Source organism: Oncorhynchus mykiss, chromosome 20 (genome assembly GCF_057628025.1).
Source record: "Oncorhynchus mykiss isolate SJ-2025 chromosome 20, ASM5762802v1, whole genome shotgun sequence".
Lineage (NCBI taxonomy): Eukaryota > Metazoa > Chordata > Actinopteri > Salmoniformes > Salmonidae > Oncorhynchus > Oncorhynchus mykiss.
Genome location: NC_143041.1, coordinates 42697912 through 42842090, shown reverse-complemented (window position 1 = coordinate 42842090; position 144179 = coordinate 42697912). Strand labels below are relative to the sequence as shown.

The 144179-nt window shown below is 42.8% G+C and overlaps 5 protein-coding genes and 2 pseudogenes across 8 annotated transcripts in view; all 7 read left to right on the top strand.

Moving 5' to 3' along the window:
- The first annotated feature begins 13684 nt into the window (after positions 1–13684).
- On the top strand, positions 13685–14827 carry LOC149974602 (uncharacterized; annotated as a pseudogene).
- Positions 14828–15916: 1089 nt separating this feature from the next.
- Positions 15917–23524, top strand: LOC110499599 (G protein-coupled receptor 142-like; annotated as a pseudogene).
- Positions 23525–34179: 10655 nt separating this feature from the next.
- On the top strand, positions 34180–46839 carry LOC110499451 (G protein-coupled receptor family C group 5 member C). Of its 2 annotated transcripts, none has more exons than XM_036956314.2 (5): positions 34180–34595; positions 38652–39720; positions 43085–43188; positions 43949–44071; positions 45564–46839. In XM_036956314.2, the coding sequence occupies exons 2-5, from the start codon at positions 38667–38669 to the stop codon at positions 45594–45596; spliced, it is 1314 nt and encodes a 437-aa protein (XP_036812209.1). In that variant the 5' UTR covers positions 34180–34595; positions 38652–38666; the 3' UTR covers positions 45597–46839. The 2 variants fall into 2 exon arrangements, with proteins under 2 accessions (XP_036812209.1, XP_036812210.1); XM_036956315.2 differs by having other exon boundaries at positions 34204–34595; positions 43952–44071.
- A 27157-nt stretch (positions 46840–73996) lies between these two features.
- Positions 73997–76542, top strand: LOC110499453 (oxidoreductase-like domain containing 1). Its single transcript, XM_021576589.3, has 2 exons — positions 73997–74192; positions 75514–76542. The coding sequence occupies exons 1-2, from the start codon at positions 74142–74144 to the stop codon at positions 75922–75924; spliced, it is 462 nt and encodes a 153-aa protein (XP_021432264.3). The 5' UTR covers positions 73997–74141; the 3' UTR covers positions 75925–76542.
- A 3230-nt stretch (positions 76543–79772) lies between these two features.
- LOC110499454 (rod cGMP 3',5'-cyclic phosphodiesterase subunit gamma) lies at positions 79773–82467 on the top strand. Of its 2 annotated transcripts, none has more exons than XM_021576590.3 (4): positions 79773–80190; positions 81746–81957; positions 82069–82109; positions 82235–82467. In XM_021576590.3, exons 2-4 carry the CDS (start codon positions 81812–81814, stop codon positions 82309–82311), a joined length of 264 nt encoding a protein of 87 aa, XP_021432265.1. In that variant the 5' UTR covers positions 79773–80190; positions 81746–81811; the 3' UTR covers positions 82312–82467. The 2 variants fall into 2 exon arrangements, with proteins under 2 accessions (XP_021432265.1, XP_021432266.1); XM_021576591.3 differs by having other exon boundaries at positions 79989–80190; positions 81749–81957.
- A 3982-nt stretch (positions 82468–86449) lies between these two features.
- Positions 86450–120711, top strand: LOC110499543 (nuclear protein localization protein 4 homolog). Of its 2 annotated transcripts, XM_036956312.2 has the most exons (16): positions 86450–86895; positions 87990–88070; positions 90610–90719; positions 90907–91137; positions 94758–94806; positions 94913–95007; positions 95186–95309; positions 95880–96059; positions 96983–97069; positions 100640–100838; positions 102729–102889; positions 110169–110240; positions 111102–111194; positions 111626–111742; positions 117665–117767; positions 118215–120711. In XM_036956312.2, the coding sequence occupies exons 1-16, from the start codon at positions 86881–86883 to the stop codon at positions 118376–118378; spliced, it is 1881 nt and encodes a 626-aa protein (XP_036812207.1). In that variant the 5' UTR covers positions 86450–86880; the 3' UTR covers positions 118379–120711. The 2 variants fall into 2 exon arrangements, with proteins under 2 accessions (XP_036812207.1, XP_090069233.1); XM_090213107.1 differs by lacking the exons at positions 86450–86895; positions 87990–88070; positions 90610–90719 and having other exon boundaries at positions 90958–91206.
- Positions 120712–143014: 22303 nt separating this feature from the next.
- The window catches only part of LOC110499450 (tryptase), a 9925-nt gene continuing 8760 nt past the window's right edge, over positions 143015–144179 (top strand). The window contains exons 1-3 of the mRNA XM_021576587.3: positions 143015–143200; positions 143300–143372; positions 143471–143494. Of these exons, the coding sequence (XP_021432262.3) occupies positions 143327–143372; positions 143471–143494 (70 nt within the window). The 5' untranslated portion in view covers positions 143015–143200; positions 143300–143326. The remainder of the gene's footprint in view (positions 143201–143299; positions 143373–143470; positions 143495–144179) is intronic.

The window sequence follows — 144179 nt, the reverse complement described above, 5'->3', positions numbered from 1 at the left end:
AGTGGAATCTAGTCTCCCTCTCTCATTAGCTCCGCCTCCTCTGTCATGACGTCTTCAAGCTCACCCATTGTGCAGCTGGATCTCACTTGCTGTGAGAACTATGAACCCACCGAGGAGAGACATGACGATCTACACCGCTGCAGGAGCTGTAAGGTGTACTGTGTGTGGATCAGACCAACGCTTTCCCAACACCCCCCCGCCTGATGTATCTTGATGTACACTCACTGTCCACAATTCAGCCCGTGCTCTTGGTTATCTCCTGCTATTCGTGTGCAGCTTTCACCTGGGAATGTACTGTACACACTGCAACGCACGGGTCATTTCCTAACAACAGGACAACATTGACTCTCCCATTATGGCCCGATTACTAATTTGTGACATGTGAATGAATAACAGTCCCCCGGTACTCCAATCGGTCTCCCAGCTACCAGCTACCAAGCCATGCTACTAATGTAACCCCTGGTGCTACTGATGTAACCCCTGGTGCTACTGACGTAACCCCTGGTGCTCCTGACGTAACCCCTGGTGCTACTGATGTAACCCCTGGTGCTACTGATGTAACCCCTGGTGCTACTGATGTAACCCCTGGTGCTCCTGACGTAACCCCTGGTGCTCCTGACGTAACCCCTGGTGCTACTGATGTAACCCCTGGTGCTACTGATGTAACCCCTGGTGCTACTGATGTAACCCCTGGTGCTACTAATGTAACCCCTGGTGCTACTGATGTAACCCCTGGTGCTACTGATGTAACCCCTGGTGCTCCTGACGTAACCCCTGGTGCTACTGACGTAACGCCTGGTGCTCCTAATGTAACCCCTGGTGCTCCTGACATAACCCCTGGTGCTACTAATGTAACGCCTGGTGCTCCTGACGTAACCCTGGTGCTACTGATGTAACCCTGGTGCTCCTGACGTAACGCCTGGTGCTCCTGACGTAACCCCTGGTGCTCCTGACGTAACGCCTGGTGCTCCTGATGTAACCCCTGGTGCTCCTGATGTAACCCCTGGTGCTACTAATGTAACCCGTGGTGCTCCTGACGTAACCCCTGGTGCTCCTGACGTAACGCCTGGTGCTCCTGACGTAACCCCTGGTGCTACTAACATGGCCCATGACTCTAGCCTTCTTCATAAAATCGTACGTTCAGAATCAGCATCTGCCCTGTGTGTGTGTGTTTGTGTGTGTCTGTGTGTGTGTGTGTGTGTGTGTGTGTGTGTGTGTGTGTGTGTGTGTGTGTGTGTGTGTGTGTGTGTGGGTGGGTGGGTGTGTGCGTGTGTGTTTGTGTGTTAGTGTGTGTCAAGACCCCCCTAACGCCTCTTCTTTCTCCCACACACCCCCTCCCAGCCCATAGGCCCTGCCTGATTGATAGCGACCCATGCCTGTGCACGATCATTGGCTCTGGGGTTCATTACGTGCTTGACTGAGCCTGTGATGGTAGAGGTGAGGGGGCGGTACGTAGAGTCTTAGTACATATAGTGATTATGAAGAGCCCCCTGCTTCACTCTGACGACCCCCGTCTATCTCTGACCCCCCCCCCCCCCCCCCCCCCCCCCCCTCTGCTGTATACTATAATCTTCAGTCCTACCACAGCACAGCCATAATGGAGCAAATCGCCAGTAAAACACGTGGGTCTAGTGGCCCGCCTCAACCCACCACACCACCCCACCCTACATGACACAGCAGGACAGCCTTAATAGAACTGGAATGGACTGTTCGACCAGGCACACGCTTGGCCACACATACAGTCATGGACAAAAATGTTGGCACCCTTGCACTTTCTTCCAGAAAAACGTTTGGGGGAAAAGAAAAAAAAAATCTTTAGGTATCCACATATGTATGTCTTTGTGTTGCAGTTGAACAAAACACATCTGAATAATTTACTAAAATGTTAAACTTATTCAACTAAATAAATCCTAAAAAGGTCCGGACAATATTAATCGGCACCTTCTAGAATTAGTTCGAAATAATGAGATTTCAAGCAGGTGATTCTTCTTAACTTTGGAATTGAAATCACCTGTGGTGAGTCGCAGGTGTTCCTGTTTCCACCGTACGTAATGTTATTAAGAAGTTTAAGGCTGTAGCCAACCTCCCTGGACGTGGACGCAAGAGAAAACCTGATGGAATATCGCAGCGAAGGATTGTTTGAACGGTGGAGAAAGCATCCCGATCAACTGCCACACAGATTCAAGCTGAACTTCAGACACAAGGTAAGACAGTTTCAACTCGCACCATTCGTTGCCAACTCAATGAAAGGGGGTTAAACGGTAGGGGACCCAGAAGGAGCCCACTGATGTGTCAAAACACACCAGAACAAGTCAATATCCTCCTGGGAGAATGTCCTGTGAACAGATTAGACCAAATTAGAGCTATTTGGTAAAGCACACCATCTTTACGTTTACAGAAAACAAAAGTAAGCCTTCAAAGAATATAACACCTTCCCTACAGTTAAATATGGAGAAGGTTCAGTGATGTTTTGCGGTCGCTTTGCTGCCATTGGCACAGGGTGCCATGAACGTGTGCATGGCATCATGAAATCAGGAGAATACCAAGGCATTTTGGAGAGCAGTGTCGGACTCGGTGTCAGAAAGCTGGGCCTCAGTCGAAGGTCATGGGTCTTCCAGCAGGACAATGAACCCCCAAACACACTTCAAAAAACACCCAGGAACGGTTCCAAACAAAATGCTGGACTGTTCTGAAGTGGTAATCAATGAGTCCAGATCTAAATCACATTGAAAAGTGGTGTAGAGATCTGGAAACAGCAGTCAGGAGAAGGTACCCTTCTAATCTGTGGAGAGATCTGGAAACAGCAGTTAGGAGAAGGTACCCTTCTAATCTGCGGAGAGATCTGGAAACAGCAGTTAGGAGAAGGTACCCTTCTAATCTGTGGAGAACTGGAGAAGTTTGCACAAGAGGAACAGGCCAAACGAATGACCTACTTTGCATAATGTATGTAAGATGCTAATGCAGAGCCCTCTCTAATTAATGGGACAGTGACGCATCTTTTCTTTTTATGATTTTAAACTAAAAAAGTTTTGATTTGTAATCAAACGACTATGAGGCTAAAGTGCAGACTGTCAGCTTTTAAATCCATATATCCGGTGAATACAGCTACATACAGTAGGATCTATAATACAGCTACATACAGTAGGATCTCTAATACAGCTACATACAGTAGGATCTCTAATACAGCTACATACAGTAGGACCACTAATACAGCTACATACAGCAGGATCTCTAATACAGCTACATACAGTAGGATCTCTAATACAGCTACATACAGTAGGATCTCTAATACAGCTACATACAGTAGGATCTCTAATACAGCTACATACAGTAGGATCTCTAATACAGCTACATACAGTAGGATCTCTAATACAGCTACATACAGTAGGATCTCTAATACAGCTACATACAGTAGGATCTCTAATACAGCTACATACAGTAGGACCACTAATACAGCTACATACAGCAGGATCTCTAATACAGCTACATACAGTAGGATCTCTAATACAGCTACATACAGTAGGATCTCTAATACAGCTACATACAGTAGGATCTCTAATACAGCTACATACAGTAGGATCTCTAATACAGCTACATACAGTAGGATCTCTAATACAGCTACATACAGTAGGATCTCTAATACAGCTACATACATACGTACCTTGGTTTGCCTGTGTGTCATTTAGTCTGTCTCACGTCTTGATGTCAGTCTAGGGAGCGTACATTAATATTTGGACTGTATGGTTATTTGCATTCTGATCACAACCTGTGAACGGCTCTAAGACCTCCTTAAAGCAGAGCAGACGTATGCAAGTTTCAGGACCCAACAAGTGACACTAGGTGATTGAAGGCTTTTACTTTCTATATTGTTTGCCATTGGATATCCTTTCAAATTTCTCTCTCTCTTTGTTTCTTTATATCTCCCACGACAACCACTTCCCCTCCTTTACCTGTTCTATCTATCCATAGAGCAACATTATTTTCTTTATCCCCACCCCTCCCTCTCTGTCCCTCTCCCTCTCCATCTTTCTTCCCTCGTGCTCTCTCTCACTCTTCTCTGTCTATCTCCCTCTCTCTCTTCCCTCGTGCTCTACCTCTCTCCTCTCTGTCCATCTCCCTCCCTCTCCAGTGGCTGTGTGAGTAGTTACAGTCACCGGCAGCTGCAGTGGTAGGGACCTGGCAGGACCACAGACATGGGGAACAATGAGACAGGTGGGGAGATACTGTGAAGACCGGCTGTAAAAGGTACACGTCTTACTTATCCTTTTACCTGATGACACACGGCTAGTTTTGTCTGGCATCACTGTTTTGTCTGGCATCACAGTTTTGTCTGGCATCACAGTTTTGTCTGGCGTCACAGGTTTGTCTGGCATCACAGTTTTGTCTGGCATCACAGTTTTGTCTGGCATCACAGGTTTGTCTGGCATCTCAGTTTTGTCTGGCATCACAGGTACAACAGATGCTGTCCATACAAAGGGAATAGAGTAGAAGGGAAAGGCTTCCATCTCTTCAAATGTTTACATACTGGATATCTCTTCAAATGTTTACATACTGGATATCTCTTCAAATGTTTACATACTGGATATCTCTTCAAATGTTTACATACTGGATTCTTAAATGGCTGTTTCATTGTTATTGGAGGTACAGTTAACAGTCAGTGCGGTCTTTCATTTTATTTTTATTGTTCGTCCTTAAAAGTGAACCGGATTGGAAAGGTTTACACCATGGAGCCGGATTGGAAAGGTTTACACCATGGAGCCGGATTGGAAAGGTTTACACCATGGAGCCGGATTGGAAAGGTTTACACCATGGAGCCGGATTGGAAAGGTTTACACCATGGAGCCGGATTGGAAAGGTTTACACCATGGAGCCGGATTGGAAAGGTTTACACCATGGAGCCGGATTGGAAAGGTTTACACCATGGAGCCGGATTGGAAAGGTTTACACCATGGAGCCGGATTGGAAAGGTTTACACCATGGAGCCGGATTGGAAAGGTTTACACCATGGAGCCGGATTGGAAAGGTTTACACCATGGAGCCGGATTGGAAAGGTTTACACCATGGAGCCGGATTGGAAAGGTTTACACCATGGAGCCGGATTGGAAAGGTTTACACCATGGAGCCGGATTGGAAAGGTTTACACCATGGAGCCGGATTGGAAAGGTTTACACCATGGAGCCGGATTGGAAAGGTTTACACCGTGGAGCCGGATTGGAAAGGTTTACACCATGGAGCCTCACCTCCCTCACAGACAGTGAAACGTTCTTCTTTCCTCTCTTCTTTCTCCGAACTTCATCTGAAAATGGTGATATCAACCCATTACACACAAAACCAATGAGGGTTCCTCAAGGGTTCTTTAGGAAGGATGATGGTTCTAGAATGATGATTCTGGAACCGTACTGAACCCAAAGAACCCTTCAAGTCCTTCAGTGGTTCTTTACAGTTCAGAAAAGTGTTCTTTTAAATTTTAGCAACTGTTCAAACGTAGGGGTCGGTGGCTCATAAGAATATTTTGTGGCGTGGTTTGCTCACAGCTCTTTTTGTGCATCCGAGAGTGAGAGTGTCATTCCGGTTGATCTAATCTGTTGTGTTACACTATTCCATGTTATATACGACTATGACCAGTGATGGTGTCTCGTGAAAGACTCGTGTGCAGTTTGGCCAGTTGAGAACGGTAGCAGTTCTCTCTTCTCTCCTCAGGGACCCCCGGCTGTGCCAGAGCTAGCACACCTGATTCAACGTGGTTATAAAACACAATGGAATTTTAACAATATAACACAGCTATTAAACCAGAATATAGGTGCTGTATCATTCTACATAGAACCTGAGATTGAGAATGGTTCTTAAGACTCCCAAGTGGCGCAGTGGTCTAAGTCACTGCATCTCAGTGCTAGAGGCAATTGGCCCAGCATCGTCCGGGTTTGGTCGGGGTAGGCCGTCATTGTAAAACAAGAATTTGTTCTGACTTGCCTAGTTAAATAAAGGTTACATTTAATTCAAATAAACATTTACAGAAGGTTAGGTTTTCAGTGTGTACGTATGACTAACAGCCTCCTATAAAGAACCTTTCTCAATCTCAAAAATTCTTTGTAGAACGATAAATAATTTTTATTCTGGTTTAATAGCTGTGTTATATTGTTAAAATTCCATTGTGTTGTATTAACAAGCTGAAATCAGGTGAACCATTGGTTTCCAGTGTGTATGTATGACTAACAACCTCCTCGTAAGTAGACACAGACCTGGCACAGAATGCTTCAGGCTTAGATAGTTTTATATTTGACTATTCAGTATATACGGACTCCTGTGATAAAGAACATCTTGCAACAACGACAACAAAAAGAATAATCTAAACATCCACAGGTGATTCTTGGAATCAGAGAGTAATGATCTGAAAAATAATGACTTATATCCACAAGATAAAATAACTAAATGATCCATACACTTTATAGTGCAAACACTTTTTAAGAGGCTTTTAAGTAAAACCAATATCTAGTGCGCTTTCCATTGATGTAGAGGCTTTTAAGTCAAACCAATATTAGTGTCTGGACTTTGATTTGTAAATCGTTCAATGCTTTTCAGTGTCTACCTCTTGAAGAAGATCTTGTACCACGGAGAGGATGGCAGGTTTATTGCCTGGCTGTCACGCCCTGACCTTAGAGAGCCTTTTTATGTCTCTATTTGGTTTGGTCAGGGTGTGGTTTGGGGTGGGCATTCTATGTTTTTGTTTTCTATGATTTTGTATTTCTATGTTTTGGCCGGGCATGGTTCTCAAGACAGCTGTCTATCGTTGTCTCTGATTGGTAACCATACTTAGGTAGCCCTTTCCCTCCTTTCAGTATGGGAAGTTAACGTTGTTTGTGGCACTTAGCCCTTAAGCTTCACGGTTGTTTATTATTTATTGTATTTGTTCGCGTCATCCTAATAAAACGGAATATGTACACTCACCACGCTGCGCTTTGGTCTACTTCATTTGACGGCAGTGACACTGGCGACGGCTAGCTACTGTAATAATTGCCGTGTCGGTGTGGTAACTCTCATAACTCTCATAACTATGATCTTTCTCACGTCTTGTCCTAAGATGAGAAAATAGACCTGGATCACGTTCATTAAGGCACAACGTTAAAGAAAGTATTTGGCATAGGAAAAGAAAGTCCAGGTAGTCTCTCCCTGTTTCAATCTGTAGACATTTCATGCCTAATGAATATGACCTAGCGTCAACTGTTTTGCCACCAGGAATATCTGCAATGCCTGGTTTTCCACAGGGCGAACGGATCAATAGCTAGAAGGGAAAATGTGAGTTTGGGATTTCTGTCAGCCCTACTGGGAGCCCACGTTCACCTATTAAACACCTGGATACGAGGATGCATCCCAAATGGCACACTATGCCCTACCTACAGTGCCTTGAGAAAGTATTCACCCCCTTGGCATTTTTCCTATTTTGTTACCTTACAAACTGGTGGGGTTGTATCATTTGATTTACACAACATGCCTACCACTTTGAAGATTGAAGATATTTTTTTTTATTGTGAAACAAACAAGAAAAAAAAATGAAAAAAATGAAAACTTGAGCGTGCATAAATATTCACAGTAATTCCTCTCAGTGGATTTCTATCCAGGCAACCTGGCAGGATTGAATGAAGTCCAATTGAGAGTAATTTCTGGTGTAAACCACAATGATCTTTCCAATACTGCATCAACATTTTTGGAGACAACAAAATGCTGACCGCTGCTCTCTCTCCAGGGGGTGGTGCGGTCTACCCAACACATCACCGACGGCATACTGCGTGCCCTTCAGGACATCTACAGCACCCGGAGTCACAGGAAGGATAAGAAGATCATCAAGGACCTCAGCCACCTGAGTCATGGCCTGTTCACCCTGTTACCATCCAGAAGGCGAGGTCAGTACAGGTGCATTAAAGCTGGGATCGAGAGACTGAAAAGCAGTTTCTAATCTCAAGGCCATCAGACTGTTAAATAGTCACCACTAGCCGGCCTCCGCCCAGTACCCTGCCCTGAACTTTAGTCACTAGCCGGCTACCACCCGGTTACTCAACCCTGCACCTTATAGGCTGCTGCCCTATGTACATAGACGTGGAATCACTAGTGACTTTAATAATGGAACACTAGTCACTTTAATAATGTTTACATACTGTTTTACTCATTTCATATGTATATACTGTATTCTAGTCAAGGCCTATCCTATCTATTACTGTACATATAATATTCTATATATTCTACAGATATACTACATATACTATTAATATACCGTCAATAATGTCCATACATCCCATACACACACACACACACACACACACACACACACACACACACACACACACACACACACACACACAAACATAAACTCTGCAAAAAAAGAAATGACCTCTCACTGTCAACTGCGTTTATTTTCAGCAAACTTAACATGTGTAAATATTTGTATGAACATAACAAGACTCAACAACTGAGACATAAACTGAACAAGTTCCACAGACATGTGACTAACAGAAATTGAATAATTTGTCCCTAAACAAAGGGGGGGTCAAAATCAAAAGTAACAGTCTGTATCTGGTGTGGCCACCAGCTGCATTAAGTACTGCAGTGCATCTCCTCCTCATGGACAGCACCAGATTTGCCAGTTCTTGCTGTGAGATGTTGCCCCACTCTTCCAACAAGGCACCTGCAAGTTCCCAGACATTTCTGATGGGATTTGCCCTAGCCCTCACCCTCTGATCCAACAGGTCCCAGACGTGCTCAATGGGATTGAGATCCGGGGTCTTCGCTGGCCATGGCAGAACACTGACATTCCTGTCTTGCAAGAAATCACGCACAGAACGAGCGGTATGGCTGGCAGCATTGTCATGCTGGAGGGTCATGTCAGGATGAGCCTGTAGGAAGGGTATCACATGAGAGAGGAGGATGTCTTCCCTGTAACGCACAGCGTTGAGATTGCCTGCAATGACAACAAGCTCCGTCCGATGATGCTGTGACACACCGCCCCAGACCATGATGGACCCTCCATCTCCAAATCGATCTCGCTCCAGAGTACAGACCTCGGTGTAACGCTCATTCCTTCGACGATAAACGTGAATCCGACCATCACCCCAGGGGAGGCAAAATCGCGACTCGTCAGTGAAGAGCACTTTTTGCCAGTCCTGTCTGGTCCAGCGATGGTGGGTTTGTGCCCATAGCCGACATTGTTGCCGGTGATGTCTGGTGAGGATCTGCCTTACATCAGGCCTACAAGCCCTCAGTCCAGCCTTTCTCAGCCTATTGCAGACAGTTTGAGCACTGATGGAGGGATTGTGCATTTCTGGTGTAACTCGGGCAGTTGTTGTTGCCATCCTGTACCTGTCCTGCAGGTGTGATGTTCGCATGTACCGATCCTGTGCAGGTGTTTTTACAAGTGGTCTGAATCTGCGAGGACGATCAGCTGTCTGTCCTGTCTCCCTGTAGCGCTGTCTTAGGCGTCTCACAGTACGGACATTGCAATGTATTGCCCTGGCCACATCTGCAGTCCTCGTGCCTTCTTGCAGCATGCCTAAGGCACGTTCACACTGATGAGCAAGGACCCTGGGCATCTTTCTTTTGGTGTTTTTCAGAGTCAGTAGAAAGGCCTCTTTAGTGGCCTAAGTTTTCATAACTGTGACCTTAATTGCCTACAGTCTGTAAGCTGTTAGTGTCTTAACGACTGTTCCACAGGTGCATGTTCATTAATTGTTTATGGTTCATTGAACATGCATGGGAAACGGTGTTTAAACCCTTTACAATGAAGATCTGTGAAGTTATTTGGATTTTTACGAATTATCTTTGAAAGACAGGGTCCTGAAAAAGAGACGTTTCTTTTTTAGCTGAGTTTATATATACAGTCGTGGCCAAAAGTTTTGAGAATGACACAAATATTAATTTCCACAAAGTTTGCTGCTTCAGTGTCTTTAGATATTTTTGTCAGATGTTACTATGGAATACTAAAGTATAATTACAAACATTTCATAAGTGTCAAAGGCTTTTATTGACAATTACTTGAGGTTGATGAAAAGAGTCAATATTTGCAGTGTTGACCCTTCTTTTTCAAGACCTCTGCAATCCGCCCTGGCATGCTGTCAATTAACTTCTAGGCCACATCCTGACTGTTGGCAGCACATTCTTGCATAATCAATGCTTGGAGTTTGTCAGAATTTTGGGGTTTTTGTTTGTCCACCCGCCTCTTGAGGATTGACCACAAGTTCTCAATGGGATTAAAGTCTGGGGAGTTTCCTGGCCATGGACCCAAAATATCGATGTTTTGTTCCCCGAGTCACTTAGTTATCACTTTTGCCTTATGGCAAGATGCTCCGTCATGCTGGAAAAGGCATTGTTCATCACCAAACTGTTCCTTGGAGGATGTGTTGGTACCATTCTTTATTCATGGCTGTGTTCTTAGGCAAAATTGTGAGTGAGCCCACTCCCTTGGCTGAGAAGCAACACCACATATGAATGGTCTCAGGATACTTTACTGTTGGCATGACACAGGACTGATGGTAGCGCTCACCTTGTCTTCTCCGGACAAGCTTTTTTCCCGATGCCCCAAACAATCGGAAAGGGGATTCATCAGAGAATTACTTTACCCCAGTCTTTACCCCAGCCCTGTACCTTTTGCAGAATATCAGTCTGTCCCTGATGTTTTTCCTGGAGATAAGTGGCTTCTTTGCTGCCCTTCTTGACACTAGGACATCCTCCAAAAGTCTTCACCTCACTGTGCGTGCAGATGCACTCACACCTGCCTGCTGCCATTCCTGAGCAAGCTCTGTACTGGTGGTGCCCCGATTCCGCAGCTGAATCAACTTTAGGAGACGGTCCTGGCGCTTGCTGGACTTTCTTGGGCGCCCTGAAGCCTTCTTCACGACAATTGAACTGCTCTCCTTGAAGTTCTTGATGATCCAATAAATTGTTGATTTAGGTGCAATCTTACTTGCAGCAATATCCTTACCTGTGAAGCCCTTTTTGTGCAAAATAATGATGACGGCAGGTGTTTCCTTGCAGGTAACCATGGCTGACAGAGGAAGAACAATGATTCCAAGAACCACCCTCCTTTTGAAGCTTCCAGTCTGTTTTTCGACCTCAATCAGCATGACAGAGTGATCGCCAGCCTTGTCCTTGTTAAAACTCACACCTGTGTTAATGAGAGAATGACTGACATGATGTCAGCTGGTCCTTTTGTAGCAGGGCTGAAATGCAGTGGAATTTTGGTGGGGATTCAGTTAATTTGCATGGCAAAGAGGGACTTTGCAATTAATTCCAATTCATCTGATCACTCTTCGTAGCATTATGGAGTATATGCAAATTGCCGTCATACAAACTGAGGCAGCAGTTTGAAAATTTATATTTGTGTCATTCTCAAAACCTTTGGCCATGACTGTATAGGACTGTATATATACACACACACACACACACACACACACACACACACACACACACACACACACACACACACACACACACACATGCATACATACATCTGCTAAATATGCGACCAATAACTTTTGATTCGTCTTTTAATCCTTCATTAAAATAGCTAAGTACCCATCTCTGATCTGCAAAACCACTGGCGACATACTGTACTGAAATAGACTCAGTAGCCAGTTTATTAGGTACACCACCCCGTTCATGAAAAGGTTTGCTCCTACAGGCAGTGAGTCACGTGGTCGTGGCTTGCTATATAAAGCAGGTAGACGGGCATCGAGGCATTCAGTTACTGTTCTATTGAAGTTAGAATGGACAAAACGAGTGACCTAAGAGACATTGAGCGTGGTTTGAGCGTTCCAGTATCTCAGAAACGGCCAGCCTCCTGGGCTTTTTACGCATGGCAGTGTCCAGGGTTTACTGCGACAAACAAAAATCAGCCAGACAGCGGCAGTCCTGTGGGCGATAAAAGCTCATTGATAAGAGAGGTCAAAGGAGAAGGGTTAACAGGCCCCAAACGGGCCAATAACAGCGCAGCACAACAGTGGTGTGCAGAGCGACATCTCAGAATGCACTCATCAGTCCTCGTCAAGCTATTGCAGCAGACAACCACAACGAGTTCCACTCCTATCAGCTAAAAACAAGAAGAAGCAGCTCCAGTGGACACGCGACCCCCAACACTGGACAACTGAGGTGTGGAAAAACATTGCCTGGTCCGACAAATCCCGGTTCCTGTTGCGTCATCCTGATTGCAGAGTCAGGATTTGGCGCAATTCTGCATCCTGCCTGGTGTCATCTGTACAGGCTGGTGGCGATGGTGTAATGGTGTGGGGAATGTTTTCCTGGCACACGTTAGGTCCCTTGATACCAAATGAACAACGTTAAACATTGTTGCTGACCAGGTGCATCCCTTCTTGGCTACAGGGGGGTCCGACCTGGTACTAGATGGGTGTACCTAATAAACTGTATAGTGTATAATTCCTATACCATATAGCCCAGAGCAGAGAGAGGTGCGAGAGAGAGAGAGGTGCGAGAGAGATGGAAAGAGAGAGAGAGGGAAAGAAACAGAGAGGTACGTGAGAGGGAGGGAGAGAGGTACGCGAGAGGGAGAGAGAGGGGTACGCGAGAGGGAGAGAGAGGGGTATGCGAGAGGCAGAGAGAGAGGTATGCGATAGGGAGAGAGAGGTGCGAGTGAGAGGCTCGAGAGAGAGCGAGAGGTGCGAGTGAGAGGTGCGAGAGAGCGAGAGAGAGATGCGAGAGAGCGAGAGATAGGTGCGAGAGAGCGAGAGAGGTGTGAGTGAGAGGTGCGAGAGAGCGAGAGAGAGAGACATGTTTCCCATGCCAATAAAGCCCTTGAATTGAATTGAAATTGAATTGAATTGAGAGAGAGTCATGCTCAACATGAGCTCCTGATATATTTCATATTTTTTGGTTTTTAGAATGAGATAAACACTCTAATCGAAAAAGAATTCCAGACAAGAAGTGATGAACAACAACTCTATTCATTCAGAATAGAAAAAAATTAATTTTGCGCCTCAAGTTAAGAAGTTTTGACTCTAGCTAGCTTGCTACAAAACAAAGAACTAGCCAGCAGACTAACAAGCTAGCCAGAGGAAACGAGCTCGAACAAACCTAGCAAGGAGAGTTAATACTGTTAGTGTTCAAAAACTGGAGAGTTGAGACCAAATCACGGACGCTGGACAGAGTGGATTTCAGTTGTAACAAAAGACAGTTTTAATGAGTCAGAGATATCTTGTCCCGCAGTTTTACGTGCACGGACCTAGTTCACATAACTCGGCAAGGAGCCAGGTGAAAAAGAGGGCCTATACAACGGTTACATTCATTTTTATACATAGAATAAAGTAGGTGGAGTCTTGTCGTTTCGGTCTTCTTGACTGGTCGGAGGGTTGGAGGCGGGCCTTGCTCTAGCCAGAGCAGAAGCCCCATTGGTGCACAGCAGAGCCTTATCCTGAGCATCCGACCAATAGAGGGGGTCAGTCTTGTGGCTGGGTGTATGTGTTCTTACGACGGAATGTCTTTGTTTATATGAGCTATGTGTATGAATACTTATATAACAATACAACTACATCAAACGACCAAACTGAGTGAGTAAACCAAAAAGGAGCACGGACTAACTTTAAACATATCTTCTGTTTTTTTTGTGTAAAGATTTGTCACTCTTTTAGCTGGTTATTGAACTAAAATAGCTAGCTAACAACAGCAGCAGACAAACAAATTGGTTGCCATGGCACCATGGCAGCAGAACAGAGCAGCAGCGGCAGCAGCAGAGCCCACAGGCACCATGTCCCCACTCCCCCTCAGCGCTGAATCCATTCTCTACCCTCCAGTGGCCAAAAATGACACAACGAGGAAAGCTTTTAAACAGACACTACTAAAGGGGAGGCCCTTTTTGCAGACCTCTACCAAAAGCGTTGACGTGAGTAATCTCATCTTCCTCACTGACCAGCCAAATGCATGGAGCTCAGCAGTCTGCTCTCACTACCCATCCATAAAGAAAGAGGGAATCTGTAATGGGTGGAAGCTGAAAGTCAAAGAGACAGACGACCCTGACAGCACCACGATAACAATCAACCTCTACAAGACTGGGACTGTCATGGTGCAAGGTAACATTAGGCTGTTTGAAACAGACTTTCAGACAATTAAGGAGAGCGCAGAGAGAGAGAAGGACACCACCACCACATGCCCTCCCACAAGACAAACTCCACCAGCACCACCCTCACCCCTACTATCCCCATCCAAAAAGGCACATCCAGCACCTCTCTTCCCATCATAGTGGAGGACACGCCCCAGTGCAGAGCAGGCTCAGGCCCTCCTCACCACCATGGCTGCCATGAGGGATGAGTTCACCAAACTGGAGGGGGAGGTGGTCCTGCTCAGGGAGAGCGTGAGCAAACAGCAACCAGACAACCACACCTTAGAGGAGCTGCTAACCAAGCTGCGGACAGAGCAGGACAGCAGCCTTGCAACACAGCTGAAAATAGGTTCAGCAAGAGAGAGACGGACTCAAGAGAGAGCTGGCTGATCTAACAAAGGAGGTGAGAGAGCTCCAAAAAGACAGGCAGAAGAGTAATAACGATCTGACCACACTAAGAGAGGAGCTGCAGGAGAGAAAGAGAACAGAGGACAGGCTGCAGGAGCAGCTAGATCCCCACTCTATGACCTGCCCTCACACAGCAGAGGAGCCCAGCTCAACCAGCCAGGCTTCCCCAGCCCTGCCTGCTGCACCCCTCCTCTCCAGCCCACAGAACAGCCTCCCACTGACAGCAGCACCGGCACAGACCAGCCACACCCCAGCTATAAACACCCACCAGCCCCCCCTCTGCCCCCTACAGTCCAGAAGAAACACTGGCTGACATCATCCTGTTGATTTACTCAAATGGGAAGTTTGTTCAGGAGAAGAAACATTTCCCTAGACACAAAACAAGAAAGGTGTGGTGCCCAACAACGCAGAGTGCCATGGAGCTGCTTGATAAGGCCCAGCTCTGGTCGCCAAGCCACATAATCATACACACCGGAAGCAACGACCTGCGTGCTCAGCAGGAGAGGGTGGCGACTTCACTTCGGGGAGTGATTGAGAAGGCCTCCGCAATCTTCCCCAACTCAAGAATCGTGGTGTCAACCCTTCTACAGAGGAAGGACTTCCACCCTGCCACAATCCAACGAATAAACACCAGCCTCTCCCGGGACTGAGCCCTGCGACCCAATGTACACCTGGCCCACCATCCCACCCTCGATCTGGACTGTGCCCTGTGACCCAATGTACACCTGGCCCACCATCCCACCCTCGATCTGGACTGTGCCCTGCGACCCAATGTACACCTGGCCCACCATCCCACCCTCGATCTGGACTGTGCCCTGCGGCCCAATGTACACCTGGCCCACCATCCCACCCTCGATCTGGACTGTGCCCTGCGACCCAATGTACACCTGGCCCACCATCCCACCCTCGATCTGGACTGTGCCCTGCGGCCCAATGTACACCTGGCCCACCATCCCACCCTCGATCTGGACTGTGCCCTGTGACCCAATGTACACCTGGCCCACCATCCCACCCTCGATCTGGACTGTGCCCTGTGACCCAATGTACACCTGGCCCACCATCCCACCCTCGATCTGGACTGTGCCCTGCGGCCCAATGTACACCTGGCCCACCATCCCACCCTCGATCTGGACTGTGCCCTGTGACCCAATGTACACCTGGCCCACCATCCCACCCTCGATCTGGACTGTGCTCTGTGACCCAATGTACACCTGGCCCACCATCCCACCCTCGATCTGGACTGTGCCCTGTGACCCAATGTACACCTGGCCCACCATCCCACTCTCGATCTGGACTGTGACCTGTGACCCAATGTACACCTGGCCAACCATCCCACTCTCGATCTGGACTGTGACCTGTGACCCAATGTACACCTGGCCCACCATCCAACCCTCGATCTGGACCGTCTCTACGACCATGTTCACCTGTACAGGGAGACAGCCCCCACCAACGAAATTAGTGACATTAAACAAATGCTGAGTCTACTATGCTCACATGTGATAGGCCGAGGATCATGGATGCTCACATGTGATAGGCCGAGGGTCATGGATGCTGACATGTGATAGGCCGGGGGTCATGGATGCTCACACGTGATAGGCCGAGGGTCATGGTAAGATGAGCACAAGAACTCCACCATCCTCATTCTACATCCACCCAAGTGGCATGACACAAATGCTATCTTAAATGATAAACAAATCACATTTGAGAGTTTACTATAATTAAAAAATCCTATTTTAATAGTTCTTGTTGGATTGTGAGTGTTTGTCTCATTTTGAAGGTAAAGAAAATAAGTTATGAAATCTTTTAACGTTGCATGTTGGAATTTACAAGGATTGAAGTTCTCTGCTTTTGGGCTACAGAGCAGAAACCCAGACTTCCTGAAAGTAATTGATGATATTGATATTGTAGTACTACAGGAAACATGGTCCAGAGGTGATGTTTCCACTGGCTGTCCACTAGGTTATAGGGAGATCATCCTACCATCCACTAAATTAAAATGAATCACACAGGGCAGAGACTCAGGGGGAATGCTAATATGGTATAAATCTGAACTCATTAATTAAATTGAATTGATCAAAACAGGGGAATTCTTTATCTGGTTAAAAATCAACAAGGAGGCCATCTTGACAGATAAAAACGTCTTCCTCTGTGCCACATACATTCCCCCCTCAGAGTCACCCTACTTCAATGAAGAGAGTTTCTCCATTCTAGAGGGGAAAATTAGTCCCTTTCAGGCCCAAGGCAACGTACTGGTCTGTGGAGACCTGAATGCTAGACCAGACACTATTAACAGTCATGGGGATAAACACCTACCAGGAAGCAACAACCTTTCCCTCCCCACATACCCCCACAGAAACAACTATGACAAAGTGAAAAACAGTACAGCTCGTGAAGCTCTGTGGAACACTGGGTCTGTACATAGTCAATGGTAGGCTGAGAGGGGACTCTTTAGGTAGGTACACCTACAGCTCTGTGGAACACTGGGTCTGTACATAGTCAATGGTAGGCTGAGAGGGGACTCTTTAGGTAGGTACACCTACAGCTCTGTGGAACACTGGGTCTGTACATAGTCAATGGTAGGCTGAGAGGGGACTCTTTAGGTAGGTACACCTACAGCTCTGTGGAACACTGGGTCTGTACATAGTCAATGGTAGGCTGAGAGGGGACTCTTTTGGTCGGTACACCTACAGCTCTGTGGAACACTGGGTCTGTACATAGTCAATGGTAGGCTGAGAGAGGACTCTTTTGGTAGGTACACCTACAGCTCATCCCTTGGCAGCAGCACTGTAGACTACTTCCTTACCGACCTAAACCCAGAGTCTCTCAGAGCCTTCACAGTCAGCCCACTAACACCTCTCTCAGACAACAGTAAAATCACAGTGTATCTGAGAAGAGCGGAACCCAACCATGAAGCATCACGGCCCAATAAATTACATGGTACTAAACAGGCCTATAGATGGAGTGCAAACAGTACAGGCATCTACCAAAAAGCAATTAGTATCCAAAAAATACAATCTCTCCTGGACAACTTTTTAGCCTTAACATTCTCCTTCAGCAATGAAGGTATACATTTGGATGTTTGGAACATAAACTTTATATTTTACAAATTAGCCTCCTTGGCTAATTTAAAGAAGTATAAGAGCAAACCAGAAATAACAGATAATGAAAAATGGTTTGATAACGATTGCAAAAATCTAAGAAAGTAATTGAGAAATATATCTAACCAAAAACACAGAGAACCAGACAACAAAAAGATACGCCTTCAATATGGAGAAACACTGATGCAATACAAACACACCCTAAGAACAAAAAAGGAACAGTACATTAGAAAACAGCTGGATGGAATTGAGGAATCCATAGAATCAAACCACTTCTGGGGGAATTGGAATAAATTAAACAAACCTCATCATGAGGAATTGGCTATTCATAATGGGGATATGTGGAGAAATCACTATGCAAACATCTACAGCAATATAACAAAGAGACCAGAACAAAAAGATATACAAGAAAAATGACAAATCCTTGAATCAGCAGTGAAAGACTATCAGAATCCTGTGGATACCACAATTACAGAAGAATAATTATTGGAAACTCTCCAACCCAAAGAGGCCTGTGGTGCTGATGATATTTAAAATGAAATGATCAAATATACAGACCACAAATTCAAACTCTTCAACATTATCCTCACTGCAGGTATTTTCCCCGATATTTGGAACCAGGGATTGATCACACCAATCTATAAAAATGGAGACAAATTTGACCCAAATAATTACAGAGGAATTTGCATTAACAGCAACTTGGGGAAAATTCTCTGCGGTATTATAAATAGCAGACTACATCATTTCCTTCATGAACACAACGTCCTGAGCAGAAGCCAGATTGGATTTCTAAAAAATGATCGTACAACAGACCACATTTACACCCTCCACACTCTAATTGACAAACAAGTGAACCAAAAAAAAAGGCACAATCTACTCGTGTTTTGTAGATTTCATGAAAGCATTTGATTCAATTTGGCACAAAGGTCTTTTTTTATAAACTAATAGAAAGTGGTATTGGAGGGAAAATACATGATGTTATTAAATCAATGTACACTAAAAACAAATGTGAGGTTAAAATTGGCAACAAGAGAACAGACTTCTTCTCTCAGGGACGGGGAGTGAAACGGGGCTGCCCAATAAGTCCAACACTATTTAACATCTACATTAAGGAATTGGCAAAAACATTAGAAGAATCGGCAGCACCTGGTATCACCCTACACAACACTGAAATCAAGTGTCTGCTGTACGCAGATGACCTGGTGCTGCTGTCTCCCACTAAAGAGGGGTTACAGCAGCACCTAGATCATCTTCACAGGTTCTGTCAGACCTGGGCTCTGATCGTTAACCACAGGTTCTGTCAGACCTGGGCTCTGATCGTTAACCACAGGTTCTGTCAGACCTGGGATCTGACCGTTAACCACAGGTTCTGTCAGACCTGGGCTCTGATCGTTAACCACAGGTTCTGTCAGACCTGGGCTCTGATCGTTAACCACAGGTTCTGTCAGACCTGGGCTCTGATCGTTAACCACAGGTTCTGTCAGACCTGGGCTCTGATCGTTAACCACAGGTTCTGTCAGACCTGGGCTCTGATCGTTAACCACAGGTTCTGTCAGACCTGGGCTCTGACCGTTAACCACAGGTTCTGTCAGACCTGGGCTCTGATCGTTAACCACAGGTTCTGTCAGACCTGGGCTCTGACCGTTAACCACAGGTTCTGTCAGACCTGGACTCTGACCGTTAACCACAGGTTCTGTCAGACCTGGGCTCTGATCGTTAACCACAGGTTCTGTCAGACCTGGACTCTGACCGTTAACCTAAAAAAAACAAGTATAATGATATTCCAAAAACGGTCCGGAAATAAGGATGACAAATACAAATTATATTTGAACACAGTTCTATTAGAACACACCAAAAACTACACATATCTAGGACTAAATGTCAGCAACACAGGTAGCTTTCACATGGCTGTGAAGGAGCTGAGAGACAAAGCAAGAAGAGCATTCTATGCCATTAAAAGGTACATTAAAATAGAAATTCCAATTAGAATCTGGCTCAAAATGTTTCAATCAGTTATAGAACCAATTGCTCTATATGGCAGTGAGGTATGGGGTCCACTCTCTAATAATGAAATCACCAAATTAGACAAACATCCATTTGAAATACTGCTTGAATAGTTTTGCAAGACTGTATTGCAAGTGCAAAGAAAAACTCCAAACAACGCATGTAGAGCAGAATTGGGCCAATACCCCCTCCTCATTCGAATAGAAAAAAGAGGCATCAAATTTTTCAACCATCTAAAAACAAGTGACCCCAAAACATTCCATCACACAGCTCTACAATGTCAAGAGATGAAACAAGAGAAGAGTCCCCTCAGCCAGCTGGTTCTGAGGCTCAGTTCACTAACCCAAACCAACCCCATAGAGCCTCAGGACAGCACTCAGCCAGCTGGTTCTGAGGCTCAGTTCACCAACTCAAACCAACCCCATAGAGCCTCAGGACAGCACTCAGCCAGCTGGTTCTGAGGCTCAGTTCACCAACCCAAACCAACCCCATAGAGCCTCAGGACAGCACTCAAGAAAATCTGGCCCAACCAAATCATCACAAAACAAAAATAAAAATACAGTGTCTTGCGAAAGTATTCGGCCCCCTTGAACTTTGCGACCTTTTGCCACATTTCAGGCTTCAAACATAAAGATATAAAACTGTATTTTTTTGTGAAGAATCAACAACAAGTGGGACACAATCATGAAGTGGAACGACATTTATTGGATATTTCAAACTTTTTTAACAAATCAAAAACTGAAAAATTGGGCGTGCAAAATTATTCAGCCCCTTTACTTTCAGTGCAGCAAACTCTCCAGAAGTTCAGTGAGGATCTCTGAATGATCCAATGTTGACCTAAATGACTAATGATGATAAATACAATCCACCTGTGTGTAATCAAGTCTCCGTATTAATGCAGATATATATTATATCTTAAATCTTAAATCAGATATATATTTTCAGTATTCTGACCATGGTCCTCCTTTCTCAAAATAGTTATCTCCCATTCAGGAGAAGCACCAAGGTCTTGTTTGACTGGCCCAATATCACAGAGACCAACCGTTCAGAGCAGGGTCTTGTTTGACTGGCCCAATATCACAGAGACCAACCCTTCAGAGCAGGGCCTGAAACCAGGAGGTGAAGTGTCGCAGAGGTCTAGAAGTCCCTGTCATCTACTGCAACACCCTCCTCTGTGTGGAGCGCGCACACACACACACACACACACACACACACACACACACACACACACACACACACACACACACACACACACACACACACACACACACAGACGGTTAAATAGTCACCACTAGCCGATCTCCGCCCAGTACCCTGCCCTGAACTTTAGTCACTAGCCGGCCACCACCCGGTTACTCAACCCTGCACCTTATAGGCTGCTGCCCTATGTACATAGACGTGGAATCACTAGTGACTTTAATAATGGAACACTAGTCACTTTAATAATGTTTACATACTGTTTTACTCATTTCATATGTATATACTGTATTCTAGTCAAGGCCTATCCTATCTATTACTGTACATATAATATTCTATATATTCTACAGATATACTATTAATAGACTGTCAATAATGTCTATACATCCCAGCACCCTATATACTGTCTATATATATATATATATATATATATATACATACACACACACACACACACACACACACACACACACACACACACACACACACACACACACACACACACACACACACACACACACACACACACACACACACACAGCCCCAGTCCACCAATATTATGTTGTCATTGCGGCAGGGTAGCCTAGTGGTTAGACCGTAAGGTTGCCAGATCGAGTCCCAGAGCTGATAAGGTAAAAATCTGTTGTTCTACCCCCAAGGCAGTTAACCCACTGTTCCTAGGCCGTCATTGTAAATAAGAATTTGTTCTTAACTGACTAGTTAAATAAAGATAAAATAATACATACAAAAATTGTTGTCATGGGTGATCACTATTGATCCGGCAGGATATTTTATATTTCACCTTTATTTAACCAGGTAGGCCAGTTGAGAACAAGTTCTCATTTACAACTGTGACCTGGCCAAGATAAAGCAAAGCAGTGCGACACAAACAACTACACAGATTTACACATAAACAAACGTACAGTCAATAACACAATAGAAAAATATATGTACAGTGTGTGCAAATGAGGTAGGATAAGGGAGTAAATGGCAATAAAAAGGCAATAAATAGGCCATAGAGGCAAACTCATTACAATTTAGCATTAACACTGGAGTGATAGATGTGCAGATGATGATGTGCAAGTAGAGATACTGGGGTGCAAAAGTGCAAAAAATAAATAGCAATATGGGGATGAGGTACTTGGGCTATTTACAGATTGGGGGGGGGGGGGGTGGAGGAGGGGAGAGCTGCGTTGCTCACTCAATCCTCCAGATGACCTTTTGGAATTAACCAAGGACACACACACACACACACACACACCCCAAGACACACACATCAACACCAAGACACACACACCCACCCCAAGAGCACAGTGTACTAATTTCCCCCAGTACGCATCGAGAGGTCTGTGTTGAGGTCGAAGGTCTGAGACTAACTGTGCTCACAATTGACTTTAGTGGGAATATCGTGTTGTTGACAAGGCTGTGACAGTGATATTATCCATTGGAGGATACATGAGCTCTTTATATTGAAGGAAATACACATCAATGTAGCTCCTGTATTTCACACTGAACACACACACTGTTATGGGTCTCTTAGAAGGACTATCTGCTTACTGAGAACAAATATCTCCCCCCTCCACAGAATATCTACTGTAACACAGCCACAAGCCAAGTATAATGGACTTTAAATAGTGTTTGAGTAAATGTTCTCTCTCTCTCTCTCTCTCTCTCTCTCTCTTTCCCCTCTCCCACTTCCCCCTCTTTTTCTCTACCCTCAGCCTCTCTTCACCCTCCCTCCCTGCCCCCCCCTCTCAGTTAACATCCTGACTTCGGTGGCTCTATCCCAGCTGGCAGACTGTAAGAAAGTTCTGTTCATGTACCTGCTGGCTCTAACCGGCTCTGACATCCTCTCCCAGCGCTGCATCATCTCGGTGGGCTTCCTGCTGGAAACAGCCATGTTCCACCGGGAGGTAGGCAGCCCAGTGGTTGAAGAATGGACAATAAAGTATTGTACTGATTTTCTAGGTCCCCACCCTCCTGCTGCACTAGGTCAGCGTGGCGGAGTTCACTGACAGCCATACCTCCATCTGGGCCACCGTACCTCTTACCATGGACCGCTAAGTGGCACAGCGCCACTCTCTCCTCCACCGCCAGATTAGCTGCCCGGCGGTGCGGTGGATGATCACCATCGTCTTATTCCTGGCGCTGTTGTCGGGCGTGTCGTTCTTCTGGTGGTCTGACATGTTACCGCCCACCTCCCTTGACCCCGCCCTCAAATGGACACACGTGACTATAATATACTTCCTGCCGTGTAGCATCTTCCTGGTTCTGAACTTGCTGATCCTCAGCCGGCTGGGAGCGCGGCAGAGACAGGCCCCGTGCCAGGAGGAGTGTGGTGGCGGTGGGCCTCAGTTGGCATGGCTATGGCGCCTGGGTAAGAGCCCCGCCATGCTGCTCGCCATCAACTCCGTGTTCGCCATCCTCTGGGACCCCAGGACTCTAGTGGTCATCTATCATCTATACTGTACGTGTCCTCAGTCCACAAGGACAGACGGATCCACCGGAACTACAACCTGTTAATATGTTGGCCATGCTCAACACTGTAGTCAACTTCTTTCTCTAAAGTGTTGTCAGTAAGCCACTCGGAGTGGCCGTAAAGGGATGTTCTGCTGCTCAGGATGCACCCGCCGAAGCCTCCACATCCTCGATGTCTAACGGGACAAACAAGTGCTGGCACCGAGACTCAACCAACCCCACCCCCCTACCACTCCGCAAGGTGTGACTCTGACCTTGGCCCTTGACTATGAGACGAGACCCCCTATTTGAGAACAACCCACTCATCCACCCCATCCCCCCATCCCCAATCCCTCCAACCCTCTCGTCCACCCCATCCCCCATCCCTCCATCCCTCCAACCCTCTCGTCCACCCCATCCCCCATCCCTCCATCCCTCCAACCCTCTCGTCCACCCCATCCCTCCATCCCTCCAACCCACTCGTCCACACCATCCCTCCATCCCCCATCCCTCCAACCCTCTAGTCCACCCCATCCCTCCATCCCTCCATCCCTCCAACCCTCTCGTCCACCCCATCCCTCCATCCCCCCTCCCTCCAACCCTCTTGTCCACCCCATCCCTCCATTCCCCATCCCTCCAACCCACTCGTCCACCCCATCCCTCCATTCCCCATCCCTCCAACCCACTCGTCCACCCCATCCCTCCATCCCCCATCCCTCCATCCCTCCAACCCTCTCGTCCACCCCATCCCCCATCCCTCCATCCCTCCAACCCTCTCGTCCACCCCATCCCTCCATCCCTCTAACCCTCTCTTCCACCCCATCCCTCCATCCCCCATCCCTCCAACCCTCTTGTCCACCCCATCCATCCATCCCCCATCCCTCCAACCCACTTGTCCACCCCATCCTTCCATCCCCCATCCCTCCATCACTCCAACCCTCTCGTCTACCCCATCCCTCAATCCCCCATCCCTCCATCCCCCATCCCTCCATCCCTCCATCCCTCCAACCCTCTCGTCCACCCCATCCCCCATCCCTCCATCACTCCAACCCTCTCGTCCACCCCATCCCTCCATCCCTCCATCCCTCCAAACCTCTCGTCCACCCCATCCCCCCATCCCTCCAACCCTCTCGTTCACCCCATCCCTCCATCCCTCCATCCCTCCAACCCTCTCGTCCACCCCATCCCTCCATCCCTCCAAACCTCTCGTCCACCCCATCCCTCCAACCCTCTCGTTCACCCCATCCCTCCATCCCTCCAACCCTCTCGTCCACCCCATCCCTCCATCCCTCCAAACCTCTCGTCCACCCCATCCCTCCAACCCTCTCGTTCACCCCATCCCTCCATCCCTCCAACCCTCTCGTCCACCCCATCCCTCCATCCCTCCATCCCTCCAACCCTCTCGTCCACCCTATCCCTCCATCCCTCCATCCCTCCAACCCTCTCGTCCACCCCATCCCTCCATCCCCCCAAACCTCTCGTCCACCCCATCCCCCCATCCCTCCAACCCTCTCGTCCACCCCATCCCTCATCCCTCCATCCCTCCAACCCTCTCGTCCACCCCATCCCCCATCCCTACATCCCTCCAACCCTCTCGTCCACCCCATCCCTCCATCCCACAGACAATGTAACCTTGACCTTAATCGTTCCTAATTGTGACCAACACCCTCTTCCCTACGTCACCTTTTCCATCTGTCTTCGTCTCCCCCCCCAAACACCCCACTTCACAGTTCCCCCAACACCCCATCCCACGGACCATGTGACTTTGACCGTGAGACCTCCCCTCATTGAGAACCAACCCTCCCCTTGCCCCATCCCTCTATCCCTCCATCAGCCCATCCCACGGACCATGTGACCTTGACCCTTAGACCAGCCCTAATTGAGACCAACCCCGTCCCTCCATCCCACGGCCCCCCTAAGCACTTATGACCTCTGAACCACAGAGTGTATTCCAACCACGTTCTGTGGACAGCTGACAATCGCCCTCTGAGCTGAACATTCTCAAAGAGCCTTCAACTGAACCGTTGCTGGACTGAAAACTAAGCAGCATGTTTTTATTTTGTAACTGATTAACGTGTTATTTATGATTTTATGATGTCCCAGCGGGAGTCCAATTAAATGGCTCACAAACTATTTATTTTTCCTTCGGGGAACATTTGGCTTGTGACATCATGAGCACTTGGCCTGAACATTATGCTGTTTACCATATACGGTAGCTAGTCATTATTACGCATCATGATATAATTTTTTATTTGTTTAAAAAGAAAGACACATGGACATTGTTTTATTTTTTATTTTTTCGGTCCGTTTTGCAGTAGGTATTTGCTCAGAGTGCTTTGGTTAGCACACAGAGGGAAGAGACACTGAAAAAGAGATGGCGGTTTCATGTGCACGCTACTTCCTGTGAATCCTTCATCTCGTTGCACATTGATCAAATCAAGGAACAGGGACGGAACGTAAGCTGAATGAGAGTGAGACATTATGTTTATACGGTGTTGTTATGCTTTACCATGGAGAAGACATGAACATGACAGAACATCCTGCTCGCTGAGCAGCACACCCAAACCAATCAAGCAAAGAAATGGCACTAAGCACTTCATTTCCACGGCGACAGTGAGGTCAAACAACAGCTGTTAGCTCTGGTGTTTATTTCTCATGAAAAGGCAACTGGGTGGAGGTTTAAATAAATGCTGGCTGTGAGTGACTGTCTAAAAGCCGCAGGAGCGAATAAAATTTCTGAAAAACACTCTCCCCACTTCATCTCAGCTAGCTAAACAAACCTAATGTCAGACAGGCAGGCAGGCAGACAGGCAGACAGACAGACAGACAGACAGACAGACAGACAGACAGACAGGCAGGCAGGCAGACAGACAGACGTGGATCCATCCAGTCAGTACATTCCCCTCTGCTCCAGTACAAGACCCTAGAAACATTAGTAAGACGATACGGGCAAATTCAAATGAACATTTTTAAATGAGATATCCCAGCAATAGGGCATGAGGACCTGTGGGTTTACTGTGATAATCACACGGCTGAGGGGTGAAACAGTCCTCTAGAAACATCCACACTTACTTACAAATTTGTATTACCGTTTTTAAATATGAGATAAACAAGCACTTTGTGACCTCAGTATTAATTTGGAGCTGAGTGTTCTACCCGGCTCCATATCTATTCTCTATACATATCTCTGGTTCTAACTAATCATTTCATACGTTAATCAACACTTGTCACGCTTGGTATAAAGGGATCGGGAGACAGGCGCAGGAATGCGTAATAGGGGTTTTTATTTACCCAAATTACAGCATGCCGTGTAAAGGCACGGGGACAAAGACCAAACAAACACTTATACAAAACACAGGGTTGAACCCAAACAAACACATATACAAAACACAGGGTTGAACCCAAACAAACACGATACAAAACACAGGGTTGAGACCCAAACAAACACATATACAAAACACAGGGTTGAACCCAAACACATATACAAAACACAGGGTTGAACCCAAACAAACACATATACAAAACACAGGGTTGAACCCAAACAAACACATATACAAAACACAGGGTTGAACCCAAACAAACACGTATAAAAAACACAGGGTTGAACTTAAACAAACACATATACAAAACACAGGGTTGAGACCCAAACAAACACATATACAAAACACAGGGTTGAGACCCAAACAAACACATATACAAAACACAGGGTTGAGACCCAAACAAACACATATACAAAACACAGGGTTGAGACCCAAACAAACACATATACAAAACACAGGGTTGAACCCAAACAAACACATATACAAAACACAGGGTTGAGACCCAAACAAACACATATACAAAACACAGGGTTGAGACCCAAACAAACACGTATAAAAAACACAGGGTTGAGACCCAAACAAACACATATACAAAACACAGGGTTGAGACCCAAACAAACACATATACAAAACACAGGGTTGAGACCCAAACAAACACATATACAAAACACAGGGTTGAACCCAAACAAACACATATACAAAACACAGGGTTGAGACCCAAACAAACACATATACAAAACACAGGGTTGAGACCCAAACAAACACATATACAAAACACAGGGTTGAGACCCAAACAAACACATATACAAAACACAGGGTTGAGACCCAAACAAACACGTATAAAAAACACAGGGTTGAGACCCAAACAAACACATATACAAAACACAGGGTTGAGACCCAAACAAACACGTATACAAAACACAGGGTTGAGACCCAAACAAACACGTATACAAAACACAGGGTTGAGACCCAAACAAACACATATACAAAACACAGGGTTGAGACCCAAACAAACACGTATACAAAACACAGGGTTGAGACCCAAACAAACACATATACAAAACACAGGGTTGAGACCCAAACAAACACATATACAAAACACAGGGTTGAGACCCAAACAAACACGTATACAAAACACAGGGTTGAACCCAAACAAACACATATACAAAACACAGGGTTGAGACCCAAACAAACACGTAACAAAACGCAGAATTGAGACCCAAACAAACACGTATACAAAACACAGGGTTGAGACCCAAACAAACACATATACAAAACACAGGGTTGAGACCCAAACAAACACGTATACAAAACACAGGGTTGAGACCCAAACAAACACGTATACAAAACACAGGGTTGAGACCCAAACAAACACATATACAAAACACAGGGTTGAGACCCAAACAAACGAGCGGGGAGCACCTCGAATAAATACACAAGGGCACAATGAGTAACACGAGACCTGTAATCGTCTGCTCAATACAGCCAAAACAACACAGCACAGGTACTCATACCACCAAAGGACATTGTCACAATAATCGACAGGACAAAGGAAACCAAAGGGCACATTTATACAATTAGAATCAGTGGGAAATGGGGACCAGGTGTGTGGGCAATGACAGTTCAGGAGGGATCCGTGACAACACTTGGCACGTGTAATCTGCTTTTTAACGCAACAAATTCATTAAGGGTTGATGAACCGTGGTTAGACTTTTATCTGGAATGAATCGATTGGAATGAATCGATTGGAATGAATCGATTGGAATGAATCGATTGATCGTGCAGCTCTGGCTCATCAATGCTTCCTCAGGGAAAAGCTTCTAAATAAGGATGTGGTTTTGTCCTCATAGCCGTAGCATAATCTATAGAAGAAGACATATCAACTACATCAAATAGTTCAACTGTTTGCACTGGTAGTAACAGAGAGTAAGAAAGATGAGTTTAAAATGAGTTGATTTTGTCTTTTGTTTGAGTGAGATTCAGAGTGAGCTCATTGCTGGTGTATTTGCATTTATTAAGCAACCCCCAATGTGGATGACTTTTGAAATCGATCTAAAGAAATGTAAACAATAGAGTACAGTATAAAAAGACTAGTATAAAAGAATACTATAAAATACTTACTATAAAATATTTACTATAAAATACTTCCTATAAAATAATACTATACAATATTTACTATAAAATACTTACCATAAAATACTTACTATAAAATATTTACTATAAAACACTTACGATAAAGACTTACTATAAAATACTTACCATAAAATACTTACTATAAAATATTTACTATAAAACACTTACGATAAAGACTTTCTATAAAATACCACTACAAAAGAATACTATAAAATACTTACTATAAAAGACTACTAAACAAGTATACTATAAAATACTTACTATAAAATATTTACTATAAAACACTTACGATAAAGACTTACTATAAAATACTTACTATAAAATACTTACTATAAAATATTTACTATAAAACACTTACGATAAAGACTTACTATAAAATACTTACCATAAAATACTTACTATAAAATATTTACTATAAAACACTTACGATAAAGACTTTCTATAAAATACCACTACAAAAGAATACTATAAAATACTTACTATAAAAGACTACTAAACAAGTATACTATAAAATACTTACTATAAAATACTTACCATAAAGACTTACCATAAAAGACCACTATAAAAGAATACTATAAAATACTTACTATAAAACATTACCATTAAATACTTAAATACCTAAATACTTATCCTTCACTATCGTTTGAACCGGTCTTTCAAATGGCAGCCTAAATACTTATCTTTACACTATGTACCTGGATCATTTCTAGCTGATTAATATTTGTAAATAACTTGTGTGTGTATATCACCAGTTGGATGAGTAATCAACATATCCCATAGTCAAAGTGTAATATCTACAGTATTCATACATGAGCACAAGACCAACCAACCTTATACCAATCTCAGCGAGCTTCTTTGATTGAGCATGACAGTCAACTAACTTGAGTGTACAGTACATGTTTGGTATGGTACTATATTAGGCAGTTCAGTCAACTAACGTGAGTGTACAGTACATGTTTGGTATGGTAGTATGGTTAGAGCCATCCCCTCTATGTGATAATGGTTAGAGCCATCCCCCCTGTGTGATAATGATTAGAGCCATCCCCTCTGTGTGATAATGATTAGAGCCATCCCCTCTGTTTTAATGATTAGAGCCATCCCCAGTGTTCCATTATTAAAGTGACCAGTGTTCCATTATTAAAGTGACTAGTGTTCCATTATTAAAGTGACTAGTGTTCCATTATTAAAGTGACTAGTGTTCCATTATTAAAGTGACTAGTGTTCCATTATTAGTGACCAGTGTTCCATTATTAAAGTGACTAGTGTTCCATTATTAAAGTGACCAGTGTTCCATTATTAAAGTGACCAGTGTTCCATTATTAAAGTGACTAGTGTTCCATTATTAAAGTGACCAGTGTTCCATTATTAAAGTGACCAGTGTTCCATTATTAAAGTGACTAGTGTTCCATTATTAAAGTGACCAGTGTTCCATTATTAAAGTGACTAGTGTTCCATTATTAAAGTGACCAGTGTTCCATTATTAAAGTGACCAGTGTTCCATTATTAAAGTGACCAGTGTTCCATTATTAAAGTGACCAGTGTTCCAATATTAAAGTGACCAGTGGTCCATTATTAAAGTGACCAGTGTTCCATTATTAAAGTGACCAGTGTTCCATTATTAAAGTGACCAGTGTTCCATTATTAAAGTGACTAGTGTTCCATTATTAAAGTGACCAGTGTTCCATTATTAAAGTGACTAGTGTTCCATTATTAAAGTGACCAGTGTTCCATTATTAAAGTGACTAGTGTTCCATTATTAAAGTGACCAGTGTTCCATTATTAAAGTGACTAGTGTTCCATTATTAAAGTGACCAGTGTTCCATTATTAAAGTGACCAGTGTTCCATTATTAAAGTGACCAGTGTTCCATTATTAAAGTGACCAGTGTTCCATTATTAAAGTGACCAGTGGTCCATTATTAAAGTGACCAGTGTTCCATTATTAAAGTGACCAGTGTTCCAATATTAAAGTGACCAGTGGTCCATTATTAAAGTGACCAGTGGTCCATTATTAAAGTGACCAGTGTTCCATTATTAAAGTGACCAGTGTTCCATTATTAAAGTGACTAGTGTTCCATTATTAAAGTGACCAGTGTTCCATTATTAAAGTGACTAGTGTTCCATTATTAAAGTGACCAGTGTTCCATTATTAAAGTGACTAGTGTTCCATTATTAAAGTGACCAGTGTTCCATTATTAAAGTGACTAGTGTTCCATTATTAAAGTGACCAGTGTTCCATTATTAAAGTGACCAGTGTTCCATTATTAAAGTGACCAGTGTTCCATTATTAAAGTGACCAGTGTTCCATTATTAAAGTGACCAGTGGTCCATTATTAAAGTGACCAGTGTTCCATTATTAAAGTGACCAGTGTTCCAATATTAAAGTGACCAGTGGTCCATTATTAAAGTGACCAGTGTTCCATTATTAAAGTGACCAGTGTTCCATTATTAAAGTGACCAGTGGTCCATTATTAAAGTGACCAGTGTTCCATTATTAAAGTGACCAGTGTTCCAATATTAAAGTGACCAGTGGTCCATTATTAAAGTGACCAGTGTTCCATTATTAAAGTGACCAGTGTTCCATTATTAAAGTGACCAGTGATTCCATGTCTATGTACATAGGGCAGGCAGGCAGACAGACAGTTCTTTCAACACTCACAGGTATAAATTTAGTTTCAGATGATAGCCAACTGTAGACACCAACTATGGTAGTCAAATAGAAAACCAAGAGTTCCCATAAAAAAGGCAAGATTGAAATAAAAAAATTGCATTTCAATTGACTACTAAAGGTTGACTACAACTCTATGTCCATTGGTGTCTGTCACCAGTCCTGCCCATTTGTTACATACATGAACTTACTGTAGGCTTACCTGCCCCACAACTGACCTCAGGTATTGCCAGGTGATGTATTTTTGGATTAAATGACATTGTCACATGGGCAACAGCAACAACAACCACACCAGAATCAAACATATTCTTCAATTTGTCTTTCAGCAGCCACCTTTAGTGTTTCATTGTGGTGTGAACTGGTGGACAGAGCGTGGAGACAAGGCAGAATATAAGACAACAGATGTTTTAAAAACATGTTTTTCACAAAACCGGGTTGGGAGAGGTGTTTTGACTGTTTAGATGCGAGACCAAACTAATGGTATTATCACAATCAAAAGCCAATGGGTGAAAAAAAGCCAATAGCTTTCCATGTGTGATAAGTTAACTAGTAGCCTTCCATGTGTGATAAGTTAACTAGTAGCTTTCCATGTGTGATAAGTTAACTAGTAGTCTTCCACGTGTAACACATTAACTAGTAGCCTTCCATGTGTGACATGTTAACTAGTAGCCTTCCATGTGACATGTTAACTAGTAGCCTTCCATGTGACATGTTAACTAGTAGCCTTCCATGTGTGACACGTTAACTAGTAGCCTTCCATGTGTGACATGTTAACTAGTAGCCTTCCATGTGTGACATGTTAACTAGTAGCTTTCCATGTGTGACACGTTAACTAGTAGCCTTCCATTTGACATGTTAACTAGTAGCCTTCCATGTGACATGTTAACTAGTAGCCTTCCATGTGACATGGTAACTAGTAGCCTTCCATGTGACATGTTAACTAGTAGCCTTCCATGTGTGACATGTTAACTAGTAGCCTTCCATGTGTGACACGTTAACTACTAGCCTCCCATGTGTGACATGTTAACTAGTAGCTTTCCATGTGTGACACGTTAACTAGTAGCCTTCCATTTGACATGTTAACTAGTAGCCTTCCATGTGACATGTTAACTAGTAGCCTTCCATGTGTGACATGTTAACTAGTAGCTTTCCATGTGTGACACGTTAACTAGTAGCCTTCCATTTGACATGTTAACTAGTAGCCTTCCATGTGACATGTTAACTAGTAGCCTTCCATGTGACATGGTAACTAGTAGCCTTCCATGTGACATGTTAACTAGTAGCCTTCCATGTGTGTCACGTTAACTAGTAGCCTTCCATGTGTGACATGTTAACTAGTAGCTTTCCATGTGTGACACGTTAACTAGTAGCCTTCCATGTGTGACATGTTAACTAGTAGCCTTCCATGTGACATGTTAACTAGTAGCCTTCCATGTGACATGTTAACTAGTAGCCTTCCATGTGTGACATGTTAACTAGTAGCTTTCCATTTGTGACACGTTAACTAGTAGCCTTCCATGTGTGACATGTTAACTAGTAGCCTTCCATTTGTGACATGTTAACTAGTAGCCTTCCATGTGTGTCACGTTAACTAGTAGCCTTCCATGTGTGACATGTTAGCTAGTAGCCTTCCATTTGTGACATGTTAACTAGTAGCCTTCCATGTGTGATAAGTTAACTAGTAGCCTTCCATGTTTAACACATTAACTAGTAGCCTTCCATGTGTGACATGTTAACTAGTAGCCTCCCATGTGTGACACGTTAACTAGTAGCCTCCCATGTGACATGTTAACTAGTAGCCTTCCATGTGACATGTTAACTAGTAGCCTTCCATTTGACATGTTAACTAGTAGCCTTCCATGTGACATGTTAACTACTAGCCTCCCATGTGTGACACGTTAACTAGTAGCCTCCCATGTGACATGTTAACTAGTAGCCTTCCATGTGACACGTTAACTAGTAGCCTTCCATGTGACATGTTAACTAGTAGCCTTCCATGTGACATGTTAACTAGTAGCCTTCCATGTGTGACATGTTAACTAGTAGCCTTCCATGTGACATGTTAACTAGTAGCCTTCCATTTGACATGTTAACTAGTAGCCTTCCATGTGACATGGTAACTAGTAGCCTTCCATGTGACATGTTAACTAGTAGCCTACATGGAGTGCACTGTGGCTCTGATGTCAAAGTGATCAACAGTTGGACTAGTAGCCTGGTAAGCGGTGCACTGCCACCAGGTGTCTCTGATGTCAAAGTGATCAACAGTTGGACTAGTAGCCTGGTAAGCGCTGCACTGCCACCAGGTGTCTCTGATGTCAAAGTGATCAACAGTTGGACTAGTAGCCTGGTAAGCGCTGCACTGCCACCAGGTGTCTCCTCATTCCTCCTCTGATGAAATACATATTTCTCTCTTAACAGTGTGTGTGCAGATGCACAGCTAGGCTATTGACACATTGGGGGTGTCTATATATTTCATCATAGACTATACATGATCTGAGGAGAGGCACGAATATATCGACTACTTTATGTACAATGGTCTATTTCTAGTCTTGATGACCCAATGGCAAAGATACATTATGTTCGACTCACCTCGGTCTAATGGAGCAGCTTGGACAGAGAGCGCACTAGAGGCGCGCAAAACCTTTGAGCTACTTCCTGTGCTATTAACTATTTAATTATTCGAACTAGACACCTTTCATCCCTGCTTAATTAAAAAGACAAAAAGTGACTTGTATTATTCAATTTAGAGTAACACTAATTGTTCTCCAACCCTACCCTGTTAGTAGGCTATTCATCCAAATAGTGTGTGTGTGCGCGCGCAAGAGAGAGAGAGAAGGCGTGTGTGTGTGAGAGAGAGAGAGAGAGAGAGAGAGAGAGAGAGAGAGGCAGTCGCTATCCAGGGACCAATCGCTCCTCTGTCCACATCACAGCCACAGGACTTCAGCACTAGTCGCCTACTTTTGTGAGATCCAACCCTGATTTCAATATTTCAACATTTTGCTAAAAGCAGTGAGTGCAGTGTCATTCGGGCTAATTTAAAAACAACTAGAAACGGAATATACACGACATTTTCTATAGAGCTGTTACCTTTTAACCCACTGGATAGGCTACCTGGAGACGATGTTGAGCGCGTTTTCTATCGTTGTGGCTTAGAACAGGTGAACGAATAGCGACATTATCAAAGACCACCAAGAACAAAACACTGATCAGACACCCGAAGGTAAGGTCTTCTACAGATTCATTTCATAGTGAAAAGAGGTAGTGGGGGTACAGCGACTACGCACGGTCTAATAGTGACACTCCAAATACATAGACTATGACTTTTTGAAAAGTGTTCCCAAAAATATAAATATTTAATAGTTGGTTAAAAGCCTATAATTGAGCCTCAGGGATTCGCTTATCTGTTTTTAGCAACGCTATTTACACACTAGCGTTGCTAGGAATCAGCTTGCAAAAAAAAAACGGAATAGTCTGCCAGAAACGAAATACAATTCTATTTAAATTTACTCTGCCCGATTCTGTAGTGCTGGTTCCTTATGCAGGAAGGGAATTGAGAAAAAACATCTAATAAAAGATACATTTAAACTGCAATGTGTAACTTTTGGGGTGACCCCACCATATTCACATAGAAATGTGAGTTATAAATCTGTCATTCGGTAAATCTGTTCTATGTGCACTATTTCTATGCTTCACATTCTTAAGTTTCATTTTTTGGGGGTGTTTTACTTTTGGTTTAATTGGATTGAAAGAGTGATATTCTGTGGAGTGATTTGTCAGAGCTTCCCGTTCTATCTTTCTGGGTTTTCACTGGTTTTGTGTAGAACCACCTGCAACTGGACACAGACATAAGATACGTTTTACCCCGAATCGAGAACGAAGACGGTATACCCACATTGAGAAACCCCTGGGTTAACATATATTGAGAAACCCCTGGGTTAACATATCCATGGGCTTTTGTTTGGTTACTGCATGCCACCGAGACCTTGACTCTCTCTTTTAGTTTCTGTGTGTGTGTGTGTCTATGCCTATATACGTGTTTATATGTGTGATAAGATCTCAACAATTGGCCCTCCAATACTTCCTCCCGCCACAAACAATTAACTACCTGTTTTGCTACTTACTCCCTAGTGCCCAACACAAACTTAGTTACATTATTGGCAGAATTGCCAAGAAAATGGTATTACATGAGCGTTATTGAATTAAGGCACATGGAAATACAGAGAGAAGGATGTCTTTCTTACGGCTGAGCAGTGGCTTCATGGCAGGAAACTGAACAGCATTTGCCACCACAACAACACCATCAAGGGAGGAGGTGAGGGCCCTGGGAGAGTGGTGCCAGGAAAATAACCTCTCTCTCTCTCAACGTCAACAAAACAAAGGAGCTGATCGTGAACTTCGGGAAACAGCAGAGGGAGCACATCCCCTATCCACATCGACGGGACCGCAGTGAAGGTGGAAAGCTTCGAGTTCCTCAGCGTACACGTCACTGACGATCTGAAATGATTCATCACCACACACATGTGAGGTGAAGAAGATGCAACAGTGCCTTTTCAACCTCAGGAGGCTGAAGAAATTTGGCTTGGCCCCTAAAATCCTCACAAACTTTTACAGATGCACAATTGAGAGCCTCCTGTCGGGCTGTATCACCACCTGATACGGCAACTGCACCACCCGCAACTGCAGGGCTCTCCAGAGGGTAGTGAGGTCTGCCCAACGCATCATCGGGGGCACACTACCTGCCCTCCAGGACACCTATGGCATCCAATGTCACAGGAAGGTCAAAAAGATCATCAAGGACATCAACCACCCGAGCCACGACCTGTTGACCCCTCTCTCATCCAGAAGGCGAGGTCAGTACAGGTGCATCAAAGCTGTGACCGAGAGACTGAAAAACAGCTTCTATCTCAAGGCCATCCGACTGTTAAATAGCCATCACTAGCCGGCTACCACCCGGTTACTCAACCCTGCACCTTAGAGGCTGCTGCCCTATAGACATAGACTTGGAATTACTGGCCACTTTAACCTCTACATGATCCCCCCCCCACCCCCCCCCCCCCCCCACCCCCCCCCCCCCCCCCACCTCGCGGGACAGTTGAGCTAACGTAGGCTAATGTGATTAGCATGAGGTTGTAAGTAACAAGAACATTTCCCAGGACATAGACATATTTGATATGGGCAGAAAGCTTAAATCCTTGTTAATCCAACTGCACTGTCCAATTTACAGTAACTATTACAGTGAAATAATACCATGCTCTTGTTTGAGGAGAGTGCACAGTTATGAACTTGAAAACGTATCAATTAACAAATTTGGCGTATTTGGGCAGACTTGATACAACATTTTGAACAGAAATGCAATGGTTCATTGGATCAGTCTAACACGTTGCACATACACTGTTGTCATCTAGTGGCCACAATCGAAATTGCGTCTAACCTGGAATAATACATTGTGACCTTCCTCTTGTATTTCAAAGATGATGAAAAAAAAAACATTTTTTTTCTTTGTATTATATTTCCCCAGATCTACTGTGTTATATTCTCCTACATTAATTTCACATTTCCACAAACTTCAAAGTGTTTCCTTTAAAATGGTATCAAGAATATGCACATCCTTGCTTCAGGTCCTGAAGGCAAAATTTGTAAAAAAGGGTCTGATCCTTTTTTAAACATCCTTCTTCAACCTGTCCCCTTCCCTTCATCTACACTGATTGAAGTGTATTTAACAAGCATCATCAAATAGGTGATCATAACTTTCACCTGGATTCACCTGGTCAGCCTATGTCATGGAAAGAGCAGGTGTTCCTAATGTTTTGTACACTCAGTGTACGTGCATTGCTCCAACTATAACTTGAATTTGAGATTATGTGCCATGAGCCTTTTTAAAGCTTCTATTTTAAGACCAAGATTTGCCCTTGTGATGAGTTTGTCAAACTCATCTAAACAACCGCCAACTTTTTTGAAAATAAGCATCCCTACAGTAGACCAGACTTATTTGAATGCTGTGCCATGCCATTTCTCTCTGTCCCCGTCAAATTACATTACACTGAGCAGACATTTCATAACCAAATAGATCAAATCAAATTTTATTGGTCGCGTACACATATTTAGCAGATGTTATTGCGCGTGTAGCGAAATGCTTGTGTTTCTATCTCCAACAGTGCAGTAATATCTAAAAAACAATTCACAACAATACACACGAATCTAAAAGTAAAATAACGGTATTAAGAAATATATAAATTATTAGATCGAGCAATGTCAGAGTGGCATTGACTGAAATACAGTAGAATAGAATACAGTATATTCATATGAGATGAGTAGCGTGGTGTGTAAACATTATTTAAACATTATTAATGTGACTAGTGTTCCCTTATTAAGCCTTGAACCATGGATTGTGTACGTGTGAATGGGCAAGACAAAAGATTTAAGTGCCGTTGAACGGGGTATGGCAGTAGGTGCCAGGCACACCGGTTTGTGTCAAGAACTGCAACGTTGCTGGGTTTTTCACCCTCAACAGTTTCCCGTGTGTATCAAGAAGGTGGTCCACCACCCAAAGGACATTCAGCCAACTTGACACAACTGTGAGTCAACATCCCTGTGGAACGCTTTCCACACCTCTTAGAGTCCATGCCCTGATCAATTGGGGGGGGGGGGGGGGTTGAAACTCAATATTAGGAAGGTGTTCCAAATGTTTTGTACACTGTGTGTATAGTATGTGTGGTGTCTTGTGAGTGAATTTATATGGTGTGTGTGTGTGTGTGTGTGTGTGTGTGTGTGTGTGTGTGTGTGTGTGTGTGTGTGTGTGCTGTACTATACTGTGTCCTCTGACCGTTAAAGAGTGTCTCAACTGACATTCCTAAGTGGTATCATGCTCACACGGTGGACTAACTCTATATTTGTTTTTAAAGTCTTATCAATGATTCTCAAAAAGGGCTTGGATAAATGCCAGCTTCAGAAATACCTCTGGTACCTCTGGTATAGGCTCTGGTACCTCTGGTACCTCTGGTACCTTTAGAAAAAAGTTGTAAAAATTAACATCTAAGCCATTTTAAACATAAATAAAATCTTTCCATCTGTTGTTTGTGTAAAGTGGGTATACGCCGTTACATCCTGATTACAGTATAATTTTATCTGTTTGCTCTTGACTCATGTTTACCCGCTTGGGTGTATCAAGAGTGACTATTTAATGTATGACAACGACCCTGGTTTCTCTCTTCTCCCTCTTAAGAACCTTCTGATATGCCAACCTACTGAGTCTCTCCTTCTATCTCTGTGTCAACAGGTGCTGCCCAACAACATGGACCACACACTCCAGAGACTTCATCTCCTAGTCCCGACCGTCATCACTCTCTGGTCTTTCCCCGTCTCGATGGCTGCCAGTGTGACCCCAAGTGGGTGTGGCTCCAACGTAGGCTCCCTGTACTACAGCCTGTGTGACCTCAGTGCCGTATGGGGCATCGTGCTGGAAGCGTTGGCGGCGGCCGGCGTGCTGGTCTCCATCGTCCTCTTCATCGTCCTCCTGGCCAGCCTGCCCTTCATCACAGACAAGAATAGGATGTGCTCCGTGGGCCTCCATGCCTGCTTCCTGGTCAGTACCCTGGGCCTCTTCTGCCTCACCTTCTCCTTCATCGTAGGGAAGGACTTCGCCACCTGTGCCTCGCGACGCTTCCTCTTCGGGGTGCTGTTCGCCGGGTGCTTCGCGTGTCTTCTCATGCAGTGTGTGAAGCTGAACCTCCTGGCCCGCAGGGGAGATCGGGGGCCCCGGGCCTCGGTGCTGTGTCTGGGAGCCCTGGGACTCTGGCTGGTGGAGGTGGTCATCAACACGGAGTGGCTGATCATCACTGTGGTTCAATATCCTCTCAACGCTACAGGGATAGCACTTGGCACAGCCATGGACGTGCCTTGTAACATCGCCAACCGGGACTTTGTCATGGCGCTGATCTACGTATTGAATCTTCTCCTAGCTGTCGTAGTGGCTTCCTTACCCACCCTGTGCGGGAAATACAAACAGTGGCGCAAGAAGGGAGCCTTCATCCTCGTCACGGGTCTCCTCTCTGTGTTCATCTGGGTGGCCTGGATTACCATGTACGTCTGGGGGAACCAGACGACCGGCGGACCCAGCTGGGATGACCCTACCCTGGCCATCGCCCTGGTCAGCAACGCCTGGGTGTTCCTGATCCTCTACACCATCCCAGAGATATGCTCTCTGACCGGGGAAGAGGAGGGGGGCGCACCAGGGTTCGGAGAGGACCTGAGCAGAGGTGTGGGCTATGAGAATATCCTGAGGGAGCAAGGAGCCCAGAGCATGTTTATGGAGAACAAGGCTTTCTCTATGGATGAGCCCAACTTCGGTATGTAGCCACACACACACACACAGTACCGTACACATACACACACACATACTTGTCAGCAGGTTCAGGAGGGTATGGGGCTTGTCAGCAGGTTCGGGAAGGTATGGGGCTTGTCAGCAGGTTCAGGAAGGTATGGGGCTTGTCAGCAGGTTCAGGAGGGTATGGGGCTTGTCAGCAGGTTCAGGAGGGTATGGGGCTTGTCAGCAGGTTCAGGAGGGTATGGGGCTTGTCAGCAGATTCAGGAGGGTATGGGGCTTGTCAGCAGGTTCAGGAGGGTATGGGGCTTGTCATCAGGTTCAGGAGGGTATGGGGCTTGTCAGCAGGTTCAGGAGGGTATGGGGCTTTTCAGCAGGTTCAGGAGGGTATGGGGCTTGTCAGCAGGTTCAGGAAGGTATGGGGCTTGTCAGCAGGTTCAGGAGGGTATGGGGCTTGTCAACAGGTTCAGGAGGGTATGGGGCTTGTCAGCAGGTTCAGGAGGGTATGGGGCTTGTCAGCAGGTTCAGGAGGGTATGGGGCTTGTCAGCAGGTTCAGGAAGGTATGGGGCTTTCGTACGTATAGTCAGACACGTGAATGAAATAACATTGTTGTCTACATGTAACAATCTGCACACTCTACAGTTTATTTGTTCATATTCCAATGTACTTTTTTTTCAATGACCCCCGAGTCTGAAATAAAATATCTTCCAAAACAGTAAGTTGAAAATAATCTGCGAGATGGATAAGAAAAGCTCAATGAATATCATTGAAACAGTACTGAATTTCACATCCAGTATACAGTACAATCTGCATACCTTAAAGAATTTGATATGCTGATGTGGTTTTTATCCTATTGGCGACCATAATCTGATCTCGCAGGCTGCAGCACAGCCAGACAGGACACTGTGTCTCCTCTCCTCTCCTCTCCTCTCCTCTCCTCTCCTCTCCTCTCCTCTCCTCTCCTCTCCTCTCCTCTCCTCTCCTCTCCTCTCCTCCCCTCCCCTCCCCTCCCCTCTCCTCTCCTCTCCTCTCCTCCCACTCTATCTCTTTGATGCTGCTCCACCTGCCCTCGGCTTGCCCTGGCCTCACCTCATCACAACCAAATGGCACCCTGTTTCCTATATAGGGCACTACATTTGACCAAAGGCACTGGTCAAAAGTAGTGCACTTTATAGGGAATAGGGGGCCATTTGGGACGCAGGCAATGGTTTAGGTCAGAGTGGGAGGGAGGAATAATAGCACGGGTTAATGCGGATGGCGCCACATGAGTTAGCAGCTCTGTCCTGACTGAGGTTAACCTACTGTATGTCCTGGTCTGTTGAGATCAGCTGGCACCAGGTGACTCGTCTCTAGACAGACAGGTTAGATTTGATTTGATTTTGGCCTCCCACAATGTACCAATGTTCCAGCACGTTGCCCAAGGTCTGGGAACATATCAATACATTATTAGAACACATACAGTGTTTAGTCAGTTTATACTGAGTGGAGAATCATGTTTGATAAAATAAAAGGAACAAAAATATAACGAGCCCTCTGCTATCTGGCCTCTGACACATCAGTTGCCATATCAAACTAATAATGAGGTGAGAACAGAGAAGGATTTGACAAAAAATAACCCTTCCATTTTTGGCGATTTTCTATTCATATTTAACTATTATTAAATATTAACAGGAAAATGTTGTTTGTTTTTAAAAACGAATCAACCTTTTCTGGGAGAGACTGAGAACCGAAGGATGATATCTGTCGTGACGACAGAGAGCTATGAAACCAGAAAAAGTCCTTCATTGTCTTTGTATATCCTGAGGACTTATTTAAACATTTAACCAACCAAGTCCTCTCTCTCTCCCACACATATATTCCATTACCACCGGTCTACCAGGTGACTCAATGGGATTCAGATGTCCAGGACAAAACAGTGACCTAACCAGTATACCATGCATACACAAACACTGACACATACACACACAAACACACACTCGTCAGCTTGCCCCAACATCACTGTTTGTGTTTGCGTTACCGCGCTGTCTCAATTAGCAAACAAGGTGTGGCAACAGTGTCATGGTAGGCAGATATTTCACAGGGGAGGACCAGGCAATTCCACCTGGGGGGGGAAACAAAAATGTCTCTCACATTAACCAAGCATTATCCATCCTACCTTTATAGAGGACTGCACATTTGACTGCACAGCGGAGATAATAGACGTATCGCCTGCGTCTGTTGTTTATGATCTTGTCTTGGTGGTTGAATAGAACAAGCTACTATGACTGGTTGCTTGGGAACACTGAATACCCAGAGGATACTGCTTGAACGCGCCCGTGAATGTCTGACTACGTGGATTTGATTGAGATTTAGGATTTGAAAACGTGATGATATAAAGAAAGTATCCCATTGTCCCGACATAAACACTGAGTGTGCGAAACAATAGGAACACCTTCCTAATATTGAGTTGCAACCCCTTTTGCCCTCAGAACAGCCTCAGTTCGTCGGGTCATGGACTCTACACATGTAGAAAGCGTTCCACAGGGATGCTGGCCCATGTCGACAGGGATGCTGGCCCATGTTGACAGGGATACTGGCCCATGTCGACAGGGATGCTGGCCCATGTTGACAGGGATGCTGGCCCATGTCGACAGGGATGCTGGCCCATGTCGACAGGGATGCTGGCCCATGTTGACAGGGATGCTGGCCCATGTTGACAGGGATGCTGGCCCATGTTGACAGGGATACTGGCCCATGTTGACAGGGATGCTGGCCCATGTTGACAGGGATGCTGGCCCATGTTGACAGGGATACTGGCCCATGTTGACAGGGATGCTGGCCCATGTCGACAGGGATGCTGGCCCATGTTGACAGGGATGCTGGCCCATGTCGACAGGGATGCTGGCCCATGTCGACAGGGATGCTGGCCCATGTCGACAGGGATGCTGGCCCATGTTGACAGGGATGCTGGCCCATGTTGACAGGGATGCTGGCCCATGTTGACAGGGATACTGGCCCATGTTGACCCAAATGCTTCCCACGGTTTTGTCAAGTTGGCTGGACGTCCTTTGGGTGGTGGGCCATTGTTGATACACACGGGAAGCTGTTGAGTGTGAAAAACCTTACCCCATTCAAAGGCACCTCAATATTTTGTCTTGTCCATTCACCCTCTGAAAGACACACGTACACAATCCATGTCTCAATTGTCTCAAGGCTTAAAAATCATTCTTTAACCCGTCTCCTCCCCTTCATCTACACTGATTTTGAAGTGGATTTAACAAGTGTCATCAATAAGGGATCATTGCTTTCACCTGGATTAACCTGGGTCAGTCTATGTCATTGAAAGCCACTCAGTGTGTGATTGGGATCTAATGTTGTCGAATGTTTTCTTGTTAATTTTCCCTCGTAGGTCCCAACAAAGTTGTGTCTCCATACAGCGGCTATAGTGGTCAGAGCCACCATTCTGTCTACCAGCCCACTGAGCTGGCTCTCATCAGCAGGGGAATGGGGAATGTGAGTACTGGCCATCAATTGTTTGTCCATGCACACACACACACACACACACGTACGGGCGTGACACACACACACACACACACACACGTACGGGCGTGACACACACACACACACACACACGTACGGGCGTGACACACACACACACACACACACGTATGGGCGTGACACACACACACACACACACGTACGGGCGTGACACACACACACACACACACACGTACGGGCGTGACACACACACACACACACACGTACGGGCGTGACACACACACACACACGTACGGGCGCGACACACACACACACACGTACGGGCGTGACACACACACACACACACACGTACGGGCGTGACACACACACACACACACACACACACGTACGGGCGTGACACACACACACACACACACGTACGGGCGCGACACACACACACACACACACGTACGGGCGTGACACACACACACACACACACACGTTCGGGCGTGACACACACACACACACGTACGGGCGTGACACACACACACACACACACGTACGGGCGTGACACACACACACACACGTACGGGCGTGACACACACACACACACACACACACGTACGGGCGCGACACACACACACTGCCACAGGTTGTTGTTGTTGTGTTTTTCAATTGTTTCATTAAAAAGAAAGAGGGATCTTTATTCATATCCATTGTGTGTAAATATTCTTCCGTTCTCTTTCGTATGGATCATGACGAGCATGTTGTGTTCCTTGTGTATGTCTGGTCGCAGCAGGAAATGTCTCACATCCCCCGAGCCTCCACCAACAACAGCTCCGTGGCCCACAGCGGGGGCAGTATCCTGTCGGGTCGCACCGACAAGACAGCAGACACACAGACCCAGCAGGGCCACAGTGTAGGTGGAGATAGAAAGACCCTGTGATGCGTTCCAAAATGGCACCCTATTCCCTTCGCAGTGCTACTTTTGACCAGAGCCCTGGACAAAAGTAGTGCACTATATATGGAATAGGGTGCCATTTGGGACTCGTGCCCGCTGTCCTCTGACATATTCTCCTCACCTCTCTCCCTGTCCGTTCTCCTCTTCTCCTCTGAGAATGGTGGAAAATACAGTCCTCGTCTCACTCTCTCTTAGCATGGGGGGGGGGGGGGGGGGGTATTTTGGCTACAAAGGTGGATACTGTATACAGTAAACACACACAATCACAATGCATTCCTTCTCGGTCTCCGTTTCATCTTGACAAGCCTGTCACTTACGTTTCTTCCTGGTCTTGTACTGTCGTCTTGTCTTATTGGACGGTTTCTATCTCTACATATGTGGTTGTTTTTTGTCCATCCCATCTGTTTCTCTTATTGCTTTGGATCAGTCGTCTCTTTTCACTTCGTTTTTCCCGGTGTTTTTCCCAGTGTTTTTCCCGGTGTTTTTCCCAGTGTTTTTCCCAGTGTTTTTCCCGGTGTTTTTCCCAGTGTTTTTCCCAGTGTTTTTCCCAGTGTTTTTCCCAGTGTTTTTCCCGGTGTTTTTCCCGGTGTTTTTCCCGGTGTTTTTCCCAGTGTTTTTCCCGGTGTTTTTCCCGGTGTTTTTCCCAGTGTTTTTCCCGGTGTTTTTCCCAGTGTTTTTCCCGGTGTTTTTCCCAGTGTTTTTCCCGGTGTTTTTCCCGGTGTTTTTCCCAGTGTTTTTCCCGGTGTTTTTCTCAGTGTTTTTCCCAGTGTTTTTCCCGGTGTTTTTCCCAGTGTTTTTCCCGGTGTTTTTCCCAGTGTTTTTCCCAGTGTTTTTCCCGGTGTTTTTCCCAGTGTTTTTCCCGGTGTTTTTCCCGGTGTTTTTCCCAGTGTTTTTCCCGGTGTTTTTCCCAGTGTTTTTCCCAGTGTTTTTCCCAGTGTTTTTCCCAGTGTTTTTCCCGGTGTTTTTCCCAGTGTTTTTCCCGGTGTTTTTCCCAGTGTTTTTCCCGGTGTTTTTCCCAGTGTTTTTCCCAGTGTTTTTCCCAGTGTTTTTCCCAGTGTTTTTCCCGGTGTTTTTCCCGGTGTTTTTCCCAGTGTTTTTCCCGGTGTTTTTCCCAGTGTTTTTCCCGGTGTTTTTCCCGGTGTTTTTCCCAGTGTTTTTCCCAGTGTTTTTCCCAGTGTTTTTCCCAGTGTTTTTCCCAGTGTTTTTCCCAGTGTTTTTCCCAGTGTTTTTCCCAGTGTTTTTCCCAGTGTTTTTCCCAGTGTTTTTCCCGGTGTTTTTCCCGGTGTTTTTCCCGGTGTTAACGGCCTTTCCTTTGACCTTCTTTCAGTTTCAGTTTTTTTTTCCCGACACACATATTGCGTTAGCACTGTCTGTACACTATACCTATTTATATGACATTAGGTCTATATCGGTTTTTTAACAATATCTCTCCATCTTTTTCTGTTTTCAGGGGAATGGACTGCAGAAGATATCCCAGTGGTGAACACAGACTACTTTACACCTCTCTCCTCAAGACATATTTATTGCTACAGTTTCCTCATGTTGACTCTATTTTGCTGTTGTCCATTGCATCCTTGATATGAGCTGGTTTTAACGGGACCCATCACAATGAGGCCTACCTGAACTCTGACCTACCAGCCTATCAGACTCCAGAGGTGACGTTTAGGTGAACGACACAAACAGTTTGCCCTTTGTAAAACCCCTAAAGATTGGACAGTCCTGTGTACGACATAACCCTCTATCGATAGATGGACAGTGTCCTACAGGTCTGTCTGTCCCCGTTCCAGTCCCTGCCCCATCTGTCTGTCTGACAGGAGTCAAAGCAACCCACAGAGAGCAGGCCCATGGCGTTGGGAGAGAACAATACCTTTTGCAGAGGTCACCTCTGACTATGAGCTGAGCTCTCCGCTGGACACACTGTGACAGATGAAATGTGAGCATGCTAACAGCATGGAATACTAGTCTCACTCTCTCTTAGCATGTGGGGGTGTATTTAGGCTACAAAGATAGATATATACACACACACACACACACACACACAATAGTCACATACACAGTAGTCACGTGGAAGTGCAGCCAACAACAGGATCAGTCAAGCGAGGGGGGGCAACTGGTGTGATGGGATAAACCTGTCATCCCAGTGTTCTCAGAAGAGGACCCCTTAACAGTGGAACATTCCATACCTGGAACACCCTCTATGGTTCCATGGAATCTTGGAAAAGGTCTCTTCTGTCACAGGGGATACCTACCTAACACTAATGCACTCATTTATAGGTTTTAGCGTACAGAAAGCGTGCACTTTCGAGCTTTCAATTGAAGTAAGTGTCGATATTATTATGTCAATGTTTAGTGCCTGGCTTGTGAATGGGTATCACTTTCAGAAAGTTAAAATTGCTATTTCAATTTGTGGCTAACGATTGTTGAATGACCTAATGTTAATGCCATGCCAATGAATGGCTTCTCCCTCTACATATGTAAGGAATCAATTGTTGTATGAATTGTTGTATGAATTTGGAAATATGATATTTAAGACATTTACAGTAATTACTTTTCTTGTAAATCGGTTTTGAGCCAACACCTGTAAATGAAATCCTGAATGTTCAATCTAACATGATGTGTTGTAAAACGACAGTGAGTGAATCGATTGGTTGAACATACTGTATCAACAGCCATTGATGTCTGAAAGAAAAATGAAAATCTAAATAAACATTCAATGGTGAAGTACATACAGTCCAGAGAATCTGTCATAATGAATCAATATTATACCTAATACTGTTGTTTACCCTAATACTGTTAATACCTAATACTGTTAATACCTAATACTGTTAATACCTAATACTGTTGTTTACCCTAATATTGTTATTACCTAATACTGTTAATACCTAATACTGGTAATACCTAATACTGTTGTTTACCCTAATACTGTTAATACCTAATACTGTTAATACCTAATACTGTTAATACCTAATACTGTTGTTTACCCTGATACTGTTATTACCTAATACTGTAAATACCTAATAATGTTATTACCTAATACTGTTAATACCTAATACTGTTATTACCTAATACTGTTAATACCTAATACTGTTAATACCTAATACTGTTAATACCTAATACTGTTATTACCTAATACTGTTAATACCTAATACTGTTAGCTCCTAATACTGGTATTTACCCTAATACTGTTAATACCTAATACTGTTAATATCTAATGATGTTAATACCTAATACTGTTAGCTCCTAATACTGGTATTTACCCTAATACTGTTAATACCTAATACTGTTAATACCTAATACTGTTAATACCTAATACTGTTAGCTCCTAATACTGGTATTTACCCTAATACTGTTATTTACCCTAATATTGTTAATACCTAATACTGTTAATACCTAATACTGTTAATACCTAATACTGTTAAAACCTACTACTGTTAATACCTAATACTGTTAATACCTAATACTGTTAATACCTAATACTGTTGTTTACCCTACTACTGTTAATACCTAATACTGTTGATGCCTAATACTGTTAATACCTAATACTGTTAATACCTAATACTGTTATTTACCCTAATATTGTTAATACCTAATACTGTTAATACCTAATACTGTTAATGCCTAATACTGTTGTTTACCCTAATACTGTTAATACCTAATACTGTTAATACCTAATACTGTTATTTACCCTAATACTGTTAATACCTAATACTGTTAATATCTAATACTGTTATTAAACTAATATTGTTAATACCTAATACTGTTAATACCTAATACTGTTAATACCTAATACTGTTAATACCTAATACTGTTGTTTACCCTACTACTGTTAATACATAATACTGTTAATACCTAATACTGTTAATACCTAATACTGTTAATACCTAATACTGTTAATACCTAATACTGTTAGCTCCTAATACTGGTATTTACCCTAATACTGTTAATACCTAATACTGTTATTACCTAATACTGTTAATACCTAATACTGTTAATACCTAATACTGTTAATACCTAATACTGTTAGCTCCTAATACTGGTATTTACCCTAATACTGTTAATACCTAATACTGTTATTACCTAATACTGTTAATACCTAATACTGTTAATACCTAATACTGTTATTACCTAATACTGTTAATACCTACTACTGTTAATACCTAATACTGTTAATACCTAATACTGGTATTTACCCTAATACTGTTAATACCTAATACTGGTATTTACCCTAATACTGTTAATACCTAATGATGTTAATACCTAATACTGTTAATACCTAATACTGTTATTACCTAATACTGTTAATACCTACTACTGTTAATACCTAATACTGTTAATACCTAATACTGGTATTTACCCTAATACTGTTAATACCTAATACTGGTATTTACCCTAATACTGTTAATACCTAATGATGTTAATACCTAATACTGTTAGCTCCTAATACTGGTATTTACCCTAATACTGTTATTTACCCTAATACTGTTAATACCTAATACTGTTATTACCTAATACTGTTAATACCTACTACTGTTATCTCCTAATACTGGTATTTACCCGAATACTGTTAATACCTAATACTGTTAATACCTAATACTGGTATTTACCCTAATACTGTTAATACCTAATACTGTTAATACCTAATACTGTTATTTACCCTAATACTGTTATTTACCCTAATACTGTTAATACCTAATACTGGTATTTACCCTAATACTGTTAATACCTAATACTGTTATCTCCTAATACTGGTATTTACCCGAATACTGTTAATACCTAATACTGTTAATACCTAATACTGTTAATACCTAATACTGTTAGCTCCTAATACTGGTATTTACCCTAATACTGTTATTTACCCTAATATTGTTAATACCTAATACTGTTAATACCTAATACTGTTAATACCTAATACTGTTAAAACCTACTACTGTTAATACCTAATACTGTTGTTTACCCTACTACTGTTAATACCTAATACTGTTGATGCCTAATACTGTTAATACCTAATACTGTTAATACCTAATACTGTTATTTACCCTAATATTGTTAATACCTAATACTGTTAATACCTAATACTGTTAATGCCTAATACTGTTGTTTACCCTAATACTGTTAATACCTAATACTGTTAATACCTAATACTGTTAATACCTAATACTGTTATTTACCCTAATACTGTTAATACCTAATACTGTTAATATCTAATACTGTTATTAAACTAATATTGTTAATACCTAATACTGTTAATACCTAATACTGTTAATACCTAATACTGTTAATACCTAATACTGTTGTTTACCCTACTACTGTTAATACATAATACTGTTAATACCTAATACTGTTAATACCTAATACTGTTAATACCTAATACTGTTAATACCTAATACTGTTAGCTCCTAATACTGGTATTTACCCTAATACTGTTAATACCTAATACTGTTATTACCTAATACTGTTAATACCTAATACTGTTAATACCTAATACTGTTAATACCTAATACTGTTAGCTCCTAATACTGGTATTTACCCTAATACTGTTAATACCTAATACTGTTATTACCTAATACTGTTAATACCTAATACTGTTAATACCTAATACTGTTATTACCTAATACTGTTAATACCTACTACTGTTAATACCTAATACTGTTAATACCTAATACTGGTATTTACCCTAATACTGTTAATACCTAATACTGGTATTTACCCTAATACTGTTAATACCTAATGATGTTAATACCTAATACTGTTAATACCTAATACTGTTATTACCTAATACTGTTAATACCTACTACTGTTAATACCTAATACTGTTAATACCTAATACTGGTATTTACCCTAATACTGTTAATACCTAATACTGGTATTTACCCTAATACTGTTAATACCTAATGATGTTAATACCTAATACTGTTAGCTCCTAATACTGGTATTTACCCTAATAATGTTATTTACCCTAATACTGTTAATACCTAATACTGTTATTACCTAATACTGTTAATACCTACTACTGTTATCTCCTAATACTGGTATTTACCCGAATACTGTTAATACCTAATACTGTTAATACCTAATACTGGTATTTACCCTAATACTGTTAATACCTAATACTGTTAATACCTAATACTGTTATTTACCCTAATACTGTTATTTACCCTAATACTGTTAATACCTAATACTGGTATTTACCCTAATACTGTTAATACCTAATACTGTTATCTCCTAATACTGGTATTTACCCGAATACTGTTAATACCTAATACTGTTAATACCTAATACTGTTAATACCTAATACTGTTAATACCTAATACTGTTAGCTCCTAATACTGGTATTTACCCTAATACTGTTATTTACCCTAATATTGTTAATACCTAATACTGTTAATACCTAATACTGTTAATACCTAATACTGTTAAAACCTACTACTGTTAATACCTAATACTGTTGTTTACCCTACTACTGTTAATACCTAATACTGTTGATGCCTAATACTGTTAATACCTAATACTGTTAATACCTAATACTGTTATTTACCCTAATATTGTTAATACCTAATACTGTTAATACCTAATACTGTTAATGCCTAATACTGTTGTTTACCCTAATACTGTTAATACCTAATACTGTTAATACCTAATACTGTTAATACCTAATACTGTTATTTACCCTAATACTGTTAATACCTAATACTGTTAATATCTAATACTGTTATTAAACTAATATTGTTAATACCTAATACTGTTAATACCTAATACTGTTAATACCTAATACTGTTAATACCTAATACTGTTGTTTACCCTACTACTGTTAATACATAATACTGTTAATACCTAATACTGTTAATACCTAATACTGTTAATACCTAATACTGTTAATACCTAATACTGTTAGCTCCTAATACTGGTATTTACCCTAATACTGTTAATACCTAATACTGTTATTACCTAATACTGTTAATACCTAATACTGTTAATACCTAATACTGTTAATACCTAATACTGTTAGCTCCTAATACTGGTATTTACCCTAATACTGTTAATACCTAATACTGTTATTACCTAATACTGTTAATACCTAATACTGTTAATACCTAATACTGTTATTACCTAATACTGTTAATACCTACTACTGTTAATACCTAATACTGTTAATACCTAATACTGGTATTTACCCTAATACTGTTAATACCTAATACTGGTATTTACCCTAATACTGTTAATACCTAATGATGTTAATACCTAATACTGTTAATACCTAATACTGTTATTACCTAATACTGTTAATACCTACTACTGTTAATACCTAATACTGTTAATACCTAATACTGGTATTTACCCTAATACTGTTAATACCTAATACTGGTATTTACCCTAATACTGTTAATACCTAATGATGTTAATACCTAATACTGTTAGCTCCTAATACTGGTATTTACCCTAATAATGTTATTTACCCTAATACTGTTAATACCTAATACTGTTATTACCTAATACTGTTAATACCTACTACTGTTATCTCCTAATACTGGTATTTACCCGAATACTGTTAATACCTAATACTGTTAATACCTAATACTGGTATTTACCCTAATACTGTTAATACCTAATACTGTTAATACCTAATACTGTTATTTACCCTAATACTGTTATTTACCCTAATACTGTTAATACCTAATACTGGTATTTACCCTAATACTGTTAATACCTAATACTGTTATCTCCTAATACTGGTATTTACCCGAATACTGTTAATACCTAATACTGTTAATACCTAATACTGGTATTTACCCTAATACTGTTAATACCTAATACTGGTATTTACCCTAATACTGTTAATACCTAATACTGTTATTTACCCTAATACTGTTAATACCTAATACTGTTAGCTCCTAATACTGGTATTTACCCTAATACTGTTATTACCTAATACTGTTAGCTCCTAATACTGTTATTACCTAATACTGTTAATACCTAATACTGTTATTACCTAATACTGTTATTTACCCTAATACTGTTAATACCTAATACTGTTATTTACCCTAATACTGTTAATACCTAATACTGTTGGGTCACCACGAGCCAAAACAGCTTCAATGCACCTGGCATATATTCTACAAGTGTCTGGTAATCTACTGGACGGATGTGACACCATTCTTCCACAACAAATTCCATCATTTGGTGTTTTGTGGATGGTGGTGTAAAAACGTGTTCAATTAGGTTGAGATCTGGTGGCTGAGACGGCCATGGCATGTGGTTTACATCGTCTTCGTGCTCATCAAAACATTCAGTGACCACTCGTGCCCTGTGAATGGGGGACATTGTCATCCTGGAAGAGAACACTCCCATCTGGATAGAAATGATTCACCATAGATTAAAGGTGATCACTCAGACTGGCTCTGTATTTATTGACACTTACCTTGCCCTCTAAGGGGTTGAATGGACCTAAACCAAACCAGGAAAAACACACCCTACACTATAACAGAGCCACCAGAACACTAACACTCTCTCTCTACCTCTCTCTCTCTCTCTCTCTCTCTCTCTCTCACACACACATAATTTCCATAGCCACCTGTGATAAGGGCCTCTGTGGAACTCCCCTCAGGGTCTCTGCTTCAGAGTGAGCATGCCTTCTAAATGGCCCCCTGTTCCCTATATAGTGCACTTATTTTGCCCAGAGTCTTCATGTGCTAGAAGGCTCCGACATCAGGTCAGTTAAGGCGTAACAACACAGGGAGACGGTCCAAAATGAAACGACCTGTTTTTTAAGATGTGTTTAAATGGAGAGTGGCTATAGTGAGATGGCTAAAAGGATGTAGGGCAGTGTGGCAGCGTTCACGGCCAAGAAAGTGCTTTTGTTTGTAAGAGAGCCGGCCTCTGTTGGCTTTTCGCTCCCCTCATTTGTTTTGCCTGTAATTTTACTAAACCATAAATCTCCCACGAAGGGCCGGTGTGTATTTGAATAGAACAGATAAGTTCATGTACTGCACAGTCAGGTAGTTGCTAGTTTTTTATTTATTTATTTTTATTTTACCTTTATTTAACCAGGCAAGTCAGTTAAGAACAAATTCTTATTTTCAATGACGGCCTGGGAACAGTGGGGTTAACTGCCTTGTTCAGGGGGCAGAACGACAGATTTGTACCTTGTCAGCTCAGGGGGTTTGAACTCGCAACCTTCCGCTCTAACCACTAGGCTAACCACTAGGCTACCCTGCCGCTCTCTTGTTATAGACTGTTAATATTATCGAGTGGCTGGGACAGTGTATTGGAAATGTGGTTATGTTTGATTAGGTTGTTGTGGAAAAGGATAACATCAATTTGTTAGTGTACACAACAAACAAAAAAAAAATGACAGAAGAATTGTTTGGGAGAAGGTCACTTCTGCAGCATTATTTTCTCGGTGTGTATTACCGATGCCCAGACGGTCTGATCCACCGGTGGAGAATCGGAGGATCGGAAAAGCAGTCATGGTTATTTTCATAATGACGTGTCATTACGTAATGTACCGTACCGTACGTGGTCATGGCGATGTGTCAGTTAAACTGACTGGTATTAGATTATGGAACAATGCCAATCATCAAAGGGGATGGAAATATTGAATCTAGGTTTGTATAATCCTTTTTCTGCCTTTGATATGAAAGATACCATACGTCTGTCCATAGTCCTCTCCCTGGTTGTATTATGACAACATAAGACAGGACAAAAGTAAGACAGGATATAGAACAGTACTGGTTTATGGTCCAGAATATCCACGTGTGTGTTCATATACAGTGCCTTGCGAAAGTATTCGGCCCCCTTGAACCTTGCGACCTTTTGCCACATTTCAGGCTTCAAACATAAAGATATAACATTGTATTTTTTTGTGAAGAATCAACAACAAGTGGGACACAATCATGAAGTGGAACGACATTTATTGGATATTTCAAACTTTTTTAACAAATCAAAAACTGAAAAAAATTGGGCGTGCAAAATTATTCAGCCCCCTTAAGTTAATACTTTGTAGCGCCACCTTTTGCTGCGATTACAGCTGTAAGTCGCTTGGGGTATGTCTCTATCAGTTTTGCACATCGAGAGACTGAATTTTTTTCCCATTCCTCCTTGCAAAACAGCTCGAGCTCAGTGAGGTTGGATGGAGAGCATTTGTGAACAGCAGTTTTCAGTTCTTTCCACAGATTCTCGATTGGATTCAGGTCTGGACTTTGACTTGGCCATTCTAACACCTGGATATGTTTATTTTTGAACCATTCCATTGTAGATTTTGCTTTATGTTTTGGATCATTGTCTTGTTGGAAGACAAATCTCCGTCCCAGTCTCAGGTCTTTTGCAGACTCCATCAGGTTTTCTTCCAGAATGGTCCTGTATTTGGCTCCATCCATCTTCCCATCAATTTGAACCATCTTCCCTGTCCCTGCTGAAGAAAAGCAGGCCCAACCCATGATGCTGCCACCACCATGTTTGACAGTGGGGATGGTGTGTTCAGCTGTGTTGCTTTTACGCCAAACATAACGTTTTGCATTGTTGCCAAAAAGTTCAATTTTGGTTTCATCTGACCAGAGCACCTTCTTCCACATGTTTGGTGTGTCTCCCAGGTGGCTTGTGGCAAACTTTAAACAACACTTTTTATGGATATCTTTAAGAAATGTCTTTCTTCTTGCCACTCTTACATAAAGGCCAGATTTGTGCAATATACGACTGATTGTTGTCCTATGGACAGAGTCTCCCACCTCAGCTGTAGATCTCTGCAGTTCATCCAGAGTGATCATGGGCCTCTTGGCTGCATCTCTGATCAGTCTTCTCCTTGTATGAGCTGAAAGTTTAGAGGGACGGCCAGGTCTTGGTAGATTTGCAGTGGTCTGATACTCCTTCCATTTCAATATTATCTATTTGCACAGTGCTCCTTGGGATGTTTAAAGCTTGGGAAATATTTTTGTATCCAAATCCGGCTTTAAACTTCTTCACAACAGTATCTCGGACCTGCCTGGTGTGTTCCTTGATCTTCATGATGCTCTCTGCGCTTTTAACGGACCTCTGAGACTATCACAGTGCAGGTGCATTTATACAGAGACTTGATTACACACAGGTGGATTGTATTTATCATCATTAGTCATTTAGGTCAACATTGGATCCTTCAGAGATCCTCACTGAACTTCTGGAGAGAGTTTGCTGCACTGAAAGTAAAGGGGCTGAATAATTTTGCACGCCCAATTTTTCAGTTTTTGAATTGTTAAAATAGTTTGAAATATCCAATAAATGTTGTTCCACTTCATGATTGTGTCCCAGTTGTTGTTGATTCTTCACAATAAGAAGATATATCTTTATGTTTGAAGCCTGAAATGTGGCAAAAGGTCGCAAAGTTCAAGGGGGTCGAATACTTTCGCAAGGCACTGTGCAAAAATAGGGTTCTGAAGGGGTTCTCTGTGGAGGGATAGGTTTCTACCAAGAACCGTTTTCATCTGAATAACCTTTTTGGAAAACCAGGGTTAATTTAAAAAAGGCAAAGGATTCTACCTAGAATCTTTAACATCCTAAGAACCCTTTTTTGGAAGAAAGGGTTCTATGATGATTCTTTGGAAGGCAAGAAGGGTTCTATGTATTTTTTTAAATATTTTTTTTATATTGCCTGAACATTAGTGTTTACCTCAGTGTTTCAACTTTAACATCAGGAGTTGAGTACTCTGATCAGTTTAAAAAGATAGGTGTGAGAATGTTTTAAACTGTACCTGTATGGGAATATTTGTGCATATGTCTAGTATTCCCTTAATCATTTTACATATACAGTACTGACAGTACTAGTTGATTTCTTTGCATGATTTTCTGGGATTGTACTGAGCAGTGTATGAGAATAGAAGGGCGTACGAGTGAACCAGAAGTGTACACCGTAAATTGACCAGTTTTACACTGTTGATTTTTCAGTGTAACATATTTTGATTTCGGAGTTAAAACAACACTCAGTGGTGTAAAATAACCCCCGTGTTGATGTTAATAACCAGAGTTGAGAGTGATTGAGTAAAACACTCAGCCATACCCCCAGTTGTTTACCTGTTATCCTTGGCAGTGTCCGTGGAAAATGTGAGTATCTGGGATGGGCTACTTATGTCTGTTATGTTGGCACCACACTATACGGGGCTATAGTCTCAGGTCTATAAAGGATAAGGATAGACTGAGAGGAGGGTATGAATGAGTTTGAATGTGTTGTCTGTCCTCTATCCTCGTCCCCATGTCAACATGGCATAAACCGACTTTTACTCTGCTGCCTCCTTCATTCTTGAAACCATGGAAACTAAAACTAATCAACATAAACCTTAAAGTATGGTAGCACCTTCACTCACTCACTCACTCACTCACACATACACACTCACACAATCTCTCACACTCACCACTCTGACTTGACAAGCACTTTCACCCCACCCCAGCCCCCTTAAAACCAAGGCTTGTATTTCACTGTCCCTCAATTACCCCCTGGTTGACTTTGTACCCCTTACTGGTTTACTTTGCACCCCTTACTGGTTGACTTTGTACCCCTTACTGGTTGACTTTGCACCCCTTACTGGTTGACTTTGCACCCCTTACTGGTTTACTTTGCACCCCTTACTGGTTGACTTTGCACCCCTTACTGGTTGACTTTGCACCCCTTACTGGTTTACTTTGCACCCCTTACTGGCAAGAATGCATTTCCGGCACTTTGCTAAAAGCTACCTAGAATCAAGTAAATAATCGTCCAATTATCACCATTAAAGTAAAACTAGCAGTGCTCAAGGTCACTTGAAGTAAAACTAGCAGTGCTCAAGGGCTCTTGAAGTAAAACTAGCAGTGCTCAAGGGCACTTGAAGTAAAACTAGCAGTGCTCAAGGGCTCTTGAAGTAAAACTAGCAGTGCTCAAGGGCTCTTGAAGTAAAACTAGCAGTGCTCAAGGGCACTTGAAGTAAAACTAGCAGTGCTCAAGGGCACTTGAAGTAAAACTAGCAGTGCTCAAGGGCACTTGAAGTAAAACTAGCAGTGCTCAAGGGCACTTGAAGTAAAACTAGCAGTGCTCAAGGGCACTTGAAGTAAAACTAGCAGTGCTCAAGGGCACTTGAAATAAAACTAGCAGTGCTCAAGGGCACTTGGAGTAAAACTAGCAGTGCTCAAGGGCTCTTGAAGTAAAACTAGCAGTGCTCAAGGGCTCTTGAAGTAAAACTAGCAGTGCTCAAGGGCACTTGAAGTAAAACTAGCAGTGCTCAAGGGCACTTGAAGTAAAACTAGCAGTGCTCAAGGGCTCTTGAAGTAAAACTAGCAGTGCTCAAGGGCACTTGAAGTAAAACTAGCAGTGCTCAAGGGCACTTGAAGTAAAACTAGCAGTGCTCAAGGGCTCTTGAAGTAAAACTAGCAGTGCTCAAGGGCACTTGAAGTAAAACTAGCAGTGCTCAAGGGCACTTGAAGTAAAACTAGCAGTGCTCAAGGGCACTTGAAGTAAAACTAGCAGTGCTCAAGGGCTCTTGAAGTAAAACTAGCAGTGCTCAAGGGCACTTGAAGTAAAACTAGCAGTGCTCAAGGGCACTTGAAGTAAAACTAGCAGTGCTCAAGGGCTCTTGAAATAAAACTAGCAGTGCTCAAGGGCACTTGGAGTAAAACTAGCAGTGCTCAAGGGCACTTGAAGTAAAACTAGCAGTGCTCAAGGGCACTTGAAGTAAAACTAGAAGTGCTCAAAGGCACTTGAAGTAAAGTATGCAGTGTCACCAGGTTCATACTAATTGCTTGGACCATATTAACACACTCTCATATAATAAGGGTTTGGTTAGAGTACATTACGGTGTTGTTCCCTGGGGTACACAAAGGTCAAAGGGTACAGTTCACATGTACACATATGAACTTACGCAGGCACCTGAGACTGTCAATAAAGGCTCCGTCCTCACAGGCTCCTGAGACTGTCGATAAAGGCTCCGTCCTCACAGGCTCCTGAGACTGTCGATAAAGGCTCCGTCCTCACAGGCACCTGAGACTGTCGATAAAGGTTCCGTCCTCACAGGTACCTGAGACTGTCGATAAAGGCTCCGTCCTCACAGGTACCTGAGACTGTCGATAAAGGCTCCGTCCTCACAGGCACCTGAGACTGTCAACAAAGGCTGCGTCCTCACAGGAACCTGAGACTGTCAATAAAGGCTCCTTCCTCACAGGCTCCTGAGACTGTCGATAAAGGCTCCGTCCTCACAGGCACCTGAGACTGTCGATAAAGGTTCCGTCCTCACAGGTACCTGAGACTGTCGATAAAGGCTCCGTGGTTCCTTGTCTCAGCGCCGCCCACACATGATGACTCTGTTACACAATGGATGCATCTCAAATGATACCATATTCACTATAGAGTGGAGTGCACTACATAGGTAATAGAGTTCCATTTGGAACGCTTGTCAGTGCTCTCTTTCTGAGGCCAAGAGGAGTCTCCTACATATTGTAAAGAGGAGTCTCCTACATATTGTAAAGAGGAGTCTCCTACATATTGTGAAGAGGAGTCTCCTACATATTGTAAAGAGGAGTCTCCTACATATTGTAAAGAGGAGTCTCCTACATATTGTAAAGAGGAGTCTCCTACATATTGTAAAGAGGAGTCTCCTACATATTGTAAAGAGGAGTCTCCTACATATTGTAGAAAAGAGTCTCCTACATATTGTAAAGAGGAGTCTCCTACATATTGTAAAAATGAGTCTCCAACATATTGGAAAGAGGAGTCCCCTACATATTGTAAAAACGAGTCTCCAACATATTGGAAAGAGGAGTCTCCTACATATTGTAAAGAGGAGTCTCCTACATATTGTAAAGAGGAGTCTCCTACATTGCCAAGAGGAGTCTCCAACATATTGTAAAGAGGAGTCTCCAACATATTGTAAAAACGAGTCTCCAACATATTGCCAAGAGGAGTCTCCAACATATTGTAAAGAGGAGTCTCCTACATATTGTAAAAACGAGTCTCCAACATATTGCCAAGAGGAGTCTCCAACATATTGGAAAGAGGAGTCTCCTACATATTGTAAAGAGGAGTCTCCTACATATTGGAAAGAGGAGTCTCCTACATATTGTAAAGAGGAGTCTCCTACATATTGTAAAGAGGAGTCTCCTACATATTGTAAAGAGGAGTCTCCTACATATTGTGAAGAGGAGTCTCCTACATATTATAAAGAGGAGTCTCCTACATATTGTAAAGAGGAGTCTCCAACATATTGGAAAGAGGAGTCTCCTACATATTGTAAAGAGGAGTCTCCAACATATTGGAAAGAGGAGTCTCCTACATATTGTAAAGAGGAGTCTCCTACATATTGTAAAGAGGAGTCTCCTACCTATTGGAAAGAGGAGTCTCCTACATATTGTAAAGAGGAGTCTCCTACATATTGTAAAGAGGAGTCTCCTACATATTGTAAAGAGGAGTATCCTACATATTGTAAAGAGTAGTCTCCTACATATTGTAAAGAGGAGTCTCCTACATATTGTAAAGAGTAGTCTCCTACATATTGTAAAGAGGAGTCTCCTACATATTGGAAAGAGGAGTCTCCTACATATTGTAAAGAGGAGTCTCCTACATATTGTAAAGAGGAGTCTCCTACATATTGTAAAGAGGAGTCTCCTACATATTGTAAAGAGGAGTCTCCTACATATTGTAAAGAGGAGTCTCCTACATATTGTAAAGAGGAGTCTCCTACATATTGTAAAGAGTAGTCTCCTACATATTGTAAAGAGGAGTCTCCTACATATTGTAAAGAGTAGTCTCCTACATATTGTAAAGAGGAGTCTCCTACATATTGGAAAGAGGAGTCTCCTACATATTGTAAAGAGGAGTCTCCTACATATTGTAAAGAGGAGTCTCCTACATATTATAAAGAGGAGTCTCCTACATATTGTAAAGAGGAGTCTCCTACATATTGTAAAGAGGAGTCTCCTACATATTTTAAAGAGGAGTCTCCTATACATATTATAAAGAGGAGTCTCCTACATATTGTAAAGAGGAGTCTCCTACATATTGCCAAGAGGAGTCTCCTACATATTGTAAAGAGGAGTCTCCTACATATTGTAAAGAGGAGTCTCCTACATATTGTAAAGAGGAGTCTCCTACATATTGCCAAGAGGAGTCTCCTACATTGTCAAGAGGATTTACGCGTTTCTAGTAAAAAAATCTACACTTGAGATCAGACCATAAACTCAGAGGAAGAGAGAGGGAACCTTCCGAATCAATGTGAAAAACCCTGTCTGTGAACACAAGGTCACAGGAGCCATATTGATGCAGTAGTGTTCCACGTCATTCTGTGGTCAGAGTATTCAGAGAGGCATCTCTACCCTCATTTAATCTGTGTTCTGTGTCCATTGAGGTAGCAGAGATGTCACACGGTTGTTTGCCCTTCCCAAACAGAGCATTGTTGATTGTATTGACAACATCATAAAGCGGCAATCAGCAATTTAAACAATAACAAAGCCCATCTTTCCGTAAAAAGCTGGAGAAAATGAACCACTCTAAAATTCGTAGATAAAGCTATGGATACAAGGACTAACCGTCTATGATATAAAAGTTATAGTTTTAACCTTGTTGAGGTAATATAGTGTTTGTTTACATTTACTTTGTGTACACACATTGGAGTAAAACATGCATATTTTAAGTTCTGATGGGGTACAACAGTTGAACTAAGCTCATGAGGAGATTGGAGATTCCCATCTCCTTCACTAGCTTTAAGAACCAGCTGTCAGAGCAGCTCACAGATCACTGCACCTGTTCATAGCCCATCTGTATACAGCCCATCTATCTACCTCATCCCCATACTGTATTTATTTATTTTGCTCCTTTTGCACCACAGTATGTCTATCACTCCAGTGTTTCTACTGTATTATTGACTGTATGTTTTGTTCATTCCATGTGTAACATTGTGTTGTTGTATGTGTCGAATTGCTATGCTTTATCTTGGCCAGGTCGCAGTTGCAAATGAGAACTTGTTCTCAACTAGCTTACCTGGTTAAATAAAGGTGAATATAAAATTGTTTTTTAAAATGAGGCATTTCTAAGTTATATTCTTCAAAAATGCATTTAGAAACTGCAGATTGCCCCTTTAAGGCTTACACCTTGAATTGCCCCTTTAAGGTTTTGTCATTCACCTTGAACTGCCCCTTTAAGGCATTGTCACACACCTTGAATTGCCCTTTTAAGGTTTTGTCATACACCTTGAATTGCCCCTTTAAGGCTTTATCAAACACCTTGAATTGCCCCTTTAAGGCTTTGTCATTCACCTTGAATTGCCCATTTAATAGATTGTCACACACCTTGAACTGCCCCTTTAAGGCTTTGTCATTCACCTTGAATTGCCCCTTTAATACATTGTCATACACCTTGAACTGCCCCTTTAAGGCTTTATCAAACACCTTGAATTGCCCCTTTAAGGCTTTATCAAACACATTGAATTGCCCCTTTAAGGCTTTATCAAACACCTTGAATTGCCCCTTTAAGGCTTTGTCATTCACCTTGAACTACCCCTTTAAGGCTTTGTCAAACACCTTGATTGATAGGTGGTGTGACTTTGTCTGTGTCCTGTTGTCATCGGGGGATGTGACTGTGTGTATTCTGGTCACTGAAGCCTTAGTATCGCTCGCAAGAACAGAAACAATATGCAAATGTCTGTGTTCCCATGAAAGGTAAGGTGTCAGTATTACATCACAACTCACTGTATCACATGCAAAGGGATAAATGGCTTGCTAAACAACTTTTGTCTGTGTTAATGATATCCTCATTTGATTTCACAATCACTGGACACCATTTCGGATACCACAGTGGACACCAAATTGAACTCAGACTTTGATTGAAAACATTTGCGAAATATGCTCAAACACTGGGACACCATATCACACAACACATTGGACACACTGGACAAAAGCAGCTGCAAAATGACTTTAAATATGGTACATTTATTTGTAGCCTGAGAGAGAGAGGACATTAGCATTAGCCTCTGCAGAGTTTTACCTGATAAAGGATAAAGGAACATGTTCTCTCTCTGACTGACTGAGATGAGAGTAAGACAGGTACAACACTCACACACACACACACACACACACACACACACACACACACACACACCCACACCCACACACACACACACACACACACACACACACACACACACACACACACACGCACGCGCACACGCACACCCCCCACACACACACACACGCACTTACACAAACACACGCACACCCCCACCCCCACACACACACACACACACACCACACACACACACACACACACACACACACACACACACACACACACACACACACACACACACACACACACACACACACACACACACACACACAATCTCTGGCAGTGCAAGGCCAGACTTCCTACCAAAAGCCCTCTGTCCCAGTGCAATAACAGTCCCTTCCAGGCCAGCCTCCCTTCAGCCAGCCTCAAGCCCACCTCTCGTCCGCTGCCACAGGCCTAACGCCAGTGCCGAGGTCCCCTCAGCAAGCAAACTGAGAAACACCAGCAGCCAGGACAAACTCCAGCCATTGATGAGTGTGGTCACATCAGGAGCTAGCTGGCTAACACATTTCTGGAGCTTTTTGGACGGACAGAGAGTCCTACCCTGCAACTTCAAACATGGGCATAATGGACTACAAACATGGGCATAATGGACTACAAACATGGGCATAATGGACTACAAACATGGGCATAATGGACTACAAACATGGGCATAATGGACTACAAACATGGGCATAATGGACTACAAACATGGGCATAATGGACTACAAACATGGGCATAATGGACTACAAACATGGGCATAATGGACTACAAACATGGGCATAATGGACTACAAACATGGGCATAATGGACTACAAACATGGGCATAATGGACTACAAACATGGGCATAATGGACTACAAACATGGGCATAATGTACTACAAACATGGGCATAATGGACTACAAACATGGGCATAATGGACTACAAACATGGGCATAATGGACTACAAAGATGGGCATAATGGACTACAAACATGGGCATAATGGACTACAAAGATGGGCATAATGGACTACAAAGATGGGCATAATGGACTACAAAGATGGGCATAATGCAGCGTCACTATGCGGTCACCGGTCAGTAAGGTTATACAGTCCATAACAGGAGAAACGTAAGCTGCTTGCCAAATGGCATCATATTCCCTACAGTATATAGTGCACTATTTTTGACCAGAGCCCATTGGCTCATGAGCTACATCATAGGGAATAGGGTATAAATTAGAATACACATTTACAGTGAGTTTTAGCCACTCTCAGTGCAAGTTACTACATCAATATGAGGATCGGTTTAGAATTCAGCTATGACCTAGAGCAGGGGTGGGAATCTCCAGTCCTCAAGGGCCTGATTGGTGTCACACTTTCCCCCCATCCCCAGCAAACACAACTGATTAAACTAATGTCATTCTAAACTGAACATCATATTTAGGTGATTATTGGAGTCAGGTGTGTTGGTTGGGGCTGGGGCAGACCTGTGGCACCAATCAGGCCCTCGAGGACTGGAATTGCGCCCCCCTCCTCTCCCCCCCTGACCTAGAGAAAAGGTGACTCTCTCCCTCAGGAATGATTAACCAGCAGTTTGCAAAAAAGCTGGGGGCAGTTACAACATCTCTTTTTTATTTGACCTTTATTTACCCAGGTAGGCCAGTTGAGAACACCTTTATTTACCCAGGTAGGCCAGTTGAGAACACCTTTATTTAACCAGGTAGGCTAGTTGAGAACACCTTTATTTAACCAGGTAGGCCAGTTGAGAACACCTTTATTTACCCAGGTAGGCCAGTTGAGAACACCTTTATTTAACCAGGTAGGCCAGTTGAGAACACCTTTATTTAACCAGGTAGGCCAGTTGAGAACACCTTTATTTAACCAGGTAGGCTAGTTGAGAACACCTTTATTTAACCAGGTAGGCCAGTTGAGAACACCTTTATTTAACCAGGTAGGCTAGTTGAGAACAAGTTCTCATTTACAACTGCGACCTGGCCAAGATAAAGCATAGCAGTGTGAACAGACAACAACACAGAGTTACACATGGAGTAAACAATAAACAAGTCAATAACACAGTAGAAAAAAAGAAAGAAAAAAAAGAGTCTATATACATTGTGTGCAAAAGGCATGAGGAGGTAGGCGAATAATTACAATTTAGCAGATTAACACTGGAGTGATAAATGATCAGATGGTCATGTGCAGGTAGAGATACTGGTGTGCAAAAGAGCAGAGAAGTAAATAAATAAAAACAGTATGGGGATGAGGTAGGTAAATTGGGTGGGCTATTTACCGATGGACTATGTACAGCCAGCCGTTCCAGTCACAGGCAGCAGAGAACTGGAAGGAAAGGCGGCCAAATGAGGTGTTGGCTTTAGGGATGATCAGTGAGATACACCTGCTGGAGCGCGTGCTACGGGTGGGTGTTGCCATCAGTGAACTGAGGTAAGGCGGAGCTTTACCTAGCATGGACTTGTAGATGACCTGGAGCCAGTGGGTCTGGCGATGAATATGTAGCAAGGGCCAAATGAGGTAAGATTAGGGAGGTAAGGCAATAAATAGGCCATAGTGACGAAGTAATTACAATTTAGCAATTAAACACTGGAGTGATAGATGTGCAGAAGATGAATGTGCAAGTAGAGATACTGGGGTGCAAAGGAGCAAAAAATAAATAACAGTATGGGGATGAGGTAGTTGGATGGGCTATTTACAGATGGGCTATGTACAGGTGCAGTGATCTGTGAGCTGCTCTGACAGCTGTTGCTTAAAGTTAGAGAGTGAGATATGAGTCTCCAGCTTCAGTGATTGTTGCAGTTCGTTCCAGACATTGGCAGCAGAGAACTGGAAGGAAAGGCGGCCAAAGGAGTTGCTTTGGGGGTGACCAGTGAAATATACCTGCTGGAGCGCGTGCTGCGGGTGGGTGTTGCTATGGTGACCAGTGAGCTGAGATAAGGCGAGGCCTTACCTAGCAATGTCTTATAGATGACCTGGAGCCAGTGGTCAAAGCAAACCGAGACCTGTTGAGTAGTGCAGCGGTCTAAGGCACTGAATCTCAGTGCTTGAGGCGTCACTACAGACACCTTGGTTCGATTCCAGGCTGTATCACAACCGGATGTAATTGGGAGTCCCATAGGGCGGCGCAAAATTGGCCCAGCGTTGTCCGAGTTTGGCCGGTGCAGGCAGTCATTGTAATTTAGAATTTGTTCTTAATTGACTTGCCGAGTTAAAATAAAGGTTAAATAAATGTAATTAAATAACATACAGTACAGATTTGCCTCACAACTACAGTCATTAATGGTCCATATCAGAGCCCTGTTGTATACTGCAAACAAATCTATACGGCTGTGTCTGTGTCCGTGTCATTATGTATTGTGTTGATTGTATGGTAGGGTTATGCCAAGGGCACTCCATTCACTGTATCAGTAAACATTAGCACTGTGAGGAACAGTTAATTCCCTGAGGAAACATTAGCAGCAGTCAATTCACTGAGGAAACCATAGCAACATTAGCAGCAGTTCATTCACTGAGGAAACATTAGCAGCAGTCAATTCACTGAGGAAACCATAGCAACATTAGCAGCAGTTCATTCACAGGGGAAACCATGGAAACATTAACAGCAGTCAATTCACTGAGGAAACCATAACAACATTAGCAGCAGTTAATTCACTGAGGAAACCATAGCAACATTAGCAACAGTTAATTCACTGAGGAAACCATAGCAACATTAGAAACTGTGATACTGATTGAGTAATTCGGTATCGATGACAGTGAAGGCAAATGTTTGACATGAGCAAAAATAGAGAGCAAAAAAAAAAGGTATATTTTTCATTCATCTCTGAACCCAGAACTACTTTTTCCTAAGTGAACTCTTGAATAGCCACCTGATACGTTTCCACATAGATATTCTGGGGAATAGAACACCTATACTACGGCAGGGTAGCCTAGTGGTTAGAGCGTTGGACTAGTAACCGGAAGGTTGCAAGTTCAAATCCCTGAGCTGACGAGGTACAAATCTGTCGTTCTGCCCCTGAACAGGCAGTTAACCCACTGGGTCGTCATTGAAAATAAGAATTTGTTCTTAACTGACTTGCCTAGTTAAATAAAGGTAAAATAAAAAATCCCTGAGGGTTACTTGGCTCTATACTACTTATCATTGAGGGTTACTTGGCTCTATACTACCTATCCCTGAGGGTTACTTGGCTCTATACTACCTATCCCTGAGGGTTTCTTGGCTCTATACTACCTATCCCTTGGCTCTATACTACTATACTACCTATCCCTTGGCTCTATACTACCTATCCCTGAGGGTTACTTGGCTCTATACAACCTATCACTGAGGGTTACTTGGCTCTATACAACCTATCACTGAGGGTTACTTGGCTCTATACTACCTATCTCTGAGGGATACTAGGCTCTATACTACCTATCTCTGAGGGATACTTGGCTCTATACTATCTATCCCTGAGGGATACTTGGCTCTATACTATCTATCCCTGAGGGTTACTAGGCTCTATACTATCTATCTCTGAGGGATACTTGGCTCTATACTATCTATCCCTGAGGGTTACTTGGCTCTCTACCACTTAGGGTTGTCTCTCTACTCATGTGTTTAATTGGAGTGTTCTGATGACTCCCTTCTTTGTTTACCTCATCTGCTCTGGGCCCTATCTCCCTGTGGAGAAGGGCATTGTTGTTTCAGGTCATCACCGCACAGTCATTATCATGACAGACAACAGCTTCACACTACTGATATACAACTGTGTGATGATAACCACAGAGTTATACCATATCAACATATCTATGGTCTTGAGGCACGAGAAGAATATAGTTGAAAAATCCAAATGGCCGCGATAGATGCAAAAAAATATGTTTTTGATGCACTTATATGAATGAATACGTCCAACTACAATAGGAACAGACTTGTTCAAAAAGAACCTCTCAGGACAGGTCTCTGTCCTCCTCTTCCCCTAATTCTGTATACCCTCCCTCTGCGTTCTCTTCACACTGTGGCCTGTGGCCATCCGGATTCCTGTCAGGTGAGGAGTCTGGGGTGTCACTAAGATGTCATTTTGGATCCGTAGCGGTGGCTGCTGGACTGCCAGAGGAGATGAACAGTCTGGTCTTTGTGTGTTTAGGACAGAGCTGGTCCTGTGAGAGAGGAGAGTCAGAGGAAGGCAGGGCCAGCGAAGATAGTCTACTGTCTGCAGGACCACAACAGCCCCCTGTCCTGCGGACAACCACAGTGTCATCCCCTGAACAGATAATCTCGTAACCCAAAACCTTAGATGTTCAGCTTGTCGGCTACATCCTTTCAAAGCATCAACCAATGCCAATAGAAAGAGTCAGGTGAACTGAAGAGTCAGGTGAACTGAAGAGTCAGGTGAACTGAAGAGTCAGGTGAACTGAGGAGTCAGGTGATCTGAAGAGTCAGGTGATCTGAAGAGTCAGGTGAACTGAAGAGTCAGGTGAACTGAAGAGTCAGGTGAACTGAGGAGTCAGGTGAACTGAAGAGTCAGGTGAACTGAAGAGTCAGGTGAACTGAAGAGTCAGGTGAACTGAAGAGTCAGGTGAACTGAGGAGTCAGGTGATCTGAAGAGTCAGGTGATCTGAAGAGTCAGGTGAACTGAAGAGTCAGGTGAACTGAAGAGTCAGGTGAACTGAGGAGTCAGGTGATCTGAAGAGTCAGGTGAACTGAAGAGTCAGGTGAACTGAAGAGTCAGGTGAACTGAAGAGTCAGGTGAACTGAGGAGTCAGGTGATCTGAAGAGTCAGGTGAACTGAAGAGTCAGGTGAACTGAAGAGTCAGGTGAACTGAAGAGTCAGGTGAACTGAAGTGTCAGGTGAACTGAAGAGTCAGGTGAACTGAAGAGTCAGGTGATCTGAAGAGTCAGGTGAACTGAAGAGTCAGGTGAACTGAAGTGTCAGGTGAACTGAAGAGTCAGGTGAACTGAAGAGTCAGGTGATCTGAAGAGTCAGGTGAACTGAAGAGTCAGGTGATCTGAAGAGTCAGGTGAACTGAAGAGTCAGGTGAACTGAAGAGTCAGGTGAACTGAAGTGTCAGGTGAAGAACACATTTAGAGACATATGGAAAACTCCTTGACAACTACCTTTGAATCACTCATTGTGGTCGTAGCTGTCAAGTTGTTAAAACGTAGGAGTAGGTGGTATGAGTAGGAGTGAATAGAAGTAGGAGTGAGTGGGTAGGATAGAGTGAGAAGGAGTGGGTAGGAGTGAATGGATAGGAGTGGGTGGGTAGGAGTGGGTGGGTAGGTATGGGTAGGTGGGTGGGTAGAAGTGAGTGGTTAGGAGTGGGTGGGTAGGAGTGGGTGGGTAGGAGTGGGTGGGTAGGTATGGGTAGGTGGGTGGGTAGAAGTGAGTGGGTAGGAGTGGGTGGGTAGCAATGAAAGGGTAGGTATGGGTAGGTGGGTGGGTAGAAGTGAGTGGGTAGTAGTGGGTGGGTGGGAGTGGGTGGGTAGGAGTGGGTGGGTAGGAGTAGGTGGGTAGGAGTGAGTGGGTAGGAGTGAGTGGGTAGGAGTGGGTGGGTAGGAGTGGGTGGGTAGGAGTGAGTGGGTAGGAGTTGGTGGGTAGGCCTGGGTGGGTAGGAGTGAGTGGGTAGGAGTGGGTGGGTAGGAGTGAGTGGGTAGGAGTTGGTGGGTAGGCCTGGGTGGGTAGGAGTGAGTGGGTAGGAGTGGGTGGGTAGGAGTGGGTGGGTAGGAGTGGGTGGGTAGGAGTGAGTGGGTAGGAGTGGGTGGGTAGGAGTGAGTGGGTAGGAGTTGGTGGGTAGGCCTGGGTGGGTAGGAGTGAGTGGGTCGGAGTGGGTGGGTAGGAGTGGGTGGGTAGGAGTGGGTGGGTAGTAGTGAGTGGGTAGGAGTGGGTGGGTAGGCCTGGGTGGGTAGGAGTGGGTGGGTAGGAGTGAGTGGGTAGGAGTGGGTGGGTAGGAGTGGGTGGGTAGTAGTGAGTGGGTAGGAGTGGGTGGGTAGGCCTGGGTGGGTAGGAGTGGGTGGGTAGGAGTGAGTGGGTAGGAGTGGGTGGGTAGGAGTGGGTGGGTAGGAGTGGGTGGGTAGGCCTGGGTGGGTAGGAGTGAGTGGGTAGGAGTGGGTGGGTAGGAGTGGGTGGGTAGGAGTGGGTGGGTAGGAGTGAGTGGGTAGGAGTGGGTGGGTAGGAGTGGGTGGGTAGGAGTGGGTGGGTAGTAGTGAGTGCAAGGGAAAGAGCTTGATGAGTCAGTAATATTGTGTTACCCAGTAATGTTTCTCTGACTATCCCCGTTTGAGAGACCAGGAGAGGTCTGCAGGTGTTTGCCCAGCCCGTTGAGACAGATGCAGTGGGCTACCCTCTTCCTTCAGGCACTACACTGTCAGACTGTCAATGGGAAGGCTACATCAGAGTAGGTAGAACTACAACTGTTGCATGCCACGCAATCGCATAGAAGTACCACTTGAACCTCTTTTGTCAGTCATAGAGAAAAACAACTGCTTTGCCAACTGTTGACGGGCAGGGAAACTGAGATTTTCTCTGCCTCAGTTTAAGACCCTCTATCTTTAGTCACGGCGTGCTGTATTGTCACCAGAGCGGGAATGTTTTCCCTTTTAAAGAGGGACAGGGACATTGCAGAACGGCCACCAGGCCAAAAGGAAATTGTCAGAAAGGCTGCCAGCCAGGCCCATTGTGTGGCCCACAGTCAGAAGGCTTCAAACACTGGGACAGCTAAAGCTCTTTATCCTGTAACACATGTGTAACATGACGGTCATGTGTATTGTAACAGACGTGTATATTTTTTCTTTGTCAAAGTCCTCTTCTAAATGTTTCTCCTCGTGTTACCATGCATATGTCTCGGACAATCTGACCCACATTCTGAGTGGAGAGCCCTAAGGAAATACCTGCCTGAGGTAAACTGAAGTTCCCTGGTTTCCATGGGAACAGGTGTGGAGAGAAACTCTATTCAGCTGGGTGGAGGAGGGGGGCTGACTGCCTCAGATACAAACGCTATGGCAGTGTGAGAGAACGAGTACCCTTCTCCTCCCCCTTTTACTAGAGACATATCTGGCATACTTACAGGGTTTTTCTCTCTCTCTCTCTCTCTCTCTCTGGAGTAACTCTCTGGACAGCACTTCACTGGCGTATGTCTGCTCACTTGAAAGTTATGGCTCTTTAAACACAGATATGTCATGGGTTACTCTGTCCCAGAACCTGATCCTTTGTATCCAAATAGAAATACTTTCATTACTAAAGTTGACAGATTGTGGAAGATGTAGCAATCCAAAGGAAATGTCTACCCCCATCTCTGTTGTTGTGCAACAGGTGGAGAGTTGTGGAACGCAGAAGCATTACCATTCAGGTTGACCAGCCCATGATAAGTAACCTATCCTCACTGTCCAGCCCATGATTAAAAAAAAACTACGTGAGGCGCCACCTCGAACTGATAAACCTAAATGACGGACCCCACCTGACAACAGATATCTGTCCGTACATTCCAGAGTCATTGTGACTGTTCTACACTACTACCAATAACAGTAACGGGTCAGTCCGCAGTCCACTTGTTATCTCCCACAGTCTGACAAGTGACTTCATCATGTGTTGACATTGACACTGTTACCATCCCATTATACATTTGAGTATCTTTAAACCTGTGGTATGAATCAGGATAGAGAACATGTGCATCACAGACAGCCTCTCCCTAGATGAGTGGCTCCAACATGTTTCAAGACCTTTCCCAGGTAGGTGACACACCTGTAGGTGACACACCTGTAGGTGACACACCTGTAGGTGACACACCTGTAGGTGTAAGTGACACACCTGTAGGTGACACACCTGTAGGTGACACACCTGACACCTGTAGGTCACCTGGTATCTCAGTGTTTCCATGCGACAGAGTCTCCATGGAAGTGGCTTGCAAACATTAAGGCCCATAGGGATCCCCCCCCCACACACACACACACACACACACACAACACTACTAACATACTTCGTCATGCATCGTCGAAGTGGTCAAGTAGAGTAAGAAAGCATGGGCTGTGGCCACAGGACTGCCTACTCTCACAGAGAATACTCTCACAGAGAATACTCTCACAGAGAATACTTTCACAGGGAATACTCTCACAGAGAATACTCTCACAGGGAATACTCTCACAGAGAATACTCTCACAGAGAATACTCTCACAGGGAATACTCTCACAGAGAATACTCTCACAGAGAATACTCTCACAGGGAATACTCTCACAGAGAATACTCTCACAGAGAATACTGAATACTCTCACAGAGAATACTCTCACAGGGAATACTCTCACAGAGAATACTCTCACAGAGAATACTCTCACAGGGAATACTCTCACAGAGAATACTCTCACAGGGAATAGACACATCAAAGAAACAGATTATCACACATGAACATAATGAAGCCATTTATTAGCGACCAAATCTGAACCAGTAACAAACACTCTAATGCTCTTAATAAAATATATAAGATTAGCAAGTCAGCAAACTCCTCTCAGGGAGTTAAAAAAGAATGACTGACCTTTTGGCCTCATTCCAAATGGCCTCCTATTACCCACACAGCATAGCCACGGGTAGTAGTTGGGTGGTGTGTGTGTGTGTGTGTGTGTGTGTGTGTGTGTGTGTTTGAGTGAGAGAAAGTGAGAGAGTTTTAACATCAGTTAAATGTGAGCCTTCAGTCCCATGCAATGGATATGCAGGGTCAGAGGCTTCAATAAGTTTCACGTGACAACATGCCCCGAAATCATGACAAACTCCCCCTGCCCATAGCCGGGGGAAGTAGTTTGGGAGTGTGTGTGTTTTTTTTTCTCCAACAGGGGGCTGGACAAATGTCTTTGTCCACAATGGCCATTAATACAGGACTAGTAAAGGCCCTGTTCACTACTTTTGTGAAAGAAAAAAAAAATCAAGATTTTTACATTTATTGAATATAAGCATTTTTTTAAATATGATTTTTCAGGGGGTGCTGCAGCACCCTCAGGACCCCTACTTCCTGCGGCAAGGTCACATAATGCAATACTCTTGACCTGGGCCCATTAAGAAAACAGTATGACATTTGGGATACAACCTATGAGTAGTGAAGAGTCTTGAGATTATTTCAGCAAGCATAGAAGGCTACAGACACTATGAAGAAATAACAGACATATCACTTTTGTGCAGAGACCCTGAAAATATTTACTTCAGTCATGTCACACAGAGGTAATACCGGTCTACAGAACTCTCGGCGGAACAAACTGCAACAATCACTGAAGCTGGAGACTCACATCTCCCTCACTAGCTTTAAGCACCAGCTGTCAGAGCAGCTCACAGATCACAGCACCTGTACATAGCCCATCTGTATATAGCCCATCCAACTACCTCATCCCCATACTGTATTTATTTATTTATCTTGCTCGTTTGCATCCCAGTATCTCTGCTTACACATTCATCTTCTGCACATCTACCATTCCAGTGTTTAATTGCTATATTGTAATAATTTTGCCACTACGGCCTATTTATTGCCTTACCTCTCTTATCCTACCTCATTTGCACACGCTGTATATAGACTTTTTCTACTGTATTATTGACTGTATGTTTGTTTATTCCATGTGTAACTCTATTGTTGTATGTGTCACACTGCTTTGCTTTATCTTGACCAGGTAGCATTTGTAAATGAGAACTTGTTATCAACTAGCCTACCTGGTTAAATAAAGGTGTTCTCAACTAGCCTACCTAGTTAAATAAAGGTGTTCTCAACTGGCCTACCTGGTTAAATAAAGGTGTTCTCTACTAGCCTACCTGGTTAAATAAAGGTGAAATTAAAACACTAATAATTCAGGTTGTTACTACATGCTGTAGTAGGTTAGGCTGTATGGAGAAATACCTGAACGTATTGTAGTCTATAGACTGGCTATACAGTGAGAGAGAATCCTGTTGGTGTAAATATTGACTTCCATGATTCACGGTCACACACAGAGGTAGGCTAGTACTCTAATGCCAACAGACCTTTGGACAAGATGTACAATTGTGCTGCATATGTTTGCCAACCATTGTAACGCAGTCAAAGGAAAACATTTTCTTTGGGAGGTGTGAGTAATTGCAAGGAAGTGAATCAGTGAAGGGCTGGCATCAGGATATTAGTTTGTTGGCATACTTTGGAACAGAGTGTTGGTGTGCTGTTACAAAATGTAATACTCGAATAACAACATCCTAGTGGGCACGAGACAGAAACATATGTATTTTACTCAGAAATACACATTTTCAACGTCTTTTGCTCAAAGGGATAGCCCTCTACATAAAGCATTATATATGACTCGAACTGAAACCATTTTTAACAAAGCTGAACCATAGAGCTCCCCACATAATAGGATGTTCTAATTATTTTATTCTAACACTCAGAAGTGGAATCAAATGATGTCATGTGTTAAGACTCTTTTCTCGTGCCCTAATGAGAGAATCCTGACAGAGCAGCTGCATAGCTCTTCAACTCTCTAAGCAGGTAGTCCTTGGCAACAAGACGTCCATCGGGTAATACTCACACCCTCCATCCATCCTCAGCTTGATGTAGTGATGATGAAGCAAGAGTCTCTCTTTGTTGGAAGTACATATGTATTGATGTAGCCTACAGCCAGCAGGGCATATCATTTTTTTAATTTGTTTTATCTAACATCTTCATTACAAATCTGTTGAAATATCCGTTGTTTATAAATGGACCATTATGTACATTCGTTTGCTCCGTTTTTCTTGACAAATCAGACACTGAGGGATGTTTTAACTTGAAGGCCAAATTCATAGATATTCTTTAACGACATCTGCTGGACACAAGTTGACAATGCAGTCATGAACATCAGCCCGCACTGTGTTTCCTTTCAGCCAATCAGCAACCTTGCTGACAGCCACTGACGGTCATAGTTCATTCCAACATGGCGGAATTTCACTGCAGGCATGCGAGCTAGTTAGCCAAGTAGCTGAAACACTTGGCTGGAGGGAAATAGATTTGTGGATTGTACTCTACGTAGGAAATGATGTATTCAGATATGTAGCAACGTATACATCAGAAAGATGTTTCGTTTGAGAGGAAATATCATGGGATCATCGTTGTCTTTACAGAAGGTTGGTTATCCACAGACGCACGGTCCCTTGGTCGTGACTCTCAGTACCATTACACATGAGTTATTCGACGGAGGCGTCGTCTGTATGGGGGGGTTTGTTAATGGAGAGCCGCGACGCGCGGTCTTAACAGTAAAACGCTGTACGGGGTTGGAACCATGAGGACCTTATCTTTCATATCAGCGAGAAATGATAATAATAAATAACTGTTTAAATTGATACAGACCGTTAACGGGGTTAGTGTCGGAGACCGAAGTATGCACCGGGGATCAGGATAAAGAAGAGTCTGTGACAGTAGGAGTGAAGTTTATGGAAAAAGTGGACTATTGCCTTTTGGCCGATCCATTTGTGGTTTCACTGTGGGTGGAAAAAAGAGAGTTGGGTCATGTGGAATCAGGGAGGGTGGCTAAAAGTGGTCTAGTGATAATTGTTTGCTTCTGTTGGGCAGAGGAAGAATGCCCTCGAAATAAGTAAAGTGAATTGTTTCGTTCTCAAGAAAAGGGCACAAATGAAAGGAGTGTTAACTGGGGTAGCAGTAGATATAAACGTTGACCAAAGATTCCCGGTTTATGTGATGCTCGTCGTTTCATGCGAGTTGTGAAGTTGTCTTTTGCCGGACAAAGTGAATTTAGGATATATACGTTATCCTGTACGAGCGTATGTGCCGATTACATTAAGATGTTATAGGTGTCAAGTTTATGGGCATCTGACAGCAGTGTGTAGGAGGGAGGGTCCAAGGTGTGAGAAATGTGCAGAAAGGCATGAGACAAAGGAATGTGTAGTATTGGGGAAAATAGTGGAATGTGTTAATTGTAGGGGTGCCCATGTAGCTGGGGATCAGAAATGTCACTAGTGAAAGAGAAATGTTGAGGTTTAGCACAGATGGAAAACAGACAGAAGACAGTTGACTGTGAACTCACTGTAACATGGAGGTATGGCCATCTGGCAACACTAACCCCATAAAGGTCTGTAATCAATTTAACATTTCACTTTTTTTGTACATTTATTTCTTGCTGATATGAAAGATACGTTCCTTTTCCTTCCAAAACCGTGATGGATGTTTATGTTCAGACTGAGTCGGGGCTCATAAAACTCCCCCATACAGAAGAGGCCTTCATCCAATGACTCTTATATGTAATATAAAGGAACATGATCAAGGGATAGCTAGCTACTAGCTCTCATTCCCCAAGCCTACACTCCTTAACAGTACATTTTTTTAAACTAGCTAGCTAGCTACCACACCATACTGTTTCTCTCTCCCCCTTCTCTTTCATTACCACATGAGGGTGCTGAAATTAGGCAATATGTCTTGTATTTCTACCAGCTGTGTGTCCTGTACCTGGGAGGGCGGATCTCTCAACAGTTTCAACTGCCGTGGGTAAAACCTTACCTCAGACTAGGAACTGTCCGTAGAGTCACAGCTGAAGTTGGATCACCCACTCCAACTCCTCCTACTCTGAATAGCCCAGACAGTAGCCTTGAGTCTAGCTCTGGCCACTGTAGCTCTGACCCCCCTCCTGCCAAGGCCGTTGGCCCTCCACTCGCCCCCACCCACTGTTGTATGAGCGGTTGCCATAACTGTGTGTGGATCGAACACGCAGAGCAGCTCCTAGCCTACTACCGTGATGGAGGGTTTGGGAAAGAGAGTGCCCTGGCTGCTATTGAGGAGAACGTATCGGATGAGAACCTGAAAGCCTTCCTGAAGATGGAGATCAGGATGATGACGAAGAAGTAGACTCTTTATTGTCTTTGTGTGGCAGAGAGGGAATGGGGACATTGAGGGCCTTTTGACACTGTATGCACTTTAAACCACTCCCTCGTATTTTAATACTGGTATGCATTTTATCCTACGTGTCTATCAAACTGTCATTTCACTTAGTCATGGCCATTTCAACTAGTTTTTGTCATCGCATAATCTTGCATATTCTAACCTAGTCTATAGTTTTTTTGCATGAGTGTGTATACATGTATAATTTCTCATTTAATTCATGCATAGATATAGCCTAGTGCCATTCAAGCATACTTTGTTGAGGCATTCAATAAGGTAGGCCTAATGATTTCAATGTTCACATAATCTCAATACATTTTGATGTTTAATTTATTTATGCCGTCTGACAGTGTTACTTTCTGCTATGCTGTGACAAATGAACCTGAAAAATACATTTCCCTGACACTTGAAATAGAATACGCACAATTATGTTTGGATTTAAACATTTTTAGGTTTATGGGTTGATTTTATATCAGTTGGTGGTGGATGAGTTGTTCTTATTTATTATTTAAATATAAATTGTAAGTGTAGGTTGACCATGGGCAACATTTGTTTTGAAATAAATCTTGTACTTGTATGACTGAATGAACTCTCATTTTCTTTGGCCATTTTAACTCTATGATATTGACCACTATAGGGTGGTCTAGTTCAATAGTAGAGAGTTATCATCTGTTGGATAAATACTTTTAGACACTTCTGACATCTAAGTTTTGTTTCCATGTGAGAATAAATGCACAGGAAAGGGGCATTGGGGACATGTAGCATTGTGACATGGGCACTTAGCAGTAAGGGGCATTGGGGACATGTAGCATTGTGACATGGGCACTTAGCAGTAAGGGGCATTGGGGACATGTATCATTGTGACATGGGCACTTAGCAGTAAGGGGCATTGGGGACATGTAGCATTGTGACATGGGCACTTGGCAGTAAGGGGTATTATGACACATGTCATTGTGACATGTAGCATTGTGACATGGGCACTTAGCAGTAAGGGGCATTATGACAAGTAGCATTGTGACATGGGCACTTAGCAGAAAGGGGCATTATGACATGTAGCATTGTGACATGGGCACTTAGCAGTAAGGGGCATTGTGACATGTAGCATTGTGACATGGGCACCTAGCAGTAAGGGGCATTATGACATGTAGCATTGTGACATGGGCACTTAGCAGTAAGGGGCATTGTGACATGTAGCATTATGACATGGGCACCTAGCAGTAAGGGACATTATGACATGTAGCATTGTAACATGGGCACCTAGCAGTAAGGGACATAATGACATGTAGCATTGTAACATGGGCACCTAGCAGTAAGGGACATTACAACCAGCATAATATTTCATTGTTTCCCATGACATCATAGCCATCTGGCTTGATCACCCTAAAGAATATCTTATAATGTATAATCACCCCAAATAACCCAGATTAAACAATAACCTTTATCAGAAAAAGCTTTAGAAAGATGCCAGCGTTTCCGACTTGGATGACTGTTCAAAACAATTTCTCCCAGTCGGAGCTCGTTTTTGTTAGTTTCCAGTTTTCTTGATCACACTGAAGTTGGAAACCAGAGATTTCGGATTTTACAGTTGTGAACGTGGCAGCACTCTACACGGCTGGACAACTGCTGATTGACTACAGCTCAGATGAATGAAGTCAATTCAGGATCCTAGTAAAATGCAGGATACCTGGGAGTTTAGAATGCTATACACTTTGAAATCATGTATCCTTTCCATGTCACATGTCACTTAACCTATGCCTTGTCTAGCAAACATAATGTTTAGCCACCTGATGTAATATTCATCTAGTCTATTGTATTTATTTTACAGTAATGATATTCGCTTCAAAAATAGGATTGTAGTACAATACATGGAATGTGCCATGGACAACATTAAACAAAATATCTCAGGTCAGAAAGAACAATAGTCAATGCCATAGGCCTACTATTTTTGGGCTCTGATGAATATCACACGCTGACAAGGTTTTGATGCAGAGGAGACGGTATTGATGCAGAGGAGACGGTATTGATGCAGAGGAGACGGTATTGATGCAGAGGAGACGGTATTGATGCAGAGGAGATGGTTTTGATGCAGAGGAGACGGTATTGATGCAGAGGAGACGGTATTGATACAGAGGAGACGGTATTGATGCAGAGGAGACGGTATTGATGCAGAGGAGACGGTATTGATACAGAGGAGACGGTATTGATGCAGAGGAGACGGTATTGATGCAGAGGAGACGGTTTTGATGCAGAGGAGACGGTATTGATGCAGAGGAGACGGTATTGATGCAGAGGAGACGGTTTTGATGCAGAGGAGACGGTATTGATGCAGAGGAGACGGTATTGATGCAGAGGAGACGGTTTTGATTCAGAGGAGACAGTATTGATGCAGAGGAGACGGTATTGATGCAGAGGAGACGGTTTTGATGCAGAGGAGACGGTATTGATGCAGAGGAGACGGTATTGATGCAGAGGAGACGGTATTGGCCTCACTGTGGGTTTACCCAATGTCATTAATTAACTAGAGAACAGAAGCCGGCCACTATAATCCCCAACTCCAGTCAGAGTAATTGTTTTCTGTTTTTCAGAGTGAGGGAGGGGAGGGGGTTGCTCACTTGACTGGCTGCAGCCATCTGAGAGCATGTGGAGTGTCTTTAGAGTGAGGTACAAGTGAGTCATCTGGTGAGTAGCCTACCATGAAGACACTCACCGTAGAGGATTAGCCTATGTGGTGCGTTGAGGAATAGATCAGTCAATCTGAGATACTCCTGAGGGACGGGCATTGAGGCTTTGGTGACACCCCTTGGCCAGGCCAGCCCAGAGAACCTGGCCCAGCAGATGGATGGAGAGAGGGTTACGTAACAGGTGGGAGGGCTGGACAGTAGGGCTAGGACTGGAAGGTTCTGGTCAGTAGGTATAGGACTGGAAGGTTCTGGTCAGTAGGGCTAGGACTGGAAGGTTCTGGTCAGTAGGGCTAGGACTGGAAGGTTCTGGTCAGTAGGGATAGGACTGGAAGGTTCTGGTCAGTAGGGCTAGGACTGTATGGTTCTGGTCAGTAGGGCTAGGACTGGAAGATTCTGGTCAGTAGGGCTAGGACTGGAAGGTTCTGGTCAGTAGGGCTAGGACTGGAAGGTTCTGGTCAGTAGGTATAGGACTGGAAGGTTCTGGTCAGTAGGGATAGGACTGGAAGGTTCTGGTCAGTAGGGCTAGGACTGGAAGGTTCTGGTCAGTAGGTATAGGACTGGAAGGTTCTGGTCAGTAGGGCTAGGACTGGAAGGTTCTGGTCAGTAGGGCTAGGACTGGAATGTTCTGGTCAGTAGGTATAGGACTGGAAGGTTCTGGTCAGTAGGGATAGGACTGGAAGGTTCTGGTCAGTAGGGCTAGGACTGGAAGGTTCTGGCCAGTAGGTATAGGACTGGAAGGTTCTGGTCAGTAGGTATAGGACTGGAAGGTTCTGGACATATGGAGAATCTTCATTACCATTCAAGTCAATAATGTATTATTAGCTACATAATTCCTAATCTCTCGTGACAGTTTTCTCATTTGGTTCTGGGTGACACGAGGACGTCATTCACCCAGTTGATTAATCCACACCTCCATGCAATGTTGTATCCCGTATTATGTCTCCATTTAGTTTGAAGGATTTTGAAGACTGTAGATAAAAGACCATTGAAGGTGTCATCTTGGATTTCATGTATGGAAAACATGCTAGAATACAAGCATCACTACATGCATTCAAGTTATTGCTGTCTTAGCGCTCTAATTAACTTCCATCCATCTCCCTTCACCCCCTCTTCTGCTCCCCTCCCCTTCACAAGGGTCCCCCTGACCCCACCCCTGACTCCTCCCCCTGACCCCCACCCCCTGACTCCCACCCCCTGACTCCCACCCCCTGACTCCCACCCCCTGACCCCCACCCGCTGACTCCCACCCGCTGACTCTCACCCCCTGACTCCCACCCCCTGACCCTCACCCCCTGACCCCCACTCCCTGACTCCCACCCCCTGACCCTCACCCGCTGAACCCCACCTCAGACCAGAGCTGCGATAACAAGGGGTCAGTGATGGGAGGCGGGACATTCCTAATCTGCAGGGTGGCCATGAGGAATATAAGAAGTCCGGTCAGCCCAGCCTGGCCCTCAGAGCCAACCTAGCATAGAGACCCACACATCTGCTAGAGAGAGCTGCGCTCAGCGCCCACGCCCACTCTTCTGGCTAGCCTTCACCCAAGCAGCAGGTGAGTACACCCACCATCCATTCAGACACATAGCCCGTGATGACAGAGACGTGATGGATTTTGTAACTGTACTGTTGAACCTCGTAGAAAAAAGAGGAGGGGATAGAAGTTTTTCAAGTAGTACGAAAATAGACTACTTCCTGAATAGTTGGCACTTGAAGAGGGAATGTGTGTGGTTGAAGAAGGAATGTGTGAAGGGAGATCGTTTTGAGCAGTTATATTGATATTGGGAGGTTCTTGAATGGATTTAGAGAGAACTGCTTTATGACTTTGTAGTGTGGATAAATGTTTCAGTTAGAGATCTGTTTAGTGTTTGAAATGTTCCTGATACACGTAGCAGTTTAAATTAGACAGACCCAAAACGATCACATTTCTGAACATTCTTGTATTTTGTACTGTACATCAGTCAATGACTGGAAATATTGCTGATTTTCATGTTTCATTTTCTCAACTGCTGCTCAATGCATCGTTGTGCATTGAAAGTGACCTCCTGTTGAGTTAAACATAATGTACAGTTGATCCCAGTAAGAAACACTCTAGAGCCTTGTTAGCTTTTGGAACACCATTGTATGAGGGGTAGATAATAGGATTGGTTCTTAGACCCTTTCTGCCTGCTCAGCATATTCTCTGTGTTGTCCTTGTACTAATAAGATTAGCCCAAGTGTAGATGACTGGCCACTGGCTTGAAATGAGGAAGGAGGATGTGGTGGTGGTGGTGGTGGGGGGGGGGGGGGGTGCTTATTTACGTGGACTGGGGATTACATGATGAATAGTTATTCGAGCTAGACATTCATCGGACATTACATGACGAGGGCGATACGATCAGTAAGGGGATTAGGATGAGGTCTACATGTCAGACAAAGTTAAGGGCCAGGTACTTGTCTTTTAATTATATTTTATTGTTACGGTGAAATGCCTACTTACGAGCCCTTTCCCAACAATGCAATTAAAAAGTACAATAATTAACAAATAGATCAAAATACAATAGTAACACAATAAAATAACAATAAGTAGACAGGCTATAAACAAGGAGTACCGGTACTGAGTCAGTGTGCCGGGGTATGAAGTAGTTGGGGTGATTGATTGAAGTACTCTGTACATGTAGGTAGGTTTGTGAGAAGCAGAACGTTCAGGTAGCCATTTAATTAACTGTTTAGCTTCTTATTGCTTGGAGGTAGAAACTGTTCAGGAGCCTTTTGGTCCCAGACTTAGAGCTTCGGTACTGTTTGCCGTGCGGTAGCAGAGAGAACAGACTGTGACTTGGGTGGCTGGAGTCTTTGACCATTTTTAAGGCCTTCCTCTGACACCTCCTGGGATAGAGGTCCTGGATGTCAGGGAGCTCGGCCCCGGTGATGTACTGGGCCGTACGCATTACCCTCTGTAGCACCTCGTGGTCGGATGACGTACAGTTGAGATACCAAGAGGTGATGCAGCCAGTCAATACTCCAAACAGTCAATACTGAATTGATAAAACACCAAGCTATGACAATGTGGGTTCTATCATGAAGTGCGGGTGTAATACAATCTGTTTCTCTCTGTTTCCCCATTTCCCCAGAAGAGGACTTCAGAGAGGGATTGAACACATAAGCAGCTGCACACATCAACCAGCTAACTAATAACCATGAATCTCGAGGTCCCCAAGTTGGAGATCAAGTCTGCCACCCGTGTCACTGGAGGCCCTGCAACACCACGTAAGGGACCCCCTAAATTCAAGCAGAGGCAGACTCGCCAGTTCAAGAGCAAGCCCCCCAAGAAGGGAATTCAGGGGTAAGGGCCACTTTCATTGGGATTCTTAGTCTCAAACAGGCATTCGACAAGTGCATAATGACATTTTCATGAGGTCTGATTATAAATAAATGATCTCTGTCTCCTTTACAGCTTTGGCGATGACATCCCTGGAATGGAGGGCTTAGGCACTGGTACGTTCATTATTACTGTTCATCTACTCGACCTGCGCCTTCCCTAAAAAACTGTAGAAAGCCATATTGTATAGTTTGCTTGGCCTACTGACTTTTACTGAACGTAACATGTGTTTCCTCTGCAGACATCACAGTAATCTGCCCCTGGGAGGCCTTCAACCACCTGGAGCTTAGTGAACTGGCCAAATATGGTATCATCTAAGTCATCCAGACCTTCACCATCCATCCCACAGTCCTCTGCATCCACCTCCGTCTACTTCAAGCCATGCATGTGCCTCGAGCACTCTCACTGGGTTTGACTAGAACTTTTCAAGCATAAACCAAAGAATAAATAAAGAAAGAAAACGTTACAGAAAAACAACTGTCTACACTCTTATCTAGAACCTAAAAGGGTTCTACTGCTGTTTCCGTTGTAGAACCCTTTGTAGACCCCTTTTTTGCTACTAGGTAAAAACCCTTTTAGTTCCAGGTAGAACCCTTTTGGGTTTCATGTAGAACCCTTTCCATAGAGTATTCTACATGGAACCCAAAAGGGTTATATTTCTGCCTGGAACCAAAAAGGATTCTACCTGGAACCAAAAAAGTTTATTCTATGAGGAAGGCCGAAGAATCATTTTGGAACCATTTTTTTCTAAGAGTGTATCCATCTTTCACTGCTTTCTTGTTTTGTTTCTGCAGCCAACGTTCACATCATACAAAATGTCTGCTCATGATTAGGACTCTGTTCTGGTATCGCTGTCTATTGCAGCAACCGGCAGCCATTTTGCCCTTCTCCTCTCCACCATCTCCACGCGCTTCTCTTCTTCTATCCTCTCCTTTACACGGAACACAACAAACAACACTTACGAAAGCAAAGCAGCCTCAACCTTGAGGAAACAAACAAGTGACATACTCGTGAAATGGGTGGGTTCTCATTTCATGTGCCTCGGCACCTCTGCTGTCATCATAGATGCCTGCCCTTCTATGTGGAATAAACACTTATAAAACATGACTCCTGTAGAGAGAGATGAGACAGCTGCTGGTCATTGCTGAGCTGTAATCTGTAATCTGTCCCTGGGACAATGTGGATGAAGCTACATCATCCTCATCATCATCATCCCACTCCCATTTTCCCCTCCCTCACCTATCCATTAGTGGTACACACACACACACACACACACACACACACACAACTTTAACAGAAGCAGGATTATAACATTCCATTCTGTTTATCACTGGCATACTCTTCACTTCTCCTTCTCTTATACTGATTTTATATATATATTTTTTTATAATAAATGATTTATGACTATCTGTATTATATATCATGTACAGTACCAGTGAAAATTTTGGACACACCTACTCATTCCAGGGTTTTTCTTAATTTTTTTTACTATTTTCTACATCGTAGAATAATAGTGAAGACATCAAAACTATTAAATAACAAGAGTGCAAAGCTGTCATCAAGGCAAAGGGTTGTTATTTTGAAGAATCTGAAATATAAAATACATTTTGATTTGTTTAAAAACGTTTGGGATTATTTCATGATTCCAAATGTGCTATTTCATAGTTTTGATGTCTTCACTATTATTATATAGAAAATAGTTAAAAAAATAACAAAAAACCCATAAATGAGTAGATGTGTCCAAACTTTTGACTGGTACTATATATTCTAACTTAGTATTCTCCGGGATAGAAGCTTGTTTAATGGCTTGGAAAAAACACCTTGTCATTGGGAATTTTGACTTTTACTGCCCTTAGTTTTACCCCAAGCAGCATGATTTACATGGGACAGTGGAGGCTGGTGGGATGAGCTGTAGGAGGACGGGCTCATTGTCATGCCTGGAATGGAATAAATGAAACCGAGTCGAACATGTGCTTTCCATATGTTTGATGTGGTTGATACCGTTCCATTCATTTACAATGAGCCCATCATCCTATAGCTCCTCCCGCCAGTCTCCACTGACACGGATTGGAGATTAATGCAACATTACTACAATGGATGTAGATGGCACTGACAGCCACTGCACAGATTACCCACAAACCTCGGATGTCAAACTCGATTCCAAATGTGATTGTCACCTGATAATCTACCATGCTGTGATTGGGCAGTAGTAGTTGGTGATGTCTCGTGTTGTTGTGCTTCTTTTTTGTAGGTTTTTCATGCTCATGTTGACGTCTCTTTGACATATTATAAAGTTGGGCGTGCGATCTCTATTTCATTCATCTCATTATTTTCCTTATCACGCTTACCATCATTTTGTTTTCTTTTGGTTCATTGTAGTTTCATATCAATTTCAATTGTATATTTCATTGAATCATATTTCCAGAGATCAATGTACCCGTATGGCCAGTTCCATTTTAATAGCATATATCATTCATAGATGTAGGTATTATATGATTGCATGTTCTCTGTCTTATACTTTGTCCACCGCATGTTGGCGTTGTGTCCTGTGTGTATTGTGTTTATGCTGCATGCTCGTCTTTTCATTATGTTCACTGCAGTTTGTAGTTGTGTGCTGCAGTCTGTAGTTGTGTACTCATGTAGAAGACAATCTTTCCTCTTCATTATCTCTGCATCATCTCATAATATCAATCATTCGTAGTGGGTAAAAAGGCCAAAAAGATAATCAAGGACAAATCAAATGTATTTATAAAGCCCTTCTTACATCAGCTGATGTCTCAAAGTGGTGTACAGAAACCCAGCCTAAAACCCCAAACAGCAAGCAATGCAGGTGTAGAAGCACGGTGGCTAGGAAAAACTCCCTAGAAAGGCCAGAACCTAGGAAGAAACCTAGAGAGGAACCAGGCTATGAGGGGTGGGCCAGTCCTCTTCTGACAACAACCACCCGAGCCACTGTCTGTTCACCCCGCTATCATCGCACTGCATCTTAGTGCAAGAGGCGTCACTGCAGTACCTGGTTCGAATCCAGGCTGCATCACATCCGGACGTGATTGGGAGTCCCACAGGGCGGCACACTATTGGCCCAGCGTTGTCCGGGTTTGGCCGGGGTAGGCCGTCATTGTAAATAAGAATTTATTCTTAACTGACTTTTAAATAAAATAAAAAATAAAAATTATCCAGAAGGCGAGGTCAGTACAGGTGCATCAAAGCTGGGACAGAGAGACTGAAAAACAGCTTCTATCTCAAGGCCATCAGACTGTTAAATAGTCATCACTAGCACATTAGAGGCAGCTGCCCTATATACATAGACTTGGAATCAATGGCCACTTTAATAATGGAACGCTAGTCACTTTATTAATGTTTACATATTTTGCATTACTCATCTCATGTACAGTGGGGCAAAAAAGTATTTAGTCAGCCACCAATTGTGCAAGTTCTCCCACTTAAAAAGATGAGAGAGGCCTGTAAAAAAAATAATAAAATCCAGAAAATCACATTGTAGGATTTTTAATGAATTTATTTGCAAATTATGGTGGAAAATAAGTATTTGGTCAATAACAAAAGTTTATCTCAATACTTTGTTATATTCCCTTTGTTTGCAATGACAGAGGTCAAACGTTTTCTGTAAGTCTTCACAAGGTTTTCACACACTGTTGCTGGTATTTTGGCCCATTCCTCCATGCAGATCTCCTCTAGAGCAGTGATGTTTTGGGGCTGTTGCTGGGCAACACGGACTTTCAACTTCCTCCAAAGATTTTCTATGGGGGGGAGATCTGGAGACTGGCTAGGCCACTCCAGGACCTTGAAATGCGTCTTACGAAGCCACTCCTTCTTTGCCCGGGCGGTGTGTTTGGGATCATTGTCATGCTGAAAGACCCAGCCACGTTTCCACTTCGTGCTGATGGAAGGAGGTTTTCACTCAAAATCTCACGATACATGGCCCAATTCATTCTTTCCTTTACACGGATCAGTCGTCCTGGTCCCTTTGCAGAAAAACAGCCCCAAAGCATGATGTTTCCACCCCCATGCTTCACAGTAGGTATGGTATTCTTTGGATGCAACTCAGCATTCTTTGTCCTCCAAACACAATTGGTGGCTGACTAAATACTTTTTTGCCCCACTGTATATACTGTATTATATTAGATTCTACTGTATTTTTTGTCTATGCCGCTCTGGCATCGCTTGTCCAAATATTTATATATTCTTAACTCCATTCATTTACTTTCAGTTTGTGTGTATTGTGTGTATTGTTGTGAAATTGTTAGATATTACTTGTTAGATAGTACTGCACTGTTGGAGCGAGAAACACAAGCATTTTGCAACATCTGCTAAACATATGACCAATAACATTTCATTTGACATAATGTTAGCAGTGTGATTACTTTAAAGTTCAGTGTTAGATTTAAAATCTGATTTAAAAAAAGATACATTGTAGAAATAGGCGGGGTTTAGCCATAATTATGACTTTTTGTAAGTAGTGACATCCCTTTCCCTTCGCCGCTTCCTCTTTTCTCTAATGAGCACAGTAAAGCAGGCCGAAATGGCTCCTACAAAAAGGGCTTGTCAATTTGAACAACAGCCAACAAATGACTGGTATTTTTGTTATCCCTTCATTTACATTAAATGTGGTTACTTTATCGAGGGCGTAATAACCTGGAAATCTTGCTAAAAATAAAGTGGCGGAATTATTTTATATTGATTGTTTCACTCGGGCGATTGATGAGGAGGGACACTAAGGGTACGGACTTGTTAGCGTGTAACGCCCGGTGTTTGAATTGTGGGATGGAGTTTTGTTGACTCTTGTCCAGTCAGTCAATTTTTAATCTCTGACATCGGTCTATTTTGTTACACAGCGAAATACATCGGGAGCACAAAACCCGAACATCAATGGCAGAAAATATGGTAAGTGTGACAACACATTGTAGTTATTGATAAAATATTGTGTATTGTTAGCCGGCTAGGTAGCTAACTTCGCTAGCTAACGTTACCGTAGTCTGATTGTCGGAGTGATGAGGCAGCAGAATTAGCCACTTGCTAGCCTCAGTACTAGAATGACAAGGCCTAGATAACTGCTAACTCACTGTTAGCAAGCTTAACTGGTCAGAAATGTTTTGAATTAAAATGTGCCCGTATGTACTGTTGTTTTAGTTAAAACTATCTTATTTAATAAACAAGGTCGTAGTATATTAACTTAATAACGTTATCTTTGTAACGTTGTTGGATAAAAAAAAATGCGTGGACGTTCACTTTGAGAAAGGGCACATTGTTGACTTTGTTAACTAGCTAGTTAGCTACATACTGTACCTGTGGTTAGCAAGCTAACTGGTTTTATCAACATAACCCTGGCCTCTACTTTTTTTTTGTTTCAAGAAAGAAGCAACAGTTAGCTACATTTTGAGAAATAAAAGCTAGTCAGTGTTCATAGTTTGTATTCAACTTGTGGCAGAAAAAATGACTAGCAAACATTAACTTAGTTAGCCACAATATCGGCTAGCTAACTTTAGCTAGTGTTATCTTTGCTCATTCGAGGTAAAACAATCCAACTAAGTTAGCTTATGACCTGAAAACCAGTCACTGGTATTTTAGCCGGCCCATGGCATGATATAAGCTGCTCATGTCATTTTAAAATTCCCAACTAACTAAACTAGCTACTGTTAATTTAATATCATTAATATCACAACCACGTTATTGCTTGTGAATTATGACCCCGTGTGTCATGATAAAGATGAACGACAATGGTGTCAACGACCCTCCACCCATATTTATGCACTGTCATGGTCCACACACTGAAAGAGACTAGCTGAACAATCTAACTAGCTACAGCAGTGTCATGTTTTCAGTGGGTTGCCTGTAACCAGCTCATGGTTAATCAAATTAGCTAATGAGTCATGACCAATATGGTTTCCCCAATGGATGTATTTGGTTTGGCAAAGCAATCTAAATTCAAGGAAACAACAATATGATGTGGAGAATGTAATGTTTTTCCTTATTTGCAGATCATCAGGGTTCAGTCCCCGAACGGGATGAAGAAGATCCCTGCCACCAAGAAGGAGACAGCAGCCACTTTCCTCAATAAGGTATTAAAGTATGGATGCATGATATGAAGACAAACATTGGCTCTCAGTGGTACTCTAGGCTATATGGTTGGGCGTGTACAACAAAAAATTACTTTCCACAAACACGTGGGAAACTTGTAGTTGTTTCTGTCATTCTGTTGTCATATTCATAGCACATTCTTTCCAACTGTGCTATTGACCAGCTAGCATCAGAAGATGGACATTTATGTCTTTATCTCCCTGTGCCTAGCCTGTGCTCAACCTCTGTTAATTTATGTATGAAGCAGGCAGCTCTGCAGGAAAGCAAAGATATTTCAGTGTTTACCCCCCCCCCCCCCCCCCCCTTGCCTGTGCAGTTAATGGCATCCACTGTTGATGGATCTGATGCATGGCTCAGCAGAGACCTGTGTGTGTGTGTAGGGAAAGCTGTGAGTTATGTGGAGAGAGAATGGTGTGCAATGCAATGTTTTTAAACAGCGTGCTATCAATAGATTCACCACAGCAGCTGCTTGCTATCCTGCCAGGATAAAACCCCTTGGGAGTACCTAGCTACCTTCCAGTAAGGGTTTTCCATTCCAAATCCACTTCATCTAGCCAGATTGTGTTTGGATGAAATGGATATGAATGTCTAACTGTGGCTTAGCAGAATTTAGATAATGACAGTGAAATATGGGCAACGCCTTGGGCACAAATGGACCACAGTGACTGCGAGACAGTATTGGGTAGGACATCTTAAGTGGGAGTCAAATTTCCACATCAATGGCTGAATCAGGAGTGGCCGGCTGTTCGGTCACCGTGGAGAAGGGTTGCCTGCGGCAGTGCCTTATTAAAAATGCATGTCTTTGAGTTAAAAAAAAAAAAGAAATGTATGGCAGATCAATGAGGGTATTTTTTTTTATTCCCTGGTCTCAGATGTACAGTCACTCAGTCAGTGATGGGGAGAGATGGAAATGGAGAGTTGCATGAAGAGCTCAGAGAGGCATTAATTAACCCATAAGAGTCTAAGCTGGGTGGGAAGGGTGTGGGTCTAGGAAGCTATGTGGAATTGTGTGAGAAGGTTATACCGAGGATCATTTTGCTATTTGATTTAGAATTTTAAGACCACTCGTGGTATCTTTTTGTTTGGTATTGTTCTGAACAATTTTTTTTTTGGGGGGGGCTTTCTGCTATTATTGCATCGAATAACATATTCACTACATGGAACAACAGATAGTGCCCCCCCCCCCCCCCCCCCAAAAAAAAAAATGGAATGGAAGTTGGTTCTGAAGTGTCTGTCCTCTATATCTGAGAGATGTATAAGAAATATCAGGAAATACACACACACACACACACAACCGGTCAAAAGTTTTAGAACACCTACTCATTAAAGGGGTTTTCTTTATTTTTAATATTTTCTACATTGTTTAATGATAGTGAAGACATCAAAACTATGAATTAAAACATATGGAATCATGTATTAACCAAAAAAGGGTTAAACAAATCAAAATATATTTGAGATTCTTCAAAGTAGCCACCCTTTGCCTTGACAGATATGTACTCGCTTGACATTCTCTTAACCAGCTTCATGAGGTAGTCACCTGGAATGCATTTCAATTAACCGGTGTGCCTTCTTAAAAGTTCATTTGTGGAATTGCCACAAAGTTGGAAGCATAGAATTGTCTAGAATGTAGCATTAAGATTTCCCGTCGCTAGAACTAAGGGGCCTAGCCCCAAACAGCCCCAAACCAGGATTCCTCCTCCACCAATTCACTGAGCACTTCTCTAAGGCCATTCTACTGCCAATGTTTGTCTATAGCGATGTGTGGGGCTGAAATAACTGAACCACTCATTTTGAAGGGGTGTCCACATACTTTTGTGTGTGCGCACTTTACTCAAATGAAGTTGGATTGAAACCTGCTTTAGTGACACCTTTTGCTTTAACCTTCCAGTTTGGCAACATGGACATCCTCAGTCGTTAATGTTTTTCCTGCTGATCTCTTGGAATTGTGACTTATCCTTTGTTGGTGAGATGTGACCAACAGTACAACAGGGTTGACTCTCTTTGCACCACTAAAGCATTATGGATTTGATTAAATGCAAGAAAACCCACTTAGGCTCAGCGGAAGTACTCCGAGGACTTGGATAGATCTTGGATGTCTCTGCGATAATGACCGTAGACCAGGCAACTCTGACAGTCTTACTTTCTCCTCTGTCAGCCTGTTGTTTGGTAATCCGCTTTGACAGTTTAATGGGTAGTGAAATTAAGTGGAGTGAACACTCTTTGTTAAACACACAGTTGATAGAAGGATTAGCGAGACATGAGCGATCTTCACAACCAGATTTCTTACAATCTTTGTTTTCCCCTTTTATTTATTTTTTATTTTTTTATTTCATGGGCTTTTAATAGACAATTAGACACTTTACTTTATACTACACTCATGATGTGCCATGCTCCAGGAGACAAGTGGCCCTACCTAAGCCTCAACTAAAGCTCATCATTATCTAGTCTCTTCCCACCGCCGTGCCACGAGTCTGGCAAGCGAGACAGGACTAATCGTCATTACTCTGTTTCTACTGTCAGGTGGGCAAAGAGTTTGGATTCCCCTCCAACGGCTTCACCGTCTTCCTGAACCGTAACAAGACTGACGAGATCCAGTCCCAGAATAAGACCCTCAACCTGCTGAAGATCAAGTGAGTTAGGAGCAGCATTGCGTTGTTCCTATTAGCCCTATTACATGCATCACTAGTCGTTAGACTGCTCCATTTAGCTAGCTACACATGTTCTCATCAATATAGTCACTTCAGCATTTTATCTTGGATTGTCATTATGCTCATTGTGTGGGTGAATTTAATGTGTCTAATTCTTCCCTCCCTCTAGACATGGAGACATGCTCTACCTATACCCCTCGGGCTCCCCGGGACCGGCAGGAGAGACCATGGACCTGGCCACGCCTCACTCGTCATCACTACCCTCTACCTCCCATTCGTCCTCTTCTTCATCGTCCATGATGTCACGCTCCCACTCGGCGCCCCAAATCTCCGAGGACGAGATCGACCAGTACCTGGCCAAGCAGGAGGGAAAGATCTACAGGAATAAAGATCCACAGCTGTAAGAGCTTTATATACTTCCTGTATGTTGTATTTAAGCAAAGATCTACAGGAATAAAGATCCACAGCTGTAAAAGCTTTATATACTTCCTGTATGTTGTATTTAAGCAAAGATCTAGAGGAACAGTGATCCACAGCTGTAAGGTTTATATACAATACCAGTCACAAGTTTGGACACACCTACTATTTTCTACATTGTAGAGTTTATAGTGAAGATGTCACAACTATGAAATAACACATATGGAATCATGCAGTAACCAAAAAGTGTTGAACAAATCAAAATATATTTGAGATACTTCAAAGTAGGCACCCTTTGCCTTGGTGACAGCTTTGGATAACCAGCTTCATTTCAATTAACAAGTGTCCCTTCATTTGTGGAATTTATTTCCCTAATAATGCGTTATGAGCCAATCAGTTGTGTTGTGACAAGGTAGGGGTGGTATACAGAAGATGGCCCTATTTGGTAAAAGACCAAGTCCGTATTATTGCAAGAACAGTCCATCATTACTTTAAAACGTGAAGGTCAGTCAATCCGAAAAACGTCAAGAACTTTGAAAGTTTGTTCAAGTGCAGTTTCTTCGAGTGCAGTTGCAAAAACCATCAAGCGTTATGATGACACTCCCTCTCCATAAGGATTGCCCAGAGTTAACTCTGCTGCAAAGGATAAGTTCATTAGAGTTACCAGCCTCAGAAATTGCAGGCCAAATAAATGCTTCAGATTTCAAGTAACAGACACACCTCTACATCAACTATTCAGAGGAGTGTGTGAATCAGGCCATCATGGTCGAATTGCTGTAAAGAAACCACTAAAGGACACCAATAAGAAGACTTGCTTGGGCCAAGAAACATGAGCAATGGACAATAGACCGGTGGATATCTGTCCTTTGGTTTAATGAGTCCAAATGAGACATTTTTGGTTCCAACCGCCATGACTTTGTGAGAGGTAGAGCAGGTGAACGGATGATCTCTGCATGTGTGGTTCCCACTGTGAAGCATGGAGGAGGAGGCCTGATGGTGAGGGGGGCCTTTGCTTTGCTGTCGGTATTTCAAAATGCCCCGGTATAAGCGGTATTTCGCCCAAGTCTTCCACAGTCATATATAGTAGCATTAGGCATCTGGAATCTGCATGGGCGAGTTACATTTTTGTCCCGAAGACTACTGTTAATTCACATTGGACTCGAGTGTTACTTGTGTACTGCGGTTTAGGGACTCAAACCAAAAAAAAGATACCTAGCCATGTGATCATCTCCTTACATTTCTCCGTTACGTGTCGCTCACTCATCTTCAATCTGACGCTCTTTTTTACACACATCCAAGCTCTGCTCCTGCCTACAGAAATGACTGATGAGATACACTAACATAATCTGTAGAAGAGCTACATTCCTTGCCAAATAGTCAGCTTGATCACACGTTCAAAATGGACAGGTTGATTAAAGTAAGGAAGTGTGTGTTCCAACCACAAGCTGCCGTTTTGGAGTAATAGATTAGGCTTTTTTTTTTTTGCGAACTGCTACAGTGTAGCAGAATAGGTTACACTGCCCCAGGTTCCAGACTGAAATATGCAACAATAACATTGTTTTTGAAGAAGGCAAGTTGCTTATTCATTAGCCAAGGGGCCTAGTTTGGTTTCTTGTTTTAACAAAAGCCTGCCCATCTAGTTTTTAAACTCACTAATCAAACAGGGAAAAAGAGAACGCACCAAATCCGGGATTTTAGGCCTACTGGTTAAAAGGGGAGGCATTTGAGCGTTCTAATGCTGTTAACTGGAGGCACAGCTAGAACAATGAGACAGATATTTCACCGGATGTAGAAATGTGAAGCATCCGCCTGGCGTTTCCACTCAATACCAAATATGGTAGTGGGAGAAGATAAAAGCAGAGGGATTTTAGCTCACATTCTGCCATTTTTTTTTTTTTTTCTTTGATTTTTAAACACTTGATGTCAATATAGATCTCGCCGGTCTCAACGTCAACAGTGAAGAGGCAACTCCGGGATGCTGGCCTTCTAGGCAGAGTTCCTCTGTCCAGTGTCTGTACTTTTGCCCATCTTTTTATTGGCCAGTCTGAGATATGGCTTTTTCTTTGCAACTCTGCCCAGAAAGCCAGCATCCTGGAGTCGCCTCTTCACTGTTGACATTGAGACTGGCGTTTTGCAGGGTACTATTTAACGAAGCTGCCAGTTGAGGACTTGTGAGGCGTCTTTCTCTCACTAGACACTCGATGTACTCAATGTACACACAATGTACTTGCACTCTTGCTCAGTTGTGCACCGGGGCCTCCCACTCTTTCTATTCTGGTTAGAGACGATTTCTAAGTTCTTTGTTTCTGGCCATTTTGAGCCTGTAATCAAACCCACAAATGCTGATGCTCCAAATACTCAACTAGTCTAAAGATGGGCAGTTTTGTTGCTTCTTGAACAGTTTTCAGCTGTGCTAACATAATTGTGAAGGGGTTGCACAATGTGCCATTGGAACACAGGAGTGATGGTTGCTGATAAAGGGCCTCTGTACGACTATGTACATATTCCATTTAAAAAATAAGCCGTTTCCAGCTACAGTGGTCATTTAACAATGTCTACACTGTATTTCTGATCAATTTGATATTTTAATGGACCCCAAACGTGTGTGTGTGTATGTAATAAATATATATAATATATATATTTTTTTCAACCTAACTTACGTTACATAAACTGCAATGAAAATAGGTGGTCAGCTAGCTAGGAGGTTGTCTTTAATTGCAAAATGTACCGTTATTTTCCAGTCCATTTAAAGGTTGTGCCCAAAGTTAGGGGGTGTCTGATGTTTGGGGGGAAATTAGCTAGGCCATTGACAATGCCTGCATATCAACTGCAATCATTTCTGTAGTCGGGTGTTAGTGATGACGTACATCGCGCTTTATATCCGTGGCCCAAAAAATGTGAAAGATGCATCAATTAATTAATCAAATGTATTTATAAAGCTCTTTTTACACCAGCAGTTGTTACAAAGTGCTTACACGGAAACCCAGTCTGAAACCCCAAAGAGCAAGCAATGTAGATGTTGCCGCGGTGGCTGTCCTGTAACGTTAGGAAGGCCGCGGTGGCCGTCCTGTAACGTTAGGAAGGCCGCGGTGGCCGTCCTGTAACGTTAGGGTTGCCGCGGTGGCCGTCCTGTAACGTTAGGGTGGCCGTCCTGTAACGTTAGGGTTGCCGCGGTGGCCGTCCTGTAACGTTAGGGTTGCCGCGGTGGCCGTCCTGTATGAATTTAGTTTAAACGTTCACACCCATAACAGGAGCATCGATCCTACAGCTGTAAGATATTTATATTCATAAAGATCTATGGGAGCAGAGATATTTATATTCATAAAGATCTATGGGAGCAGAGATATTTATATACATAAAGATCTATGGGAGCAATGATATTTATATACATAAAGATCTATAGGAGCAGAGATTTATATACATAAAGATCTATAGGAGCAGAGATATTTATGTACATAAAGATCTATAGGAGCAGAGATATTTATGTACATAAAGATCTATAGGAGCAGAGATCCACAGACATAAGAGACTGTTGCCAGCTAGATATGTAATTGTATTAAGCCATTCAATTGTATCAGTGTATTGATTCAGTTCTTGTTTCAGGTGTCGACATGGATCTATGGGAAAGTGCGTGCACTGTGTGCCCCTAGAGGTAAGTGCTCTTTCCTCCTTCGTTCGTCCAACAATTGACTGTGTTGCTTTAAATTTGTTTTACGTGTCAACTTCGCTGTGAATTTGAATTGTTTTCTATCTGCCAGCCTTTTGACGAAGAGTATCTGAGTCATCTAGAGCCACCTGTCAAACACATGTCATTCCATGCCTACATCCGCAAGCTGACAGGAGGCGCTGACAAGTGAGTGGCTCTAGCCTGTAGCCTGGTTCTAGATCTGTCTGTATTGTCTTGGCAACATGTTTGCCATGACGATATCAAAAGAATATACACTCTGTATTCTCTGCTCTTCTCCAGCAGGAGGATTGGCCACATCCACAAGCTCTTTGTCTCTTTATTCAAATCTTATTTTCCTCTTCAGAGGGAAGTTTGTGGCCCTGGAGAACATCAGCTGTAAGATCAAGTCGGGCTGCGAGGGCCACCCTCCCTGGCCAGAGGGGATCTGCACCAAGTGCCAGCCCAGCGCCATCACCCTCAATAGACAAGTACACCCTATAACTCTCTCCTCTTTACTGCCAAGGGTCCATCTCAATACTCCACTTTACTGCCAAGAGTCCATCTCAGGAAGTCTAAAGCAGGGATTCCCAAACTCGGTCCTGGGGCCCCCCCCGGGCACATGTTTACATTTGTATTTGTTTTTGCACTAGCACTATACAGCTGATGTTAAAATAACCATCGAGCTTTGATTATTTGAATGCTCTGTGTAGTGCTAGGGCAAAAAACAAAAATATGCACCTAGAGAGGGGGGTGGGGCAGGACCGAGTTTGGCAAACCCTTTTCTAGAGTAGCTCCTCCTTGTTTTCTTGGCTTCATTTAGTCATTGGGCTTCACAGGATGGGTGATAACAAGGACATGTGGTGGATTGGTGCTTACAAGGCTATTTGATTTCACTTCTTCACCTGCCCACTTCGGTCACATCACTTCAGATTAGAAAAGGACACGAGGAGACGAATCCACTGTAACCTATTGGAATGCACCTCAGAGAGGTTTCTCAACCTCTACTCATTTCCTAGTGGAGTTGTTGATTTAATAACCCGCCTCATCCCCGCCAACAGAAATACAGACATATAGACAACATCATGTTTGAGAACCACACCATCGCAGACCGTTTCCTGGACTTCTGGAGGAAGACGGGCAGCCAGAGGATGGGCTACCTGTACGGCAGGTACACGGAGCACAAAGACATCCCTCTGGCCATCAGAGCAGAGGTTGCTGCCATCTACGAACCCCCGCAGGTGAGTGTTCAGCGCTCTGGACTCAATCCAATGGTTTGTTAGTGATTTGTAGATGTAGTGAGATTAATTAGCCACAGGATGGCAGTAGGTTCACTTTCAATGGGTATTGACCAAGTGCTGCTGTTGCAGGAGCAGTATTTATCACAGACTTAAGTAATCAGATCATTGTATCTACACTGAACAAAAATACAAGCGCAACGTGTAAACTGTTGGTTTCATGAGCTGAAATAAAATATTCCAGAAATGTTCCACACACACACAAAGCTTCATCGTCTCAAATGTTGTGCACAGGTGTGTTTACATCCCTGTTAGTGAGCATTTCTCCTTTGCCAAGATAATACATCCACCTGACAGGTGAGGCATATCAAGAAGCTGATTAAACAGCAGTATCATTACACAGGTGCACCTTGTACTTGGGTACAATAAAAGGCCACTAAAATGTGCAGTTTTGTCACATGACACAATGCCACAGTTGTCTGAAGGTTTGGGGAGTGTGCAATTGGCATGATTACTACAGGAATGTTCACCAGAACTGTTGCCAGATAATTGAATTAATTTCTCTACCATAAGCCCCCTGCTACATTGTTTTAGAGAAAATGGCAGTTCTTCCAACCGGCCTCACAACCGCTGACCACGTGTATGGCGGTTAAAGTTGTGAACAGTGTGCCCCTATGGTGGGGTTACGGTGGAAAAAGCCATATATCAGACTGGCCAATCAAAAAATAAAAGATTAAGATGGGCAAAAGAACAGACACTGGACAGAGGAACTCTGTCTAGAAGGCCAGCATATATTCTTAGGGTATTGGAAACAACTTTAAGCTAGTGTACTTTAAAAAATAAAAAATAAATGGAAATGTTTATCCTAGATGTGTTTTGATTTAGTTGGTTGAATTTGAGCTCTTGTGAATTCCTCTGTCCATCAGATTGCCACCCAGAACAGTCTTGAGCTGGTAGAGGACCCTAAAGCTGCAGCCGTGGAGGAGATCGCAGCCAAGCTGGGCCTGCGCAAGGTTAGACGACACCACAAGCTAAAAATATGGACTTTCCCTGATCCAAATTTTGATTCTGCCTAGTACCCTTATCTCTAAACTCTTGTGCTCTTCAATATGTGTCCAGCTGACTTAGTGCCACATTTGTATTTTGATGTCACAATGTATCACAGCGTTGGAGGGGTAGTATCCTTTTCCATGTACAACCCTTCATCTGGGTCGTACCCCCTTCACTCACAGATAACAGGTATAGAAGAACATCTGGGTCGTACCCCGTCTCTCAGGGGGAACAGGTGCAGGGGAACATCTGGGTTGTATTCCCCGTCTCTCAGGGGGAACAGGTGCAGGAGAACATCTGGGTCATACCCCGTCTCTCGGGGAACAGGTATAGAAGAACATCTGGGAACGGGTATAGAAGAACATCTGGGTCGTACCCCGTCTCTCGGGGAACAGGTATAGGAGAACATCTGGGTCGTACCCCGTCTCTCAGGGGGAACAGGTATATGAGAACATCTGGGTCGTACCCCGTCTCTCAGGGGGAACAGGTATAGGAGAACATCTGGGAACAGGTATAGGAGAACTTCTGGGTTGTATTTCCCCGTCACTCAGGGAGAACAGATATAGGGTCGTACCCCGTCTCTCAGGGGGAACAGGTATAGGAGAACATCTGGGAACAGGTATAGGAGAACATCTGGGTTGTATTCCCCGTCACTCAGGGGGAACAGGTATAGGAGAACATCTGGGAACAGGTATAGGAGAACATCTGGGAACAGGTATAGGAGAACATCTGGGAACAGGTATAGGAGAACATCTGGGTTGTATTCCCCGTCACTCAGGGAGAACAGGTATAGGAGAACATCTGGGTTGTATTCCCCGTCACTCAGGGGGAACAGGTATAGGAGAACATCTGGGAACAGGTATAGGAGAACATCTGGGAACAGGTATAGGAGAACATCTGGGTTGTATTCCCCGTCACTCAGGGAGAACAGGTGCAGGAGAACATCTGGGTTGTATTCCCCGTCACTCAGGGAGAACAGGTGTAGGAGAACATCTGGGAACAGGTATAGGAGAACATCTGGGTTGTATTCCCCATCACTCAGGGGGAACGGGTGCAGGAGAACATCTGGGTTGTATTCCCCATCACTCAGGGGGAACGGGTGCAGGAGAACATCTGGGTTGTATTCCCCATCACTCAGGGGGAACGGGTGTAGGAGAACATCTGGGTTGTATTCCCCGTCACTCAGGGGGAACAGGTGTAGGAGAACATCTGGGTTGTATTCCCCATCACTCAGGGGGAACAGGTATAGGAGAACATCTGGGAACAGGTATAGGAGAACATCTGGGAACAGGTGTAGGAGAACATCTGGGTTGTATTCCCCATCACTCAGGGAGAACAGGTGCAGGAGAACATCTGGGTTGTATTCCCCATCACTCAGGGAGAACAGGTGCAGGAGAACATCTGGGTTGTATTCCCCATCACTCAGGGAGAACAGGTGCAGGAGAGCAGCTTCTATCTCAAGGCCATCAGACTGCTAAACAGCAATCACCAACTCGGAGACTGCTGCCTACAAGGAGACCTAATCACTGGCCACTTTAACAAATGGATCACTAGTCACTTTGTACAATGCCACTTTAGTAATGTTTACATATCTTACATTACTCAAATGTATTTACTGTATTTTATACCACCTACTACACTTTGCCTATGCCACTCGGTCATCACTCATCAATATATTTATATGTACATATTCTCATTCACCCCTTTAGATGTGTGTGTATGAGGTAGTTGTTGGGAAACTGTTAGATTACTTGTTAGATATTACTGCACTGTCGTAACCAGAAGCACAAGCATTTCACTACACTGGCATTAGCATCTGCTAACCATGTCTGTGACAAATTCAATTTGATTTTAAGGACAGCTACTGTCCAGTCTGACTGGCCCATCATTATAGACCACTGGGGTCATGAGGCACTCATCAATATGAGGCATTCCCTAGATTCCTCAGTCTATACAAGATAGGGGCTTTAAACAGCTTCCATATGCCCTCAGGCCATAGTGTATGTAATGTGTAGGACGTTTACGCAGCCATCATGGATTTTAAGAAAGACGCCCAATCAGTGCATTCGAGAAGTATTCAGACCCTTTCCCTTTCTCCACGTTTTATTTTATATATATATATATATATATTGTTCTAAAAGGGATATTAAAAATTGATTCCCTCATCAATCTACACACCATACCCCATAATGACAAAGCGAAAACAGGTTTCTAGAAATGTTTGCTGATTTATTAAATACGTAATACCTTATTTACATAAGTATTCCGACTCTATGCTACGCGAGTCAAAATTGAGTTCTGGTGCATCCTGTTTCCATTAATCAGCCTTGATGTTTCAAACAACTTGATTGGAGTCCCTCTGTGGTAAATTTAAATTGATTGGACATGATTTGGAAAGGCACACACCTGTCGATATAATGTCACAGTTGACAATCCAAGCCATGAGGTCTTAGGAGTCGAGACACAGATCTGGGGAAGGGTACCATAAAATTTCTGCTGCATTGAAGTTCTGCAATAACACAGCTGCCTGGCCAAACTGCGCAATCGTGAGAGAAGGACCTTGGTCAGGGAGGTGACCAAGACCCCGATGGTCACTCAAACTCCGGAGCTATGTATATCTGTAGAGATGGGAGAACCTTCCAGAACGGCAACCATCTCTGCAGCACTCCACCAATCAGGCCTCTATGGTAGTGGCCAGACAGAGGAAGGAAACCTGGCGACATCCCTACGGTGAAGCGTGGTGGTGGCAGCATCATGCTGTGGGAATGTTTTTCAGGGACTGGGAGACTATTCAGGATGGAGGAAAAGATGAACAGAGTAAAGTACAGAGATCCTTGATGAAAACCTGCTCCAGAGCACGACCTCAGACTGGGGCGAAGGTTCACCTTCCAACAGGACAACGACCCTAAGCACACAGACAAGACAACGCAGGAGTGGCCGTGGACAAGTTTCTGAATGTCCTTTAGTGGCCCAGCCAGAGCCCGGACTTCAACCCGATCGATCGAGCATCTCTGGAGAGACGCTCCCCATCCAACCTGGCAGCGCTTGAGAGGATCTTCAAAGAATGGGAGAAACTCCCCAAATGTGCCAAGCTTTTAGTGTCACACCCAAGAAGACTCAAGGCTGTACTTACCAAAGGTGTTTCAACAAAGTACTGAGTAAAGGGTCTGAATACTTATGTAAATGTGATATTTCTGTTTTGTGTTTTATAAATTGGTATAAATGTAATAATAAAAAAAACGTTTGCTTTGTCGTTATGGAGTATTGTCTGTAGATTGAGAGGGTGGGTGGGGGGGGGGTTTAAAAAAATCTAGTTTAGAGTAAGGCTGTAACAAAATGGGGGGGAAAAGTCAAGGGGTCTAAATGCTTCCTGAATGCAGTGTATGTTACTATAGCTGTCCACACCAGAGAATTACCTTACGAATATATAGGTTACTCGACAAAAGTATAATATATATTCTTAGTCCAACAATGTGGAGTTTGATGTGCTTGACTTTGCTGACCGTAGTTTTCCTATGTGGTCTTTACTGAAGGTGGGGTGGATCTTCACTGACCTTCTCTCTGAGGACACCAGGATAGGCACGGTCAAATACACCAGGAACAAGGACTCGTACTTCCTAAGTGCGGAGGAGTGCATCACGGCTGGACACTTCCAGAACCAACAGTGTAACCCCTGCAGACTCTCACCCGACGGACACTTTGGGTCCAAGTTTATCACTGTGGTGGCCACAGGTACACGGACCTAACAAGGCCATCTAATGACTTCTACAACAGAATCCTACCAGACCAGAAGCAGGTGTAGATGTGTCCTAGTTGTCTGACTCGCTCTATAGCAGTAGGTACAGTTGAAGTTGGAAGTTTACAAACACTTAGGTCATTGAAACTCGTTTTTCAACCACTCCACAAATTTCTTGTTAACAAACTATAGTTTTGGCAAGTCGGTTAGGACATCTACTTTGTGGATAGCACACGTTATTTTTCCAACGATTGTTTATAGACCGATTATTTCACTTATAATTCACTATCGCAATTTCAGTGGGTCAGAAGTTTACATACACAAAGTTGACTGTGCCTTTAAACAGCTTGGAAAATTCCAGAAAATTATGTCATGGCTTTAGAAGCTTCTGATAGGCTAATTGACATCATTTGAGTCAATTGGAGATGTACCTGTGGATGTATTTCAAGGCCGACCTTCAAACTCGTGAAGATGCTGGAGGAAACAGGTACAAAAGTATCTATATCCCAGTAAAATGATTCCTATATCGACATAACCTGAAAGGCCGCTCTGCAAGGAAGAAGCCACTGCTCCAAATCGCCATTTTAAAAAGCCAGGCTACCGTTTGCAACTCCACATGGGGACAAAGATCGTACTTTTTGGAGAAATGTCCTCTGGTCTGATGAAACAAAAATAGAACTGTTTGGCCATAATGACCATCGTTATGTTTGGAGGGAAAAGGGGGAGGCTTGCAAGCCAATGAACACCAATCCCAACCATGAAGCACGGGGGTGGCAGCATCATGTTGTGGGGGTGCTTTGCTGCAGGAGGGACTGGTTCACTTCACAAAATAGATGGCGTCATGAGGAAGAAACATTACGTGGATATCTCAAGACATCAGTCAGGAAGTTAAAGCTTAGTCGCAAATGGGTCTTCCATATGACAATAACCCCAAGCATACTCCCAAAGTTGTGTCAGAATGGCTTAAGGCCAACAAAGTCAAGGTATTGGAGTGGCCATCACAAAGCCCTGACCTCAATCCTATAGAAAATGTGTGGGCACAACTGAAAAAGCATGTGCGAGCAAGGAGGCCTACAAACCTGAACTCAGTTACACCAGCTCTGTCAGGAGGAATGGGCCAAAATTCATCCAAATTATTGTGGGAAGCTTGTGGAAGGCTCCCTGAAACGTTTGACCCAAGTTAAACAATTTAAAGGCAATGCTACCAAATACTAATTGAGTGTATGTAAACTTCTGACCCACTGGGAATGTGATGCAAGAAATAAATTATTCTCTCTACTATTATTCTGACATTTCATATTCTTAAAATAAAGTGGTGATTCTAACCAACCTAAGACGGGGAATTTTTATTAGGATTAAATGTCAGGAATTGTGAAAAACTGAGTTTAAATGTATGTAAACTTCTGACTTCAACTGTACATGGTGGACTTTGCTTTGAGGATAGTAAAACAGCACGTTGTTTCAATACTTTAAATTTTTAAAAACCTTTTTGTATTTAGCTAAGCAAGTCCGTTAAGAACAAATTCTTATTCTACAATGACGGCCTACCCCGCCAACCCTAACCCGGACGACGCTGGGCCAATGGTGCGCCGCCCTATGGGACTCGAACCTGGGTGTTTAGTGACGAGTGTTTGCACCGACCGGCTCACTACAAGTTTGGGATGTGAACTTGGGTGTGAATGAAATGTCCCATGGATTAATGAGATGAGGATATTTCACCACAACCATGGCCATGAGTCTATGAATATAATGTGGCTATCCCGGGCCTGCACTATTGTATAACGGATCAATCATGCTTGATGATGATGATGATGACTGCCTGTCTTGTGATTTTTTTCCAGATGTTCTGTGAGGGTGACTGTGTGCCTCACTTCCTCTCCCTGCAGGTGGTCCTGATAACCAGGTGCACTTTGAGGGTTACCAGGTGTCTAACCAGTGCATGGCTCTGGTCAGAGATGAGTGTCTACTGCCCTGCCGAGACGCCCCCGAGCTGGGCTACGCTAAAGAGTCCAGCACAGAGCAGTACGTACCGGACGTCTTCTACAAGGTACAGTTACAAGGAGAATCTCTCACCACTTCACTAATTTTTACTGCTCCTAATGTTTATTTTTTTTTAAGGCTAAAATGGCAGGAACAAAATGTTGATTTTAACAAACAAAAACAAAAAAATGTCATCCAGTAGATTGAGTTAGCCGAAAGGGAACTCTGTGTGAATAAATGGTGCTAGCTTGGACCTGAGGTAAACCTAATGGATTACTGCTTTATAGAACTAACAACACGTTTTCATCACATGACATCTTTCCAAGAATGTGCGAATGACAGAATGAATGCAACCCAAAGATCTTAATCTCTCTGTTTTTAGAGCATTTATTTTTTAATTTTACCTTTATTTAACTAGCCAAGTCAGTTAATAACAAATTCTTATTTTCAATTACGGCCTAGGAACAGTGGGTTAACTGCCTATTCAGGGGCAGAATGACAGATTTGTACCTTGTCAGCTTCGGGATTCGAACTTGCAACCTTTCGGTTACTAGTCCAATGCGCTAACCACTAGGCTACCCTGCCGAGCATAGGTGGTCATCTCCAGCCTGATTTGGTGTCACACTTTCCCCCCCCCCCCCCCCCCCCCCCATCCCCATCCCTATCCCTAGCAAACACAGCTGATTAAACTAATGTAATTCTAAACTGAAGATCATGATTAGGTGATTATTGGAGTCAGGTGTGTTAGCTGGTGCTCGGACAAGACTGTGGCACCAATCAGGCGCTCGAGGACTGGAATTGCCAATCCCTGGTCTAGGGCATAAGCACCTCCCTCATCCTCTCTGCCTAGGGCATAAGCACCTCTCTCATCCTCTCTCTGCCTAGGGCATAAGCACCTCCCTCATCCTCTCTCTGCCTAGGGCATAAGCACCTCCCTCATCCTCTCTCTGCCTAGGGCATAAGCACCTCCCTCATCCTCTCTCTGCCTAGGGCATAAGCACCTCCCTCATCCTCTCTCTGCCTAGGGCATAAGCACCTCCCTCATCCTCTCTCTGCCTAGGGCATAAGCACCTCTCTCTGCCTAGGGCATAAGCACCTCTCTCTGCCTAGGGCATAAGCACCTCTCTCTGCCTAGGGCATAAGCACCTCCCTCATCCTCTCCCTGGTCTAGGGCTTAAGCACCTCTCTCATCCTCTCTCTGCCTAGGGCATAAGCACCTCTCTCTGCCTAGGGCATAAGCACCTCTCTCTGCCTAGGGCATAAGCACCTCTCTCTGCCTAGGGCATAAGCACCTCTCTCTGCCTAGGGCATAAGCACCTCTCTCTGCCTAGGGCATAAGCACCTCTCTCTGCCTAGGGCATAAGCACCTCTCTCATCCTCTCTCTGCCTAGGGCATAAGCACCTCCCTCATCCTCTCCCTGGTCTAGGGCATAAGCACCTCCCTCATCCTCTCTCTGCCTAGGGCATAAGCACCTCTCTCATCCTGTATGTGTGAATCCATGATAACAATGACGGCGGAACAACATGGTTGTGGATGGAATTGCAGGATCTCAACAATGATACCTGGATGAAGTCTGAGGACAAAGTGAGGGAAAATGATCTCTGAGAAATTGAAGATGGATCATAGGAAGATTTGAGGTGGAGCATGCCCAGAGGACTAGAAAACTCACCACCAACCCAGGTGACAAGCCCAGGCCAATAGTGGTCAAGTTCTTGAGGTTCAAGGACAAGGTAGCTGTTCTGGAAAGAGCCAAGAACTTGAGAGGAATGTGCATCTTCCTCACCAAGGACTATCCTGAAAAATGTGCGCCAGAAGAGAAAATAACTTATCTCGGGCCATGAAAGTTGCCGGAGCGCGTTGGGACATTGCTTACATCTGCTATGTCAGCCTCATTGTCCACCCTCGGCCGTGAGGCCAATACTTAAAGCTTAAGCAAGACCAGTGATACTAGCAAGAGCAGTGATACTAGCAAGACCAGTGATACTAGCAAGACCAGTGATACTAGCAAGACCAGTGATACTAGCAAGACCAGTGATACTAGCAAGACCAGTGATACTAGCAAGAGCAGTGATACTAGCAAGACCAGTGATACTAGCAAGAGCAGTGATACTAGCAAGACCAGTGATACTAGCAAGACCAGTGATACTAGCAAGAGCAGTGATACTAGCAAGACCAGTGATACTAGCAAGACCAGTGATACTAGCAAGACCAGTGATACTAGCAAGACCAGTGATACTAGCTAGAGCAGTGATACTATCAAGACCAGTGATACTAGCAAGAGCAGTGTGCCGGTTTCTTATTTTTTATTTTCACCCTCCCTCCCAAAAGCCTGGAAGGGATGGGAGACGAACCTATGGGTTTGTAGCTTCAACCCCGCAGCACACGCAAATGGACTGATGTTTTTTTTTTTTTAAATCCTCTTTGTTTGTTCTTTTCCATATTATGTCTGAGGCTACCCAGGAAAGGGCTGAAAATAGCCCATATTAATATATGTAGCCTCAGAAATAAGGTTCATGAAATCAATAACCTGGTAACATCAGATAACAACAATAATATATTAACCTCTTCTGAGACTTGGATCTTGGATCTTGGATCATTCCTTTTGATACAGCAGTAGCAATAGCAGGATATAACATATATAAAAGAGAAAGGAATACTTATGTTTTTTTTTTTTTTCTCTCTATATACCCTAAACTAAAATATAGACGCAACAATTTTACTGAGTTAGTTATATAAGAAAATCGGGCAATTTAAATAAATGAATTATGCCCTAATCTATGGATTTCACATGACTGGGCAGGGGAGCAGCCATGGGTGGACCTGGTGAGCCAGACCCAGCTGATCAGAATGAGTTTTAACCCACAAAAGGGCTTTATTACAGACAGAAATACTTCTCAATTTCATCAGTTGCTGGGTGGCTGGTCTCAGACTATCCCGCATGTGAAGAAGCCGGATGTGGAGGTCCTGGGCTGGTGTTGTTACACGTGGTCTGCAGTTGTGAGGCCGGTTGGACTTGCTGACATTTTCTAAAACGACAGAGGCAGCTTATGGTAGAGAAATTCTCTGACAACAGTTCTGGTAGACATTCATGCAGTCAGCATGCCAATTGCACGCTCCCTCAAAACTTGAGACATCTGTGGTATTGTGTCATGTGAGACAACTGCACATTTTAGTGGCCTTTTTATTGTCCCCAGGATAAAGTGCACCTGTGTAATGAGCATGCTGTTTAATCAGCTTCTTGATATGCCACACCTGTCAGGTGGATGGATTATCTTGGCAAAGGAGAAATGCTCACTAACAGGGATGGAACCAAATTTGTGCACAACATTTGCGCGAAATAACCTTTTGGTGCGTATGGAACATATCTTGGTCCCTTTTTATTTCAGCTCATGAAACAAACACTTAACATGTTGCTTTCATATTTTTGTTCAGTATATATTCAGAGACAAATCTCTGAAATGCTTAGAGAAGATCTTTTTGTCAAGTGTTGTTGGAGTGTTGTGGTTACAGGTTCACTTGGCACATCTAAAGCCTTTAATTATGAGGTGTTACTATAGTGACTGTTAGGCCAAGTGCTATCTAAATAATGTGTGAAATGCTTGATAGTGTATGTGATGTAAACAGAGAGGTATACTTTCTTGGGAACCAGAGAATATTGATTAATCAAACTGTCTGCTCAAGAGGAAGAAGATTATTTTTGTACCTATTAGATGCAGTGATCTATCTAGGAGAGCCGATGTTCCAAAAGCTGGGCCTAAAATGGTGTGTAAGAGATCATACAAAATATTCTGCTGTGACTCTTGTGTCTGATGTGATTTATAAGGAGTTTCCAGACGCTGCACTTTTGACAAATTTGCTTCTTCTAATTATTGATAAACATTCACCTGTTAACAGTTCTAACAGTCAGTCTCTTAAGGGTCTGTGGATTGATGGGAAATTGAGACGCTATGTTTGAAAGAGATGGGAAAGCGATTGGGGGGGGGGGGGGGGGGGGGCTGCACATCTGACTGGCTGACTTACTGCAAATTGAGAAATGATGACTAAACTCAACAAAAATAACTGTATTATGAAGCCAAGATGAATGATGGGGAAAAAATCTTAGGAGTACTTTTTAAAATCATGGGCAGAAAAATCATGGGCAGATTATGATTCCTTCATTGGCGAAGGTGACAAACTCAGGCAGGAAATGCCAGCAACTAACAGTGAGCGATTCATATTCATGCATGATAAAAGAGAACAGCATTGTAAGTTTGAATTTTGTTAAGTTAGTGTGGGAGAGGTGAGAATTATTATTGATCAATACTTAAACCTGGCATTGACAACTTGGAAAGCTACTGAGGATGGTAGGAGTGGCCATAAAGTCAGCTATCTGTCACATCTTTAATCTGAGTCTAGAGGAAGGTGTTAGTTATCTGGCCTGGAGGGAAGCCAAAGTCATTCCGCTACCCAGGAGTGGCAAAGTGGGTTTTACCGGTTCTAACAGCAGACCAATCAGCTTGCCAGCTCTTTAAAAAAAAAACTGTTGGATTTTTTAAAATTTATATATATATATATATATATATTTTTTTTAACCTTTTTAACCAGGCAAGAACAAATTCTTATTTTCAATTACGGCCTAGGAACAGTGGGTTAACTGCCTGGGCAGAACAACAGATTTGTACCTTGTCAGCTCGGGGGTTTGAACTTGCAACCTTCCGGTTAATAGTCCAAATGTTTAAAAAAATTATGGCTTTTCAACCAATGGCATATTGTGGCTAAAGATCTATCGATCGAATATAACTTTTCTTTAATAGAAGCTTCTCTAATGTCAAACGTGTGGTGTACCATGGCAGCTCTCTTGGCCCTCGTTACTATGTTTATCAATGCCCTGTCACTGCTATTTAACAAACCCTGTGTGTCCCATGTATGCTGATTCAACCATATACTTGTCAGCAACCACAGATAATGAAGTCACTGAAGCCCTTAACGAAGAGTTGCAGTCTGTTTTGGGTGGCCAGTAATAAACTTGTCCTGAACACCTCTACAACCAAGAGCATTATATCAGCTGGATCTGGTAATGAGTGGTGTGGCTGTTGAACAAGTTGAGGAGACTAAATTACTTGGCGTTACCTTAGATTGTAAACTGTCATGGTCCAACCATATACAGTACCAGTCAAGTTTGTACACACCTACTCATTTTCACTATTTTCTACATTGTAGGATTATAGTGAAGACATCAAAACTATGAAATAGCACAATCATGTTGTAACCAAAAAACGGTTAACCAATCAAAATATGTTATTTGAGGTTTTTCAGAGTAATCCTCCCTATGCCTTGACAGTTTTCATACTCTTGGCATTCTCTCAACCAGCTTCATGAGGATTGCTTTTCCAACAGTCTTGAAGGAGTTCCCACATATGCTGAGCGCGTGTTGGCTGCTTTTCCTTCACTCTGCGGTCCAACTCATCCCAAACCATCTCAATTGGGTTGAGATTGTGGAGGCCAGGTCATCTGATGCAGCACTCCATCACTCTCTTTGGTCAAATAGCCCGTACATCAGCCTGGAGTTGTGTTGGGTCGTTGTCCTGTAGGAAAACAAATGATTGTCCCACTAAGCGCGAACAAGGATGGCGTATCGCTGCAGAATGCTGTGGTAGCCGTGCTGGTTAAGTGTGCCTTGAATTCTAAATAAATCACAGACCGTGTCACCAACAAAGCCCCCGTACACACACCATCACACCACCTCCTCCATGCTTCACGGTGGGAACCACAGATCGTCCGTTCACCTACTCTGCGTCTCACATAGACACGGCGGTTGGAACCAAAAACCTCAAATTTGGACTCATCAGACGAAAGGACAGATTTCCACCGGTCTATTGTCCATTGCTTGTGTTTCTTGGCCCAAGCAAGTCTCTTCTTATTATTGGTGTCCTTAGTAGTGATTTCTTTGCAGAAATTTCACCGTGACGGTCTGATTCACAGACTTCTCTGAACAGTTGATGTGTCTGTTACTTGAACTCTGAAGCATTTATTTGGGCTGCAGTCTGAGGTTGCAGTTAACTCTAATGAACTTGTCCTCTACAGCTCAGGTAACTCTGGGTCTTCCTTTCCTGTGGAGGTCTTCATGAGAGCCAGCATCATCATAGCGCTTGATGGTTTTTGCAACTGCACTTAATATTAAGTTCTTGAAATATTCTGTATTGACTGACCTTCATGTCTTAAAGTAATGATGGACTATCGTTTCTCTTTGCTTATTTGAGCTGTTTTTGCCTATATGGACTTTTAGCAAATAGGGTCATCTTCTGTATACCACCCCTACCTTGTCACAAGACAACTGATTGTCTCAAACGCATTAAGAAGGAAATCAATTCCACTAATAAACTTTGAACAGTGCACACCTATTAATCAAAATGCATTCCAGGTGAAGCTGGTTGAGAGAACGCCAAGAGTGTGCAAAGCTGTCATCAAGGCAAAGGGTGACTACTTTGAAGAATCTCAAACAAATCAACATATCACATGTGTATATACTTTTTTTTGGTGACTACCTGATTTCATATGTGTTCTATCATAGTTTTGATGTCTTCACTATTATTCTACAATGTAGAAAATATAAGAAATATGAAACCCTGGAATGAGCAGCTGTGTCAACTTTTGACTGGTACTGTAGATTCAATAGTTGTAAAGATGGGGTGAGGTCTGTCCATAATAAACAGATGCTCTGTTTTTGTTTTGACACCACACTTCAAAAACAGGTCCTGCAGGTTCTAGTTTTGTCTTACCAGGCGTAGGGTCAAGTGGTGCAGGGAAAGATCGAGTTAAGCTGCAGCGGCCCAGAACAGAGCGGCACATCTAGCTCTTCATTGTAATCAGAAGGCTAATTGAAATAATATGCATTCCAGTCTCTCTTGGTTAAGTGTTATTTTTATGAGGAACAATGGTGTGTGTAGTCTACTTACACACACAGCTCTGACACGCTCACACTTACCCCACCAGTCATGCCACCAGGGGTCTTTTCACTGTCCTCATCCAAAACAAATTCAATGACCCAGTAGGTATTAGATCCTTGGAACTCTCTTCCGTCTCCTATTGCTCAAATGAACAGCAAACCTGGTTTCAAATAAACAGAACGCAAAGCCTCGCAGCACAACGTTTCTCCCCTATTTGATATTTTGTGTATGTATTGATGTGCCATTGTATGTAGTTCTGTCCTTGTCTATTAATGTTCTGTATTATGTCTTCATGTACTGTGTGGACCACAGAAACAGCTAATGGGGGATCCTAATAAAATACCAAATAACTATTGGAACAGTTACAACTGTCGTATTTCTCTCCATTGATTGTCATTTTTCTTCATCCCCCTCAACAGGACAAAGATAAATTTGGCAATGACATCACATATTTAGCCCGGCCCCTTCCTGTGGAGTACCTTATCATAGATGTGAGTATGAAAGAATGTGGGTGTGTACATTTGACCTTTTTTTTATGCAGGTTTAAAGAAGGGAATCAACCAATGACATGAGGAGTGGTAGGGCAGGTTTTAGAGTTTAGGATACATAGCAGGGCCAGTCAACTGAAATACGCTTCTTTTAATATTAGTTCATTAACATTCTCCATCTAACTAGCAAGTGTTTCACATTTCTAGTTGCTATGTGTGTTTTGCGAACAACTAAATTGTTCAACTGAAGGTTTGCCCGACGCTGTAAAGATGTCTTTCTCCTTCCACAATAATGTTGTAAAATATTGGCAGCTCCACGCCATACAGAAATATCCAAATCACCATAACTCTACCAACCTATCATGAGGTTGTTCTGTCCAATGATGAGCCCAAGAAAATAAAGAACGAGATGGACTCGCCAAATATTTACTGGCACCAGCTGAGAGCACTTTGTTACTTCTCTTGTATTCCTCTGTTGTCGTCTCGTGTTCCGCTCTGTTGTCGTCTCGTGGTCCTCCGTTTTCATATTCAACTGACATCTGTTGTCTTGGCTCTACATCTCGCTGATGTCAAAGGGACTCTCCAAGATGGAACTGTCTTCCAGTCTGTTAACGCTTCTCTAACTAGCAGACTGCGCTATGGGATTCATTTAAGATATTCTTTGAGTTATGGTTTCAAATGTTTTCGGAAAATGAGCAGAGGGACTCGGCTGTCCTATCTTCAGGGGGAAGCTGGTTCCACCATTGTGGTGCCAGGACAGAGATGTTTTAACTTGGCTCAGCGGGAGAGGTGGGGAGGGCCAAGAGACGAGAGGTTCCAGTCAGTTAACTTTGTTTGTCACTCCTTCTATCCATCTCTATCCAGATAACCACCACCTTCCCCAAGGACCCCCAGTACACCTTCAGCTCCACACCACGCTTTCCCATAGAGAACAGAGACATCCTGGGAGAGACACAGGTACACATTGACACACACACACAGCTAAATTGGTTGTTCTGATGTGTGAGGTTTGGTATTTTGTTTTCTTTCAGTGGTCAAAGAATGACCTACATACAGAAGGCTCCGAAAAGTGTTTTTCTGACTTTGTTTAACCAGTTGCGGCGAGCAAACCCAGATCCGGGATCCTATTTATAGACCTAAGCTCATTACCATAACGCAACGTTAACTATTCATGAAAATCGCAAATGAAATAAATATGCTAGCTCTCAAGCTTAGCCTTTTGTTAACCTACTTTGGCAACAGCCATTATTTCTCTGTTTCGATCTGACCTGATCACATGATTGTCTGCCAATTCATCCTAAGAGTCCCTGGGCTATGGGGGTCATAGGAAGTTATTATTCTTGGTCATATTCCATGTTTTCCCCTTCCTGTGTGTGTGTGTGAGACAGGATTTCCACAGTTTAGCGACGTACCTGTCCCAGTGCACCTCGACTGTATTCCTGGACATGGTGTCTGACTTCCACCTGCTCCTCTTCCTGGTCACCAACGAGGTCATGCCTCTCAGAGTAAGTTCTGCACACACACACTCACACCGTACCCCCATTCACCCATACTGTCACTCACTCACTCACATACAGACTTGTACACTAGGGTTGGTCATGCCTCTCAGAGTAAGTTCTGCACAGACACTCACACTGTACCCCACACACCCATACTGTCACTCACTCACTCACATACAGACTTGTACACTAGGGTCGGGCGAATTTACAATTGCGTTTCATCGACAAGAGAGAATAAAACAATTGTTAAATATACTAATGGAATAGGAAGTTTAAACAAATGATCATTTTATAACACTTAGAAACAAATGAACAATGGCAAATGTTAAACTAATAGGCCTATTAGGATATGCCTTTTACCTATCAAACTGTAGAAATCCTAAATATAGACCTACAAGTTACAACATTTTAAGAAATGAGTGTGAACCAAGTAAGTAAGTAACCTAGAGTAGTGAGTGAAGGGGGGAAGAACACATTGAAAATATGTCTCATGGTTTGACAGAATATTTTAGCCTATCCTATACTCATGTATTTGGCCAATTCTTTTTTATTTTTTTATTTTACCTTTATTTATCTAGGCAAGTCGGTTAAGAACAAAATTCTTATTTTCAATGACGGCCTAGGAACAGTGGGTTAACTGCCTGTTCAGGGGCAAAACGACAGATTTGTACCTTGTCAGCTCGGGGATTTGAACTTACAACCTTCCGGTTACTAGTCCAAAGCTCTAACCACTAGGCTACCCTGACGCCCCGAGAAGGTTCGGTCACACACATTTCCTAGGTGGCATAAGTCCGGATGGATATTGTTTTGGAGTAGGAACAATAGCCTACACTTGATACGTCTATAATATTCATTTTTAAAGGGTAAAGAAATACTAAGTGATATCTGGGTATTTCTATGGACAAGAGAAACACAGCCTGTTTTAATCGTCTTTCTGCAGTCTAGACTAGATACAGAAAAATTATTAGCAATGTGTCCATTATATTGCTTTCTTCCCGCCAATTGACCCTTCCATGGGGGGGGGGGGGGGGGGAATACACGGTACAATCGTATGTCAACGATGTTTATTAGTGTTGTCACAATATCAGAATTTGGACCAATAACAAGCTTAGGGTTACTTTATTCGGAAGTGATACTCGATACGGAAACGATACCAAAAAACTAATGTGTATCACAGAACTTTTTTAAAGTAGTTTAAAGTAGTTTAAAGTAGTTTAAAGTAGGGGCGTGGATCAGAAAACCAGTCCGTATCTGGTGTGACCACCTTTTTGCCTCATGCAGCGCGACATCACATCTCTTTCGCAAAGAGTTGATCAGGCTGTTGATTGTGAGCTACTGTCCCACTCTTGTTCAATTGCTGTGTAAAGTTGCCAGACGTTGGCGGAAACTGGAACACGCTGTCGTACATGTCAATCCAGAGCATCCCAAACATGCTCAATGGGTGACATGTCTGGTGAGAATGCTGGCCGTGCAAGAACTAGGGCATTTTCAACTTCCAGAAAATTGTGTACAGATCCTTGCCACATGGGGCTGTGCATTATCATGCTGAAACAATAACGAATGGAGGGCGGGTGAATGGCACGGCAATGGGTCTCAGGATCTCGTCGTGGTATCTCTGTGGATTCAAATTGCCATCAATAAAATGCAATTGTGTTCGTTGTCCATAGCTTAATTCTGCCCCATACCATAACCCCAGCGCCACCATGGGGCACTCTGTTCATAACGTTGGCATTAGAAAACCGCTTGTCCACACGACATCTATCCGGTACAGTTGAAGCCGATATTCATCTGCGAAGAGCACACTTCTCCAGCGTGCCGGTGGCCATCTAAAGGTGAGCATTTGCCCACTGAAGTCACTTATGACGCCATATTAAAGTCAGGTCAAAACCCTGGTGAGGGCGACGAGCTTTGAGATGAGCTTCCTGGAGACAGTTTCTGACAGTTTCACCAGCTTGTCCAGGTGGCTGGTCTGATGATCCCGCAGATGAAGAAGCTGGATGTGGAGGTCCTGGGCTGGCGTGGTTAAACGTGGTCAGTGGTTGTGAGGCCGGTTGGATGATCTGCCATTTTCTCTGAAAAAAAAAATGTTGCAGGGGGCTTATGGTAGAGAAATTAACATTAAATTCTCTGGCAACAGCTCTGGTGGACATTCCTGCAGTCAGCATGCCAATTGCACGCTCCCTCAACTTGAGACATCTGTGGCATTGTGTCGTGTGAGACAACTGCACATTTTAGTGGCCTTTTATTGTTCCCAGCACAAGGTGCACCTGTGTGTAATGATCATGCTGTTTTAGTCAGCTTCTTGATATGCCACACCTGTCAGGTGGATGGATTATCTTGGCAAAGGAGAAATGCTTACTAACAGGGATGTAAACACATTTGTGCACAAAATTTGAAAGAAGTAAGCTTTTTCAGCTCATGAAACAGGCCCAACACTTGATTGCATTCATAATTTTGTTCAGTGTATATTGCTGTCATAGCAAGTTATGAGTGCATTTCAAACACTTCTGAGCCCGAAAAGTACTGAAGTTTCGGTATATCGGACAAAACGAATGTTTGCACAGGAAGATGGAATGATGTGTCATTCCAGACATCGCCCAACCGTATTGTGCACACCCTCACTCTCTCACTCTCTCACACCCTCACACCCTCACTCTCTCTCACTCTCAAACCAAAAACGTTCAAGCACAATGTTTTGGTTTGTTGTCATGCTGCAAAAGGTTCAGATTATCACCACATTCGTCCGTTGTGGAAATTATTTGGTGTCTTAACCCGTCAATAAGTTTTTCCTTACAGTCTCTTTGTTCACAGAAAAGCCTCTATATTGCAATAGTCCACACATTAGTGAGATACAATGGATTTTACACCGCCTACTACGATTCCCAGAGTGCATTTCAACTCCCAGGGAGCAATGCTTCGCCCATGACTGCTGGCTGGCTAGTGGCTACTTCTAGCAAGCCCAGATAAATATGATGTAGTCTAAGTACGTAGTTGTCATAGTGAAGTTTAGAGTGCATTTCACATTTACTTTTTGGTTGTAATCATATTATTTTAGTGCTCGCATAAATGTCATGAATACTTTGCCTTCAGGAAGTATTCATAGCACTGGACTTATATCAAATTATAGTTGTTACAGCATTAATAAAACATGTATTTGAGTTGTTCACACATTACCCCATGATGACAAAGTGAAAAGATGTTTTTAGACATTTTTGCAAATGTATTGAGTCAGCCTTGAGTCGCGTATTGAGTCAGCCTTGAGTCGCGTATTGAGTCAGCCTTGAGTCGCGTATTGAGTCAGCCTTGAGTCGCGTATCGAGTCAGCCTTGAGTCGCGTATTGAGTCAGCCTTGAGTCGCGTATTGAGTCAGCCTTGAGTCGCGTATTGAGTCAGCCTTGAGTCGCGTATTGAGTCAGCCTTGAGTCGCGTATTGAGTCAGCCTTGAGTCGCGTATTGAGTCAGCCTTGAGTCGCGTATTGAGTCAGCCTTGAGTCGCGTATTGAGTCAGCCTTGAGTCGCGTATTGAGTCAGCCTTGAGTCGCGTATTGAGTCAGCCTTGAGTCGCGTATTGAGTCAGCCTTGAGTCGCGTATTGAGTCAGCCTTGAGTCGCGTATTGAGTCAGCCTTGAGTCGCGTATTGAGTCAGCCTTGAGTCGCGTATTGAGTCAGCCTTGAGTCGCGTATTGAGTCAGCCTTGAGTCGCGTATTGAGTCAGCCTTGAGTCGCGTATTGAGTCAGCCTTGAGTCGCGTATTGAGTCAGCCTTGAGTCGCGTATTGAGTCAGCCTTGAGTCGCGTATTGAGTCAGCCTTGAGTCGCGTATTGAGTCAGCCTTGAGTCGCGTATTGAGTCAGCCTTGGATCTTTTATTTCAGCTCATGAAACATCGGACCAAACACTTTACATGTTGCGTTTTATATTTCTGTTCGGTAATAGATTTAAGTCAACTGTATCTTGGCCACTCCGTGTCATCTTGGAAAGCAACTCCAGTGTAAATTTGACCTTGTGTTTTAGGTCATTGTCCTGCTGACAGGTGAATTTGTCACCCAGTGTCTGTTGGAAAGCAGACTGAACCAGGTTTTCCATTTAGGATTTTGCCTGTGCTTGGCCCTGTTCTGTTTATTTTTATCCCCCAAAAAACTCCCATGTCCTTGCCGATGAGAAGCATACCCATAACATGATGCAGCCACCACCATGCTTGAACATATGAAGTGTTACTCTGTGACGTTTTCTTGGATTCTTTTCCAAACATTATGCTTTGTATTCAGGACATAAATGTAATTTCTTTGGCACATTTTTACTTTAGTTCCTTGTTGCAAACAGGATGCATGTTTTGGAATATTTATGTTCTGTACAGGCTTCCTTTTCACGTTCATTTAAGATCGTATTGTGGAGCAACTACAATGTTGATCCATCCTCAGTTTTCTCCCGTCACTGCCATTAAACTCTGACTTTTAAAGTCACCATTGGCCTCATGGTGAAACCCCAGAACTGTTTCTTTCCCCTCTGGCAAATGAGTTAGGAAGGACGCCTGTGTCTTTGTAGTGACTTGGTTTATTCATACAGCACCCAAAGTAATAACGTCACCATCCCCAAAGGGATATTCAATGTGTTTTTTGTTTTTACCCATCTACCAATAGGTGCCCTTGCTTGTGATGCTTTGGAAAACCTCCCTGGTATTTTTGTGGTGGAATCTGTGTTTTTGAAATTCACTGCTCGACTGAGGTACCTTACAATTGTCTGTATGTGTGGGGTACAGCGATTGAGGTAGTCTTTCAAAAATGTCACACACTTACATAGTGAGTCCATGCAATTTATGTGACTTGTAAAGCACATTTTTACTCCTGAACTTATTTGGGCTTGCCATAACAAAGGTGTTGAATACTTATTGACTCAAAACATTTTAAGCTTTTATATTTTTAATTCCACTTTGACATTATGGGGTATTGTGTGTAGGCCAGTGACACAATCTAATGAAATAAATCTAATGTAATCCATTTTAAATCCAAGCTGTAAAACAACAATGTCTCAGGGTGTGAATACTTTCTGAAAACACTATGTTCAGGTCATTATCTCCTAAAAAAATGTAATGTAGCTGCTAGTAGAATGTTACAATACAAACGTCACCTGTAAAATAGTTTGTCGTTTTGCAACTAAACCGCCATTTGCACTGCTTTGTAACACATTTTTGCATATTTGTCGTTATCTGCTCTTAAGTTCATAGTTCACTTCTGGAGCCAGTTTTGTCAACAAGCTTTGGGTGTGGAGATATGGTGTTTCTGTTAGAAGCCATGCTGTGGGCATTTTCTCCTCTCGCTTGCTTCTCTTAAGTGGCTTGCACTGTCAGCTGCATGGGCGCAAGTAGCCTGGCTAGCTATCTACTGCTCCCTTGAAGATTGAGAGGAGCAAGTCTGTCTAGCAATATGCCAATCTGTAGATGACGTGTGACACATTTTGATACCGAAGTGACAAGAATGTGTTCTAGTATTAAAAAAAACGACCAACGTTTCAGTATACCGTGAAAAACTGTTTTTACAGGAAGATGGGACAATATTTCCTTCCAGACATCGTCCAACCGTATCTCACACACACACACACACACACTCTCAAACCAAAAACGTTCAAGCACTATGTTTTGGTTTGTTGTCACGCTACAAAAGGTTCAGATTATCACGTTATTAACACATTTGTTCAATGTGGAAATTATTGTGTATTTGTCAACAGTACTCCCCCCCCCCCCCCCCCCCCCCCTCCTTAGCGCTTTGTTCATGGCAACTTGGCTCTAAATCCTTGATTTGATGTCATCTATCGTTTAAAAATCACACTGTTTCCCTGCATTTCATTGGGGTTAGCTTGGCGTGGCCAGAAAATAGTTACGTAATGTTTTTATAATTTTTTTACCCAAATATGTTCTCATTATTTGTTCCCAGGACAGCATTGGTCTGCTGTTGGACGCTGTGAAGACGAAAGACGAGGAGCTGGCTCAGACCTGGAAGAAGTCTGAGCAGTGGGCCACTATCGAGCAGTTGTGCAGTAAGTACCTCTGGCCATCCAGGTATGACACTGACATGCCTTAGTTGAAATTATTACATTTCTATCACTGTTGAAGAGTAATGGGTTGTTATTTTTTTCTTAATACCGTTATTTTACTTTTAGATTAGTGTGTATTGTTGTGAATTGTTAGATATTACTGCACTGTTGGAGTTAGGAACACAAGCATTTCACTACACCCGCAATAACATCTGCTAAATATGTGTATGTGACCAATAAAATTTGGTTTTGGATTTGATTTTAAAGTGATTGAGTTAAACTTGTCTTGCATTCAATTCAGTAGAACTTTATTGACCACAAAGATACATTTGGTTGGAGCTCCTTTCATGTATCATCCCTACATATAAAAAGGAAGTCTGAAAAGTCCTTCCTGGTTAAGAGTCACCGCCACTCTTATGTCCCTGACCCCTCTCTCCCTCCTCTCCTCAGGCACGGTGGGTGGGCAGTCATCGGGCCCTCAGGAGTACGGGGCCATGGGCGGGGGCCCCTCTACCCCAGCATCCTCCTCGGCGATGTGGTCTTGTCTCCACTGCACCTTTATGAACCAACCAGGCACAGAGCTCTGTGAGATGTGCAGCCTGCCGAGGGGTTAAACCCCACCCCTGCCCTGGCCCCCGTGTTTCCCGAACACCTCTACCCACCCGCTTCCCTTATCCACCAACGACTTCGCACCGGGATTGGATACTGCAAACAGCTGCGTGATTGGATGTCTCCTCTTGCCCCCCCCCCCCCCCCCCCCCCCCCTCTGTCCATTCAATCTCAGACTGCTGTGGGGTTGACAAGCGCAAAACGATGGCATTTGTTTACACCAAATCAAATGATTTAACAAATAATGACTGTGCTCTCATCTCTCTCACGCGCTCTCTGCCGTGGCCCCTGACTGAGACTGGCTGGGACATGTTTAGCTGAAAGCACTTTGGCAACAAGGCTTCTTCCCTCTTCCTCCCCACGGTTCCTTACGTTGCTCCATGACCTGGCGCCAATAAATGTTGCTGTGCTTCAGGGACAACAGCAAAGGAAAGACTCAAATCATTTTAAGTTATATGTCACTCACACCGACCGGTGCACCCTTTCGCTCTCGCGACTTAGTCTGGAAAGTCTGTGTAAATAATATACATTCCTTGAGGAAGGATTGATTGCTGTTTTATTTAATTGCACATGAAGCGTTTTGTTTTCATGATTGTAGCTACAGTAGATATCGGGTGTGTTTTTTTTCTCATTTCTCCCAAGAGTTTATCAGACACTGACGGTCTATCCAGAAGATCTCTTGATTGGCCCGAACCTCTTCACAGAGTTATACAATTAATCTATCAGGCACTATCATAAACCTAGCTGTTTTATTTGAGTTTTTTGTATTGCAGTAGTGATGTGTTCTCGGTTGCTCAGGCACTTTCCCCTAAGTTGATGCCCTGCCCTCAGGAGTGAGTTTGGAGTGATGGTCCTAGCATTTAATGAAACCATTCGATTTTGGGTTATTTGGTAAGTTTGGTAAAGTTTTGAAGCTTATAGTACGCCATGTTTTGTTTTGTTGACAGCTTTTAGATGCTTGCTTACTGGGTTAGCTACCAACACTGCGTCTCTCTCTTTCTCTCCTTCCCTGTCTTGCATCGGTTCTCCTCTTTTGACTGGCGCCCGTCTAGGAGGGGCCAGAGAGGTATGGAATGCTTTTTAGTCCTCCGACGTTCCCTATGGGTCTCCATCACTCTGCCTTCAAAGACACTATAGGTCACAGGTCAACATAGCGGAGAGAGAGAAAGATGCCTTAATGGTCCCATGCCTTTTAGCAGGCCAATGTGCTGTGCACCTGGGATGGAGAGAGGACGAAAGGTGGCGAGGGAAGCAGGGGGAGGGGGAAAAAAAGAGGGATTGTGAAAGAACTGGGAAAGGTGGTGGCTAGGCAGGGCTAAAGAGCTCATGGTGCGTTTGCTTCTGTTACAGAGAACCAATATTTTCTCTCCACACTAAAAAGCTGTAAAACTGAACTCATTCCAACAGTAATTATTTGACGTCAAATTACTTATGTCCACAGCACAATCATTTCAGTAGGGTATGTTTTCTCTTCTCATGTCCCCGTTTTAGATACAGATTACAATGATCTAGGTACACCATTTAATGTCTGAGAACAAGTACCTATTCCACAGTGTCTCTTGGTCAGCACAGGGGAGGTGTCTGTGTTATTTCACACAGAACGCTGATTCAATTCATTCAGCTTTATATTCTTATAAAGTGGCCAAACCTTGACACTGCTATTTTGATGGCATTCAATGAAGTCTTTGGTTTGAATTGGGTTTTTTTTGTTAGATATTTACTCCCTAATTTGACACTGTAGCAGTCAGATTTAGTCTAACAGATACCTCAACTTTTTCCAGCCTTCAGGTATTTCCTGGAGAGGGATATATGTAGCGAGCACGTCCAAGTGGTTGAGCCTGTCGTCACTTGAGGTTTTCCTCCATTTTGGGGCTGATATCAGTAAATGATCCTTGTCAGTTGAATGGAGAAGAGGGGTCATGGGTTTCAAATTCTACCTTTTTTTTTATCCCAGATTAGTCTTTTTTTTTTTTGTAAGCGCTCGGGAGTAATTTTCATTGAAAAAGTTTAGTTTTTATTTTGTAGATTTTATTTGAGAATGGTTTAAGGTTATTTTGCCCATTTTTATATCCACTTCCCCCTGTGTGAGTTGTTGAGAACGATTATCTTAAAATGCATAAAATAAGTCCCCGATCTGGTCCAGGGAGTTACGTGTGGGGCTTGTTGATGCTGAGTTTCAGCCACACGCAACGCCTTGGACCAGAGCTACATAAATCCTAACTTCCCACTCTGAGCTGAAGAACTGGACCCTGAAAGAAAGTTGTATGATGCTGTAGACCTGGATTTTAATTTAATATCAGAAATACCAGTAAAACAATAAACAATTCCTATCAATGAAGCACCGTGTTTGTTCTGTACTTTTAGGCTGATTTTTGTCTTCTCCCTAACAGGTTTTAGGTTTAGCTACAGCAGAAAGCAGAACTTGAGGTGAGGACGAATGTTTTAGGCCCGCCGAAGTTACGAGTTACTCGTTTTAATATAACAATATAATGCGTATCTTTATAAAATATATTCTGATTACAAAAAATAACGATTGACTATATGTATAACAGTAGGTGAAGAAATCCATGTTGGTAACATGGTACTCTCTGCATTGTCTTTGGAAAATGTATTCAGACACCTTGAATTTCTCCACATTTTGTTACGCTAGCCTTATTCTAAAATGTATTACATCGTTTTCCCCCCTCATCAATCTACACACAATGCCTCTCATAATGACAAAGTAAAAACATTTTTTTGCTAATTTATACAAAAAAATTAAGCTACAATATTACATTTACATTAGTATTCAGACCCTTTACACAGTACTTTGTTGAAGCACCTTTGGCAGCGATTACAGCATTGATTATTCTTGGGTATGAAGCTACAAGCTTGGCACACCTGTATTTGGGAGTTTCTCCCATTCTTCTCTGCAGATCCTCTCAAGCTCTGTCAGGTTGGATGGGGAGCGTTTCCACAGCTAATTTCAGGTCTCTCCAGAGATGTTCGAGTGGGTTCAAGTACGAGCTCTGGCTGGGCCACTCAAGGACATTCAGAAACTTGTTCTGAAGCCACTCCTATGTTGTCTTGGCTCTGCTTATTGTTGTTGTCCTGTTGGAAGATGAACCTTCGCCCCAGTCTGAGGACCTGACCACTCTGGAGCAGGTTTTCATCAAGGATCTCTCTCTACTTTGCTCAGTTCAGCTTTGCCTCGATCCTGACTGGTCACCCAGTCCCTGCCACTGAAAAACATCCCCACGGCGTGATGCTGCCGCCACCATGCTTCACTGTAGGGATGCTGCCGCCACCATGCTTCAACGTGGCGATGGAGCCAGGTTTCCTCCAGATGTGACGCTTGGCATTCAGGCCCCAGAGTTCAATCTTGGTTTCATCAGACCAGAGAATCTTGTTTCTCATGGTCTGAGAGTCTCGAGATGCCTTTTGGCAAACGCCAAGTGGGCTGTCATGTGCCTTTGACTGAGGAGTGGCATTTCTAAAAATCTGTATAGGTATTGTGTGTAGATAGATGAGGGGGAAAAAACAATGTAATACATTTTAGAATAAGGCTGTAACGTAACAATATGTGGAAAAAGTCAAAGGGTCTGAATGCACTGTAGGTTTTACATGATGTCATGATCTATTTGTAATGAGTATGGAGGAGAGGAGGCTTTCTCAGTACCACATTCCTTTAATTAAACCGGTTTAGCAGGTTTAACTTCTAAAGCCATTTAGAAGGAAACAGTGGAAAAATAACGCAGTAAAAATATCAGACAAAACATTTGAGGTTAGTGCACATTGTTAAATTTAGTGCATGGAAAGTGTTTGATCATTTCCTATTGTCACTTTTTGTTTTTAAGGGAGTATACATAAAACTATTAAAATTAGATGTGTCGACAACCCAATAGTTATTCTGAAAATATCTATCACAGTAGGCCTAGTGCTACTTGATTTCCAGAGTTACCTTAAAGGGATACGTTGGGATTTTGGCAATAAGGTCTTTATCTACTTTCCCCAGAGTCAGATGAACTCACTTTTTATTATTTTCTGTGTCCAGTATGAAGGAAGTTAGAGGTAGCTTTGAGAGACAATGCTAACGTGCTTTAACTCAATGACTGGCAGCCTTCCAGTCATTGTGCTAACGCTAGATAGAAATTGCTATAGCGCTAGTTAGCCACTTTCTTCAGTTTGCACACAGACATAAAAATGGTATACACGAGTTAAACTGACACTGGGGTGGTACATTAAAGGCCTCATTGCCAAAATCCTGACGTATCCCTTTAAAGCCTATATTTTTGTCAGAGTTTATTCAATCTGATATTTTCAGATTCAATGTGTTGTTTTTATTATGTATGATGTGACCTGACACTATTTGCGGGATCATTAGCCTAAAACTGCGGGAGCACAAACATCTTGAATCAGACCAGCGTATTGCCTCCTGTTGAATAGTGACTGGCCCGGAGCAATATGCCTGTGTCCCATTCCTCAAAGAACAGTAAATCGTCAAGTAAGGGATATATATATATATATATATATATATATATATATATATATATATATATATATATATATATTATTTTTTTTACCTGCAATATATTACTAGTTATTATATAATTATATATATATATATATATATATATATATATATATATATATATATATATATATATATATTTTATAACTAGTAATATACTGCAGGTAAAAAATCTGTAGCCTAAAGGTTTTTAGGTTAGACAATTGAGATCGGAAAGACGATAGGCCTACTCATTTTGAGGTGAAAGACGATAGGCCTACTCATTTTGAGGTGAAAGACGATAGGCCTACTCATTTTGAGGTGAAAGACGATAGGCCTACTCATTTTGAGGTGAAAGACAATAGGCCTACTCATTTTGAGGTGAAAGACAATAGCTCTACTCGTCTGGCGCCCCCTGGTGATTGTTTTGTCCACTCCATTGGTCCTCAGTGGGAGCTCTGCCCATCGGGCTACTGTTTAAAATTGCTAACATTTTAGCATTTGTGGCACAAATCCAATGCAAGTCAATGGTACTTATTGATGCATTATAAATCCACCTAAAGTATACAATATCTGATTGTTACTCAATTAAAGGGATAGTGCGAGATTCTGGCAATCAAGCCATTTTTTCTACTAGAGAATGGTATCTAAGTATTTAAAGGTGCAATATGCAGAAAATGCTCCAACATTTCCTGGTTGCTAGAATTCTAATAGTTTGCCTAATTTCAGTTTGTGGCAAAACAAGAGCAGGGTTTCGAAAACTTGGTCCTGGGGCCCCCACTGGGTGCACATTTTGGGTTTTGCCATAGCACTACCCAGCAGTGGGAGTCAGTGCCTTTTCAGATTAGGGAGCCCAATTTATTTATTTTTCTCATGAGCATGGCCTTATTTCTATTACAGAATATTGGATGACTGTCATTCATATTCCATTCACCCAGTTTTAAATGTAACAGCGATAGGTTTAGGCAGTGGTGCAAAGTACTTAAGTAAAAAATACTTGAAAGTATTACTTGTTGTTTTTTGGGGCATCTGTACTTTACTATTTTATATTTTTAACAACTTTTACTTCACTACATTCCCAAAGTAAATAATGTACTTTTTTACTCCAAACATTTTCCCTGACACCCAAAAGTACTCATTACATTTTGAATGCTTAGCAGGACAATAAAATGGTCTAATTCCACACACATATCAAGAGAACATCCCTGGCCATCCCTACTGCCTGGAGGACTCACAAAGCTCAAGCTTCCTTTGTAAATTGTCTGAGTGTCTAAGTGTCTGAGTGTCAGACGCTCAGACGCTCAGAGCGTCGGAGCGTCGGAGCGTCGGAGTGTGCCCCTGGAAATCCAAAAATAAAATAAAAACAAGAACATTGTGTTGTCTGGTTTGTTTAATATGAGGACTGAAATGATTTATACTTTAACATTTGATACTTCAGTATGTTTTAGAATTTACATTTACTTTTGATACTTAAGTATATTTAAAACCAAATACTTTTAGACTTTTACTCAAGTATTTTACTGAGTGACTTTCACTTTTACTTGAGTCATTTTTCTGTTAAGGGATCGACGTCCTGTCTACGGGACAGTTGTAAATCATGCAGCGCCTTTTGTCAACATCGCAGATTTTAGAGAAACAACAAATGTCGGTACATATAAGTGTCTTATAACGGCTGAAAGCTTACATTTTTGTTAATATAACTGCACTGTCCAATTTACAGTAGCTGTTACTGCGAAAAAATGCCATGCTATTGTTTGAGGACAGCTCCTAACAACAAAACACGTTTTTCACCGTGATAGGTTTGATAAATTCACCTCTGAAGGTGAAATGTGAACTTACATTCTGAAATCTTGCTCTGATTTATCCTCCAAAGGGTCCCAGAGAGAACATGAAGTGTTGTTTTGTTAGATAAAATCATTTTTCATGTCCTAAAAAGGTCCAAATAGCATGCACGATCAATTTTGTATTTCCACTCAATTTGTAAAGAAAGAAATCTGTGAAAATCTCACAGTAAACTTTGTTTCAACCAGCCAAATCACATTCGTATGTATTCCTCAGAGATCCTAGAATATAACGAGACTACACTATATCATTAGAGGTGTAGTACAGTTGAAGTCGGAAGTTTACATACAGTTAGGTTGGAGTCATTAAGGGTGGCTAGAGTCAAAGACTCCAGCCACCCTAGTCATAGACTGTTCTCACTGCTACCACACGGCAAGCGGTACTGGAGTGCCAAGTCTAGGTCCAAGAGGCTTCTAAACAGCTTCTACCCCCAAACCATAAGAATCCTGAACATCTAGTCAAATGGCTACCCAGACTATTTGCATTGCCCCCCCCTCCCCGCCCCGCCCACACCGCTGCTACTCTCTGTTGTTATCTATGCATAGTCACTTCAATAACTCTACCTACATGTACATGCTACCTCAACTAACCGGTGACCCCGCACATTGACTCTGTATCGGTACCCCCTGTATTTAGTCTCACTATTGTTGTTTTACTGCTGCTCTTTAATTACTTGTTACTTTTATCTCTTAATACCTGTCCGTACTTTTTGAAATTGCATTGTTGGTTGGGGGCTCATAAGTAATCATTTCACTGTTGTATTTGGCGCATGTGACTAATAAAATAAAATTTGATTTGATTTCAACTTCTTCTGTCCGCCAGGTCTACTTGTCGTAACACCATTCATCCAGCAAGTGATGTTCGAGGGGAATCAGAGGAGGCTGGAGGAGCTGGCTCTGAAACACTGCAACGTTCTCTAAAACGTTAGTGAGCGGTTGGGCTTAGACAATGTCATGTTTAAAGACAGCTATGCAAGGCCTATTCAACATGTTGGACTAAAATTATGGATCAGTTTGCAGCTTTTCCATGTATTTTCTATGAATTTTCCATGTCTTTTCTATGTATTTTCCATGTATTTTCTTTGAATTTTCCATGTCTTTTCTATGTATTTTCCATGAATTTTCCATGTATTTTCCATGTATTTTCTTTGAATTTTCCATGTCTTTTCTATGTATTTTCCATGAATTTTCCATGTATTTTCCATGTATTTTCTATGAATTTTCCATGTCTTTTCTATGTATTTTCCATGAATTTTCCATGTATTTTCCATGTATTTTCTATGAATTTTCCATGTCTTTTCTATGTATTTTCCATTAATTTTCCATGTATTTTCCATGTATTTTCTTTGAATTTTCCATGTCTTTTCTATGTATTTTCCATGAATTTTCCATGTATTTTCCATGTATTTTCTATGAATTTTCCATGTCTTTTCTATGTATTTTCCATGAATTTTCCATGTATTTTCCATGTATTTTCTATGAATTTTCCATGTCTTTTCTATGTATTTTCCATGTATTTTCTTTGAATTTTCCATGTCTTTTCTATGTATTTTCCATGAATTTTCCATGAATTTTCCATGTATTTTCTATGAATTTTCCATGTATTTTCTTCCTCTCAGGATTTTCCTGCATCAGCTGATCTGTGTCATCAACAGAGACCTATGGTAAGACTCTTCATTCTACATCATAATGGTCGTGCTTGGCTTTGTATTAAACTAACTAATATCTTAGTGATTTCAGCTTCACACACTGACACTGTTTTTTAAACTGGGAAACTTGACATTTGCCACAGTGTATTGAGGCGTAGTTGGATTATTTGTTTTTACTGATACTTTCGACCATCCAGGTTTGGCATTCATTGCCCAGTGTGCCTATCAGAGATTGATGAGCCATCCGCCCTGCCCTGTGGACACGTATTCTGTCTGTCCTGCCTGCAGAGCAGCCTTCAGACAGGAAGTCCTCTCCTAATTGTCAGGGAAGATCTGCAGCCAGACTTCCAACCGGTCTGTGTCTCAGACCATCAGATGAGTTCAGAAACGTCCTTCGACATGCGCCATTCTACTTCAGTGATCTTTGCTCTGAAGCTGATGTTTGTCTTTACCTCTTCACACAGCACTACCTTCATATGAATTGTAGTAAAGGTTATTATGCATGTGATAGATGATTGAAATGTCTGATTTACAGTTAGCATGTGTCATCAGTTACGTCAATAAAGAAAAAACTGCATTCAGTGAATGCGTTGACCCCGGAACGTACTCCTCTATCTGTTATCACCTCTCTCAGGGAAACTCTGCAGCAGCATGCAGAGATCAGGGCGAGGCGGATGTAACTCCTTCTTCCTAGAGGTAGTGTCCCTCTTCTGCCTGTCTGACAGGGAGAGTCCCAGAGATCAGGGCGAGGCTGATGTAACTCCTTCTTCCTAGAGGTAGTGTCCCTCTTCTGCCTGTCTGACAGGGAGAGTCCCAGAGATCAGGGCGAGGCTGATGTAACTCCTTCTTCCTAGAGGTAGTGTCCCTCTTCTGCCTGTCTGACGGGGAGAGTCCCAGAGATCAGGGCGAGGCTGATGTAACTCCTTCTTCCTAGAGGTGGTGTCCCGCCTGTCTGACGGGGAGAGTCCCAGAGATCAGGGCGAGGCTGATGTAACTCCTTCTTCCCAGAGGTGGTGTCCCTCTTCTGGCTGTCTGACGGGGAGAGCTCCAGAGAGGTGGTGTCCCTCTTCTGCCTGTCTGACAGAGACAGCTCCAGAGAGGTGGTGTCCCTCTTCTGCCTGTCTGATGGGGAGAGCCCCAGAGAGGTGGTGTCCCTCTTCTGCCTGTCTGACAGGGAGAGCCCCAGAGAGGTGAGGTCCCTCTTCTGCCTGTCTGACAGGGAGAGCCCCAGAGAGGGCATCGTAGAGCTGCTCTTCTCCCTACACATCTCTGCACAGGGTGAGTGCACTGGAGGAGATGGGAAGCCATTATGAGTGGTACCGTGGCCACAATGTAGCGGCTGGAGCCAATTGACATATTAAAACAAACATTAAATCTACATGTTGTCATTTTGTATGCCTGCCAGTTTCAGAGTTATTGAAGGGAATGTGTACAGGACCAGAGAGCTCACTCCCTTCCTGACTGACGACAGTCCTGACGTCCTCTCTGTGCTACCTAAACTCCTGCTGCAATAGACGCATAGGCACTTTACAGTGTACATACTACACACACATTTACAGTATACACACTCCACACACACACACATTTACAGTATACACACTCCACACACACACACATTTACAATATACACACTCCACACACACACACATTTACAGTATACACACTCCACACACACACACATTTACAGTATACACACTCCACACACACACACATTTACAGTATACACACTCCACACACACACACATTTACAGTATACACACTCCACACACACACACATTTACAGTATACACACTCCACACACAAACACACATCTCTCACATTGTCTTTCAAAGAGCTGGTCTTAGTCTAATTATATACGGTGCCTTCGGAAAATATTCAGACCCCTTGACTTTTTCCACATTTTGTTACATTACAGCCTTGTTCTAAAATGGATGAAGTTGTTCCCCCCTCATCAATTTACACACAATACCCCATAATGACAAGCAAAAACAGTTTTTAAAAAATGTTATCAAAAACAATTATGAAATATCACATTTACGTAAGTATTCAGACACTTTACTCAGTACTTTGTCGAAGCTGCTTTGGCAGCGTCTTCTTGGGTCTGATGCTACAAGCTTGACACACCTATATTTGGGGAGTTTCTCCCATTCTTCTCTGCTGATCCTCTCAAGCTCTGTCAGGTTGGATGGGGAACGTTGATGCACAGCTAATTTCAGGTCTCTCCAGAGATGATCGATCAGGTTCAAGTACGGGCTCTGGCTGGGCCACTCAAGGACATTCAGAAACTTGTCCTGAAGCTACTCCTGCGTTGTCTTGACTGTGTGCTTGTCCTGTTGGAAGGTAAATCTTCTCTCCAGTCTGAGGTCCTGAGCACTCTGGGGCAGCTTTTCATCAAAGATCTCTCCGTACTTTGCTCCGTTCATCTTTCCCTCAATCCTGACTAGTCTCCCAGTCTCTACCGCTGAAAAACATCCCCACAGCATGATGCTGCCACCATCATGCTTCACCGTAGGGATGGTACTGGCCAGGTGATGAGTGCTGTCTGGTTTCCTCCAGACGTGACGCTTGGCATTCAGGCCAAAGAGTTCAATCTTGGTTTCATGGTCTTTAGGTGCCTTTTGGCAAAATCCAAGTGGGCTGTCATGTGCCTTTTACTAAGGAGTGGCTTCCGTCTGGCCGTAAAGGCCTGAACGGTGGAGTGCTGCAGAGATGGTTGTCCTTCTCGTAGGTTCTCCCATTTCCACAGAGGACCTCTGGAGCTCTGTCAAAGTGACCATCGGGTTCTTGGTCACCTCCCTGACCAAGGCCCTTCTCCCCCGATTGCTCAGTTTGGTCGGGCGGCCACCTCCAGGAAGAGTCTTGGTGATTCCACATTTCTTCCATTTAAGAATGATGGAGGCCACTGTGTTCTTGAGGACCTTCAATGCTGCAGAAATGTTTTGGTAACCTTCCCTAGGTCTGTGCCTCGACACAATCCTGTCTCTGAGCTTCCCGGACAACTCCTTCGACCTCATGGCTTGATATTTGCTCTGACATGCACTGTCAACTATGGGACCTTATATAGACAGGTGTGTGCCTTTCCAAATCATGTCCAATCAATTAAATTTACCGCAGGTGGACTCCAAACAAGTTGTAGAAACATCTCAAGGATGACCAATGGAAACAGAATGCACCTTAGCTCATTTGTGAGTCTCATAGCAAAGGGTCTGAATACTTATGTAAGGTAAGGTATTTTAAAAAATTGTATAATACATTTCTAAAAGCCTGTTTTGGTTTTGTCATTATGGGGTATTGTGTGTAGATTGATGAGGAATTTGTTATTTTTAATCCATTTTAATCCATCCAAGGCTGTAACGTAACAACATTTGTAAATGTCAAGGGGTCTGAATACTTTTCCGAATGCCCTGTATTTTTACGCCCTGGCCTTACGTGTAAATATTAGGTTTCTGATAGCTTAATAAAAGCTTAGAAGTTGTTCCACTTGAACAATCCCACAAGGGTGTGCATCACCATGTCGTAGACTAAAAAGTGTTTTTCAACATTTTTCGCATAATTTATTACACCAACAACAAAAAAAGGATCCTCCCTTTTGTCACATGTCTTTTGTGTTTACAGACTAAATGGGGTTTACTTCACACCCGTTGGGATTTTTTGTTTCGCTGTTGCATAAAAAAATTGTTGGATGGAAACCTGGATGGTGACAATCTATCAACATGGCATTAAATCATCTCATCTCCGGGTGACTTCTGTCACATTCAGAAGCTGTGATTAGAGGTAACGCTGAGTAAATACCTCAACGTCAAGTCAGATTCACGTTCAGTCCCTGAACAAATGATAGGAAACAGGTAGGGCTGCATACCAATGAAACAAAATATGTTCTCATGCTTTGAATTGTTCTACCTGCGTTGCTTCATTTATTTATTTGTATTTATTTTGCAACAGTATAATACACAGAAAGTTGGTTTCATGTGAAAATAATAATACACACAGTGCTGTGAAAAAGTATTTGTCCCATTTCTCATTTTCTCAGCTTTTGCTTATCTTTGATACTGAATATTATCAGATCAACCTAAACCTAATATTAGATAAAGGGAACCCGAGTGAACAAATAACACAACAATTACATCATTAGTTAATTTATTTCATGAACAAAGTTATGCAACACCCAATTCCCCTGTGTGAAAAAGTAATTTCTTATTGAGTAATAACTTTGTGCCACCTTTCAGCTGCAATGACTTAAACCAAACACATCCTGTAGTTGTCGATCAGTCTCTCACGTCGCTGTGGAGGAATTTTGGGCCACTCTTCCATGCAGAACTGCTTTAACCCAGCAACATTTGTGGGTTTTCAAGAGTGAACTGCTCGTTTCAAGTCCTGCCACAACATCTCAATTGGAATTAGGGTCTGGACTTCGACTAGGTCATTCCAAAACTTCACATTTGTTGCTTTTGAGACATTTTCATGTAGTCTTGTGTGTTTTGGATCATTGTCTTGCTTCATGACCCAGCTGCGCTTCAGCTCACAGACGGATGGCCCGACATTCTCTTGTAGAATTCTCTGATACAGAGCAGAATTCATGGTTCCTTCTATTAAGGCCAGTCGTCCAGGTCCTGAGGCAGAAAAGCATCCCCAAACCATCACACTATGTGTGCATGCAATAGTCTCTTGGGTGTCTAGTGATTTAGGTTATGGACTCTATAGGCCACAGGTGTCAAACACAGACAACGGAGGGCCCGAGTAGTTGCAGGTTTTTGCTCCTTCCTTGTACTTGATTGATTAATTAAGGTCACTAATCAGTAAGGACCTCCCCACACCTGGTTGTCTATGGCTTAGTTGAAAAATAAAAACTGAAACCTGCAGACACTTGGCCCTCCAAGGAATGGGTTTGACACCCCTCCTATACGAGATTTAAATGATGGTAACGTTGTCGAGGGAACAAGCGGTGCTAAACGCAACCTTGCTGTTATCCCACACACAGTCTCTCTGAGGTTCATAATGAATGTCCCCTTTTTCTGCCCATGTTTAAAGTAATGAAATACAAAGAAAATGTATATTTTTTGTCAGATTCCTTAAATGTACTGAGAATGTTCCAAAGCCAAGCAACTATCCTGCACCGTTCCCAGAACGTTGTGGGAAGGTTGTATACATAATAACCATAGGACAACCACGCTCTCGCCAAGCTCTAAGAAACAAATGGTTTTCAGAACATTAGGTGCTAGCTGGGTATCCTGCACCGTTCCCAGAACGTTGTGGGAAGGTTGTATACAAAATAACCATAGGACAACCACTCTCTCGCCAAACTCTAAGAAACATATGGTTCTCAGAACATTAAGTGCTAGCTGGGTATCCTGCACCGTTCCCAGAACGTTGTGGGAAGGTTGTATACATAATAACCATAGGACAACCACGCTCTCGCCAAGCTCTAAGAAACAAATGGTTCTCAGAACATTAGGTGCTAGCTGGGTATCCTGCACCGTTCTCAGAACATTAGGTGCTAGCTGGGTATCCTGCACCGTTCCCAGAACATTAGGTGCTAGCTGGGTATCCTGCACCGTTCTCAGAACATTAGGTGCTAGCTGGGACGACATTATGAACTTTATCCAGTACCAGGACCTTTTAGACAAAAACCTGGTTGACTCTGCCATGAGGCTGAAACTTGGCCGCAAGTGGATCTTTCAGCAAGACAATAACCACAAGCACACATCAAAATACACAATATACAATTGTTAATGGCCACAAAATCTACATTTTGCAATGGCTCTCAATCTTCAGACTTGAAACCTGTTTGAATTGAAGAGTCCATGAGTGCAGACGAAGGAGATCAATGATCTGGAACAATTCTGTATGGAGGAATGGTCTTAAGATCCCTCCCAATGTGTTCTCCAATCTCATAAAGCATTTTTGTAAAAGGCTCAGTGCCATTATCCTCTCAGGGTGAGGTATTGATGTCACCTTGTTCGTAATAATGTTCTGACCAAGATGCAGCTCGATATGAGTTCCACAAACTTGAACATAAGTGAAACTTAACAAAACAATGAACGAACAAACCGTGACTCCTGAGGTGCAATGTGCACTAACTCCAAACATAAAAAATATCCCATAACCCACAGGTGGAAAAAATTCTACGTAAGTATGATCCCCAATTAGAGACAACGATAGCCAGCTGCCTCTAATTGTGAATCATATCAAAACCCCAACATAGAAAATATAAACTAGACTAACCCCCAGTCACGCCCTGACCTACTCTACCATAGAAAATAAAGGCTCTCTATGGTCAGGAGGTGACACAAAAAGATATTGAATACAGGGGTGTCAATGATTTTGGCCCTTATTTTGGCCCTTATTAAACACAATCTCTTTCTCTATTATAAAATAATATAATTTCCCATTTTTTGTTTGGATATCATATAACTCCGTACTTGAATTGTTTATTTTATACAGTAATTTTTGCTGATCTTTATCAAGGATGTCAATAATTTCGGAACCCCATCGTAGCTATGAGCTGCCTGTCAGAACTTAAACCTAAACATTTGCAATGCTAGCTGACTAGCCTATGTGTTCCCAGTGTAACCACGATGAAATGGCTGGCTAGTTCGCGGTGCAAGCTAGTAGTGTTTCAATCGGTAACATCACTCGATCTGAGACATTTTGAATTAGTTGTTTCCCTTCCCACTTTTGTGGAGAGATAGGTATAATGATGATCTGTGGGTGACTGTTGTCGATGTGTTCAGCGGGTGCCTGGTTCGAGCCCAGGCTGGTACAAGGAAGCAATGCTGTTACATATGTAGCTTGATAGCTACTGCTACATCATTGTCTAATTAATTTGTTTAGGCCAGGGCTGTTCAATGTCGATCATATAGGGTCAAAACCCTTCTGGTTTTCCATTTAATCAGGGTTTGAGTGCAACTAACTGAACAGCTCTGGTTTATGCTATACACAACTCTGTTCATATGACCACAAGAGACAAAACTTTCCACTTCTCCATTTACTCCAATACATTATCTCCCGGTGCCGGTGATGTGGTGATGTCAAACTCGGCGAAAACATCCGTCTCGAAGACAATTACTTGAATCATTCAATTAATATTTTGGAGACAAAAGTGATAACGAAAGTCTCTTATTTGGAATTTTCAAATTTGACTTCTCGCCGTCTATGAGAATTGTCTTTCTGGACCAGACTTTAGATAAACTGTAATACTAAAGCTGTCCTCTGAGTCCAGTCGAAAGCATGCTTCCAGACCGGAACCCTGGGGCCTTGCCTGGTAGAGGTGTAGAATGATTGGGAGTGAATGCGGGGCTTTGCTGCTTAGACTTCCCCTACTGAATCATGCTAGGTACTCAGCATTTTGCTTTGCGGCTTAGACTTCCCCTCCTGAATCATGCTAGGTACTCAGCATTTTGCTTTGCTGCTTAGACTTCCCCTCCTGAATCATGCTAGGTACTCAGCATTTTGCTTTGCTGCTTAGACTTCCCCTCCTGAATCATGCTAGGTACTCAGCATTTTGCTTTGCTGCTTAGACTTCCCCTCCTGAATCATGCTAGGTACTCAGCATTTTGCTTTGCTGCTTAGACTTCCCCTCCTGAATCATGCTAGGTACTCAGCATTTTCCGGTGTGAGGTAAGGTGAAACTTCACATTTAAGACTTGTGTTTATAAGCAGTGCACAAATTCTTGTGTCAATGCACAACCTGATCGTATAACCCTGGTATTAAAGACAAGCATGTTTTAATGTGGTGAAAAAAAACATACAGTCATATTCACACAGACGTCATCGATCATCAGTCAGTAATCCAGGGTAGCTGTATTTCTGGTTCAGTGAGGTATTGCATGTCAAGGTGATGTCCTTGGTTGAACGTTCACAAGATGCATAACAAGCATTGTTAAAAGTGTTCTGTTGGTTCTCAGCACACAGTCACTTCAATTAGATGGAACTTTTAAGTACATCTTTTTTAACAATACTTGTGCATTGAAACTATGCTTTCAGTAAACCTAAACTTACCAGTTGTTCTGTGTGTGCTGAGAGATCAATTCGACAAACAAACAGTGGGTGTATGACTTCTGGAATTTAATTGAAACTAGGCTTTCATTTGATCTGTACATACCATTAAATACTAGTTCTTTGGATATCATTAGTTTTTATTTTGTGAATTAAACATTTAAACATGTTCCCCTACAACAAGACAACGTTCAAACCTAGTTAATGACGAGGTGTTAGGAATTGTACATGACCATTGTTTTTCAGCTGGCATCCCGGCCGTTGCCCTTAAGTCTACCTAAGTGTCTTTTGCATGCTGGCTACTGTGTGAAGCTTTCTCTTGTCTCTGTCACCCATGGATGGCTATTGTGAATGTAGGGCAGAGATTCAAGCTGTATTTAGAAGGGGAAAAATGCATTTGTTAAAGGTGCAATGCAAATAGAATTTGATATATTTTTATATCAGTTGCTAGAGGATTAATCAGGTGTGATTTAGATCCTTATAGAGACAACGTCTTTTTACTGTTGTTTTATTTCTTTACTTACACGCACACACACGCACGCACACATACGCACACATATGCACGCACGCACACACACACACACACGCACACGCACGCACACATACGCACACACACACACACACACACACGCACGCACACATACGCACACATATGCACGCACGCACACACACACGCACACGCACGCACACATACGCACACACACACACACACGCACGCACACATACGCACACATATGCACGCACGCACACACACACACGCACACATACACATACACACATACACATACACACACATACACACACACACACATACACACACACATACACACACACACACACACACACCTATTTTTTTCTCGCACTATTGGTTAGGACCTGTAAGTAAGCATTTGACTGTAAGGTCTACTACACCTGTTGTATTCGGGGCACGTGACAAATGTGACTTTGATTTGACAACATTGGAGCTTTACTGTACATTTTCTTTTGATAGCATAGCTAAATCTTAAAAATGCTCTGGGGACGGGGTGTGAAGTTAGTAGCAAGGTACAGCCTCATGATGAGCCGATCTTCTGGTTTCATTTCTCAGGGGAATTTAACATCAGCATTGGTCACGCATCGTGTACCGTCTAATCCATCGTTCTTTCTTTTGTCAAAGCTGTCATCCAAGAAGATCAAGATTCTTAACACGAACAAAACAATGTATTGTTTGTCATCGTAGATACATTTCCACCTTATCTACCTGGCTGTAGTACTGTACATACGGTTTCAGAGATGATTTGTGACGTGCAAAGGATACAGCCGGTGTAAAACCTTTGGTCTATCCCTTCCATGTAGTACAGGGTCAGTGCCAGTACCATAGCTACAATGTGCAGGGAGACTGGAGGGCGTGAACCGTATGTACAGTTGAAGTCGGAAGTTTACATACACCTTAGCCAAATACATTTAAACTCAGTTTTCACAATCTGTGACATTTCATCCAAGTAAAAACTCCCTGTCTTTGGTCAGTTAGGATCACCACTTTATTTTAAGAATGTGAAATGTCTGAATAATAGTAGAGAGAATTATTTATTTCAGCTTTTATTTCTTTCATCACATTCCCAGTTGGTCAGAAGTTTACATACACTCAATTAGTATTTGGCAGCATTGCCTTTAAATTGTTTAACTTGGGTCAAACATTTTGGGTAGCCTTCCACAAGCTTCCTACGATAAGTTGTGTGAATTTTGGCCCATTCCTCCTGACAGAGCTGGTGTAACTGAGTCAGGATTGTAGGCCTCCTTGCTCTCACATGCTTTTTCAGTTCTGTCCACAAATTTTCAAAAGGATTGAGGTCAGGGCTTTGTGATGGCCACTCCAATACCATGACTTTGTTGTCCTTAAGCCATTTTGCCACAACTTTGGAAGTATGCTTGGGGTCATTGTCCATGTGGAAGACCCATTTGTGACCAAGCTTTAACTTCTTGACTGATGTCTTGAGATGTTGCTTCAAAATATCCACATCATTTTCCTACCTCATGATGCCATCTATTTTATGAAGTGCACCAGTCCCTCCTGCAGCAAAGCACCCCCACAACATGATTCTTCCACCCCCGTGCTTCACGGTTGGGATGGTGTTCTTCGACTTGCAAGCATCCCCCTTTTCCTCCAAACATAACGATGGGAAGCTTGTGGAAGGCTACCCGAAACGTTTGACCCAAGTTAAACAATTTAAAGGCAATGCTGCCAAATACTAATTGAGTGCAATCCGAAAGAAGGAGACGACTCCTGAACAGCTAAACGGTGGCTGCCCACCCTCACCCACAGACTATATGCACTGTCTATCTGCACAGACTCTATGCACATTCACAGGTGTCTACCCACACATTCACACTCACCAACACAGACACTCTTAAACACACTCACTTACTGACGCCAACATACAGTTGAAGTCGGAAGTTTACATACATCATACACCTCAATTTTTCACAATTCCTGACATTTAATCTTCGTAAAAATTCCCTGTCTTAGGCCAGTTAGGATAACCACTATATTTGAAATGTCAGAATAATAGTAGAGAGAATGATTTATTTCGTATTTTATTTCTTTCATCACATTCCCAGTGGGTCAGAAGTTTTCATAGGGTTGGCATCCAATTGTTAAGGTACAACACACCCTTTATATAGCACTCTTTTGTTATCAGTTACCAGGTAGTATTGTTTGTTTCTATAACATACGCGGTTCTTGTTTTGTGTTGTTCCTGTTTCATTGCACCTGCTTCCCGACTCCCTGAATATATGTTAAAAATAATGACAAAGCAAAAACAGGTTTTTGACTATTTTGCAAATGTATTTAAAAAAATAAAAACGGAAATTTCACATAAATAAGTTGTATGGAGTACATCTAGCTGAAATGACTACAGTAAAGCCTGCAAAAACACTACAGTGAATACTATAGTATTTTTTATAGTATGCTTTAGTATATATTTTTTTAATTGTATGCTATAGTATGTTTTTATAGTATGCTATACTATTTTATTAAAGTATGCTATAGTATTTTTTTATAGTATGCTATAGTATGTTTTTATAGTATGCTATAGTATGTTTTTATAGTATGCTATGGTATTTTATTATAGTATGCTATAGTATTTTTTTATAGTATGCTATAGTATTTTTTTATAGTATGCTATAGTATGTTTTTATAGTATGCTATAGTATTTTATTATAGTATGCTATAGTATTTTTTTTATAGTATGCTATGGTATTTTTTTTATAGTATGCGTAGTCTTTTTTTATAATATGCTATAGTCTTTTTTTATAGTATGCTATAGTATTTTATTAAAGTATGCTATAGTATTTTATTAAAGTATGCTATAGTATTTTATTAAAGTATGCTATAGTATTTTATTAAAGTATGCTATTGTATTTTCATGTGGGTTGTTTGGGGAAACGTGTCTCGTTCTCGAATCAAACTAAGAAACCCCTTGGTGTCTAACCTCCATCCATTTATCTTGCCGTAGTCCCCATGTCGTGTTGTCCCATAAGCAGTAGACATGTAGAGTGAAATGTGGAGCTTTATAGTTATGTGATGACAACACGTTGCCAGCATACTGTTTCAGTATGATATGTTAGATAAAAGAATAAAGACAGACAACAATGTCAAATTCAATAGCCTTGTTCAAGCATTGTACAAGTGCCCACACACGGAGTCCTGGGAACAGCCCAGCTAGTCGATTACCTATCAACTAGACTCCGTGACACATACCTTCAAAAATAGTAAACAACGCCGTTTCCATCACCATTTTTCACAAAGTTGACGAAAAAATAAATTCACCATGTCCAACAGATCAATCGGTTTTTTTGTCGAACTTTAGTACATTTCTCCAAGATCTGACATTCCCACGATATATGTCGCATTCATTTTTAGTGACATTGCTTTTATCCAATGAACCTGGGTCAATGGGAACCTGCCTACTGACTTCTGAATGTCGTAGCTCAGCCTCTGAATGGCAAAGCGACAAATCAAAATGCATCAGGGTCGAGCCTTTCTTGTTTATTTTGATGTTCATTCTTAGCCTTAAAGCGTAACAAATAAAATAAAAAATTGTATGTCACATGCACCGAATGCAACAGGTTTAAACCTTACAGTGAAATGCCTAGTTTACAAGCCCTTTAACCAACAATGCTTTTTAAAGAAAAATAAGAGTTAAGAAAATGTTTACTAAATAAACTAAAGTAAACAATACAAGAGCAACAATAAAATAATAATAAGGAGGCAGGGGTACCGATTATACAGGGGTACCGATTCAGTGTGCGGGGGTACAGGTTAGTCGAGGTAATTGAGGTAATACTGTACATGTAGGTAGGGGTAAAGTGACTATGCATAAATCAAAAATAGCGAGTAGCAGCATCGTAAAAAGGGGGAGGGGGTTAAATGCAAATAGTCCGAGTAACCATCTGATTAGCTGTGCTGCAGTCTCGGCCTGGGGGGAGGAAGCTGTTTACAAGTCTTCTGTACCTGAACGTGGTTGCTGCGGTTACAAGCGAACATGCTGATCCTTTGTCCTCCCACACTTCTAAATTTACCTCTTGTTAGGCAACAGCTGTGTTTCAGTTTGTATTCTGGTTAACAAAAATAATCTTCAACATGCTCTACGAGAGCCACTGTCACGCATCATGTAACGTCTAATCCATCGTTCTTCTTTTTTCCCCAAAGCTGGTATCCAAGAATGTCAAGATTCTGATTAACATAAACAAACAATGATTACAGTATATATACATGTAAAGTGGGTAAAACATTACGTTAAAAAAAATGTTTAAGTGACCAGTGTTCAATGACTAGAATACAGTATACACGTACTGTATATGACTAAGAACAATATAGTACAAACAATTAGATGTACTGCAGCCAGGTAAATAAGGTGTAAATGTAGCTACGATGACTAAGAAGACATTGTTTGTTCATGTTAAGAATCTTGACATTCATGGATGACAGCTATGACAAAAAAAAATAATGATGGATTGCACTGCATTGTTGAAGACAATGCAAACATTTCCCTCTGCCCTGTGCACCTGACCAATACACTTTGATTTGATATACACTCAACACCATATGTAGTTGTATAGTGAAGCTAAGATGTTTAATTTGCCTCTATACTCCAGCATTTTTTATTTTATTTAAGAACAAATGTTTTAAATGAAGCGACCGTAGAGAATGTAAGCTTTTCTTTTAGTGTATTTTCTAGAGGTGGGCACCAATATTGATATTCTTATGATATTGAAAGCCACCCTTTGCCTCGATGACAGCTTTGCACACTCTTGGCATTCTCTCAACCAGCTTCGTGAGGTAGTCACCTGGAATACATTTCAATTTAACAGGTGTGCCTTGTTCAAAGTTAATTTGCGGAATTTCTTTCCTTCCTAATGCGTTTTAGCCAATCAGTTGGGTTGTAGCGGTGGTATACAGAAAATAGCCCTATTTGATAAAAGATCAAGTCCATATTATGGAAAGAACAGCTCAAATAGGCAAAGAGAAATGACAGTCCATCATTACTTTAACACATGAAGGTCAGTCAAGAACTTTGAACTTTGCAAAAACCATCATGGGCTATAATGAAACTGCCTCTCATGAGGACCGCCACAGGACAGGAAGACCCAGACTTACCTCTGCTGCAGAAGACAAGTTCATTAGAGTTACAGTGCCTTGCGAAAGTATTTGGCCCCCTTGAACTTTGCGACCTTTTGCCACATTTCAGGCTTCAAACATAAAGATATAAAACTGTATTTTTTTGTGAAGAATCAACAACAAGTGGGACACAATCATGAAGTGGAACGACATTTATTGGATTTTTCAAACTTTTTTGACAAATCAAAAACTGAAAAATTGGGTGTGCAAAATTATTCAGCCCCTTTACTTTCAGTGCAGCAAACTCTCTCCAGAAGTTCAGTGAGGATCTCTGAATGATCCAATGTTGACCTAAATGACTAATGATGATAAATACAATTCACCTGTGTGTAATCAAGTCTCCGTATAAATGCACCTGCACTGTGATAGTCTCAGAGGTCCGTTAAAAGCGCAGAGAGCATCATGAAGAACAAGGAACACACCAGGCAGGTCCGAGATACTGTTGTGAAGAAGTTTAAAGCCGGATTTGGATACAAAAAGATTTCCCAAGCTTTAAACATCCCAAGGAGCACTGTGCAAGCGATAATATTGAAATGGAATGAGTATCAGACCACTGCAAATCTACCAAGACCTGGCCGTCCCTCTAAACTTTCAGCTCATACAAGGAGAAGACTGATCAGAGATGCAGCCAAGAGGCCCATGATCACTCTGGATGAACTGCAGAGATCTACAGCTGAGGTGGGAGACTCTGTCCATAGGACAACAATCAGTCTTATATTGCACAAATCTGGCCTTTATGGAAGAGTGGCAAGAAGAAAGCCATTTCTTAAAGATATCCATAAAAAGTGTCGGTTAAAGTTTGCCACAAGCCAAGCCGCCTGGAAGAAGGTGCTCTGGTCAGATGAAACCAAAATGTAACTTTTTGGCAACAATGCAAAATGTTATGTTTGGCGTAAAAGCAACACAGCTGAACACACCATCCCCACTGTCAAACATGGTGGTGGCAGCATCATGGTTTGGGCCTGCTTTTCTTCAGCAGGGACAGGGAAGATGGTTAAAATTGATGGGAAGATGGATGGAGCCAAATACAGGACCATTCTGGAAGAAAACCTGATGGAGTCTGCAAAAGACCTGAGACTGGGACGGAGATTTGTCTTCCAACAAGACAATGATTCAAAACATAAAGCAAAATCTACAATGGAATGGTTCAATAATAAACATATCCAGGTGTTAGAATGGCCAAGTCAAAGTCCAGACCTGAATCCAATCGAGAATCTGTGGAAAGAACTGAAAACTGCTTTTCACAAATGCTCTCCATCCAACCTCACTGAGCTCGAGCTGTTTTGCAAGGAAGAATGGGAAAAAATGTCAGTCTCTCGATGTGCAAAACTGATAGAGACATACCCCAAGCGACTTACAGCTGTAATCGCAGCAAAAGGTGGCGCTACAAAGTATTAACTTAAGGGGGCTGAATAATTTTGCACGGCCAATTTTTCAGTTTTTGATTTGTTAAAAAAGTTTGAAATATCCAATAAATGTCGTTCCACTTCATGATTGTGTCCCACTTGTTGTTGATTCTTCACAAAAAAATACAGTTTTATATTTTCATGTTTGAAGCCTGAAATGTGGCAAAAGGTCGCAAAGTTCAAGGGGGCCGAATACATTCGCAAGGCACTGTAACTGCACCTCAGATTTCAGCCCAAATAAATGCTTCACAGTGTTCAAGTAACAGACACATCTCAACATCAACTGTTCAGAGGAGACTGTGTGAATCATGGATTCATGGTCGAATTGCTACAAAAAAACAACAATAATAAGAAGAGACTTGCTTGGGCCAAGAAACAAGAGCAATGGACATTAGACTGGTGGAAATCTGTCCTTTGGTCTGATGAGTCCAAATTTGAGATTTTTGGCTCCAACTACCGTGTCTTTGTGAGACAGAGTAGGTGAACAGATAATCTCTGCATGTGTGGTTCCACCGTGAAGCATGGAGGAGGAGGGGTGATGGTGTGGGGGTGCTTTGCTGGTAACACTGTCTGGGATTTATTTAGAATTCAAGGAACACATAACCAGCATGTCTACCTCAGCATTCACTTAGTGGGGAAAATCATTTGTTTTTCAACAGGACAATGACCCAACACAGCTCCAGGCTGTGCAAGGGCTATTTGACCAAGAAGGAGAGTGATGGAGTACTGCATCAGATGACCTGACCTCCACAATCCCCCCCAACCTCAACCCATTTGAGATGGTTTGGGATGAGTTGGACCGCAGAGTGAAGCTAAAGCAGCCAACAAGTGCTCAGCAATTTGTGGAAACTCCTTCAAGACTGTTGGAAAAGCATTCCACGTGAAGCTGGTTGAGAGAATGCAAAGAGTGTCAAAGCTGTCATCAAGGCAACGGTTGGCTAGTTTGAAGGAATCTAAAATACTTTTTGATTTGTTTAACACCTTTTTGGTTACTACACGATTCCATATGTGTTATTTCATAATGTGATGCCTTCACTATTATTCTACAATGTAGAAAATATAAAACAATTAAGAAAAACCTTTGAGTAAGTAGGTGTGTCCAAACGTTTGACTGGTACTGTATATGAGCAAGACATTTCAAGATATTGGTTTGTTCTTCCAATTAATCTACACTATTCTGCATTTAAAAAATGCATTACATTACTGCATGTACAAAACCCTCTCACAGACCCTTAACTTAGCATACACTCTTCAGGGAAAAAAAGGTGCTATCTAGAATCTAAACGTGTTCTTCGGCTGTCCCCATAGGAGATCTCTTTGAAGAACCCTTTTGGGTTCCATGTAGAACCCTTTCCGCAGAGCACTCTACATGTAACTAAAAAATGGTTCTATCTGGAACCAAAAAGGGTTGTACCTAGACCCCAAATAGTGTTCTCCTATGGGGACAGTCGAAGAACCATTTTTGAACCTTTTTTTCTAAAGAGTGTACCTAATTGCCCTGCCGATGGCCCATCAACAGTGGCAAATGTATTCAAACCGGTTTGGTAGGTATTTGCTACCAGAACATTCAGAGACTTACTGTATGCCTAATTCCAGCTGACTGGATAAAGGAAAGAACCAGAGAAACAGGTTAGCTATTCGTGTGAGTGGACTTGTCACAACGACAGTAGATGTCCTTGAGATTATTCATTGATGTCATTGTCAATGCCCCCATTGTCTACAGTATATAAGAGTATAGCGCCAGCCCAACAGAACTACACAGAAGAAAGGGTGAATGCACAGAAACAGGTGAGCTCGTCTAACATATTTGTGAATGAAGCCAGTTTTGAAGAAGGGGATAATGATATTCGTGGGTATGACGATAATGATAATCGTGTTTGCTCCTAGATTTGAGCAGAAAAGGAGCTTCTGACAATGGGGAGTCAAAGGACGCTTTCTGTGTTGCTTCTGTTGATGATGGGTAAGTACTTTATCCACTTTGTTTGATCATGATTGTGCTACTATTTTACATGTGAATTTAATTTGGCTGACCTTGATCCCACCCTGTTGTTTCTCAAGGTATGGTGACCACTGCTCTTCCTGGTGAGTTTACATCGTGTCCAATTCCACTTTTCAACTCTGACCGAATTATAGAAGACTTGAAACCCTCATGTGATACTTACAGATAACAGGAAACAAGCAGAGATCAGATCACTTCGTAGTGAATGAACTAGCACAGATAAATCAATTTACTTATTTATTCTACAGAAAGATTGCATGGGAATGCACACTTAAATTAAATTAATATTGCCACAATATCACTCGAGATGATCTGTGATTCTGAATGAAAGATTTTAAAACACAACTGTTTTCATAGTGTTTTAGTGTAATTTCTACACACATTCCATGCATTGTTTAATTTAGTAAATTAGCTAATAATTATCTACTTTGTTGTTGGTTAAAACCTTAGATGATGCACCTTAGATGATGTCAAGTGTTTGAATCGCTCTAGAAGTATTGTCTTCAGTAAATACAATATATAGGTACTGAGTAGCCATGATTGCTAACATTAGCTAGCCCTAGTCAGATGACTTATAAACAGTGGTGGAAAAAGTACCCAATTGTAATACTTGAGTAAAAGTAAAGATACCTTAATAATAGACAATGACTAAAGTACAAGTGAAAGTGAAACCCAGTAAAATACTTGAGTAAAAGTCTAACAGTATTTGGTTTTAAATATACTTAAGTATCAAAAGTAAATGTAATTGCTAAAATATAAAAGTAAAAG

Excerpts from the sequence above, each read along its gene's own strand:
- LOC110499451 (XM_036956314.2), top strand. The coding sequence starts at position 38,667 with ATGGACCACACACTCCAGAGACTTCATCTCCTAGTCCCGACCGTCATC. Across the intron at positions 43,189-43,948 it reads TCAGCAGGGGAATGGGGAAT|CAGGAAATGTCTCACATCCC; the intron begins GTGAGTACTGGC and ends GTCTGGTCGCAG. Across the intron at positions 44,072-45,563 it reads AGACCCAGCAGGGCCACAGT|GGGAATGGACTGCAGAAGAT; the intron begins GTAGGTGGAGAT and ends TTCTGTTTTCAG.
- LOC110499454 (XM_021576590.3), top strand. The coding sequence starts at position 81,812 with ATGAATCTCGAGGTCCCCAAGTTGGAGATCAAGTCTGCCACCCGTGTC. Across the intron at positions 81,958-82,068 it reads CCCAAGAAGGGAATTCAGGG|CTTTGGCGATGACATCCCTG; the intron begins GTAAGGGCCACT and ends TCTCCTTTACAG. Across the intron at positions 82,110-82,234 it reads AATGGAGGGCTTAGGCACTG|ACATCACAGTAATCTGCCCC; the intron begins GTACGTTCATTA and ends TTTCCTCTGCAG.
- LOC110499453 (XM_021576589.3), top strand. The coding sequence starts at position 74,142 with ATGTTTCGTTTGAGAGGAAATATCATGGGATCATCGTTGTCTTTACAG. Across the intron at positions 74,193-75,513 it reads CATCGTTGTCTTTACAGAAG|CTGTGTGTCCTGTACCTGGG; the intron begins GTTGGTTATCCA and ends TATTTCTACCAG.
- LOC110499543 (XM_036956312.2), top strand. Across the intron at positions 88,071-90,609 it reads CAGCCACTTTCCTCAATAAG|GTGGGCAAAGAGTTTGGATT; the intron begins GTATTAAAGTAT and ends TTCTACTGTCAG. Across the intron at positions 117,768-118,214 it reads CACTATCGAGCAGTTGTGCA|GCACGGTGGGTGGGCAGTCA; the intron begins GTAAGTACCTCT and ends TCCTCTCCTCAG.